This window comes from Trichosurus vulpecula, chromosome 3 (genome assembly GCF_011100635.1).
Source record: "Trichosurus vulpecula isolate mTriVul1 chromosome 3, mTriVul1.pri, whole genome shotgun sequence".
Classification (NCBI taxonomy): Eukaryota; Metazoa; Chordata; class Mammalia; order Diprotodontia; family Phalangeridae; genus Trichosurus; species Trichosurus vulpecula.
The window spans coordinates 315,317,275-315,439,170 of record NC_050575.1 but is presented as its reverse complement, the minus strand read 5'-3'; the positions used below and the strand labels follow the sequence as shown (position 1 = coordinate 315,439,170).

The 121,896-nt window shown below is 42.6% G+C and overlaps 1 protein-coding gene across 1 annotated transcript; it reads left to right on the top strand.

Moving 5' to 3' along the window:
- The first annotated feature begins 418 nt into the window (after positions 1–418).
- Positions 419–66,278, top strand: RASSF2 (Ras association domain family member 2). The gene is made up of 11 exons (XM_036751007.1): positions 419–596; positions 32,971–33,062; positions 42,275–42,350; positions 46,489–46,640; positions 48,420–48,508; positions 52,070–52,230; positions 53,290–53,391; positions 55,814–55,865; positions 58,701–58,822; positions 61,992–62,089; positions 65,134–66,278. The coding sequence occupies exons 2-11, from the start codon at positions 33,004–33,006 to the stop codon at positions 65,201–65,203; spliced, it is 981 nt and encodes a 326-aa protein (XP_036606902.1). The 5' UTR covers positions 419–596; positions 32,971–33,003; the 3' UTR covers positions 65,204–66,278.
- Positions 66,279–121,896: the final 55,618 nt, after the last annotated feature.

Sequence of the window (121,896 nt, the reverse complement as noted above, 5' to 3'; positions counted from 1 at the left end):
TCACTTCTCCCCCTCCGCCCCCCAACAAGCCCGGCACCTAGACAGCTGAGCTCAAAGAGTGGCGTTCAGCCCAGCTCAGTTCGTCTTCCCAAACCACTAGCCTTCTCCCGCGCCCCAGGAAAAAACGGAAAGCAAAGAAAAGATGCCTCAGATGACAATCCAAGGGGTGGATGTTCGGAGAGCGCCCGCCAGAGCCGCCACTCCAGCAGCTCAGCATTGTCTGCAAGGGAGGGGAGAAGCCCCGCCCACGTTCCTCCCTGGGGAGGGGGAGAGTGGGAAGAAAAGGGGGCGGGGAGGCGAGGGGCCGCCTAGCCAATGGGGCTGCAGAAGCCCGCGGCCAGCTGTGGCTGGATTGGAGCTGGGGGCTCCATCAATCAGGGGGGTGGAAGCGGGGGAGGGCGGTGGCCTGGTGGCTGGTGCGGTCCTCCCTCCTCCGTCTCCCCGAAGCTGCCCCGCGAGCCCTCCCGGGGACTGATGGGCTGGACCTGCCGGGGAGGCTACGGCTGCCGCGTGGACAGGACTGAAGTCCGCGGGGGCTGTCCCTCAGGGGTAGCTCCGCGCCCCCAAGGTTTCGCCTGCTAGCTCGGGGGCGCACGGTAAAGCGGTCTTTGATCCTTCCCCTTTGGCTGCCCTGGCAGCCCCGCTCGCTCTTCCCCTTCCTCTTGTCACGGTGCTGTGTGTGTCTGTGTCGGGCTGTATCAGTGTGTGTCTATCCGTGTTCCCGTGCGCGCGTGGATCTGGGCTCAGGTCCTTCCCGGTGGATCTCCTGCGCTCAGCCCCAACAAACCATCCCAGGTCCTCCCACTCGCAGCCAGCACCGAGATCTCTCTATCTTTCAAAGTTTAGCATCCCAGCTCCATCTTTGCAGGCACATCTCCGTCTCTCCTATTCTTTCTCCCCATCCCCAAATGCAAGGGAGCGGAGTATTGTGTAGCGCCGCTACTTGAGTGACCCTAGGCACTTCACTTCTCTTTTGGGGCCTCAGTTTCCTCATCTGTACATTGAGAAGGTTGGAGTATTTGACCTCTCCTTTAATCCAATTGGGTCTGAGTCTCCCCCATTGGGGATCTTCCTCTGAGGTCCCTAAAACTACACTTCCTTGGTAATAGTCTGGGTTCTTTCCCTTCTCAGTCTTCCAGTCGGGGCGGGAGTGGCAGGTGCTGTGAGCTGGGCTGCGGGGGACAGGGTGTTTAGTTTTGAAGTCAGAGGCCCTCGTTTTGAGTCCTGTTTTTCTCTACTCTTCATATTAGGTGTGTGGCCCTATTAACCACTTCCCCTTTCTGAATGTGTAAAATGAAGGAGCTGGGCTGGATGATTTCTAAGTCTGTATTTTCCCCTGCTCTAAGTTATTATGATCCCAGGCACAAGGTGGAATAAAAGATCTTGGGGGCAGCAAATTGAGCGTTTTTAGTTCTTCCTTAGAATTAGAATAGATTCCTTTAATTCCTTTAATCTTTTCCTTTCAACAGCCCTTAGAGGGAGGGAGTAACCCTAACTCTGCCATCCCGAGTTTCACTTTGGCCAAGCAGCTCTCATATCTGGATGGGGGAGTTAAGTCCCAGGCTGGTGAGAAGGAACAGTTAAGTGGCTTCTTTTAGAAGTGGAGGCAGGAAGGAGAGGGGATGATTCTCTTGTTCCTTTCTGCTCTTCTCAGCCTTTGCCTGTGTGCCTGACTTAGGCAAAATCTAATGAAGTGAAGATTCTTTGTTTTGTTTTGGTTGTCTTTTGCTAAGGTGAAGGAGAAGTCATTTTGTTCTCTGAAGCTTATCGCTCTTCTTGGTTTCCACTGTAGGCCCTGGTACCAGTTTCTCTATCCAGCCATGCTCTGAGGGTTAGAGGGTGCATAGGAAACATTGGGGAACAAAATGAGCATTCTAACTAGAGTCCTGGAACCTGGGTTCATATCTTAACTCTGCCACTAACAAGTCACTTAACTCTCTGGACTGCAGGTTCCTCACCTGCAAAGTTGTTCAGTCATGTCCAACTCTTCTTGACCCCCTAGACCATACTGTCCATGGGGTTTTCCTGGCAAAGATACTAGAGTGGTTTACCATTTCCTTTTCTAGTAGATTAAGGCAAACAGGAAAGTTAAGTGACTTGCCCAGGGTTACACAACTAGAAAGTATCTGAGGCTAGATTTGGATTCAGGTCTTCCTGACTCCAGGCCCAGTGCTCTAACCACTGCACCACCTAGCTGCCGCCACAAATATGTTTAATGAATATTGGCCAAACTCAATTGAATTGTGACTCTGAGCAAGGTAGAAGGCAGTGCAGTGTAGTAGGAAGAACACTATGTTTGGATTTGAATCCTGGCTCTGCCAGTAACTAGCTGTGTGACCTTGGGTAAGGCTGTTGCTTCTCTGAAACCATTTCTTCATCTATAAAATGAGGGGGTTGGACTAGATGACCTTCCAGATTTTTTTTTTATTAGGTGACTGATGCATTTACTTTACAAGGCACTTGGATGACAAGATGTTTATTCTGATATGTATGACTGGTGTGCATTGACCAAGGTACAGTCTGAACCACCAGAACTAGTGATGGATTAAGTCTAGAGGCCAGGATTCGAATTCAGCCCTGCTACTATTTCTGAGACGTTGGCTCAGTCACTTTGCCTCTATCTCCAAACCCTCTTCTCTTGTGCTCCTAATAGGTAATAGGCTAGTAGGGATGAAAAGAAAAACTGTCAAAGTCCAGAAGAAGTCTTCCCCCACTTTTAGTGTTGAAAAATTCAAATGTCATATGGCATTTTAAGAATGCTTCTGAAAAAGATACATATATAAGTGTATTAAGTATATCCCTGAGTATGTAGGTGTAAATACATACATACACACACACGTACATATATATATATAAGCTCATGTACATATATGTGTGTATACACACACACACACACACACACACACACACATATATATACATAGTGAGTATTAAGGGCAGTGGAAAATTCAGGATTTCCTCTTCTAGATCAAGTTCTATGACCTTGAGAGCAGGAAGACCAATTCTGAAGTGACATTTTGTCTACAAAAAGCTCCAAGCCAGAAGGGTCTTTGGAGTAACATCTTCATACCTGTGTGTGACAGGGATAAAACAACTTTGTATTTTTTTTCTTTGCTCTGGAGGTGGGAGGGGCAATGTTATATTATCATTTAGGTAGCTTATTACTGAATGACTATTATTTACACACCTCCACTAAAGCCCTTCTGATGCCTTGTCCTGAGGGTGGAGATGACCCTAGATTCTCAAAAGCTATTCTTTGTTGAACTTGAGCCTTGGGTGGTCCTACCAAGAAGGAAAGGCTTTGTGAGATTGTGTGGTTGCTATGGAAGGATCAGCCCATCTCTCTCTTCTCTACCCCTCTTTCCTATTTCTAGGTTCAGACCCCTCTGAGGACCATGGACTCTCTCTGGTGCCAGGCAGAACTCAGCTTTGCCAAAGTTCTCTGAGTCATTTGGCCTTCTAAGCAAACTGTACAGCATTAGCAAAAAGTAGTAGACAACTTTGCTAGGTGACAAGTACTACTACGAAATAGGATAGTCAGAACGAGGGGGAAAAGGGAAGAGCATTTAATACAATTTTATGGCACCAAAAGACAACGATTTGGAGCTTATTAGAAAGTAGTGCTAAATTGAAGGAATGCTTTTGGGTTAGAAATAGAATGGGATATATAATTCAATCAATCCCTAAACATTTCTTAGGCACCCATTGGGTGCTCAAGCTACAAAACCAAAAATGGAACTCCTTGCCTTCACATACCTTACTTTTAATCAAGGAAGACATTATTTATATGTGTTGGTATAGATACTAAAAATTACTACATATCTATATATGGAGGAATTTTACGTGTGTGTGTGTGTGTGTGTGTGTGTGTGTGTGTGTGTGTGTGTGTATATAGGCAGAGATACAGACAGAGAGAACTGGGTGGAGGGAGGCTCTAGGAAGATCAGAAAAAGCTTTGTGCAGAAGGTGGAACCTTCTTGAAGGAAACTTGTGATTCTGAGAGGTGGAGGTGAGGCAGGGGACATTCCATGAAGGGAGATGAAGACTTATGGTTGATTGCATTAATGAAATGAAATCTACTATGCAAAAATCAATTTACAAACTGTAATGTTTAAGCACTTAGTTTCACTACTTTAATCTTGGGCTGAAAGAGAAGCCTCAATAAGACTATTTAGTAAACCACAAAGATCTGATTCATTATTTGTTGATGCTGCTGATACGGGCTACTTTCAGGATCGAACAACTAAGTGGCAAAGTAGGGAGCGATGGTGACAAATCAACTCAAGTAAACAAGCATTTATTTATCAAGGGTTTGCTATCGGGCAGCTAGGTGGCCCAGTTCATAAAGTGCCTGGCTTGGAGTTAGAAAGACTCATCTTCCTGAGGTCAAATCTGGCCTCAGACACTTATTAGCTGTGTGACTCTGGGCAAGTCACTTAACCCTGTTTGCTGCAGTTTCCTCATCTGTAAAATGAGCTGGAGAAGGAACTGGCAAACCACTCCAGTATCTCTGCCAAGAAAACCCCAGATGGGTTTGCACAATCATGTGCAAACAAGAAATGCAAGATATCCCAAAAGTTTTTGTGTAGATTTAATCTTTAAAGCTTTATTAAAGCTTAAAACTGCATTATGACTTTTGGGACACCCTATATAGTGTCATTTAGTGCCTACTATGTGCCAGGGACTGTCTTAAGGGCTGAGAATACAAAGCAAGGCAAAAGACAGTTCCTGCTCTCAAGGAGCTTGTAGTCTAATGGGGTGGGAGGCGGGCAGGAGAACCTCTATACAACTATGTAAAAACAAGATATGTTGTTGTTCAGTAAGTAGTATTATGTCTGATTCTTTGTGACCCTATTTGGGGTTTTCTTGGCAAAGATGCTGGGGTGGTTTGCCATTTCCTTCTCCAGCTCATTTTGCAGATGAGGAAAACAGCATTAAGTGACTTGTCTAAGGTCATATAGCTAGCAAGTGTCTGAGGCCTGATTTGAACTCAGGTGCTCCTGACTCCAAGCCCAGTGCTGCACCTGAAACAAGATATAGACAAGATGGTCTCAAAAGAAGGGCATGAACTTAAGCTTCATCACGCTTCTGATCATTTGTTGTTTGGAATCACCCAAGGGTTACACAATGTCAGGATTAGAAGGAGCCTCAAAAGCATCTAGTTCAACCCATACTCACATAACAATCTTCTCTGCAACATTCTGAACAAGTGGTCATCTAGTCTCTGCTTGAAGATCGCCCCCCTTCCCCCACTCCATTAGGGGAACCCATAACTTCCTTGGGCAGCCTGTTGATCTTGTGGATAGTTCCTAGCCATTAGGCTAGGAAATTTTTCCTCCCACGAAATTGAAGTTCTGTAGCTTCTATCTGTTCATGGCTCCTAATTCTGCCCTCTGAGGCTAAGCAGAACAAATCTAATTCCCTTTTTGTGGCTGCCCCTCAAATACTTGAAAACCACGATTATCTCTCCTCACTCTCCTCCCAAATCTTTTCTGCAGGCTAAACATCTCCAGGTCCTTCAGTTTCACATCCTTAGGTGGCCTGAGTGCAAGGTCCTTCACCATGCTGGTTTCCCTCCTCTAGACACTCTCTGGAATGGCCAGGATTTGTCAGTGTTCTTCTTGAAATGTGGCCTCTAGAATAGAACATAATAGTCCATGTGGCCTGACCAAGGTAGGATACAAAGCTCCTGTCAATTTTATAACCTCTTTGGGGTCTTATTTATTCTGGAATATGTTTGAATTTGATAAAACTTGAATTTGGCAGCAGAAACCCAGATTCAGTCAATAGTCTTACATAATGAAACTTACATGAATGCAGGATTTTAAAGCTGGCAGAGTTCTTATTGATTATCTTATCGCAAAGTAAAGTTCTCTTTTATCTTAATAAGGCAGCTAGGCATTGCCATGGATAGAGTGGGGGACTGGGAGTTAGGAGCATGAGTCCAAATCCTGCCTCAGACCCTGGGTAAGACACTTCACTTCTCTGTCTCAATTTCCTCATCTGTATAATGGGCAAGAGCCCCTACATCCCAAGGTTTTTGTGAGGTTCAGATGAGGTATGTATAAAGCGCTTTGCAAACCTTTAAAACACTACATAAATATTAGCCCTAGTTATGACATCATTAAGGGAATAACCTTCATTAAAGAAATAAAGTTGGGACTTTAACCAGCGGATTTGCTAATTGCTCCTTCCTTTCATGGCCTCCCGTCAAGACATAAATACTTAAACACTTTCAGAGGATGAGAACTGAGGTGGTGGAGGTATCATTCACCAGGGCCTAGCCATGGGATTTCCTTTGGTCACTCTCACTGCAGCTTTAGTCCTGGAGAACCTGGCCCAGGCCTCACTAAGGGACCTCAGAGGTAGCATAACCCACAGGGAATTCTTTTGCGCATTTAGGCCTTCAGCCTGATTTTGGTTTTCAGCAGGCTTTGTTCCCTTTTTCGGGAACTCAACCAGAGACCCCTGAAAGAGAGCTCTCCCATTGACAAGAGAACCATCAAGTGAGGATGGGTAGGGTTTCTTGCTAGGAGGCTCTCTGGGACGGCATCTGGATAGTAACACGGCCTCTCCCAGTATAGAGACGAGGCCATTTGTGCTTCCTCGGTGAGACAGGTCCTGTGCTAGGTGCTCATTTGGTCTGCACAACAACCCTGTGAAGTAAGTGCTTCTATTATCCCCATTTTACAGATGAGGAAATCCAGGCAAACAGAGGTCAAATGACTTGCCAGGGTCACATAGCTAATAAATGTCTGAGGTCAGATTTGAACTGAGCTCTTCCTGACTCCAGAGGCCCAGTGCTCTGGCCACTGAGTAAGAACATAATAGAGAATGTTTACATTTTATTTTTCAGTTCGTCTTGTATTGATCTTGGAGAAAAGGGTCTCTGAATAGAGAATGGTTTCTTGCCCCATGCTTTGAGAGGAAAACAAGTAGAAGCAGTGCCATCTCCCTAGAGACATGCCAACGCGGGGGGCTTGCTGCATATCAGACTTCAGCTCCCAGGGCTTTTGGATCTCATCTAAGTTCTGGAGACAATGGGAGGGAGAAGGCGACACAGGGCTGCCTCTGAAGGTTCTTGGGGTATCTCCCCTTATCTGAGTGAATTCAGATTCAGATTAAGTTGAAGGCAGCCTGGATGAGGAGGAGTGCCAGCATGATGAAGTAGGAAGAACCCTGGGTTACAATCCCAGCTTTGTTGATTACCGGCCGTATGACCTTGGGCAAATATTCCTTGGACCTTACTGCTCCTTGGAAAGGGAGGGAGTTGGCCAGGAGGCTCCAGGGGCCCTTCCTGCTCTTACTTTCTCCTGTCTGTGGCTTACCTTCCCCATTGCTTGGGTGAAGGCTGATTATGGGCCCTCACAGGTGGGAGAGTTTGGACCTTTTGTAGTCTCTTTGCAGAGAGCCAGGCAAGGAGAGGGTGTGAGTATGGAAATTAGTATGTGAGGACTTTGTTAGCCCTGTTTTGTTTGCTCTTCTAATTCCTTGCATAGAGAACATTTTCCCAAAGCTTTCTGGGACTTTTCCAAAAGGGGCTTCATAATGGTTTGTTCTGGGTGGGGGGAGCCATAGATATACTGGAGTCAGAGAGGCATCCTCATGGCACATAACCTTGACTGGTTATGGGGTCAGAGGACTTTCCCTTGAATTCTACCTCTGATATGCCCTGCATGATTTTGGATAGATCACTTCACCTCCCTGGGCCTCAGTTTACCCATCTGTAAAAGGAAGGGGTTAGACTAGCTTTGAATCGAATCCATGAAGATGACTCCTGCGGTACCTTAAATTTCTAAAATTATAAGGAGACTTGGGCTCGAATCCCAGCTGTGATATTTACTAACTGTGGAAACCCTGGGCAAGCTACTAGGGACCTCTCTGAACCTCAGTTTCTTCTTCTGCACAATGGCACCAATAAGAGTTGTACTATCTACCTCATAGTGTTTCTGTGAGGGTAGAGCACTTTAGAAATAGGAGCCTCTAGGTCTGGGTCTTCTAGGACACTAGCTAGTGTGGAGGTGGGAGCTGGCATCAGCAGTCTTGCATCTCAGGCTCAGAACATGGTCCTCAACTCATCTCTCTCTCTCTCTCTCTCTCTTTTTTTTTTTTGGTAGGACAATTGGGGTTAAGTGACTTGCTCAGGGTCACACAGCTAGTACATGTGTCAAGTGTCCGAGGCTGGATTTGAACTCAGGTCCTCCTGACTCCAGGGCCGGCGCTCCACTCACTGCGCCACCTAGCTGCCCCCACCCCATATACCTCTTTCTTCCCTTAATCCCCATGTATGGTCCAATCAAACTGGCTTTTCTGTTTTTCATAGGTGACATTTCGTCTTCCATCTTTCATCTCTGTGCCTTGGCACTGACGTCCCCCATGTCTATGCCATATTTCTTTCTTGTCTCTCTCTTGGTTTCCTTCAAAGCTCAGCTCAAGCTTTGTTTCCTGTTGATGCCTTTTGATCCTCCCCCCTCTCCCTTCTTCCCTCCACCCTAAAATTACCTTCGAATTTCCTGATAAATATCAGCCAGAGAAAGAATGTAAACCCCTTGAGGGCAGGGGCACTGTTTTTATTTGTTGTGTATCTGCAGTGCCTTGCTGGAACTAGGTCCTTGATAGATGCCTCTTGATTAACTGAATGTTACAGTGAACTTGTCTAATGAAGAGACCTGGATAGATGAAGTCTGTGGTTCCTTCCAGCTCTTAACATTCTGTGATCCTCCTGAGTCTACATCCACAGGGCTTAGCCTCCTGCTTTTGTGAGAAGAGACATTCCTTAGCACCCTCGCCAGCCTTGGATGCTAGGCTGGTAGTCTTTAAAACAATTGCAGGGCTGATCTCCGTCTGATATCCCCTCCCCAGCCACCTGTATACGCAGCCCAGACAGTCACCCTACCAAGAGGAAGCTGGTAAGACACTGTTGCTTTAAACAAAGCAACAACAAAACATGTTTCTCTTTTTTATGGTTTTAGACTAAGTCCTTTGGAAATGGGTCACCGCCACAAGCTGGGTAGTCATTGGTTTTGTTTACACTGAGTCTTCCTTGTATGTTCCTGTGAAGGATACACAGGGTGGGTCCAGGAGGGAAGAGGGGTGCCCCAGGGATGGCAGGCCTGTATAAACATGGGCATCATCTGACTCCAATAACTCCTGTCATCTGGGGATTCTGGACTGTAATCATCAGGGATGAAAGGTTGGCAAGGCTTTTGGGTTAGGAGCTATGATCTGGAGGCAAGAGTCTAATGTGGAACCCTTGCCCACAGTGACTCCAGTCACTTGGCCCAGAGACCAAGATGATCTTAAAGAGAGACGCCAAACACATGCTTGTTAGTTGAAAAAAAATTTTAAATAAAACTAAATAAATAGTAATAATACAATAACATAAAAATATGCCAGATCATAGGATTTACAACTGGAAGAGACATTGCCAATCATCACCTCCAACTTTCTCATTTTACAAGTGAGGAAACTAAAGCACAGGAGAAAGTCAGGTCCATGGCTTTTGGTCATGTCCTAGTTGACTTAGTTTCATAAATGAAGGGCTAACATTTAGTGATCATACAAAAATCTTCAGCAGAGAATGTGGCACTGTGGTAGATGCCTTCCCATGGCTTAAGTCCCCTGATTTGAAGCAAAATCCTCTTTCTAGAGGTAGGCAGTGAAGTATGGCCTGGGAGTCAGGAAATCTGGATTCTGGTCCTGGCACTTCTACTAAACTTACTGTGTGACTTTGGGCCAGTCCCTTTTCTGGGCTTCAGTTTTCTTAGTAAAATGAAAGGGGTGGGGGGAAAACAAGAATAGTTTCAAATAGAAACAGGGGTCACTAGAGCATACATAAGGATCCCTGTGGGCTGCACATTGACTTAGAAAAACCACATGTTCTATTGTATTTTATTTTGTTAAATATTTCTCAATTACATTTTAGTCAGGTATGAGCAGTCCCCAGGAGTGTTCTGGGCTGTGTATTGGATACCTCTGAACTAGATGGTCTTAAAGCTCCCTTCTATCATATTGTATAACTCTCTGTAAGGGAAGGGCCTTTTTGCTTGAAGAAAGCCAAAAGGGAACTGTTTGCTTCCTCTTTCTGACTTCTTTCATCTACTCTAGAAAAGAAAGCTATTTCAGTGCATCAAACAGGCCTTTTTCGTACATCTATGGATTATTTTGGACTGGAAACCTTATATAACTTTATGTTGAGTTATAGCGTGTGTTCCGGTAAAAGTTCCAAGGCTCTACTTTTGAACCCTAAGGGACTGGAATGGGAATTTCAGTACCCAAAGGACCTCTCTTCACCATGATCTTATAGGCTTCTCTCACTAGTTTCTAGGGGCAGCTAGGTGGAACAGCTGACAGAGCACTAGGCCTGGAGTTGGGAAGACCTAAGTTCAAATCTGGCCTAGCTCTGTGACCCCGGGCAAGTCACTTAACCCAGTTTGCCTCAGTTCCCTCATCTATAAAATGATCTGGAGAAGGAAATGGCAAACCATTCTGCTGTCTTTGCCACGAAAACCCCAAATGGGGTCATGAAGAGTCAGACACAAGTGAATAATAGCAACAACCATGCCTATTTCTAGAGAAGATAGCTCAGATCTCTGCAGCTTATAATGTCATGGGGTCCTAGATGAAAGCTGGAAAGATCCTTAAAGTCCATCCACTCCAGACTCCTCATTTGATGCTCAGAATGAAAAATGAACTTGTCCCAGGTTATACTCCTGGGCTGTGCATAGCTGGGATTCCAGCCTGAGACCTGGGACTCCAAAGCCAGCCCTCTTTCCCGCTGCATTGTGCTGCTAAATCTCCTTCTCAGCTTGGAGATATATTTAGGCCATAATGAGAAAGGAGCTCTTTCAAATGACAGGGTTGAATGTCGCTTGCGTGATTTTACTTCTAATGCCCCTTTGGAACCATTGCCAGATTCTGCTGTGATTTGCTGTTGGTGGCTTCTTCTGTCACTATTTCTCTCTGAGGATTTGTTGACTCCCAGAGTCCTTATCATTGGTCAGTGCCCCTGTTGTTTGTTTGCTTCAAATGTGATCCCATCCTTCTGCCCTGTCTGGAGGCCCTCCTCCTTGGAGTTGGAGCCATCCCCGGGGGTACTCCCAGGGGATGTGGGTTTTCTGCTCCTGGCTTGGCTTCCTTATACATATGAGCAAACATAAGTTCCCTCAGTCTCCTTCTCACTCTGGAACATCTTCTAACATTGGTGAGTTCCTCCCAGAAGCACCATTTTTTTGAGGAAAGATATTTTTATTTATTTTTTTTGGAGGGGGGGAAGACAGGGCAATTGGGGTTAAGTGATTTGCCCAAGGACTCACAGTTAGTAAGTGTGTCAAGTGTCTGAGGTCACATTTGAACTCAGGTCCTCCTGACTCCAGGGCTGGTGCTCTACTCACTGTGCCACCTAGCTGCCCCCATTTTGAGGAAAGATAAAGGCCAGCCTCAGCTTCATTCCTTTCCTAGCTCTTCCTTAGACTCCTTAGACTTTACCACCATGCCCCCACTCAGGCACCTTCTCTCCTACTCCTCTTTTCTCCCCCAGCTTTTTCCATTTCCCCCATTAGAATGTAAGCTCCTGGAGGACAGGGACTGCCTTTTTATTTTACTTCTTTTTTACTTCTATTTGTACCTCCTTTGCTTAGCATAATACCGGACACATAGTAGGTGCTTAAATTCTTCTTAACATGTTGACTTACTATATACATAAGCCTTGTAGTAAGTGATCAGGTTGGAGGTGACATCTGCTCTTGGAGACAAAGAGAGCTTTAATTGGGAATTTTCTACCTGGGGCAAGTACCCCAGACTGAAAATGGGGCAAATACACCCTTAGTTGGGAGGAAAGCAAGTTGGTGGTAATTGCCTATATTAACTCTTTCTAACTAGGTGCTAAACTATGTTGGTTCTGTAGTGATAAAAGATGGTAAGGAACTTGGGTTCTTTAAAATAGCTACACGTGATACAATAAACACTTATTAAGTGCCCACTGTTTGCCAGGCGTTGTGCTGAGTGCTGGAGATACAAATAAGAAAAAGAAAGTCAGTTCCTGCCTTCAAAGAGCTTATAATATAAAGGGGTGGGGGGGGGGGAGAGGAAGACAATACAAAAGGAAGCTGAGAGTGGGGAGGACAGGGAGGAATACCAGAAGGTGTGGGGGTGGGGGTGGGGCAGGAGGGGTGGGGGGGGGGGTGGGACACGACACGACATGATGAAGATGAAGATAGGATTTGAAACTAAGAGGAACAGCTAATAGCAAATGAGCTGCTTGCTTCTCCCTCCAGCCCTCTAATCCGAGGAAGTAGAATCGGGAGCTAGGTGGTGCAGTGGATAGAGCACCATGCCTAGACTCATCTTCCTGAGTTCAAATTTGGCCTCAGACACTAACTAGCTATGCGAGCCTGCGCAAATGTCTTAGCCCTGTTTGCCTCAGTTTCCTCATCTGTAAAATGAGCTGGAGAAGGAAATGGCAAACCACTCTAGTATCTCTGCCAAGAAAACCCTGAATGGGGTCAAGAAGAGTTGAGCTAAACAACAGAATCAATTGAGGGTATTGCTGAAACAGTCACCAAGGTGGTGAATATCCTGATGGTATATCTGGTGATAAGCTTATTCTGGGTGGGGCTGACGAAGACGATTAATGGAATTACTGATCTGCCTTTAGACTGCCCTAAATAAGGTAGTAGGTGAAGTGGTTGACTTTTGCCCTTGGCATCTCTTGATTACATCTTTATCCTTGGATCATGACTCAGACCTCTTATCCTATCTCAATCTTTTGTGGGGATTTCCTGCTAGGAGAGGGGGGACAGTGTTTGCAATGAAGATTTCTTGGAAGGGGAAGGACTTGTGGTCTGTTGCATCTCCTGCAGAAAATGAAATCCAGCCAAGGCTGAAATGGCACTGCTGGGGCCATCCCGAGGCATGTGGTTGAGAAAAGGAGTCAGCATATATACTTCTCATGAAAAGTCATAGAATAAGATTTAAAGATGGAAGGGACCTTAGAGATTATTCCAATCATCTTATTTCATTGGGATTTAATAGGGATAAATGTCAAGTTTTAGACTTGGGTTAAAACATCAGCCTCGTAAGCACAACGTAGGGGAGGCAAAGTGAGGCAGTAGTTTTCCAGAAAAAGATCCTGGGGGTTTAGTGGACTGCAAGCCCAATGGGGCAGCTAGGTGGCAGTGGATAAGAGTACCTGGCTTGGAGTCAGGGAGACTCATCTTCCTGAGTTCAAATCTGGCCTCAGATACTTACTAGCTATGTGACTCTGGGCAAGTCACTTAACCCTGTTTGCCTCAGTTTCCTCATTTGTAAAATGAGCTGAATAAGGAAATGGCAAGCTACTCCAGTACCTTTACCAAGAAGACCCCAAATGGGGTCACGAAGAGTTTGACACAACTGACACAACAACAACAATAACAACAAGCCCAGTCTGTCAACAGTGTGATATTGCAGCCGGAGATATGGAAATAAACATCCCGTGCCTGGAGTACTGTGTTTTGGGTACCACGTTTTAGGCAGGGCACTAGAGGGTGAAGGATCCACATGACGATCGATGCAAAGAACTGGGGATGTTCTTTGTAGAAGAGAATATTCAGTGGGGACATAGTCTGTCTTTAAGAACTGAAAAGGCTTGTCATGTAGAGGAGAAAGTAAGGAGCAAAGGTACATGAGCCGAATTTAAGTTCACTTATGGAAGACCTTCCTAATAGAATTATTAAGTCAGAATGCCCACCCAAGGGTGGGAGGGTGTTCTTTTCATTGGAAGTCATCCAGCAAAGGCTGGATGGAAGACCACTTGAAGGGTGTATTGTTGTGGGGGAGGGGGCTCTTTCTTGAATATAGGTTGGATTAGATGGCTCCTTCAGTCCCTTCCAACTGTGACATTCTATGATTTGGAAACTGAGGTCCCTAAAGATGAAGTGACACACCCATGATCACACAGTGAGGAAGTGGCAGAACCTTGATTTCATCTTGACTCCAGGTGCCCTTTCTACTGTGCCATTCTAGGTCTTGTTGTCAGCTCAGACTCACTTGAGCTGTCTGCCTCAGTTTCTTCATTTATAAAATGCTGTAAGTCTTATTCACAGTAGAAAGAGTCAGAAGGCTTGGGATCAAATTCTACCTCCTACCTCGTATGACCTGTGTGACTGTGGTTTCTTACCCATGACACTCTACCTCTTTGTCTTTCTACAGTCTCTCCACCATCCCAGGAATATGCTCCTTCCTTACCTCTACCTCCAGTACTTCCCTCAAGACCCGGCTCTAATGCCAATTTCCACATTTTGCCTTTCGTGCCTCCCTTCTCCCTCATTCCTCCATTGCCCCGCCCTATTTGTTATTGTTCAATCCTTTTTCAGTCATGTCTGACTTTCATTGTGACTTCATGGGCTTTTTTTGGGGGGGGGTCAAAGATACTAGAGTTTTGTTGTTCCCTTCCTCAGCACATTTTATGAGGAAACTGAGGCAAACAGGGTTAAGTGACTTGTCCAGGGTCACATAGTAGGTGTTTGAGCCTGGATTTGAACTCGGGTCTTCCAGACTCCAGGCCTGGCACTCTAACCACTGTGCCACCTAGCTGCCCTCCTCACCCATTATCTTGTAATATATTGCATGGGTATGTGTTGTTTCCCTGAATAGAATGTAAATTCCTTAAGGTTGGGGACCATGTCATTTTTTGTCTACATATTCACGGTGCCTGGCACATAGTAGGTGCTTAATCAGTGCTTGGGGATTCATTGACCTTGGGTAAGTCCCTCTAATTCCCTGGGCTCCCGTTACCGTATCTGTAGAATGGGAGTACTGGACCCTACTTTTGCCTCCTTTCAGTTCTTAATCTGTGATCTTATGACCTGATGAAGACCTGATGAATTTATGTCCTACCCATGTGTTTTGAACTTTTTCTTAAGTTAGCACCCTGAAAGGCTTGTGGAATGGGACCAGATGGGAAGAGAGACTTGGGTTTTGAGTTCTGACTTGAGCTCATGAGTAATCTTGGAGAGAAGCAGGCTATCCATACCTCAGTTTTGCCACTATAGAAACCAAGTTCAGACTATTGGGAAAGCAATGCAAGGTCAGGCTCTTTGAACTCCTTTGAAGAAAACATTCTTTAAATTCCAAGGAGGTTCTTTCTGGTGATTAGTCATCACTCTGGAGAAACAGGTACAAGGAAAGTAGTCTTTGAAGCTCAGGGTGGTGTTTAAATCCTATTCTTCTAATAAGACTATGTCCTACATCCGGTGCACTTCCCCCCTTCCTCTTTACATTTATAAGACTAGTAGAGAGGTGAGATACTCTGCCTGGTAGTAGTACCATGTGATAGTATTTCCAGGGTGGGGTGGGGAGTGGCAGCCCTGGATTTAAATCACCCCTCTTTGGCGCTCAGGTTAACTTGAGGATTTAGGGTTGACCTGCCCTGGGTCCCAGCACCAGTGAGGAACAGAGCTGGGAGGGGAAGTTGGGCCCTGGACCGCAAATCCTATCTTGCTCTTTTTTCTGCTGTGGTGTCTGTTATCTGCAGGAAATGAGATTTGTGATGGGCCGACGAGTTACTCAGGAGAGGCTGATTCTGTGTGTGTGTGGTAGAGAACCTGTTAGATTTGGAGTCAGGGATACCTGCATATCAGTGGCCACAGTTGGGGTCAGGAAGGCTTGGGTTCAAATCCTGCCTGAGACACTCACTAGTTGGATGCCTGGGTAAGTCACTTCACCTCCCTCACCCTGTTTTGACACCTGTGAAGTGGGGATAATAATAGCATCTACCTCACTGGGTGGTTCAGACGGCAATCAAATGAGGACACATAAAGCCCTTTGCAAGCCTTAAAGCTTTATGGAAGTGCAGGCTATTTTTATTATTAATAAAACTGTGACTATGGGCAAATCACTTTACCTCAGTTTCCTCATTTGTAAAATGGATATATTAATGCCTTTAGCGAGTGAGAGGCAGCCTCAGTCAGGAAGACTTGGGTTTAAGTCTTTCATTTTATACACAAAAAGGTCCTGTTTCCCCTCTTCTTCTCCCCAAAATCACTTGTAGTGCCTGCCTTATAGGACTGTTTAAATAAGATAATGTACATAAACATTATGTCTTCTGCAGATTTTGAAGTGCTTTGTAAATGTCAACAGTTTTTATTACCCACAGTGCTCATGCCTCTTGCTTCTGGATAGACATTGATAACTTATTCACAGTCTGGCTCCAACCTATTTTTCCAGACGGATCTCATATTACTCTTCCTCAGGCACTCTCCCTTCCATATCAGACTAGCTTCCTTGCCTTTTCCTAGGAAAAGACATTCCCACCTCTGTGCTTTTGTAAAAGCTGTGTCCCTCCTGCCTGGAATGCCTCCCCCTCCTTGCCTTCAGTCATCTTAACTGCCTTCAAAATCCAGTTCCAGTGTCGTCTCTGGCAAGAAGCCTTTTCTCTGATCCTTCCTCCTTGTTATTGCCCTCCCCAACCACCAAAAAATGGTTCCTAGACACTTGGTATATAATTTGTATTGACTCATCTTTGTTAATATTATTTCTCCTGAGTTGGTGTTCCTTTAGGGAAGGGTCTGTATGCCCAGTTCCTTAGCCCAGTGCTTGGCATGTTAATTAGGCACTTAATGAATGTTTATTGAATGAATGACCTCCTAATTGGCACTGATGATGTACTCAGAGTCTCTTTCATGTTGGCCTCCCGCCCCACCCCCCCCACCTTCTCCTCCCCTGCTCCTCCCTTGCCCCATCACTTGGGCTTAGGGCAGGGGTGGGAAACCTTTGGCCTCAAGACCACATGTGGCCCTCTACGTCCTCAAGAGTAGCCACATGTGGTCTCATGGCTTAGGGGCTACCCTGGGTGTTGAGTTGTCATTGGGCAGAGGGTGGAGTGCGTGGGTTCAACCTGAACCCTCAGGTCCATTGTCCCCACAGCACCAAAAAAGGAAGAATGGGTAAAGTTCTCTTTAGGAAGAGGATGTGAAATCAGAGATGACTTGGGGAGCAGCTTGGTAGCAAGTCAATAAACAGGAAGTACCGGCCATCAAAGAGCTTCTGTTCAAGGAAATGAGAAAAAAAAATGACACAGGGGAACAGAAACTCCCTGATATTATGGAGGTTAGAACAGTGTCAAAACTACCACCTGCTATAAGGAGCCAGCCCTCTAACCCAAAACGAGTAAGTACTTTGAAAAGGATTAAGAATAATGGGACCACTTTTTTTTTTTTCTGGGGTGGGGAAGCCTGTTTTAAGAGTGCCTGGTTACAATCCTAGGAGTAGACGGGATTTGTCTCCTCCGGTCCCTTGGATCCTGGCAGTACAACTTTTAAATGACTAGAAAAAACATCCCTTTGTCTTTTCTCCTCTGTTCTTTCAATGCTAGAATTATAGATTTGGAGCAGGAAGGGATCTTAATTCGTTTCAATTCAACATCACTTGTCAAACCCTTTCTATGTGTCAGACACCTAGTAAGCACTTAATAAATGCTTGCTGTTGACTGGGAGAGAGGCTTGAGGCAGGGAGACAAATCAGCAGGTTATTGTAAAGGTCCAGCCATGGGGTATCCCAGGGCGGTTAAAATGTCGGAAGAGAGAAGGGAGCAATAGCAGAGGTATAATGATAGTCAAACAATAGAACTTGGCAGCTGATTGGATATAGGGGGTGAGAGAGCAAGAAGTGGAGGATGATGCCTAGGTTGGAACCTAGGGGTCTGGAAGGCTAGGGGTACCCTTGACAGTAATAAGGAATTTAGAAAGATGAGAAAGTTGAGGGGAGGAGGGGTCAAAAACGTATTTAGTTTTGGGCACGTTGAATTTCAAGTGTCTAGGGCCATCCAGCTTGAGATGCAAGATTCATTTTAAGATGTGAGACAGGAGCTTGGGAAAGAGGTTAGGGCTGGATAAATCTAAGAATCATCTGCCTAGAGATGATAATTGAATCCATGGATTGGATGAGATCACCAAATGAACTAATATTGTTTGGTTGTTTCGGTCATGTCCAACTCTTCGTGACCCTATTCGGGGTTTTCATGGCAAAGACAGTGGAGTGGTTTGCCATTTTCTTCTCTCTCCCATTTTACAGATAAGAAAACAGAACCAAACAGGGTTAAATGACATGCCCAAGGTCACACAGCTAGTAAATATCTGAGCCTGAATTTGAACTCTGCTGTTCTTTCTTCCAGGCCCAGGGCTCTATCCACTGCACCACCTAGCTGCCCTTATAACAGTGACAACAACAACAACTTAGCAATATTATTTAAAATTGTCTGGCCCGTACAAATGGCAGTAGTACTCTGACTCTGGAATCCCTGGGTTCAAATCCCACTTCTGAAATTGTACGACCTTGGGCAAGTCACTGATCTTTCCAGAGACTCAGTTTCCTCTTCATGAAGTCATTCGAGGAGATGGCCTCTTGAGGTCCCTCCCTGGTCTGGATCCATGCTCCTACGGCCATTAGAGTACCTGAGTTTGTTAATAATCAATAACATGGATGTAGCCCAGGGGCTGTTAGCTGAGGGTAGTTACTTTGAGCACTGGCATTGGCATCAGATCAGCTGTGCCTGTCAGTGTTTTATAAGGCATGGGAGTGCTGTGACTGGCGAGATGTAGTCTCGGGTATTTATTTCACGGGTGGTCAGGCCATTTTTTTTGATATTTTCAGGCTTCAGTTATTTTATCACACACATGTTCATTTCTAATCTGAGGCTAAATTCTCTTGTACACACCCAGAAGCTTCTGCCAACTTTGCCTTCGCCCAGCGCGTAATCAGTCCCAGAAGTTTGGGCTTCTTTAAGAACACCCACCTAGTGCTCCCAGACAAAGGAGAGATGAGCTCCAGTGAGCTTCCCCAACACCCCTCTGTTTAAGGGGCCCAAAGCCTATGGAGGATTGTGGGACTTCTCAATAAGATTCCTGAGGGTTGAAGAGTTTCTCATCCCTGTGTGAGGGGCACAGTAAGTCCTGTTAAACCTTTCTAATAGCCCACTGGGGTTGAGCATGGGGTAGATGACCACATCTCAGGTGCAGGGGCCCAGAAATATATTCTGAGATTTCTTTGTCTCTGCTACAAAATCAGGCCCTTATGAAGGGATGACCCAGAGAGGAAGGTCTAAGGTTCCCCACTGGTCCTGATTCTGCATCCTCTAGGGGCCTCCTGTTGTCTCCATTCATGGGCAAGTGGCTGGCCATTCTCACAGTGATGCCTTTTGCCTTGAAGGGCCAACTTTATATGACCTGGTTTGAGAATTTGAATCTAAGTTGTAAATGCCCTTTCCTTTTTCCCTCATCAAAGAGCCCTAGTTAGAAATTATGGCTTTTGTAGCTCTTGTTACCAGTGACCCAAAATGGTGAAGAGGGCCTTTTTCTTCATCCTCAGGCTTTTGTTAAAGTCTTCTGTCAGCTTGTATTTCTCAATTAAATTCTATTTTACAATTGAATGTACAGTTTTACTACAGCTGGGCTAGGAACTTGAGGAATAAAGACAAAAATGAAAATAGACCCTGCCCTCAAGGAACTTGTATCCTACTGGGGAAAAACAACACAACTTTTCATGTAAATACATAATATTATATATTATAATATAATATGTTGTGATATTTATATATAATTATATATAATATATAATATTTAACTACTTAGCTTACTACATAGGCATAGTTCAATTTATATAGCTCAAGTTTATAAAGCACTTTATGGTATATTATTTGAGCCTTCTACATAAATATGTATGTGTATATATGTATATATGTATGTATATATATAGTGTGTATACATACACACACAGATATACACACACACACACACAGAGATACATATTAATCATGCATATACACATATGTGCCAGTCAGTCAACAAACATTTATTAAGCACACTGTTTGTGTCGGGAATTGTGCTAGTCTCCAGACATACGAAAAGAAGTAAAAGACAATTTCTCCCCTCACAATCTAATGGGAGAGACAACAAGCAAGCAAATATTTACAAAGCAAACTTATACAGAATAAGTAGGAAATAATTAACAGAGTGAAGGCACTAGAATTAAGAGGGATTGGGAAAGGTCTCCTGTGAAAAATGACTCTTTAGTTGGTACTTAAAGGAAGCCAGGGAAGCCAGTTGGCAGAGATGGGGAGGAAGAGCATTCCAGGCATGGGGGATAGCCAGAGAAAATGCGTAGAGCTAAGAGACAGAGCATCTTATTTGTGAAACAGGCAGGAGGCCAGTGTCACTGAAATGAAGAGAATGTGATAGAGAGGGAGGAATTAAGAGACTGGTAAGTTATGAAAGTTTTGAACACAAAGCAGGGCATTTTGTATTTGATCCTAGGGGCAATAGGGAGCCACTAGAGTTTTTTGAGTAGGGGAGGGTGACATGGTCAGACCTGTGCCTTAGGAAAATCACTTGGGTGGCCGAATGGCTGGAGCGGGGCCAGACTTGAGGCAGGCAGACCCACCTTCAGGCTAATACCATAATTCAGGCTTGAGGTGATGAGGACCTGCACTAGAGTGGTGGCAGTGTCAAAGGAGAGAAGGGGCATATTCAAGAGATGTACCAAAGGTAAAATCAGGAGGTCTTGGCAGGAGATTGGGTATGGAGGGTGAGTCATAGGAATTGAAGAAGATGCCTGAGTTATGAGCCTGGCAGACTAGGAGGATGTTGGTGTCCTCAACAGTAATGGGATTGTTTGGATAGGGTTTATGAGGGAAGATGAGTTCAGTTTTTAACGTGTTGAGTTTGAGACATCTACTGGACATCCAATTTGAGATATCTGAAAGGCAACTGGAGATTGGAAATGTAAATGTATATATATATAAACATGTTCTTAACTCCTACAGAAAAAGCTAGTTATTCCCAACCTCTTGAGCTTGAGGGGCTGCGTCCAAGGCCAGACACATCCATCTCAGGATTGCTTTTTGGCTTGTGTTTCAGAAATAAAACACAGAGCAGAAAAGGCAGCCAGGAGCCGAAGGCTCTGGTGCAGCCCATTTAGGTGAACCCTGGTTTAGCTGTCATCCTTTCCAGGGGGAGAAAGGGCATGCCATTTTCCTATCCCTCAAAAGAAGAGGCTGGAAGAGTTCCGATATGCCAGGCAGATTGGGTTAGGGAGAAGAGAGAGAGAGGGAGGAGAGAGAGCAGAGAGGACAGGAAGGGAGGGAAGGAGAGAGGAGGAGAGAGAAAAAGAAAGGGAGAAGAGGAGTGAGACAGTGGGAGAAGAGAGAGAAAGGAGAGGGACAGAGAGAAAGGGGAGAGAGATAAGGGATGGGGAGAAAGGGAAAAGAAAGAAAGGAGAAAAGGGGGGAGAGAGACAGAGGAGAGGAAAGACAGAGTGAGGGAGGAGAGAGGGAGAAGGGGAGAGAGGAGAGAGAGAATAGAGAATAGAAGGTAAAAGAGGAGAGAGGGAGAAAAAGACCGTTCATGAACATTCCCTTTAAGATCGGTTGAACGAACTATTCCTCTCTTTAGTGACCAACCCCTTTTGGCACAGCCTTTCTTCCCCTCTACCCTCCTTCCTGCACTCCCCGCCCCATCCCCTTAGTACTTTGGGGTGGGGGAACCTAAGGACCACCTAGGGTTTGTCTGCTCATCACAGAGTGACAAGCCCTTCAGTGTTGAGCCATACATATAAGTGGCCTGGACTCAGGTTCAGCATCCATTAATGTGCTCTGGCCAGAGCAGACCAGGGGCTCTTATTTTCCTCTCTATTACATATATAAGTAATATAATATTATAACATGCATGTAGGAATGTATAAAATATACACATAAAATATTATATAAAATAATATAATTGTGTAATACATAGAACATATGCTATATACATATCACATGCATATTCATACATATTGTATTTGATATTACATATTATATGACACGATATCATACGTCTGTTCATAACTTTATCCAGATAGATCCGATCTATGATTTCATTATTCCAGGGAGTTCTAGGTATGAAATTTCTGCTCTCATGGCAGATCAGCACCTTACCTGGGGCACTGAGAAGTTAAGTCACTTGTCCAGGGTCACACAGTCGGTACTTGTCAGAGGTGAGAGGTCTCTGACTCAGAGGCTGCTAACTATTGGGTAAATCAGGAGAGGCCTTCATGTAGGACCTGGCACAAAGATCCTTGAATGGAGCTTAGGTGGGGAGGGAGCAGCACACTGCTAATATGAGGCACAGCCTGGACAGAGATAGAGATAAGAAACAAGATACAGAAGGGCACCTGTGGGGAAAAGCAAGTTGAATGGTTTAGTTGGAAAGTAGAGTGAGATAGGAGAAGTGGTGGAAAGAAAGTTAGAATCACATTGTGAAGGGCCAGTGACCTATTTCTCATTGTCATGTCAATGGTAACTATTTCTCTTTGGAACAGCAACCCTGAGGGTCTTCCCCTCCAAGCTTGATCTTTTTCTAATTAAAGGGGCCATCCCTTGATTCACTTCTTAAGGTCTATTCCCTGAATGGACATTATCTCACTCTAAGAGAGTACAGGAAAAGGCCTGAGCCTGAAAGGGCCAGGGTCTCCCATTGCATCCTGGGTCATCTTCAGTCATCTTGACAAATATCTGGTCACTGGATCCACATGGCTCTGGAGGAGAAAGTGAGGCTGGTGACCTTGTACAACTCTCCCTCACTGCAAGTTATATCATCATTTCCTTGATGCCCTGATCCTCTTAGAAACTGAAGGACAAACACATTCCTCATTGTAGGACAAGAATTCTTTTTTTTTCTTTTTGGAGGCAATTGGGATTAAGTGATTTGCTCAGGGTCCCACAGCTAGTAAGTGTCTGAGGTTGGATTTGAACTTGGTCCTCCCGAACTTCAGAGCCAGTGCTCAATCCAGCTGCCCCCTAGAACAGGAATTCTCAACCTTTTTTTTGTGTCCAGTCTCCTTTGGCAGTCTGGTGAAGTCCATGGACCTCTCCTCAGAATCGTGTTATTTTTAAATATATCAAATGAAATATGGGATTTCAAAGAGAACCAATTATACTGAAATATAGATATTAAAGTATATATATTTAAAAAAAAGTTTAAGTGCCTCAGGTTTAGAACCCCTCTCATATAAGGATATCTATGGGGAACCAGCCAACTTTGGGCTTGTCGAGTGTAAAGCAGGGAGCCCTTCAGTCTGATAGCTGCTTTTCCATAGCAAAATTAATGGCACAGGGCAGATGACTTGATGGAATCCAGTCAAGCAGGGTTACTGTTTGAACCACCAGATCTCTCTTGCCTTAGTGTACACTGATTTTCTTTTTCTTCCTTTTAAAGGAAGGAGGAACACCTTATTGGGGGGAGGGGATTTTTCCAGGGATTTTTCAGAAAGAGTGGAAGGAGGATGTTTTCCTCAATGAAGCCTTACTTATTTCACCATTTTATCTTTAATCTTGTTTTTAGATTCTGTAAAACCATTATCCAAATCATAGGAAAAATCTTTATCGTCTCTGGTTTTCTTGGGTGTCTGTGTATACTTACATAGGCCTTCGTAAATTCCTCACCATTGTTCCATTTCCCTTCTGAGAAGTCACTTGTTAGAGCCTCCTGGAAATAAATCCATTGGGAGTGTTCACAGTCACCCTAGAAATCACAGAATTAGAAGTGACCTTAGAGGTCAGCTGGTCTAACCTGAACCCACAAAAGAATCTCTTCCATAACAATGCCACTAAGTGGTTACCAGCCTTTGCATTTTTAGACAGCTCTAGACATTATGAAGTTTTTCCTTTAAATGAGTCTAAATCAGCCTCTCTGAAACTTTCGCCTCCTCCTGTTCCTAGTCCTGCTTTCTGAAATCAAGTAGGACAAGTCTGGACCCTCTTCCACAGGACAAACCTTGTACTTGAAGGCAGCTGCCATGTCTACCCTAAATATTCTTTTCTTCATGCTAAACATCCCTACTTCCTTTGGCCAGTGAATGGGTTTGAGGCCCCTCAACATCCTAGCTGACATCCTCTAGACTTGATCAAGCTGATCAATATCCTTCTGAAAATATGTCACTCCTTGATGTGATCTGGGGCATGGTAGAAGACAGGGAACATGGCCTCCATGTTTTTGAGACTGTCTTTTTTTTTCCTAATTTTTTTACATTCTCTTTCTTTCTCTCTTTCCCTCTCTTCCTCTCTCCCTTGCTTCCTCTCTCTCCCTCCCTCCCCCTCTCTCTGTCTCTCTCCTTTTTTTTTTTCATGTGCCTTTCTTTAATGTAACCTAAGCTCTCTCCATAACAGATGTTGTGGAAAATACAGGTGTGTTCCTCCTCTAATCCTAGGTTTAGAAATATCATGTTGAGTGCTGGCTTTTTGTTTTCTTGCCTGTGTTGATGCATTGGAGGCTTTGGGAATCCTTTCTGAATGGGCTTCACTCTGTACCAACATTCCACCTTTACCCTTCATCCATCAGTTCCTTCTCAGTTATTCAACTTTTCCTATACTGGCCTCGTGGATTGGAGGCAACTACAAAATTATGAAAAGAGTTTGGAGTCAGGAGACTCGGAGTTGAGTTTTATATTTGCTATCACTTTACCTCTATCACCCTGTTTCTTCATCTGTAAAGTGGGAGTGATATGTGTTACCCACCTTACAGGATGGCTCTGAGGACCAAATAAAATAATGCATGCAGCGCACTTTGAGAACTAAAGCAGCATATAAATGTTGGCTGTTCTTCTGGACAAAGGCCCAAACAATGGAAACTCCATTAGCTTTTCTCTCCAAAGCCATTTGGGTGCCAAACCATACAGTTTCCCTTCCAGTCTTCCTTCTAGGGAGCTTGACCTATTGCATACTACCTTCTCCCTCATTCTCTAGTCTATATTTGTTCTATCTTTGGTAATGGGAGAGAAATAATTCCCAGGCCCAGCTTCTGCCACATAACCTGGAAAAATGAGACTTTTAAGGTGGTGTTGAGAAAAGAGAAATCCATTTTGTTAGTGGCCTTCTCCACCCAGAAATGACTCTTCTGTAGTTAAGGAGCCTTTGGTATTTCTATGGATCCGCGATTTTATCTGTGTAGGTGCTCCCACCCGTGACACAGATCCCAAGACCTTATTAACATCTCTGGTGAGATTCTTAACCATGTTCTCATTTAAATCTTCAGCTGACAATCTACCTAATCATCAAATCCTACTTCAGATCTTTACTAACTCTGTGACCTTCAGCAAGTCACATAATTTCTCTGAGCCTCAGTTTCCTCATCTGTAAAATAGGGATAATAATCTCACCTACCTCACAATGATATAAAGACCAAGCGAGATAATATATGTAAAGAGCTTTGTAAATTTTAAATTGCTATATAAATGTTAGCTGGGAACCCTTCCTGTTACATTAATATCTTGTGGGTAACCAATGTGCAATCCTTAACGGAAGATGCCTTCTGCTGTTTCTTGTGTGAAAGGGGTGCCCTGGTATCAATGGCTGTGCCATTGGAGCATGAGTCCTGCTAATAAATGCTCGTTCATTGATTGATCACAGGATCATAGATTCAGAACTTGAAGGAGAACCTAGAGGAGAATGAGTCCAACCTCCTCCTTATACAGACAAGAAGACTGAGGCTGGGAGGCTGGGTCAAGTGTCTTGCCTAAGACCACACAGCTAGTAATACTTGAGGCAGCATTTGAACCCACATCTTTCTAACTCCAAGTCCAGTGCCCTATCCATCACTGTGCTCTACTGTTGGAGGAGAGACTTCTCACCCAATTGGCCCTAGGAAATGTATTTTTCAGCTATAACAATTCATGGAAAGCCTTGGTGAGGCTTTGATAGAGGAAGAACTGACCTCAGCCTGACAATGGATCTGGATCGTTAAAGTGTGGCAGTACAAGTACCAACCCACCATTTGTCCCATTGCTTTCCCATATTGTCCAATTCTCACCACAGGGCCAGCCCATCTCCTTTTCTAGTCTTAGGTTTTCATCAGTCTGTCTTTTGCCCCACTACTGGAGCATTTATCATCTTTGGTTACCTGCCTCAGACTGCTTAGACCCACTCTACGTCTCTTTGCTTTTTGGATTATTGTTCCAAGTTATTTCTGCTAAACTTAAGGAATCCATGGGTTATGAGCGGATTTTTTTGGTTTATTTTATTTGTTCTTACCCAAGATTGCCCAACTCTGGTTTTGGGATTTACTCTTCTCTATTCTCTGAAGGCCTCATTAGCTGAGAGAATCTTATGACATTTAAGATTTTAGTTGATTGACTAGAAAGGGAACTACATGATAAGTGAAGCTGAGGTTAAAATGGGAGCTTTCTGTGTTTCCCCATGCTCTGATGGAGCCAGGTGAACATGGGTATTTCATGGCAGATACTTTATGTGGGCCTACAGCTTCCCTTCTATTTGCTCCTCCAATCCTTGGGCCATAGGACTGCCTTGAGTATTAGGGAAAACCAAGGGTTAATAGCTGAGTTGAAGGTTCTGCTTTTTTCTTAGGAAGAGAATTGTTTTTGGATGGGGTTTTTCCAGCCCAAGTTGGAGGATTTCCATTAGACTCTCTGTCTCCATCTCATCTCAGGATTGGCGAAAGCAGAGCATTAGGACTGGAGGGGAATTGGCCTGCTTTGTTTCCTTGGGGTGTGCCTCTATGAAAGGCTTCAGAGGTCACACCTGGGTGTCTGGACCACTGGTGAGCATCTGCACAGTGGGGAAGTGTGTCTTCCCTGGGACACACATACCGGAAGGAGGGAGCTTATGCGAAACAAGGAAAGGATTTTGTCAGAGACATTAGGGTTGGGGCTTCTTTATTCCCTCCCATTGTCCCCCACCCCCACACCCCTCTGACAGTCCCAGCTGTGAAATTGTTCTCTTGCAGTACAAGGCTGTGTGATACAGAATTGATAGTCTCATGAGCTGTCACTGACCAGCCAGTGAGCTTTTCCTTTGACTTTGGTGCTGACCTCCTACTGCTCACTCTCTACCACCCTCACTTGAATTGTACCTTATCTGGAGAGTAAAGATAAAGTCACACACTGAGCCTAGATACATTCAGGATGGGACAAGAGGAATCTGGAAAGTTCCTCATCTGTAAAATGAGGGGTATGGACTAGGTCAAATTAATTTAACCTTTTTTGTGTCTCATGGCAGTCTGTTGAAGCCTATGGACCCCTTCTTAGCATAATGTTTTAAATGCATACAAAAAAATATATAGGATTACAAAGGAAAACCAATTATGTTGAAATATAGTTACTAAAATGTTTTTTTTAAACCAAATTCCTGGACCTCAGGTTAAGAACCCCAGGACTATAAAAGTTTCTTCTGGCTCCAGATCTCTGACCCTATGATTATATGATTCCCAACTCCCCTCTGAGTCTTACTCTCCCAATAGAATGCACTCAGGGATGACAAAAAGAATAGTAGAGAAGAAATTAATTCTTTTCCAAGCTATTTGATGATGTTTCAGAGAGTCTCATTCCCAAAATGACTCTTGAGCAAACAGGTAGGACATATTCAAGTCACGGTAAACACACAGGATGCTCTAGATTCAATTGACCAAAGTAGATGTGAATAAAATTACTGTGACCAGATGGCATCCTCCCAACAGCTCTGGGGGAGCTGTGGAAAATGGGAACTTTTGGCCAAAATGTGTAACCCGTTACAAACAGCTACTGTGCCTGCATGTTGGCGGTTTGTCAACGTGACTTCCATTCATAAGCGCTGCTTGGAGGGACCCTGGGAACTGTAGACCAATGAGTCTCATTTCCATTCTTGGCAAGTTGGCAGAAATTATAATTAAGGGAAGAATCACCCAGGGCTGAAGTAAATGTAATTTATCTAGCGAAAGGCAGTATAATTTCTGTAAGGGGAAATCAGGCCTGGGATTCTTGGAAAGGGGTAAATCAGCAGGGGAGCAGTGGATCTAATTTATTTAGACTTTCAAAAGGCTTTTGACAAGGTTCATTTGCTGCCAAAGGTTTGTAGAAAAAAACAAATTTGAGTTATGTCTCTTCTTTACTCCTTGGTCTTGCTCCTTCTCTCTTGTTCTTCTATCCACTTGATTAAACTGATCAATGCTTTCATAAATTTCCATTTTAGTCATGGGTTAGATGTAGTGCCTTGTGTATATTAGGCCCTTAATACTTACAGGCACTGGGTTTCATCTGTTTCCTGGATGCCGAATGACTGCACAAGGCACTCCTGGTTTCTCCCTCTGTGCCACCTTTGGCAGAGTAATAGTTATTGCCACTTTTCCTTGTCTAAAATAATGACAAGCAATTCTTAGGAGACATTTTAGTTAGCATTTATAAAGACCTCTTGTTTTCTAATCATAGGGCAGGCTGGCTAATTGTAAACTGGGTGTTGTACTTCATCTTCTCCCTGCCCAGCGAGGCTCTAAATCTCAGACTGAGAGCAGGGCCTCAGCAGGCCTTGAAACCAAAGTAACCCCAAGGACAAAGTGTCCAGCTCAATTTACATTCCATCCTCATAAGCCTTCTTCCTCCTCCTCCTTCTCCTTTTCCCTCTATGAGTGTGTTTGAGATTTGAGAAATAAGACTGTACCATAACTGGGGTTGGGTGAAGTGTGGGAGGAATTTTCCATGTATTGGAAAAGAGGGATCAGAAAACCCGGGTTTGAGTGAATTCTAGCTCTCTGCCCATTGTTAGCATTCTGACCGTGGGCTAGTCACTTAGTTCTCTTGAGTGTCCATTTCCTTATCTCTAAGGCAACCTTAAGGCTCTATAGAAATGGGAGATATTGCTGCTCTTATTACACAACAGAATTTCCTGTTTTTGTTGTTGTTATGGTTAACTTTTCTACCTGCTTTAATCAAGGGTGCTGTTAACATCCTAAGGTGAGGAAGGGAACAATTCTTTATTAGGCACCTGCCCTTTGCCAGACTAAGCACTTTACAGATATCTCACTTGAGCCTAACTCATCGTAACTGACTTTCTTTTGTTGTTGTACAGTCGTTACAGTCACATCCGACTCTTGGTAACCCCATTTGGGGTTTTCTTGGCAAGATCATTGGAGCGGTTTGCCATTTTCTTCTCCTGCTCATCTTACAGATGAAGAACTGAGGCAAACGGTGAAGCGACTTGCCCAGGGTCACACAAGCTAGTAAGTGTCTGAGGCCAGATTTGAACTCCCCAAGGTCAGTCTTCCTGACTCCAGGCCAGGGGCTTTATCCATTGTGCCAACTAACTGTTCAGCTACTTTCTAGTGCGGGAGAAAAAACAACCTCCTCTTGCATTTTTGCCAGCTCTACCAGACGCATTATTTATCAAGTGTACACGCATCTGCTTGGAGAAAAGCTCACATTGGCTTTGTTCTTTCACCTGCTGGATCAAAACAAGCGTCTCCCCTTGAGTGGTTCAGCTCGTCTTGTAGAGTAATTGTTAAAACAAAAGAGAAGTTACACAACAGTGGTAAAAGTTTCATTTAGGGCTTTTAGAATTTCTACACCAAGAGATGATGTAGGTGCGTACCCTTGGAGAAACATGGCTTCCTGAAACTATCCACTCCCTCCTTCAAATCTATATGAAGGCAAACTAAAGGACTGATTCTTTTCATTTGGTCGACAAAAAGCTATTTGTAGTTTGGATACTATCAAACTCTTCTAATCATCTCAATATATTGGCTGTGTTTTCTAAAGGGAATTAAAGAGGCTCCCTGTTTTTATTATGTTTTTTAAAGGACATCTATAGGTCTTCATTCAAAAAAGACTGAAGACTTCAGATAAGATACTGTTATAATATTGTCTTAATTTTCTTAGCATGACTGAGGAATCAGTGTATTATGCTTGGCAGCATAGTGTACTGAAAAGTATCTCCTTGGGGCAGCTAGGTGGCTGAGTGAGTAGAGCACTGGCCCTGGAGTCAGGTGGACCTGAATTCAAATGTGGCCTCAGACACTTGACACACTTACCAGCTGTGTGATCTTGGGCAAGTCACTTAACCCCAATTGCCCTGACTTCCTTTCTCCAAAAAAAAAGTATCTCCTTGATTTTTTGAAAAAGATAAATATTTGGCCATCTCCATTCTAATAGCATTTCTCCCACCCACCATGATTTTCCTTAGTTGCTTCTGTAAGTCCTTTTGGCATCTTTTTGATGTAATTCATATAGACTGTAAGAGTCATTTAGGCCTGGTGGGTGCTTATGTCTTATTGTCTTGTCATCTGTTGTGGGACTACTTCTACTAGTTTCTATCCCTTTTTGAACACCATTCACCCTGATTCCAAATCCAGTTCTTCTCCCACTGTAGTCTGTTGTCTGTTGACATTATATCATAAGTGCCCAAGCAGCGAGCCTGTCCTCCCTGTAGTCTTCATTCTCTAAACTAGTGGCTCATAATTGGAATTTATAAATGCTAACTAATCATAGGGCAGGCTAGCTAATTGCAACCTGGGTGTTGTACCTCATCCTCTTCCTGCCCAGTGAGGCTCTATATCTCAGACTGTTAATTTTTTTTTCCTGTGTCATAGACCCCTTTGGCAGTGTGGTGAAATCTATGGACCCCTTCTTGGAATTATATTTTTAAATGCCTAAAATAAAATCAGTTACACTGAAATACCATTATCAAAATATTAAAGTTCACACACCTAAGTCAAGAACCCCTGCTCTCAACAAACCTTAAAAAATAGTAGATTAATTCTACCGTTTGTTAATGTGCAGTTGTTACAACTGCAGAAAGGAGTTATTTTTGTCTAACAACCAAGCTAGTTTTCCAAAGTCTACTTGTATCAGAGACTTCCTTTGTGACCAGCGTATTGTTCAAGTGCTGGGCTGGCTACTGGTTTTCATTTAGTGACTCAGTTTCCCCAGCCAAATCATACTGCTTTTGTAATTGTCCTGCCTCCCTTGGCTTTAGTTCTCCTTCAGTGAAAAGAGGGGTGGATTTTAAGTCAGAGGTTCTGGGCTTGAACTCTGGCTCTTCCACTTGCACCTTGTAGTTAAATTACTTAACTTCTCTATCTACAAAATGAAGAAAGTGACTAAAAAATCAAGTGACTTCTAAAATACAGCCCCAAGTCTAAGATCCTAAGAAAAGAAGCTTCTGCTCAGCTCACCTATACCCGTGCTTGATGACTTAGTTTCTCTTTGAGGTGGTATTGGTCTAGAATCAGGAAGATTTTAGTTAAATCCCTTAACTAGCTGAGTGACCCTGGGCAAATCACTTAACCTCTGTTTGCCTTAGCTTTCTCAACTCATCTGCTTTGCAGGGTTGTTGTGAGGGTCAAGTGAGATAACATTTGTCAAGCATTTAATGCAGTGTCTGGCACATAGTAGGTGCTGCATAAATGCTTACTCCCCCCCCCCCCATTGTTCTTAATGGAGACTTTACTCCTATATTGTCTCAGTATCTGTTGTGACTCACACTCATTTGTATCTGTGACTGTACGTGTGTATATATATGTATATGTACATATGTATAATATATGTATGGGGTTGTTGATGCTGAATCTTCTTATCGCTGTGAAGCAGAGCTCACTGAGCCCTGGTGATTGCTTTTTTTTTCCTATTTTTTTTGGAGGGGGGAAGGCAGAGCAATTGGGGTTAAAGTGACTTGTCCAAGGTCACACAGCTAGTAAGTGTGTCAGGTCCTCCCGATTCCAGGGCTGGTGCTCTACTCAATGCACCACCTAGTGGCCCCCCTGGTGATTTCTTACTCCCTGTGTGCCAGTTACTTGGCCTCTCTGATCCTTTACAATTTTTTCATCTGTAAAGAAAAGCAAAGATGGAGAAGATAATTTCTAAATTCCTTCCTTCCCTAAAATCTATGAAACGAGGGAACATGAGTTGAATTTAGACCACCAAGAAGCAGGCTAGGTAGCTTAATGTGGCAGGAAGGACAAGATCTTGGGAGCCAAAAGACCTGAATTCCAAGGGTCAAGAGCTTAGGGATCATTAGATCCACTCCTTTATAGCTTGGGAAGCTCCCAATTAAAGAGGCTGAGGACTTTGCCCCGGGTTACTCAGACCACTGACTTCCCATGTGACCTTGAGCAAGCAAGTCATACCCCTTTGGGAGCCTTCACACTCCTCTTTTTTACAATGAGGAGATTGGACCAAGGATTCTCTTGGGTCCCTTCCCAGCTCTTTAGTGACTCGAGGACCAGCAGCAGTGAGATGGTCTCTAAAGTTCCCTCAGTTCTAAATCCTCTGCTTCAATGGCTCTCCGATTGAAACCTTTGGGGGACTAGTAGCGATGAAGGTGGTAGATTCAAGCCTAGTTTGAAATGAGATTCCCTCCCACTGAGTTGTTGAGTGTATCCTGACCACAAGTGGCTCTTCTTCGAGAAACCTTTTTTGCCTTAACAATCCAATTTCTCATTACTAGCTTCAACACATTTTCTACCCATGACAATTTGTAACAATTTTGAATTACCCCTGTTAAAAGAGAATATTTTAATGTATTCTGCGCAGTGGAGTGGCACGGTGGATTGAGGCCTGGGCCTAGAGACAGGAAGACCTGAGGTCAAATCCAGCCTCAGACACTTGCTAACTCTGTGATCCTGGGCAAGTCACTTAACTCCTGTTTGTTTCAGTTTCTTCATCTATAAAATGGGGATGATAATAATAGTCCCTACCTCCAAGTATCATGGTGAAGATCAAATGAGATAATTGTGAAATGCTTAGCACAATGCGTGGCACATATATACTGTATCCATGTTGGCTATTACTGTTCTCTAAAAATTCCCGCAAAGAACGGGAATCACCAACATGGGTGAATCTTTAGGCAATTCCTTCTTCTGTCTTCTGAACACCTGCTTCTAGGAAGTTGCCCAAAAGGTCTTAGGCCCTCTGGAAGATCATTGCATCGAAGCTGTAAGTATATTGTAACAATGGCAAACTGTTGGACATTTTTCTAGCCTTACTGAATGACAGGGCCTGTGGAAGAGCCACGGTTGGCCCCTTTACCCATTAGTGATGGACTCTGGGGATGGTTCTTACAAGGGGAAATGGTTTATACAATAGTGGAATCGTCATTCCTCCTGGTTATTTTTGTTTGACTTTCTAGAACACAAATGAAGACATGTACGTACACGTCCCCAGGCCCTAATGAGGCTAACCTTTCTTCTCTTCTTCCAACTGTAGATCTGTCCTCGTAGTGAGAAGAAGGCACTGAGAATGGATTACTGCAGCCAGACCACTCTTGTCCCATGTGGACAAGATAAATACATTTCCAAGTAAGATTTCCTTTTATAACTTGCAGATGGTAAAGTACATTAATGTTATTATGGACACTCATGGGGTATCAAGTGGTAAGGTTTGGATACAGAAGCTCTCAGAGTCTAGACCAGTGATTCCCAAGAATTTTTCAATTTCTATAACTTATTGTTTAATTTAAGGGCTATTCCCCATCCTTCATCCTATCTCCAAATGTTGAATGACACAGATTTTAGGGTATAAGCATTACACTGTTATTAGGTCCCAAAGCAAGGATGTCATAAGTGAAACTACCTTACAATGTTTAGGTCCTGTCTGTTCTCTGGCAACCAAATCCCCATGTGGATATTTCCTTTCTTCTTTCTTTCCTTCCTTCCTTGCTTTATTTCCTGTGTGGATTTCAAGATGAATTTCTTTTGTACTGAATTGCCCTCTAGAAGAAGTGGGGGGTGAAAGTAAAGTTTGCTTCCTTTTTTTAAGCAAAAGAGAATAAAAATTAATTTTATGTGTACATTTAATAAACAGAAATGTGGTGTAGTTCTAAAACAGAGCATTTGACTTGGAGCTAGAAGATTCGAATTCAAATCCTGACTCCATCTTTTACTACTTCTGTGACCTTAGGCAAACACCTCACCCATCCAGGCCTCAGTTACCTCATCGTTGGATTATATGGTCTCTAAGATCTCTTCCAGCCCTAATGCCTATGATCCCATGATATTTGTTGAATGAATGAGTGATACCTCCTGAGATAATAAGAAGCACTATAAGTGAACTCTTGTAATTGAACAATCATCCAGCTGTAATATCTACTAAATATGTGCCCCTCTATGAGGGTTCCGATTAGATTTCTACTGCTCCTCCCGGTAGTATGATCTGAAGGATATGTGGTAGCTTCTCAATGTTAAAAATGGGAACCTTTGACTTGGGATGTGGCAAAATTCTGTTGGTAATAAATGGCCTATACTAAAGCCATGTAAATGAGGCCTAGATGACCTCCAAGGTCATCCTGTCATCCTAGGTTTTTTTGGGTTGGTTAAAACTGTTGCATTATGGGACAAGTCTGCCAAGATACTATACAGAGTCAGTACATAGTAATTCCCTTGAGATTTTGTTACCACTTTGTATATAGGAGGAGGAAAGGGCATTAAGAATAGGAAGAGGACAATTAATCAGGTGCTCCTATCAGGTAGAAGGACAAGATAGGAAGGAGAGATAGTATTGCACAAAGAGCCCCGGATTTGAAGCTGGTTACCCAGAGATGTTCTGGTAAATATTTAGCAACTAGATCTTTAGTATCATTCTTCATCGTTGGTCCACTGGAATCATGGTTGATCAATGCGTTGATAAGTCTTTCAAGATTGTTGGTTTTGCAATATTGTTATAGCATAGATCATTCTCCTGGTTCTGCTCATAACAATTTATCAGTTCATACAAGTCTTCCCAGATTTCTCAGTCTTCTCTTTCATAACTTCTTACAACACAAATATTCAGTTACATTCATATACCATAATTTGTTGTTATTCCCTAATTGATGGGTACCTTTTAGTGTCTAATTCTTTGATACTACAAAAAAAGCTGCTCTCTTTCTTTCTACATGTACATATATACATATATACAATTTTCTGATCTCTTTGGGGTAAAAAAAAAACCTAATACTGGTATCACTGAGTCAAAGGATATTCATGGTTTAATAACTTTTGGGGGCATAATTCCAAATTGCTTTCTGTAATGCCTGTGCCAATTCACAGCTCTACCAACAGTACACCAGAGTGTCTCTTTTCCCACAGCCATTTCAACATTTGCCATTTTCCTTCTTTTTGTTAACTGCAATTTTGTTTTAGTACCAGCCTGAGGTAGACATAATTAGAGAGAAAAATCTTCTATTAAAATTTTTTTATTGCTTTCTAGATACCAATATGAGCAGATATTTATGGACTTGGCTACAGATAAAGACACATACACACACAAACACAGAGCTCTTGGATCGTCTATGCCACTTCTTCCCTTAATTAAGAGAAATCATTAAGGGTTGACTGCGAAAATTGAAAACAATCATAGAGTATTGAAAGATAGAACACAAAATGTTAGAATTCTGGAATAATCCTTAAAGAGCACAGAATCTCAGAGCTAGAAAAGGATCTGAGAATATAGAAAATTAGAAGGAAGAGACCTTAGAACACAGAATGTCAGAACTTAAAGGAACTTTGAGATCATCTGATATAAACCCCAAAGGTTTCACAGAGGAGGAAACTAAGGTCCAGAGAGGGGGCAGTAATTTGCCAAGACAGCACAGCAAATGCATTCTAGAAATGGGACTAGAATCTAGGTCTCCTGATTTCTAATCTAGTGCTCTTTCCTTGGCACCATGGAGGATCCCGAGTCAGTGTTATAGTATTTTGACTAATGGACTTTGTGAATTATTCTCTAATTTCAAAATTATGGATTTAGGGGTATTGGTGGAAAAGAGGGACATAAAATAATAAGTCCCCTTTTATAGCACATTAGCATTTACATAGGAGAATTTTGTAACATGACTTTTCGAGATAGTTTGTGCATGTATTATCTCCACTTTATAGAGTAGGAAACAGAGGCTTAATGACTTACTCAAGGTCAAACAGTTGAAAATTACTCTTTATCCAAGTCTGTGGCTTCTCTACAGTCACCTGGACCTACATTGGTCTTTTGGAAAAAGGAACCCAGGAGAAGGCTAACCTCTCCATAGGTTTTATTTTCTGGAGGATTCTTTAGTTTCTCCTCCCAAATAGGAGAATGCCTGATTTAGGCAGATATTGATAGATGGGCCTGGGGTTGCTGTTTGATTATATCCTAAAGCGCCTCATTAATTCATAATTTGTGGCCAGAGGACTTGATTTGCTAAGCAAACTATAATAGAAGCAAGAAGAGATAAGAGATTCCACTTGAGAGAGCAAAGGAATTACAAGCTCTTCAGAAGCACTCAATTGTAAATTATGACAGACAATTGTGAAAAGCAGTCTTGGTATCCTGAGTCAAAGGGCAGTCTCCCTTTGGGTACTCGGCAGCTGGATGAGCCATGGGAAACTCTTCATCTTCTCAGCCATTGTTTCTTCCGACTGCCCTGCTCACCTGTCTGGTCTCCTTTCTGTGGTGGTTGTGAGGAGACTGCTCTCCTATTTCATGGAGTATCATTTGCTACTTATAGACCAGAAAACATGGAAATGGGAATTATTTTTACCATAATGAGTTAGTTGTACAAAACCCTCTGTTGAAGTTCTGTCTGACAGTTGTGTCTGACTCTTCATGACTCCAAATGGGTTTTTTTTTTTTTTGGCAAGGATACTGGAGTGGTTTTCTATTTCTCTCTCCTGTGGATTAAGGCAAATGAGGTTAAGTGACTTGCCCAGGGTCACATAGCTAGTGAGTGTTTGAGGATGGATTTGTACTCAAGTCTTCCTGATTCCAGGCTCACCTGAGGCACCTAGGTACCTCTAGACAACCCATATCTCTGCATTAAAGTCCTTCAGGACAACTTTTTGTAAGTTACCTTATGTGCTCAAAAGCACTAAATTGCATTTGTTTTAAAACAAATGCTGCCCTCTGCCCCTACCTAACTAGCCTAATATAATGAGGATGGATTCAAGAATCATGAGATTTTAGTGTTGGAAGGGACCTTGAAGATGAGTGAATGTATGAATGAGAAAGCATTTAAGTGTTTACTGTGTGCAAAGCAAATAGTGAAGGAAGAATCCTTTCTCTCAAGAAGCTCATATTCTAAAGGGGAGACAGCCCGTGTTAGCTTCAGCTCTGAGTCATATGGAAAGCTCCCATAATCCTTAGGATAATGTGGTAAAGCAGGTGATAAAACATTTTCTTTGATTATCATTTCTACTGAGAAAGTCATCTCCTTCACCAATGTTAAACCATTTAATGATGGTACCACTTTTGGAGGTGAGAACTTTATTTTCTGCTTCCTAGAATGATGGCCATGAGATCATCTTGAACCTGTGTTTCACTTGTAGGGAAGCACAATGTCCTTAGAACTGCCTTATCTTACAAATTGAGAAACTGAGGCATGGGGGTGGGGAAAAGTGACTCCAGCAAAGTCACACAGGTAGGTAAGTATCAGGGTTAGAATTCAAACTCAAGTTTTCTGACTCCAAGTCAGTATTTTTTTTCTCATTCTGCACATATTAGGCTCTCCAGAATCTGGCAGACCACATTCTTAAAAGACAGACATATGTTTAGGGAGTGGCTAATTGTAGAATTACTGGGTCACCACCCTACCCTCAGCTCCAGAGTCTCTAGAAACAAGGATTTTCCAAGTTAGCAGATTTAGGCTTACTTTAGTTTAAGTTATAACTTCATTGGCTTCTTTCACAAGCCTGAAGATGCCCTCTCCCCCATGAAATCCAGGAGAACTAGCATGTTGCTAGACCTTCCCCCCTTTTGAAAAGGCAGTGTGGTGTAATGGTCAGGAAGCTTGGGTTTGAATACCATCTGTCACTTTGAGTCTGGGAAAGTCACTTTAATGCCTCAGAGTCTCAGTTTCTTCCTCTCTAAAGTGGTAATAATAGTATTGGGGGGGACCTACTTTAAAAGGTTACTGTGCAAACATTAGAGTACTCCAAGAATCAAGTCAGTCAATATACAAGTGTTTATTAGATGCCTAATATGTGTCAAGCATACAGAAGTTATGGTCTTGCCCTCAAAGGAGCTTACATACTGAGAGGAGGTAGCATATTCACATATAGACATAAATCTACTCACATATATCCATAGAAACAACATGGCAGTGGAGATACTAAGGACTGGGGGAAGTCAGGACATGGGAGTTATTGCCTATGCTTCTTCTCTCCATTTCCACCCACCTACAGCCCTAAGCCTCTAGTCCCAAAATGAGAGAGTTGGCAGCTGAATAAGCTTGAATTCTATGCTTGAAAAAAACTTGGATATGATCATATCATAAGAACAAATATAGATTAATAAATGCTGGTTGGGCTGGATTGAGTATTAAGGCCAAGCCCATAGAAAAAGAAATTCAAAGACCTAGACTTAATCTTACTGTTTTAAAAGAACCCAAATCCTTCTGAGCTCTGTGAATTCACTGAGATTTTTCGGTACCTTGTGACTAACAGTTGTAAGGGATCAGAGGATCTTAGGATTCAGAACAAGAGATCGTGCATGGCGTCCCACTTTGTTTTATAGATGAGGAAGTGGGGCCCTGAGAGTTTGTGACCTGTCCAAGTTAGTAAGTAGCTGATCTGGGTTGGAGTCCAAGGAGAAAGGGAAGAAACCTTATCTTTGGAGCGAGTACACACATTGATTGGCTGGCTGTCCATTTGGCTTGGTTCTTTTGTGAGGGTAGCCCCTCTTCCTCAGCAGGGACAAGGTCAGCCTGTTTCCCTTGAGTCACCCTTGCAGATAAGACTTGGCCCAGATGGCCCTAGCCTGGGAATCTAGTCACCCAGGGAGATGTTGGTGGTCTTTGAAATCCACTATGTTTGTTGAGGGCTGATGGGAAAAGAGTAAGCCTGAAGGCTTTTTGATGATAAGGTCTTAATTTTGATTTGCATAAGATAGCCAGACTGATCAGACCATTGGAATCCAAACCTGGTGGAAATTGTTCAGCTAGCAAATGGTAACTGTTTCCCTCAGCCAGCAGCGCCAGAGTTTTAAGGTGGAAGGAAAGTAAATTCCCACCCTGATCGTGTTCCCTTGGCTTCCCTGGCCTGTTATCTTCCCTCCCACTTTTGTGTTTGTCTTTGAAGTTTGAGAAGGAGGAGGGAGGAGGGCGAGAAGAAGGAGGGGGGAAGGGACCTGGAGAGGGTAAGAGGACAGAATTAGATGTGAACGAAAGGAGTTTTTCTTCCTGCCTCCATCCCTTAAATCTTTAACTTCAGAAAGCGTGATGAGATGTGGTCCCTGCCATCAGTGTTCACAATTCAGCAAGGGGCTAACTCTGAGCCCTTGGGCAAATTATGTAATCATTTTGGGTCTCTGTTCTTCATGTGCAATTGGATTAGCGAGCACGGGGTAGTGCTGGATTTAGTCAGGAAGACCTGCGTTCAGATTCTACCTCAGACACTCAGGAGCTGTGGTGGCCTGGGCAAACTACTTAAACCTCTGGGTAAGGAGCCCAGGCCTCTAAAGCCACTCGTGTCAGGTCATAAGGATCCCGTGTGATGAAGCGTGCATCCAGAAAGGAGTGGATGCTGGTGGAATGTGGGATTGCCATGAGTTTGCTCTCTGCCAGTTTGGTATTGGCCTTGGCAAACTCCAACCTTAAGGTTTGTGGATTCTTGGGGTCAGAATGAATACCATTCAATGCATTTTTGGCTGCTTCTGCCCTAGCACGGCTGTCAAAAGCCACAAAACCTACAGTCTGTTTAGATGTGAGTTTGATCAGTGACCCTTCATAGCCCTTAAATGGTCAGAAGAGAAGATAGAGTTCTTTTCGTTTGATGTCTACAAAGAGGCCACTGACAGTCTCTGGACCTCCTCTTCCAAGCTGCCGCTGATGCCAGTGCAGGGCACAGCCTCCTCAAAAATATGGAGGTTGGAAAACACAGGAGTTCAAGGCATGTACAGAAAACAAGGAAATAATCTGGTCTGGCTTAAGGGTAGCAGCATGTGAAGGGAGCATTAGATAATGTGACTTGAGATTGGAAGGGGAATGAGTGAGTGAGCATTTATATTAAAGACTTCCTTTGTACCAGCAATGGTGGATACAAAAGATGGCAAAGAAGGATTCCTGCCCCTAGGATCTTGCTTTTCCTATATAGGCACTAGGGGTAGGGGTGGAGGCCGGGAAAGGCCTCCTGCCCCAGGTGAGATTTGAGCTGAGTCTTTCAGGGGTAGAGGTGAGGAGGAAGCAGGTATGGAGAGCAGATTACCAGTACAGACCTCCAGATTTGAGGGATGGAAAGCAGTGAGGGATGGCAAGTATAGTGTGGAAGGGAATGAAGTATAAGAAGATTGGAAAAGTAGGAAGGATTTTGATGGCTGTGTGCCAGATTGTGGAGGGCTTTGAATGCAAGGCTTGGTAGGTCAAGGAGTTTGTGTTTGGCCAAGAAGGCACCAGGAGCCATTGCAGAATTTCCTACAGGGGACTGATGTGGGTATTTCCATGCACTAGGTAGACAAGTCTGTTTGTATCAGAAAAATATGGCTTGGAAAAAGGGAGAAAGTTGAGTCAGGATAGGAGCCTTTGGTAATAAGCGGTAATGAAGGCCTTTACTAGGGAGTTGGCAATGGGAAAAGAGAAAGAGGGGAACAGATCTTGTGACAAGATTTGGTGACTGATTGGATTTGAGGAGTGAGAGGAAGAGTTAGAGAACCCTATCTAGGTGGTGCAGTGGGTAGAATGCCAGCCCTGGAGGCAGGCAGAGTTCAAATCAGATCTTAGACACTTAACTGGGTGGCCCTGCCAAGTGGCTTAACCTCTGTCTGCCTCAGTTTCCATGTCTATAAAATGGGGAAAATAATCCTGCCCATCTCTCAGGGTTGTTGTGAAGATAAAATGAGTTAATATTTGGAAAGTGCTCTGCAAACTCTGAAGCACTATGTACATGCTAATTATGAGGATAATGGTGATTCCCATCGATGTAGAAGGAGCACACTGAAAAGTACTTGTGTTACAATTAAAGCCATAATTAAGATCATGCTTTAAATTTTTAAAGGTGTTTTATTGCAGCGGACCCAACCACAATGCCAGAGGACTCACCATGCTATCCACCTCCAGATAGAGAGGTGATGAACTCAGAGGGCAGATTGGTGTTTTTTTTGGACTTGGCTAATGTGGGAATTTGTTTTACTTGACTATACATGTTGATAACATGTTTCATTTATTTATTTGCCCTCTCAATGGGTGGGAGAGGGAGATGTGGGAAGGAGAGAATTTGGAACTGGAAAAAAAATTAAATCGATTTAGAAAAAAAAAGTCTGGATGCTTTTGTTCTCTTTTAATGTCACTGTCATTTTCCCAGGGTTGTTTGCTTGCCCAATAGTACTTCCCCTTGTAACAAACACTCTGGTCAGGTGTACTTAGCATAGTTCCTGGAAAACAGTAGGTGTTTAATGAATGTTTATGGATCATTGACTTTCTATTCATTGATGATGCTTAAAGGTAGAGTTGCCCTGATCTCTTTTCAGCTCCATTGACTTTTGAAAGACATAAAGAAGCAAAGATTAGTTTTGAAAGATGATTGAAATTCCAGCAGAGTGATTAAAAAAATTGCTTGGGAATGCCAGAATAAATGCTACATTAGCTTTAGCAGACAACAGCAATGAAAGCCTCTTAAGATTTTTTTTTTTAAACAATAGACTTCACAGAATCACAGGAGATGATGTATGGAAAGTGCTTTGCAAACCTTAAAAAAAAAACCCACTAAAAATTAAAGTCAGTCCTTACTCTTATCTGGAGGTGCTGCTTCATTTAGGAAGGTCAGCTGTAAATAATGGATCCAGCTATAAGGTGGAGGAGAGGTCGTTCCAGACAGCGAAATGATAATAGATTACAGGGTGGGGAGGGGAATAATACAAAATGGGGAGGAATGGAATTCTGGAACCCATAATCTTGGGTTCTCTACTGCTTTATGGTTAGACCTTTAGGGGCGTGGGGTAGTATAATGGAAAGATCAGGAGAGACCTGAGTTTGAATCTCACCTCTGACATTTGCTAGTTATGGAACCTCGGGCAAATCGTTTGGCATCCTGAGGCCTCACTTCATCCTTGGTAAAACGTGGGGGTTGAATTTCCCTAAGGTCTTTTCTGGTTCTAGATGCCATGAACCATATGAAATTGCATTTTTAAATAACTATAAAATTGTTGTCAATGGTGGATTTCTATAACAAACCTTTCAGCTGATCAGTATTAGTATAATATAAGTCAGCTGGGTGGCACAGTGGATAGAGTGCTGGACTTGGAGTCAGAAAGACCTGAGTTTGAATCCTGCTTCTGACAGTAGCTATGTGACCTTGGGCGTGAGACTTCACCTCCTCTCTATCTCAGTTTCCTTATCTGTGAAATGGGATAATAATTGCATCTACATCACAGGGTTGTTGCAAGGATCTAATGAGTTAATGTATTTAAAGTGCTTTGCAAACCTTGAAGTGCTGTGTAAATGCTACCTGCTTCTTCTTCTCCTTCTTCTTCTCCTTTCTTCTCCTTCTTCTCCTTCTCTAAAGAGCTCTTCAGTGGCTGAGCACCTGCACCTCATGCCTTCTCATGTGTGTCTTTTCTCTCTCCTTTAAAGAAATGAACTGCTGGTACATCTGAAGACCTACAATTTATATTATGAGGGTCAGAACCTGCAGCTACGACACCGAGAGGTAAGAAATCCTAAGATGACAAGCAACACATGGCCTTATTTATTTTGGTAAGAGGCACAGTCTCCAGCAAACAATACCTTGGAAATAATAGATTCCTAATTAATGATAACTGAAGTGAATTGAACTTTTTTTTGAAGGATCAAGTGTTACCCGGCTCCAGCCAGAGATGGCAGTGCTTGGATCAAAAGGGATTAAATGACAGACAATGGGATGTAACGTCAAGAATGCTGTATTTATAGTCCAAGGCCCCGTGTTCAACTACTAGCTCTGCTACTGAGTACCTGTGTGACTGTGGGCAAATTCCTCTTTGAGACTCAGTTTCCTCATGTGTAAAATGTGGTGGTTGGATTAGATGATGTAATGTCCCTTGCAGCTCTATGTGTTATGACCCCTGCCCCCTCCAAGAAAGAGGATGAGACTAACCATATCAGTTTAGTTACCCTTTCATTGAATGAACGAATGAAGAATTTATTAAGCGCTTGCTCTATGTAAGGCACTGGGGATACGGAGAAGTCAGACAATCCCCCCTCTCAAGGACTGAAATTCCAGTGGAGGAAAGAAAACATAGAGGAGGTTTTAGCTGCAAGTCAGATGGGAAGGCCCCATGGCCCTTAGGGGTGCACAGGCACAGCAGATGGTAATACCTCTTCTTTCATGTCACTTCCACTGATAAAATTGTATCAGTTTCTGATGTTGAACCATTTGACAATGCCAAGGAATTTTGTAGCGAGAACTACCTCTTCTGGGCCTCCATTAGTGGTGACTATATTATCTTGGCATATTAATAGCGAATCCCAGTGTTCTGTTTGAAGGAAACCATGGGCTTATTTTGTTATGAAACAGTTGAGGGTTCAAGTCTTGAGCTAAGAGATTGGAGATGAGAGGGAAGAGCATCGTAGGTATGGGAACAGTGGAAGATGGAGTGTTATGCGTGAGAAACGCTGAAGCCACTCTAGCTGGATTGCAGAATATATAGAGACTGGGAATAAGATATAAGGAGACTGAAAAGAAAGGAGTCAAGTTATAAAGAGCTTTCAGTGCCAAACATAGGACTTTATAATGGATCCTGGAGGCAATAAGGAGCCACTGGGTTTCACTGAGCAATGGGGTGACCTGAGGATGGATTGCAGTTGGAAAAGACATGACATAAGGATACCAGTCAGAAGACTTTTGCAATAATCCAGGCACAAGGTGATGAAAGCCTGTGTGAGGGTGGCAGCTGTGTGAGTAGATAGAAGAAGGTGAAGTACATGGCAGGTGTTAGGAAGGTAGAAATGACAAAATCCGGTCACAGCTTGAGGAGTTGAGCATGACACTGAGGTTTCAGGCCTTGATAGCAGGGAGGGTAGTGTTGCCCTTGATAGTAACAGGGATGTTTGGAAGAGGGTAAGGTTTTGGGTAAACGATGATGAGTTCAGTTTTGGGCGTGTTGAGTTTGAGATGACTATGTGATATTAAATTTGAAATGTCCAAAAAGCTGTTGGTGATATGTGACTGTAGCTCAGGAGTGAGGTTAGGGCTGGATATGTATAGATCCAAGAATCATTTATGTAGAGAGGATAAACCCATGGAAACTGATAAGATCGTCATGAACAAACAATTCCTTTTCTCAAGAGGTTTACATTCTATTAGGAACGTGTGTTCTCTATTTATCACTAGCTGTGCCACCTTAAACAAGTCACTCTTTCTGGGCCCTAGACTTAGGCCACCTACTTCCCAGAGCAGTGAGCAAAGTGTTTTTGTAAACCTTAAATCGCCATAGAAACATGAGCTATGATGGTCCTTATAGCATATAAATGACATACCATTTCTCTGTTGTGAAAGTGATTTTCAGGTGAGGCTGAAACCTGTTCCTCTATTACCAGTCTGAAAAGACATGATGAAAAATGCTTGATAAGGCTTGGTTTCTATTCAATTTTATACATTGTATTTGTGTTTTATAATAGGCTGTTCTTCCATATTCTGGCCAGGAGTTCTATACAGTTCTAAGACTCTAGTCTTAGAAGTATGGGAGTGAGTTCTCCCTCTTGTCGCTGATGAGCCATGATGTTTAGAAAATCCCTTAACCTCTTCTGGCTGTGAGGTGGAACCTCTGGCTTTTCATCTGAAAAGATGTCTGAATTTAGCATGAGCTAATCGTTTAATGTAAAGAAATGAATTTCTAATGAAAGATCTCAGATGCCATGAGAGCATTTGAAAGAACTTTGGGCATGGGGGGCACCTTCCCCGAGTCCATCTATGAGGCAACTACCCATTCTGTGGACCACAGACTCCAAGGCCAATTCTGGACACTCCATAAATATAATTTTGATTTCTGCTATGACATAGACTTATTTTCTGTTAAAATCTGACTTCAATGCCACGTCATGGTGTGGAGGTGACCCTGGGTTCTTGGAGGCCGTGCCAGTTGAATGTCAATTTTTGGCAGCTGGAAAGGCTTTTGAGGACAGGTCTGGGAATAGACCGTCTGCCTGTCATCCGAGGACCAGGCAGGATAAATGCAGAAAGGTTCAGCACCAATTTAGTTACTGGGTGATGAGTCATTTGGCTGCAGAAACTCTTTTTAAATTCATCTATTAAATCATTGAAGACTTGTGAGCTGTATTAGGGGAAGAAAGACTTAGCATAATGAGGTCCCAGGTCTCTGAAACATTGACGCTTATAAAATCTAGAGCTGGAAGAGACTTCAGAGATTGTCTAATTCAATCCCTTCAGGGGATAGTGAGCGAGGTGGTTCAGTGGGTAGGGTATGGGACTCGGAATCAGGAAGACTTGAGTTCAAATGTAGTCTTAGACACTTGGTAGCTGTGTAACCCTGGGCAAATCATAAAACTTCTATCTATAAATGGGGACAGTAATGGTACCTACTTCCCAGGGTGCTTGTGAGGGTCAAATGAGAAAATATTTGTAATGTATTTTGTAGACCTTAAAAGCACTATATAAATAGTTATTATTATTATAATAGCAACAATAATAAAACAACTGACGTTTACATAGGACTATACAGAACATATTACATAGATTTATGCACTTGGGCCTTACAACAATCTTGTGAAATCACAGGTTTGGGCAAAGCAAAAATAGCCCCATGGGGTGGCTATGGTAGTATAGGGGTTATTTCCATTTTACAGATGAAGAAATTGAGATTCAGAGACGTTAACTGACTGCTTATGTCACATGGCTAGTGAGTGGATACTACAGGTACTAACCACCCCATTTTACAGATGAGGGGGAAGTAATTTATCTAAAGTCATACTAGTAGGAAATGACAGCTGCAATATTTGAACCCAGGTCTTTGACTCCAAATCCACAGCTTTTTCCACTGTGTTGCTTATAGACCAATGGGGGAGAGGACATTTACAGAAATGCTGTACTTGTAATACAAAGTGGGCTGTGAGAGGGGGCCATCACACAGGTAGCGATGAAGTAGGCCGGGTATGAACTCATTTAAGGGAGAGATTACTTCTAGCTCAGGAAAGAGCAGGAAGAAGTGACCCAGAGGAGGTAGGATTTGAGCTGGGAAGGTTGGGGTCCCTGCTCAATATTTAGCCATGATCAGTGGGGTGATATATACATATGTATGTGCATATGTATTTGTACACACACACACACACACACACACACACACACTAGTTGATTGAATGTTTAGGGTCTTGTTTGTTTTTCAGAAGAGAAGATTTGCCTTTGCGTATTTTTACTTAAGAGGTTCTGCCTTCCTTAAAGACATTCATAGACAGGAGTTAATGATAATGTTTGAGAATTTCCCGAAGCATGATTGACTTTCAGAGTGGGGACCTTGGCTGCCACTTTTAATCAATCAAACCTAGGGTTTTACTTAAATTAACTAAGGACCATCATTCAAATACATAACCAGAGGCCAGATTCATGAACCGACTAATTGTTCTTCCTTCCCATGGCCATAATAGACTCATCTACTATACACTTCCAGTTCTGCCGTGGCCCTTCTGCCCTGGCCCTGGGGCTCACAAGACACATCCGTTCTCTCTTCAGTGAGAATGGAGTCTGGCTTCCACAGAGGTCGGGTGAGGCTCTAAGGCATGGATGACTTGGTCGAGAGGGTGAGGACACAGGGTCACCTCATCTAGGCTTTGATGAGTTCATTGCTTTTCTGGGACAGGAAGAAGATGAGTTCATCGTGGAGGGATTATTGAACATCTTCTGGGGCCTGCGCCGGCCTATCCGTTTGCAGATGCAGGATGACAATGAACGGATCAGGCCCCCTCCCTCTTCTTCCTCTTGGCACTCTGGCTGCAACCTGGGAGCCCATGGGTAAGTACTATAGCAGCCCCCTCTCAAGGGGACAGCCCTATGTGTATATTCCTGTGTGTGTGTATGTAGGCTTGGGTAGGGGAAGAAAGGATCTTGAATGGTTCTCCTTAACCCCAAGCTCATGAATTCTTGTCTCTTCTTCTCCCTGTCCATGCCTGGTATGGGGTAATAGATAGAAAGTTGGACTTGGGGTCTTGAAATCCAATGATTCTCCCTAACCGTGACCTTATCTGTTCTCTCTTTTCTGTTCCCAGCATGAGGTAGTAGACAGAAAGTTATACTTGAAGTCAAGAAGTCCTGGATTCAAATCCCACCTCATATTTATTTATTGGGTGACCTCAGACAACTTATAAACTCTGTGGGCCTCAGTTTCTTTTTATGTAAAATAAAGTTAGGCTTGAGGACCTCTATGGTCCCTTTCAAATATAAATCTGTAATCCTTGGTCTTTTGGGCTTTGTTGGGAGGAAGTGAGAAAGGAGAAAAGAAAAGGAAGTCATCCTGGGAGTTGGAACCCATAACTACCACTCCCAGTCACAAGCACTAACCTTGCTATGGCCCAGTCCATTCTATGGCCTGTCTATGTGGCTCACTGTGGGAGGGCTTAAGTCTGGATGAGAAGGCTCTGATAGTGGCCCACCTAGGCCTGTGTAGCCTGTGACCCTGCCTGCTTTTCTCCTTGGTATTACTTCTCCACAGAGCAACATCCTCCAGCCCCTCAGCCCCTACAGTGTCTGTTCTTCATCCTCCACCTCTTGTGAGATGGAAATGAGGTCAGGAAATTTCCCTTATGGGAGATGTTCTTCAGAAGACTTTTATGGACTGCTCAGGAGTTCATAGTTTCAGCCTTAATTTTCCCTTTTAAAAATTTCATCCCCCAGACTACGTGAAATATGTGGTTTTTGATCATGCTTCAAATATTCCCAAATAATATTTTTTTTCCTTCTTGACCTATTTTTTTGTAACCTCCTTGATGATTTTGAGTGGGTTGCTCTGTGTTCTCTCCCATTTCACTCCCCACCCCCCCCCCCCCACCCGACCCTTGGCCTTGGGGAGAGATGACGTAATATCTTACCAAGTCATAGGCCACCAAGAGGTTGTCTGGTACCCAGCTTTCTCTTCTTTCAGCCCTGTGGGTGGGCTTTGTCTCAGAGAAGACTGAGAAATGTAAGAGGCATGATTGTACCCACCAGGTGCTTGTCCATACTGTTTTTCCACAAGGCCTAATTTTTGCCAGGTGGGTTTTTTTTTTTCTTTTAAGATTCCGGAGTTCTTCATCCAGCAGAGATGAAACCTTTCCAGGATGTCATCCTGGTGAACAAAGGAACTCTGTTAGCATTTTCCCAAATAAACAACACAACCCAAATGGACTCAGAGTCTCGACCTCAGACAACAAATTGGTTTTGTTCTCAGGCCCGGAGTATGATGAAATGGGCAATTGTATTTCTGCAGATGCAAAGTGCCAGGACCCCTTGTCTTTTCTGGAGGTGGCCTTCATCCTCAGGTGTTGGGAGCTGGGCCAGCCCAGTAGGAAGGTTCCCTCCACCCCCTGCCACACGCTAGTACCATTCTGAGAGCCCATGAGAGTGTGTTCTTTGTCACCGCTGAAAGAACCAAGGAAACCAAACATCAGCCGCCTTGCTTTGGGCTGAACTGGCCTCTCTATTCCATTCAGCAAACATTTATTACACACCTACTGCATACCAGACCCCCAGGGAAATGAAGACAAAAATGAAATAGCTCCACCGAGGAGCTCATCTTCTCTCTGTTCTGTCTCTTAGGTCCATAATGAAGCCTGTGGCCATCCCAGATATCCAGATAACAGACACAGATGCAGCCCCTGGAAGTGACAGGCGGCTTAGCCCAACAGGTGAAATTTGGGAGGGAGGGTCATGGGGCCCATTAAAAGATGTAATCCTAGTTCTCAAGGCCAGTGTGTTTTCCCGATTCTTTTTTTTTCTCAGAGTTTGACTTGGGTTGGTTTGAGAAGTGAGTAGTTTCAGGCTTGGGGAAGAGTGGCAGGTTAGCCTATATAATCTTGCCCAGAAAGGGGCAGGATTATGTGGGGAGCCAGAGTGTCTAGGCAGGTTCTATCTCTAATTCACTCTCCCCCTCTTCCCAGCCCTGTTCTCTTTTATAACTCCAAGAGGTGAAGCAGCAGCCTTTTTTTTTTAATGGAGAAAGACTAGGCTCCCTTTATTCAGGAGGTCAGCTTGAACCCTTGAACGATGTTAATAATAGCTGACATGTATAATAATAGCTAACTATATATAGTGTATACTGTGTCCAGACACTGTGCTGTTTTATAACTATCTCATTTGATTCTCAAAATGACCCTGGGAGGGAGGTGCTGTTACCATCTGCAGTATATAGAGGAGGAAACTGAGGCAAACAAGGTTAAGTGACAGCCAGTAAGCGTCTGAGGCCACATTTGAACTCAGGTCTTCCTGATTCCAGGCTCCTCACTCTATCATTGTGGAAAACTGAGACTCAGAAAGGTGTGGTAACTTCTCTGTAGTTGGACAGCTAATAAGTAGCAAACTGGGATTTAAATTCAGATCTCTCCTGTCAGGGGGTGGGGGATAAGAAGTAGCTATAAGAGACAGACAGCCTCACTTCACTTCCAGGGAGGGTGCAGGAGGAGCTATGTGCCAAGTCCCAAGGACAGTGCTTTCCTGGCAAGGCAGTAGCCCTGGATTTGCTGTCTAAGGAGCTGGGTTTGAATCTTGACTCAGCCACCTGTTACCCTAATCTCCTGTTGTCCACTTTACCTTTCTTGGCTTTGGTTCCCTCTGTAAAATGAGGGGGTGTGGATTTAGATTTTCTCTTAGACCCCTTGTAGCAATAAATCTATGAAATTAAGATGAGCATGAAGTAAGAAGACCATGACCTTTGGACTGTAAGTGAGCAGGGAAGTCATAGAAGACCTTCTGCCGAGCCACACATAGCTCGTAGCAAACACATCCTCTTCTTTTGGTCCGGGCTCCAAAATGGCTTGTACAATGTGTGGGGAGTGTTCCCTGAAGAGGACAGATCAGATCAGAGAAATTCACTAGGCCAGAAGAGTGGCCTGGGTTTCTAGTTCCCCAGAAGCCGTGACTATGTGGGATGCCGATTAGCCCTAGAAAACTCTTTGAAGTGTGTGAGTGGGGCTTCCTTCCGCTCCCTTCTGTTTGCTGCTCCCTCCTCACCTTCTCTTCTCCCTCCCCAAACCTCTTCCCTCCATGCCAGACTACTAGGGATACCTTTGTTCCTAAATTTCTCTTGTCTGTAGTTAAAGAAATTGATGAGTCATTTTGGCTATGCTGAAGTGGTGGGGGCTTGGGATCACAGTTAATACGTTCTTTATCTTGGCACTACTTTGACAATAAATAAAATATGGTCTCTAGAGAAAGGCCTTAACTTAAGTCAGAGGATGAGAGTCAGTTACTCATAGCTGGAGTCCACCTAGGGTAAAGTTAAAGTGCCACTGGAGAGCTGCTGAGAGTCTGAGCTAGGGAGTCAGCCCGGGCACCTGCTTAGTTCAGGCGACATTGAGGAAGATTGCCCCTTACATCATGACACACAGACAACTTTGCCTCTTTGTAAGACTGGTCCCACATGTGGACCCTAAAGCAGATTGGAGAGGCAGGCACAGTGGTTCAAATCCCAGCTGAGCCCAGTGCTTTGAGGCCAGTGTCTTTTATTCTCTTTTCTGGGGGCTCTTCCTGACCATTCCCCATGGGAGCAGAGTCTGGGAAGTGTTCAGAATGTTCTACCTGCTTATTCTCCTGGATAATTAATAAATGTGATAACTAAGGAAAATATTACTTCCAGGGCCATTGGGAGCTGTAAATTCAGAAAAGTGGCAAGAATTTTTTTGAGTTCAGATCTAGCTTCAGACACTTACTATGTGACTCTGGGCAAGTCACTTAACCTTTGCCTGACTCAGTTTCCTCATCTGTAAAGATGGAGATAATTCTAACACATCTACATCACAGGTGTTAAGATCAAATGAGACAACAAATACAAACTCTAAACACTATAAATGCTAGATATTATTAACAGCTAGGAGAAGAAGAACAAGAAATAATCCTGATTGATTGGGGGAAAAGGAGGATATGAAAGGTTGGGACCTATGAACTCTAATGAAGTTATAGGGTTTAGAAATCCTAGCGGTCATCTAACCCTGACTTACTTATGGTTACTGAGATAATAAGTGCTGGAGACAGGATTTGAACAGAGGTCTTACTCTAGTGGTCTTTCAAGTACATGATGCTATCTCTAGTATTGTAGGAAATCCATCTAAATTCAGAGATCTCTTTTGTAAGACTTTTCACTTTAGAGGAGAGACTTCTGACATTTTTAGGCCTCAGTTGTATATTTTAGCTTAGATCGGTGATTTCATCTCTCAAGTACTCGGGGACTCAAAGAGGAAATACCTCTTATAAAGCAGCTTGACAATTGTTGTTAAATTTATAGTTTCAAATATGTAGGACACCTTGAGATTAAGTGATATACCTGGGGTCACATAGCCAATATATGTGAAGAGGCAAGACTTGAACCCAGTCCTTCCTGGCTTTGGGGCCAACTTTTTGTCTATTGTGCCATGTTACCTCTTAAGATAAATTTAATGGATAGAGATTAAAGTAAAGAGGACTTTAGTGGGTGGAGAGGTTCATTTTCACCTGGAGTGGTCATGAGGGCTTCATGGAGGAGGTGGCCACTAAACTGTGCCTTGAAAGAAGGCTGCTTCAGCAGATGGTGATGGGAGGGCACACACACACACAAAGGGATGGAGTGAATAAGTAAGGACAAAGGACATAAAAGGCACGTTGCAAGTGGGATGGAGAGTTGCCTAATTTGGCTGTGGAAGGAAGTAGTATGAGATGAGCCTGGAAAAATAGATTAAAGCCAGACTTTGGATGCCAGAATTGGTTTAAACTCCTGCACTGCAGGGGACATTCATGTTTCAAGGTCAGGAGGGAAAGGTCCCAGCCCAGGGGACAGAAGAAATGGCCAGAGGCAGGAGGAGAGCCATGGCAGTGCAGAGTCATGGAGCTAGGAAATAATAATCATAGCTAGCATGGTGCTTGACATGGATCCTTACGACAACCCCGAGAGGTAGTTGCTGTTATATTCCCTATTTTATAGATGAAGAAACTGAGGCAAATGGAAGTTAAGAAGTCACCAGACTTGAACTTTGAACTTGAAGTTTTTCTGGCTCCACTGTACCGCCAACTGACTGCCTACAGAGAGGCCAATGAGAAGGCAGGAGTGATCTCTTTTGTAATTTCTTGAGATTTTTGGATAGAGTGTAGTTTTTATTAGGTATATGTTTGTAGGTATGGCATTTTGAAAACATGGCTAGTGGCCAGCCAAGGGCTGTGACTGGGTAAAGATGATGGCCAGATCCTTAAGTGGGGCTCATGATATATCACTTCCCTCCCAGGGACCAGAGACCTGAAGCCCCTACAGGAAGACACCCCTCAGCTGATGAGGACACACAGTGACGTTGGGGTTCGGCGCCGTGGCAATGTGCGCACCCCTAGTGACCAGCGGCGCATCAAGCGGCACCGTTTCTCCATCAATGGCCACTTCTACAACCATAAGGTAGAACAGGAGGGTGGGCAGGGAGAAGGAAGCCATATCTTCTCTTAAGACAAGGAGGGTTAGCTACAGTCAGGGCTATGGATGGATGGTCCACTTCAAAGGAAGGAGGGGCACGGGTCCGTGGATAGCACAGCTCGGGGAGGTTACATATTGACTTCCTGAACTTTGGACTGGCAGGTTGGATAGGAACAGATGTAGCTACTGCTCAGATGCTTTCTACAAGGGCTTAGGAATGAAACTGGCTCAACTATACTGTTTTGGCAGCCATGCTTGCAGAAGTCCTCAATTTACTAATAGTTGGGCATATTTAGTAAGGTGTCCTCAAAAACCACCAATGCCTTATAAAACATGGTCTTTACATACATTATCTCCTTGTCCCAATCCTTCTACAAGATAGGTAGTTTATGGAGGGGCAGATATGGGACTGGTTTGCATGAAATAAAATGAAAAAGGCAATGGAAGACTAATAAGTCAGAATAAGAGAGAGTCAGCCTTCGACGGCCTGCCCCTTCTGTTCTCTCTATTGGAATAAATACTGCCCTTGAAGCCCACTTGTATGATAAAGAGCCACAGAACAATATGTTTTATAGGAGTGGTCGCCAATTACCTAGTCACCACTGGAAAGAGGTATTAAAGTTAGGGTCTCTTGGGCTTTCTAGAGCTCCTATAAAAAGGAAGCCACATAGGGAATCTGGATTCCTAGAACGAATGAAGCTTCTGTGGTTACTGTTAACCAGTCTGTAGATTCCTCCCCTTGTGATAGGGAAAAGCATCAGGCTGCACAGCCATTTGTCTGTATCACAAACATTTAAATTTTGGACTTGTTTTGTCGTTAACCCTGATGATGTCTCTTAGGCTTGGCTTGGTTCCCCTGGTCCTGTGGAAGACCTGAGGAGCTGTCCAGAAAGCCTGGGTCAATAGGGCATTGCCCCCAGGCTTCTAGCCTTCTGGTCATATTCCAGCTGTAGAATATGACCTTCCTTATTTCCCTTCCTTCTCTTCCTTCCCCCATCACTGGACTCTAATGAGAACTGCGGTGGTGTGCTTTTCTGTTGGTAGACATCCGTGTTCACCCCAGCCTATGGCTCCATCACCAATGTCAGAATCAACAGCACCATGACAACGCCTCAGGTCCTCAAGCTCCTTCTCAATAAATTTAAGGTGAGTGGTCTTCAAGAGCTGTCCTGACCAATAGCCTCTGGGCAGGGGTCAATGGCTGATGGTAGGGGTGCAGAAGGACACCCATGGGATGGTTTTTAGTGAGTACCATGGCAGTGGTTGAGATTGCCAAGAGATGCTCGTGGGGAGAGTCAGGGCCATAGCCAAGTGGTCTCCTCCAAAAGCAGGGAGAGTAGGATCCTTAATTATGAGAGATAAGAGGGTCAAGATGTCTAATCTAGGAAGGAAGGAAGCAAGCATTTTTTAAAAATTTTTATTAGTTTATTTTTTAGTTTTCGATATTCACTTCCATAAGTTTTAAATTTGGGAAGCAAGCATTTATTAAGCCTCAGACTTCTGACTCCACACTCAGTACTCTATCCATTACACCAATGTAGTGGGAACATAGGTGACCCAGTGGATAGAGTACCAGGCCTAGAGTCAAGAAGACTCATCAATTCAAATCTAGCCTCAGATACTTAGTAGCTGTGTGACCCTGGGCAAGTCATATAACCCATTTGTCCCAGCTTTCTCATCTGTAAAATGAGCTGGAGAAGGAAATGTGAAACCACTTACAGTCTAGCGAGGGAGACAAGTATACGTGTAAGTGTAGCATCTTCTCTGGACTCACTCCCCACTCATGCTGTCAGGCTGGGTCTTCAGAAGATAGCTGTTACTCCTCTCGGGGTTTCAGGAGTAACCCTGAGGCATTATAGGAAGGAAAGGAAGAAGTCAGGAACAGAATGGAGAGGAGACTGAAGCTTTTACCACTGTAGTTCCTGAACCCCCACCAGCATGCTTCTCGTTATCAATCAGCCAGTTGAACTCTTATTAACATTAAGAAAAGGAATTTATGAGAAAACATAGCAAGAAGAGTTGATGCAAAATAATCCCCCAAGATCAATCAGGGGTGCACCCTCCCCACGTGTGTGTGTGTGTGTGTGTGTGTGTGTGTGCATGCGCGTGTGCGTGTGTGGAGAGAGATCTATATAGATATAGATATAGATATATATCTACATCTATATCTAGATAGGTAGGTAGATGGATAAGATCTTCAGGGAGAGGGGGATCAAATCATCATAGTGAAATACATATATAGGGACCATATATTTCCAAAGGGCAACCTTGCAAGTCTGGTACCAGGAGGGAAAGGGAAGGGGAAGGGAATAAGCACTTATTAAATACCTACTGCATACCATGCACTGTGCTAAGGGATTTTTACAAATGTTATCTCATTTGATCCTCATAACAACCTTGGGAAGTAGGTGGTGCTATTATTATCCCCCTTTTACAGATGAAGAAACTAAGGCAAATAGAGGTTAAGTGACTTTCCCATGGTCACACAGCTAGTAATTTTCTGAGGCCAGATTTGAACTCAGGTCTTTCTGATTCCAGGCCTGGTGCTGTATCTACTATGCCACTAGTTGCTCTCTAAATGCGCTCTCCGAAAAGATAAAGAATTCATTTTAAGTTAAGTTGAATTATGGGACATCCATTTTGAAATGTTCAGTAGGCAATTAGTGATGCAGGCATGAATCTTAGGGAAAAGACTGGATGTCTATGTGTTTGTGTATATGTGTACATAATATATATGTGTCTTTATCTGTGAATCATCTGCATAGAGATGATAGTTAAACCCATGGGAACTGATGAGGTGAGGGAGAGAGAGAGAGAAGGAGGGAGAGAGGGAGATGGAAGGTGATGGAGGGAGAAGGAAACAAAGGAGAGAGAGACACAGAGAGAGACGGAGAGGAGGAAGGGATGGAACCTTGGGAAAGATACACATTTAGCTTGTCATATGTATAATGAGCCAGCGAAGGAGACAGAGGAACAATTGGCCATATAGAAGGAGAAACTTGCAAACCCAGAGAAGAAATAGTTATCAGAGGGAGAGGGTGGACAGTAGTGTCGAATTCAGCAGATAGATTGAGAAGGATGAGAAGTGAGAAAAGACCATCAGAGTTGACAGTTACAAGATCATTGATAACAAAGTTCCTGTTGAGTGAGAGGAAAGACGTGTAGTACTGAGTACAGAGAGCTTTTTCAAGCAGAATATATAAGAATGGGAGGAGAAATATAGTACCATAGCTTGAAAGGATGGTAGAATCTAGTAAAGGTTTTTAAAGATGGATGTTTGGAGGCAGTAGGGAAAGGTCCAGTTGGTAGGGTGAAGATGGGAGGGGGTGAGATCAAGTACACACATAGCGGCCTTGGCCTTGGTAAGGAGATGAGATAACTTTTTGTTTAAGACTGGGGGAAAGGAGAGGGTGGGGAATGACGTCAAAGGTTTTTTAAATGAAGATAATGGGAGAAGAGGTAATTCAAATCAAATGACTTCATTAAAAAAACAGTGTATGATAGGGCCTTAATAAATACATGTTGATTAATCAATAACCCTTCTTGATATTATTGGTTTTGTTTTCAGATTGAGAATTCTGCTGAGGAATTTGCTTTATATATTGTTCATACCAGTGGAGGTAAGCTTGAAAATGTTTGTAACTTTTTAAAAGTATTATTTCTTCCTTTGCTTGTTTTTACTTATAGATAACTTTGTATGTAAGATAACATCCAAGCCCTTAGTTAGGACTTGTCCTTTTGAGCTCCTTAATGGTGGCAAGTCTTTGTTCTGTATATGTAGATCTGGCCACAAATTCCTTAGCTCAAAGAATTTAAGACAGACAAGCAACCCTAGTGAGAAGTGGCTTGGGATGCCAGCCCCAGGCTCCTGGACATAGAATGGCTTAGGGTTCTAGAGTGGAAGGCCAGTGAGAGGAGAGGGAACATGGGAAGACAAGCTCTCTGCATGACCTCCACCCTGCACCCCCTACATGTCTGTTACCCAAAGGCTTTCTTCTTGTCCAAAAAGAGGAAAGTGTAGGGAAAAAACCAAAACAGTGGCCTTGGTCAGTCTGATCAGAAAACTAGCCTGCCCTGTTAGCTTCTAGGTAAAGTTCCCACTCCGTCCTCTAGAATTCAAGACCCTCCACATTTTGGTCCTACTTTATCTTTCCAGCCTTCTCTTATATTTTTCCCTACTCTGTGTAATCTATAGTGTAGCCAAACTGGGCAACTTTCTACTCTTCTCCCCCCAAACAGGAGTTGTGTTTTCCCGTCTCTACGCTCTTGCTCAGGCTGTACCCTATGAATAGAATGTCATCTTTGTCTTTCTTTTTTTCCATGTTAAATTTCTCCACTCATGCTACCAGGGGTAGGGAACCTGAGGCCTCGAAGCCACATGTGTCCCTTTAGGTCCTCAAGTCTCCACTCCTGCTAGCCCCTCAAGATCACAAGGTCATAGAATCTCCCACAGTCAGAAGGAACATGAGAGGACATGTAGTCTAGCCCATACATAGCTGGCATTTATAAAGAACTTTACATAAGGTATCTTATTTGACCTCCAACAACAGCCTAGGAAATTAGGTGTTAGTATTATGTCCCTTTTACAGATGAGGAAGCTAAGTCTTAGTAAATGACTTTCCAGAGTCACAGAGATTGTATTGGAGGCAGAATCTGGGCTTAGGTCTTCTGACCTGGCCAGTCCCTAGTCCACCTGGCTACTGTGCATCATATCCCTCAAGTGGTCATCTAGCTGTGTTCTGTCATTCTCCTACAAAGACTTTTCTCTTTCGTAGGGACAACAGAAGAAATTAAAGTTGAGTAGCCCCACCATCTCTGTCCTAAGTGATCGTTTTCCCATCCACTCTGAGCAAGATTATAGTTTTAAGAAACAAACAACCAGCCCTTTAGCTGTCATTAGCCTTCATCAACCTCTCTTTCTGAGCTTTAGTGTGTTCAGAGCTTTTCTCCCAAGACTTTGCCATATACATACATACATATGTACACATACACACATGTACATATATGTATATATGTGTGTGTGTGTGTATACATATATATGTATATATTTGTATTCACCCTCCACTACCTGTCCTTCTTTCTGACTTCTGTGTGTATCTTTTAAATAATCTAGGTTGTTTGTTGAGTTCCTTGTGCGTCCACATTGGTCTTTTTAAATAGCTCTATGAAGCCTTTCCCCCTACAGACCTCCCCTAACATTTTGTTTTGTACCACTCTAATGCACTTAATGTACTAGTTCCAGAAACATTTTGAGCCCTGGTAGCATCACTGGAGTATGACCCTCTAGCTACCTGTGTATGAATTTTTATCTCCTGTTAGAGTGTAAACTTTTCAAAGTCTTCATGTCTCCCCCAGCATTTGAAACAATGCCCTGTACACACTAGGCACTTAATAAATGTTTATTGAAATGGATTGAGTTTGGTTTTGCCAAATAGCCCAAACTTAACTAAGAATGGAGTCTGGTGATCAAGATGGGGAAGAGCATTTGGGGTCAGAAGTAAAATTATGATTGCAAAGTATTGGGGCTGATTTTTGTTGTGTTCCTTCGTTGATAATCTTTGAAGACAGTGGCCAGAGGAGATGGGTGCAGGAACATTTTGAGCCCCGGTAGCATCAGTGGAGTGTGGTCCTCTATGGTGCCTGTTTTGGAAGACAATACTCCTTTGGCTATTTAAATAGTGTAGCAAGGTCCAGGGAAGGAAACTCTGGATTTAGTATCAGAGGACATGAGTTTGAATCCCAACTCTATACTTGGCGTTTTGGCCTCTGTCTTCTCATCTGTACAATCTGTGCAATGGATGGTGATGATCTTACATTTCTAAGAACCTTTGGTCATACATGATTGTTTAAAAAGTCAAGTCAGTAAGCCTTTATTAAGTGCTTACTGTGTGCCAGGCACTGTGCCAAGTACTAGAGATACAAAGAGAGGCAAAAGTAGTCCTTTGCCTTCAAGGAGCTCATAATCTAATGGGGAAGACAACGTTATGTTCATATAGAATGTATGCTGAGTAGATAGATGAAGAAACCTCAGAAACGTAAAGTTTCATTACTTCATACTCAGACCAATTAAATTAGCTAGGGATGATAATGATAATAGCTAACATTTACGCATCACTTTAAGATTTACAAAGCATTTTACACACGTGATCTTATTTGATCCACATGATGACGCCATGAAGTTGGTCTATTATTATCCCCATTTTGATGTCACTGCTGTTGACTCATTGACTCTCCATGACCCCACTTGGGGTTTTCTTGGCAGAGACACTGGAGTGCTTTGCCATTGTCTTCTCCAGCTCATTTTACAGATGAGGAAACTGAGGCAAACAGGGTGAAGTGACTTGCCCAGGGTCCTGCTCAGATTGTCCATGTTAACTGTGGGAGTGCGAGAAGGTGGGACTGAACTGAGAAACTTTGCTCAGAGGGATGACCGGTCCTATGATTATCTATTCCAGAGAAACAGAAGCTAAAGGTCACAGATTACCCCCTGATTGCCAGAATCCTCCAAGGCCCATGTGAACAGGTCTCTAAAGTCTTCCTCATGGAGAAGGACCAAGTGGAAGAGGTCACCTATGATGTGAGTTACCTTTGGACGGGCCATCTAACCTGTGGAATGTTAATGGTTTGTGTTTCATCCCCAAGCTTTTGCATCTATGTATTCTGAGGAATGATTTCTTTCCTGCCTATCCTCTTCCCTCCCATTCTTGAAGCAGTTGCAAGTTGGGTAGCTCACAGGGCTGAAGACCAGAGAGGAGGGGGAACCAGGTGGGTGAGTATATAGGATGGAAGCCTTGTCTAAGGAAGAGAAACACAGAATCATAGAATTCAGAACTGGAAGGGATCTTTGAGGTTAACAAGCCTAATTACTGTAACGGGTTAAAAGAGGTTGTCATTTGCCCAGTATCACCTACATAATAAGCAGCAAAGCCAGGATTTGAATACAGAATCTTCGACTGCAAAACTAGCACATTATGCCACCTTATGAAGGAAACTAGAATAATCCTTCCCCATCTACCCCTGTGATCGATGAAAAAAGATGGGGAGAAGAAGAGCAGAGGGTATGGGGGCATTTTAAGGCCATCTCCTGCTTAAAAGTGGGCAAATGGATTCCAAGTCAGCAACAGAATGGTCAGGGAGCTTTGTCTTATTCTGGAGAAAAATTATACTCTGTGTGTGTGTGTGTGTGTGTGTGTGTGTGTGTGTGTGTGTGTGATTGTATTTTTAAAAATCCTTTCACCTACCTCATTTGATCTTGAAAACAACCCTTCCTCAGCAAGCTGGTATTAGCCCCCATCATCACATGTCCAGCTGGCTGTCATAGTAGCGTAAAATCAACGGAGCACAGATTGTGCTCTGGGGTTGGGGTTGGTGCCTGCACAGGAGAACAGCCCTCGGGCTATAGACCAGGGATGCCACCCACCATCTGCCCAGCCAGGATGACTCTGTACCTGTTTCCCAAGTGATTTCACGTAGTTGACTTTGCTTTGACAATTGTCCTTTAAGGCTTTCCAGATGAAAAACCTTGTGCTTACTATGGGACATGGATTCCAGCAAGATCCTGTCCCAAGGGACATGGATTCCAGCCAGATCCTGTCCTAAGGGATGTGGATTCCAGCCAGATCCTGTCTCAAGGGACGTGGATTCCAGCCAGATCCTGTCCCAAGAGACATGGATTCCAGGAAGATCCTGTCCCAAGGAATTGTTGATTCTCCTCGGGGCACAACCATGGCCCGTGCCATTGGGCAGATGAGCCCAGTGCTTGATGTGTATTGGATATTGAGTTTGTATGAAGCCCTTAAGCTCTCAGTGAATGACTGGCAGGGCAGAAATCAGTTTGTGTGTTGTTTGTCCTACTGAGATGTCTTGCTTTGTTGAGCTGTTGGTGGCAGGGTTGGACCCTTGGGATCCATCTTCACAGTAATGACCCACAGTCAGCTCAGGAATAATGTTCATTATCTAGTGTGGATGAAAAAATCCGAAGTGATATTTGCCTGGATTACTGGGTTGCTTCTTGGAGAAGCTTTTGGAAAATAGTTGGCTTTTGCCCCCTGGTGTCCATCCTGAGATATGGAAGCAGAAAGTTTCCTAATGCTGACATTAATGCTTTTTTGTGGATTCCATTGAGATCCATTTCTGAATCCTCATGGTAGTGTGGAGGTGGCCTTGGGCTCTTGAAGGGCTTCCTCTACTAGGAAAGCATGAGCTCTGACAGATCCCTCTACACTGGACAGATTTCAGTTATGGGCCCAGGATGGAATGAGCATCTGTTGTGGAAAGGCCAGCCTGGCTCATCACCAAGTAAGCCACAGGATGATGGACTTTTAGGCCACATCAACTCATGATATTCTCTGCTGAGGTTGGGGTGGGGAGTCGGGTAAAGAGATCTTGGGAGAAGGATCACAGCTTTTTAGTGGAGGGAATATACATGAAGATGAGTGGCTGTTGTAGCAGAAGAACGCTGGATTTAGGCTTTCAGACTCTGCTGTGCTAACTTACAATATGGGACTTTAAGCAAGTGTCTTTCCCGCCCTAGGTTTCATTTTGTTCATCTATAAAACAAGAGGGTTGTGTTGGATGGTCTCTAAAGTCCTTGATTGAGCCTGTGAAATCCCAGATTTTTAGTGTTAGAATTCTGGCTGGGAACTTGGATGTGGTTGAATTGTCTCACATTCCTCCTGCTGTGCTTTGCTTTTATAGAATGGGGAGGTTTATGAGGCATACTGTGTGCTTCCTCAAAGTGGACAGCCATCTCTTACTTCTTATTTCACAAAGACTAAACAATCCCTGCCCTCAAGGGGCCTACATTCTATCACAGCCCCACTAAAGCTAAGCACATGTTATTCAAGAGCTTCCATGGCTAATAAAAAAAAATCATTGCCCTGTGACCAAGGTCATGAGCCCCTCAGCCTTTCACTAGTCTGGTTGTTGAACAAACACACTGCCTGTGTCACTGTGCAGAAGATGAACCAGAAATAAACAAGGAAGTTCCAGACAATCTGTTCCCAAAGGGGTGACTCAGTCCTAGGAGAAATCAGCCTTGTTTGCTGCTAATAAAGATGTGCCAGTAGTCCTGGGTTTCTATTATTTTTACTGCCCCCATCCCACCTCCGTGGAGGAGCATTTACTCCACTCTTAAGGGACGTGACAGAGGGATTCCTGACTGAAGGAGGCTATGCCTTGTGTTTTTTCCTATCTCACCATCAGCAAGTTGAGGGAAGATGCTTTGGTTTCATTTCAGAGTCAATGAGTCAGAAGAGAAATAAGGTACAAGATAAGTCTGTGGTAGCATAATGGAGGGGCAGTAGCTTGAATCTGCTGTCTAAGAGGATTAGGAAGGCTAAAGCAATTTGCTTAAGCACTGGGAGGAAGTTGGCCCTGGAGAACCTAGAGCTAATGTGTCAACTGAGAAGTTTTCCTTGTCAGATTTATCTCCTCCACCCCTTCCTTCCCTCCCACCTTTCCTACCCTTGTTGTTTAGTTGTTCAGTCATGTCTGGCTGCCCATACTGTCCATGAGATTTTCTTGGCAGGGATACTGGAGTGGTTTTCCATTTCCTTCTCCAGTGGATTAAGGGAAACAAAGCTTAAGTGACTTGCCCAGGATCACACAGCTAGTGATTGTCTGAGGCCAGATTTGAACTCAGAAGGTCAAATCTGACTCCAGGCCCAGTGCTCTATCCCCTGAACCACTTAGCTGCTTCCTCTTCCTGCCTTTACATTCTTCCTTTGTCTCTGACCTCTCCACAGGTAGCCCAGTACATAAAATTCGAAATGCCAGTCCTGAAGAGTTTTATTCAAAAACTCAAAGAGGAAGAAGACCGGGAAGTGAAGAAACTAATGCGCAAGTGAGTGCCTGAGACCCCCAGGATGAGGGGCTGCTTTGATTCAGTGCTTTGTGGCCATGTGCACATTCCAGGGCAGGTGCTAGGGGTGGCAAGCGCTGAGAGGTATATGAGGAAAGTGCTTAAAAGGAAAAATATGCCCATGGAGATTTATTATTATATTATAAAACTGCCATAATTAGCCATAATTAGATAATAATTTACATCATTATATTAGTTCAAGTTCTCCAAGTACTGTTTCCACAAGAATCTTGGGAGGTGGCTCATTTGTTATAATCTTCATTTTATGGATGGAAAAACTGAGGCAGAGGGAGATTAAGTGGGGCCCAAGGGTCACACAGCTAGTAAACATAAGCTTTTTTTCCTCACTCTTCGAATGAATGGATCAGTGCCCTCTTTGAGGCAGATGTTCCTTCCACAACCCAAACCGTGCCTTCTTAGTCTGTACCAGTAGGGTCCTTGTCTTCTTTCCCAGAGGATCTTCCCAACATGCTGAAGGCCTTCTTCAATAGTATCTTGGGATCCTAAATAATTGATTTAGAGCTGGGAGGGACTTCAGCCCCCTCAGCAATTTTACTATTCCTGGGCAATACTGTAACGACAAGGATCTGAGCCCAACTTTGAACTCAGGTCTTCTGACTCTAAGACAAGTACCTTTTTCACTACCGTGTTCTAATTTCTAGTCTATTCCCTGTGCCTACTTGGCCCTGGGACTCTCAGGTCTCAGCTGTCAGAGGGATGACCTTTGTAAACTCTGGATGGGCCCTCTGGACAGGGAGGAGAGAATGAAATGCAAAAACTCCTATTCCTCTTCTCAGTTTATTTAATTCCTTAGGGCTCCCTCTTGTCCCCCTTCCCCTTCTACCTCCCAGCATTGAATCCCTCATGTTCCAGAACGGGCGTTCTTCATCTTCTGGGCCACAGATCAATGATGCAGGTTTTAGCATACATGTATATCAAGAATGAGTGACTGCTCTTAACATTCATTTTCCAGGCTTGCCTCCCATGTGCCCATCCAAAGTATTCTTGTCCATTCTTGTGCATGACTGCGTTAATTAAGGAAGTGAGCCCCCAGCAATGTCTCTTTTCTTGGGATGATTAATAAGGGAGAGTGGGAGTGGAGGGGGGGAAATGTAACAAAGAGAAAGATCTTGGAGGAAAGGAGGAAAATCACCTGAGTCAGGAATTCCATATGCCTGGAGTTAAGCTGTCCTAATAAGCAGTTAGGTAGGAGCCGGGATGAACATCAGGGTAGCAAACAAGGCTGATTCCTCCCAGGACTGAGTCACCTCTGTGAGACCAGATTGTCTGGAACATCCTAGTTTATTTCTGGTTCATCTTGTGCCCCGTGACACAGACTGTTTTTGTTCAAAGACTAGACTAGCAAAGGGCTGGGAGGCTCATCACCTTGTTGGCTGCAGGGCAATGTTTTTGTTTTTTTGTTTTTTAGCCATGGCAGCTCTTGAATAACATCTGCTTAGCTCTAGTGGGGTTATAATAGAATGTAGGCTCCTGCATTGTTTAATCTTTGTTTTGGTGTTCCTACTAGTGCCTAGCATAGTATGTAGCACATAGAATGTATTAATAAGGGACTGTTGATTGACCAATGACATCAGTAGAGGGAATACACACCCACACTGATGAAATCTGGGATGTCTTTGCCATCTTAAAATGTTGTCTTTGTCAAAGGGATGGGCTATACCAAAGGTTGTTCTCAAACGATGGGCCAGGAACCCCTTGGGGTCCTTGAGACCCTAACAGGGGATCATAACTGTTTTTATAATAGCACTAAGACATTTTAATTTCCAATACGATTGATATCAGTAGATAGAACTCACAGAAACAAAAGCTCAGGGAGCAGGGAGACTATTTTTTAAAAGCATAAAGGGGTCCAGAGACCCAAAAGTTTAAGAACTGCTTGACTCCAGGGGTGGGGAACCTGTGTTCTCTTCTAAGTTCTCTTAAGTCCTCAAGTGTGGCTCTTTGACTGAATCCAAACTTCATAGGACAAATCCCCTTAATAAAAAGATTCGTTCTGTAAAACTTGGACTCAGTCAAAAGGCTGCAGCCAAGGACCTAGAAGGCCAAAGGTTCTCTACCCCTGGATTAGCCCTTCCAATAGTGAACTATTGATTACAATATATTTAAGGAATGTTGGTATTGGAAAGGAATCTTAGAAATCATCTGGTTCAGGGGTTCTTCACCTGGGGTCTGTGAACTTGTTTTTAAAATATTTTGATAATCGTACTCCAGTAAAAGTGGTTTCTTTGGTAATCCCATGTATTTTATTTTATGCATTTGAAAATATTATTCCGTGAAGGAGTCTATGGGCTTCCCCAAATTGGCCATGGAGGACCATGATACAAAAAAGGTTAGAAATGCCTGATCTACTTCAACACCTTGGTTAGGGGAGTCCCAGAGAGAGGAGGACTTGAGTTCAAATGTGGCCTAAGAGGCTTACTAGCTACGTGATCCTGGCCAAGTCACGTAACCTCTGCTTATCTCAGTCTCCTCACCTGTAAAGTAGCAATGATAGCACCTACCTCCCAGTGTTGTGAGGATAAAGTGAGACAATGTGAAGTGTTTCACAAACTATAAAATGGTATATAAATGCTAGTTGGTATTATTTTCCAGATGAGAAAACTGAGACCCAGAGAGTTTAGGTGAGCCTTTCTTTATAGTGCCTTAAAGTTGATGAAACACTTTCTTCCTCACAAGCACCTATGAAATAGTACAAATACAATTACCCTCATTTTACAGAAAGAGAAACCGAGGATCAGGAAAGGTCAAATGATTGGCTCATGGCCTTACAGTGTCATTGTCAAAGGTGGGATTCAAACCCAGTTCTCTTTAGACCTCAAATTTGGTCTTTCTGCTATATAAGGAAATTAGACTTTGTCTCTAAGGTCCCTCCCCAGGTCTAGTGCTAGGAAAGGAGCCTGGACAATTCCACAAATCATGTTACCAGATTTCAGAAACCTCAGACTTCGCTGAAGGAAGAATTTTGCAGGTAGCAGACGACTGATGCTTTATTTTCCTTTTCACAGATACACGGTTCTCAGACTAATGATTGAACAGAGATTAGAGGAGATAGCGGAAAACCCAGCAACGATCTAAACCAAGGGTGGGGACCTGAGACCTCCAGGCCCCATGTGGCCTAGAGGCCCAAGGTTCCCCACCCCTGACTTCTAACCAGCTGAGTCACAGCCCTTCTGGAAACAGATGAGTAGTCTTAAGCTTTTGTTTACATGAAGAAGTACTGAGATGGAGAAGGATGGAGGCTTCCTGAAGGACCTCGGAAAACCCTTTCTTCAACCTGGAACTTTTTGAATACAAAACCCCCATCAAGTCACCCTCCTTTTCTTGGACCTGGAAGCAGACGCACCAGCAGACAACTCTTGGATACTCTCAATCAACTCTTTTCCCTCTCTGGGAGAGAATCTTGATTTGTGGTGTCTAGAGGACTCGATCTTTGTGTATGTTTGTGTGTACGTGTGTGCATGTGCCTTTGTGTGAGAGGGCACTTACATGTGTGTTTGGTGTAGGTGGCGGAGAAGGGAAGAAGAGAGATGTATGTATGTGTTTTGGGGGTGGGTGGGAGTGGGGAATTGTCTTTTTTGAATATTCAGAGTATTTTCACATGCAATTTAAAAATTCCAAACAACCAGCAACTGGGCCATGAATCTGGTAGAAATGATTGTTTCAGACCTGGATCGCGTGTTCTTATAGATTGAGGCTGAAGTAAGGGCCAGGGCCTCAGGATTATTTAGGGCTCTTCATTAGAGGAGGGGCTAGTTGTTCAGAGGCCCTGGTTCCTTCTGCTTTAATTCTACATGATGCCACCATTTGGGGAATTATATTTTAGCCTTTAAAGAGGATTTGGTCTCTTTATTTTACTGAGGGTGAAACTGAGGCACACAGAACAGAAGGAAGTATTGAAGGCCACACAGGTAGCAGTGTGTCAGGATTCAAATCCTGCCCTAATGGCTTAACCCATATCTCTTTCCATGACGTCACACTTTCCTCTCTAATATGGGAGTAGTCGAGGTCAGGATCTCCAGTTAGACCTGACAGACATGCAAAAATTGGCTGATGGACAAATCCTTGCAGGAATTCTTTTTTAAAAAAGTTTTTAAATTTAATTTTTTTAAATTAAAAAATGTATTTCCTATCTCTTCTACTCCCATCTAATTAAAAAAAAGAAAAACAAAATCTTTGTAACAAATATGTATAGTCAAGAAAAATCAATTCACCTATTGACTAGTTCTGAAAAAATATCTCATTTTGTACCCTGAAACCACCTGTAGGATCCTTCCCAGAATTCCTTTTGAAAGGAATGAGTCAGTGCCCACACTCCTAGTGTTTCTGACAGAACCAAGCAGAGATAAACAGAGTTGGACAATGCAGCTGCCCATTTGACCCTTCACTTCTGGTTTGTTGCCTGGCAATTTTGACCTTTCTGAAAACAAAAATGTACATCATGTATTATGGTGGTGTCCCCAAATATGAAAAGAATTCTCTCTTCCTACAGTTAATCCAAAGTATTTACTGGGTTTTTGTATAAATCAAAGAATGAACTAGCACATTCCGGCCTTCTCAGTAAGAAGGGCTTACTCAGAACTTTTAGATGACAACCAGGGTGTTTTTAGAAGGGCCTTGAAACTCATAGCAAGAGAAATGGGGAAGACTGCATTTGAGGGGAGGAGTGCATTTGAACACAGAGACTGGAGCAGGATGTGTGCTGCTAAGGCTGGTCTGTGAAATTTCTAGCCCCGGGGCCTTTTTTGAGATCATTAGCCGTGCCTAAATCACCAAGTTAGGATTCAAAGTCACCCAGTCTGGAGAAATTGCCCTTCTGTTTATAGAATCATAGATTTGAAGCAACAGGTCCATTAGGGCCATCAAGTCCAAGTCCATCACTTCATAGATGACGAAACTGAAGACATTAGGTCTTGCTTAAAGTCACGTGGATAGTACCCCGATCCTTTGACTCCAAATTCTGCACAATTTTCACTTACCATGCTAGGAGATGTGAGGTGGTACCTTGGATTTTCTAGGAGCTTAGAATAAAGAAAGAGGGGCACCTTTTAGTCGACCGAGGACTTTGCCTCACTCTATTTCATTGTCTAGCTAGAGAAAAGACTATGCTTCAGTGGCAAGAGTGAATCTCCTTGCAAAGCAGAGGCCTGTTTTCTCTTAGGGTGTTGTCCACGTCAGGATTTCTTAGCCTCTGCTTGCTCTGTGCTAAATGGTTGTTGTAATCATTGTTTGTCCTTTGTTCGCAAAGAGGACCATAACATCAGAGAAATGATGTCAAGATTTGCAGTTGACTTGGATTTGAGGGAGGGAGGGAGGGCTGTGCAAGGTCACCGGCCTCACTTTCTCCTTTAGAGCCATCGTGGTCCAGTGGTCTGATATTCACCAGGATGACTGGAGATGGCCCAGGATGCATTGGGAGACCCTGGCCCTTTCAGGCTAAGGTCTTTTCAGGTTCTTACTTTGAGTAAGGTAATGCTCATTCAGTGAATAGGCCTCTTTAAGAAGTTAATCAAGGGATGGCTCCTTTAACTGGGAGGGGAAGACCCTCAGGGTTCCTGACCAAAAGAGAAACAGTTACTATTTGTTTGAGTAGGGGGCCTTCAGGGCCCTCCCCCTTGATCCCCAAGTGGAGGGTGGCATATTTGCTTTGTTCAGTAAAGGAAAGAAGCAGGAGAAGGCTTTGCCTCCTGTCACACAGGGATCTCCTTGGGCTTTGGAGCTGAGGCCACAGGTTTCAGGGTTTAAGCTTCATTCTTTTAAAATCATTAATTAGTATTGACAGCACTTACTCCCCCCATCCCCCTCAAGTGATTAAAAAAAAAATCCTTCCTTGGCCTTTGTCCAGAAGGATAAGACCATTTGTGTGTGCCTGAGGCAACATTTTTTGTCTGTTTAGAATTTTTGTTGCTACCTGGGGACTTAGGATAGAATTAGGCCACGGAGCACAACCGACCCCAAACCTCTCATTTTATACAGAAGGAAACTGAGGCCCAGATGAGGTTAACTCACTTGCCTAAGTTCACAGAATAGAGCTGAGATTGGAATTCCGTCCTTTGGGGTCCCCAAGATCTACTGTTCTTTCCTCTGTACCATGGCTTCCTCAAAGAATCATAGACCATCTAGTGACCCTTCCACAAAATTATTGGAATGCTAAGAAATCCCTAGAATACATGAACTGGTGCAGCGTTGTTGCTTGTTTCTTAAAGAGAAAACTGCCAGATTTAAAACTTTTAACCATAATCCCAATTAAAGTGAAGTAGGGAGTGTACAGGAAGGCTTAGAAATGGGTTGTGTTTCAAAAGTTCAATTGTACGTTGGCTGGAGAAGACGGGGCTATTATAATAACCAGCATTTATGTAATGCTTTAAAGGTTTACAAAAAGCTTTACATATATTCTCTCATGTGATCCTCACAACAACAATCCTGGGAGGTAGGTGCTGCTTTTAGAAGTGAGGTGACCGAGGCAGATTTTGTACTCAAGCTTCCCTAACTCCAAGTCCATGACTGTATCTGCTGTACCACCTAGCTCCCACCCAGTTGACTAGAGCACAGCATGATTGTTTAGAAGGAGAATTTCCAGCTCTGATGGGACTCTTCCTTTCTGCTTTTTCCCTTTAAAAAATTCAACCTTGTAGTGGTTTTATTATTGAGTTTGGGAAGTGGTTTGAGGACCATCTGGCATAGTTCTGTTTTAACTTGAGGAACAACCAACCTCATTAGGGAGGACAATTAGTGTAGTGGGAAAGAGTTCTGGCTTTGGACTTTGAATCCTGATCTTGCCCTTTAATAACTGTGTGATCTTGAGCCAATCGTCAACTCCGCTAGGCTTTGGTTTAAAAAGTGGGGCCCATAAAGCTACCTGTCATCTGAGGCTGTAGTAGGTCAACTTCCTTCATGGTCATCATCTCACATGACACCTCTAGAGCTAGGAAGCTTCCTAGCTTACCATCCAGGTAGGAACCAATAGTCTCTCTACAGGCGAGCTCCATAACTTGAGACACATGATTTTTCTGTCTGGAGAGATAGGCCAAAATGAAAGATATTCCCTGTTCTAACAAGGAGAATGACAGGTTTCAGGACAGTAAAGTGCCCAGAATTTTCTACTTAAGTCTTATCAAAAACTTAACTTGCTAAATTCCTTATCCATAGGTACATTTATATTTTCCCAGCTATACTCTGACTTCTTGTGGCCCCTATAAATTTTCTGGCAGGAGTCAGGAAAGTATCCAGGTTTATCTATCACTAACCATTACCTGTTGTCTTTTTTTTTGGACACCATGTCTGGGATGTCAAAGCTATTTCTGATTTAGGCTTAGGATCCCACTAGTGTTAAGTATCACAAACCCTTGGTTGGCCAAGTCATTCCAAACCTCCCCTTATCATATATTGTCCCATTCGCACTTCCCCGAAGTTCTAAAATATGCTTTCTTGTAAATGGCAAGGGGGAGTGGAGGAATAAACACAGCACGTAAACTCCTACGTCATTTGCTCTCATCTTGATTTATAAACTGACCATTCAGGAACTGTCTCAGCTATGTTCTTGCCATAGGAAATTGCACTACAGGTGTTGGCAGATGGCAAGGGGGGATGTCTTGAGTCCTACAAAATGAGCTAAGCTTTTCCCACCAGTATCATATGAATTTTGATTCTTTGAAATGCTAAACTGATTTGTAGGGCTCTGCAGCTGTTTGCTGTGAGCCCTGAAATGTGGTTAAGAGGAAAGCAAGTTCTTTTTTCTTTTCTCCTGTTTTAAAAATTCCTTCCTTTCTTTTCTCTCTCTCCCTCCCTCTCCCCCCCCCCCCTTTCTCTCTCTCTCTTTCTCTCTCTCAAAGGGATTCAGCTTGTTTATAGGTTGATCAAATGAAAATAGTCTTGAGCTTAGTGGCAGAGAAGGAGCTGGGGCCAGTTCCACAGGTGTTGATGGAAGAAGCACATGATGCTGTTAATCTGTGCTCACGTCACAGGGGAGGGCCTGTGGTTTGACTTGAATGACCAATTTTATTGGGGTGGTGTTAAGGGGATCAGATAGCACAAAACAGAATTCGTTGTCCATGGGGCGCTGTGCACATTAACAACACTGGACAACTTAAGTTTTAACAAGTACTGGAGGATGGGTTGGAGGCTTGGGGTTACTTGACTAGGGTATTGGGATTGCTGCCCACTTTAAGTCATTTTAAGACCTGCAAGTACAATTGTTTTCCAAGACTTGTTGATGCTCTTTTACCCCTCAACCAGGAGGCAACAACAAAACTCTTGCCTTGGAAACTCAAACTGTGCTCTGTCAGTACAAATAGTAACCTTGGCATAAACATGTTAATCTGTTTTCCACGTTGTTAATTTTCTTAAGGATTAAGGATTTTCTTAATCTTCTAATTGTGACTTGACAGTTCCAGTGGACTGGGTAGAATAGGGTGGGTGAAGACTCTGGTTGGAGAGTTGTAGGTATTGATCAAGAGAAGCTCCCTTCTGGAAAGAACCTGGGACTTTGGAGACACCAGCCATCTGGGAATGATGGGGGAGCTCGGCAGGGCTTTCTGGTGACCAAACGCTGATTATGGGAAGTGGGAGGTGGGAGGTGGTTAATGGAAGGGAGGGATTGAGAAAAGAAAAGAGCTTTGGATTCTTAATTGAAAGTGAATATTTTCAATTAGGTTTTCCATGTGGCATTGCTAGGTCAGATGTGATGAAGTTATCAGCGAGGAGGAGACTCTCCCTTTCTCTGAGAGTAAAGCAGGGAAGAGATGGCAAAGTGGGATGAATGAGCACAAATTTGGAGTATTTCCAGTAAGACAGCCAGCCAATCTGTAGGCATTCCTGTTTCTAAAGTTGATTTAGAAGTGGTTTCTCCCATGGAATTGATAATATTTTTCCTGGGTTTCCGACCTTCCTTTCCCCCTTTTAACTTTGTAAAATACCCTATATTTACCTGTAACTTACCCCTCAGAGATGGTACATGAACTTAGAAAGTGACACTGCTTTTATTTTATTTTTTGTATTTTAAAGCACAAGATTTGACACTGCCTCAGTTGGAAACGAACAGTGAATGTTAATGTAACTCATTGAAACAGTCTGAAGCACATGATTTCGTCTTGTTTAAATAAAGCACTTTGTGGAGCACGGTTCACTCATGCCTCAGCTGTTTGACATGATCCTGGTTTGAGGGTGAGCTGGCCCTTTAGGGGTGGGTAGTGAGGCAGGAGAAGATGGGGGAGGATGATTTTGTGTTCTGTTCCCAACCTTGGATCTCCCGTAGCCCTGAGGCATCAAACTGGTTGAAACTTGGTTTTAAAATCCAAACCATGCCTACTGAATCAAGGTGAGGAAGCTAATTGAGCCTATAATTTGTTGTTCTGGAGCTGTGATTTCACCATTGTGGAGGTTCTCCCAGTATGGAAAACCCCTGCACTGATTCAGAGCTGCAAATAGGTGACGCAGCTGCTACCTGTAGATGGAGATTGTTGCCTTGGAGGCAATGACCAATTAAAGTGATTTGCCCGTGGTCAATCAAGTATTTATTAACCCCCTACTGTGTGCCAGGCACCATATATTTATTAATGCCCTGCTGTGTGCCAGGCACTGTGCTAAGCACTGAAGACAAAGAAAGGAGGAAAACGAAGAGAAAGAAGGACCCTCCCCTTGAGGAGTTCACGATCAAACAAGTAGGATATATCTTTTAAGCAGGATTCAAAGGATTACAGGCAGGTCTTCCTGGCTCTGAGTCTGGCCCTGTGTCCACTATGTCTCTTATGTTTGGGCAGTTGCATGCTACGATGCATACAATGCTAAACTTGGAGTCAGGAAGTCCTGAGTTCAAATCCTACCTCAGATACTTTAGTTTGTGACCCTGGGCAAGTCACTTAACTAACCTCAGTATTCTCATCTGTAAAATGGTAATGATAACAGTGCCTACCTCCCAAGGGGTTTGTGAGGATCAAATGAAATAACATGTAAATCACTTTGCAAACCTTAACACTATAGAAATTCCAGCTATTAGGCCTATCATAACTCATATTTTAAAAGCAATTCTTAATTTTCACCCAGATCTCTGATTTCATTGATATTTCAGTTGTATCCGACTTTTTCTTCATAAAGATACTGGAGTGGTTTGCCATCTCCTTCTCCAGCTCATTTGACAGATGAGGAAACTGAGGCGAACAGGGTTAAGTGACTTGCCCAGGGTCACACAGGTAGTAAGTGTCTGAGGCTGGATTTGAACTCGGGAACATGAGTCTTTCTGACTCCAGGACCAGCACTCCAGCACTTTCTGACTCCAGGACTAGTACCACCTAGCTGCCCTCTTTTGGGGTCCTCTGCCCCAACAGCCAACTTGTTGGGGTCTTTTATCCCCCAACACCCAGGCCTTTGTCCAACAAAGGGCCTGATCTCCCGGAAAATGAATGGGGCGGGAGCCAAGGTAGTGAGTGACTCCATTTATTGTTTCAGCAAGCAGGATTTTTATATCTTTGGTTACGTAGGCATTAGGGCCACCCTGGTTCTGCCTACTCTCCTCCCCTTCTCTTCCCACGCTAACCCGAAGCTCCCTGCAGTCAGGCAGTCCAGGCAACAAACTGGAAGTTCCATGTGCTCTGGCAAGCCCAGACAAAGAGCCGGAAGTGCCATGTGGTCAAGCAGGTCCGGGCAAAGACCTGGAATTACTACGGAGGCGACAAAGGTGAGACCCCTCCTCCTGGCTCCACCCATATCTCAGAGCCCTGAGTTTACCTCAGCAGGCCCTGGGCATGGAGGTCCGAGGAGGGCAGGGGTCGGCTCTAACTTGCCCCGTAACAACTCCCCCTTTTTGTTTTTGCGCTAAAGGAGTGCAACAACATAGCAAAAAGGGCAAGGCCCCCCCACAATGGTCACAGTCTCTAAAACATGAGTAAGTCAATTGGGGGTTAAAAAGGTCTTAATATGACTCAGAAAGTCGTCTGTAACACTGTCAGGTTATAAGTTCTTATGTGCTGCCCTTTCCTCCTCAGTGGCCAATTGCAACAACTGGGTAATTTCTGCTGTAATGTTCTGATTATGAAATAAGGCTTAAACATAGCATTCACCGCCCCGAGGACACAAGGTAGACAAAAACTTATTATGACCAAACAAAGAACATAAGGTAACTGTATGGAAAATAGTCAAGAATACATTAAGAAATGGGTAAATGTTTTGAAAATATCAATAATTTTTTGAAACTATCAATAATCAATAATTATTTTGCTACTTCAATATTCCACTCAATCAGTATTCCACTCAATGACTCCCCCTTTTTGTTTTTTGCAGACACCTCATCACTATAGGTACATCCGAATTTTTTCCTTAAACTTTCCCAATGGGAAAGATTGATCGACGCATTGACAAATCAAAGGGGGCCGTCCCCTTTGTGAATATAGATACATAGACTCAAAAAAGAAATAAAAATGTAATTGTCTCTTTAAGATTAAAAAAGTTCTTTTCATATGCAGCTGTCTGGCAGAGGGCATCTTTAATGAAAGCTTCTGGTTCTTGGTATCTGTTCCAGTCATCTCCAGCGCAGAGGCTTCTTCTCTTCTTGCAGGAACCAGCTTTCTGTCCATTCTCCTACAAGAGTAATCTTAGCACAATTTTAAGTTACCATTTCTAATCCTTATAACCCTGATCATTTTACAAATTCAAAATTGGAACTTTGACCAATTGTTCTGTTTAAGAAATTCACATCAGAACCCAGTTTCTTATATTTTCCATTCGCTCATTATTAATTTCCTCACCAGGAGGATGATACCTCACTTAAGGAATGAACAGGCTTCAGCACATACATAAACACATTAAATTATCACAGTACATACAATGTCATAAACTTTTGTCATGCCATGTTTCTTTGATGGCATTTACAGGATAATACACAAGCCATTCTTCTTTTAACATTACTAATTGTAACAAAGCTTTAGACAAGCTTGATATTAACCAAATAGCAAAATATTCTCACAAGCCCTTGACCTAATTGTCTCCACACTATTGCCTAGAGAAAGGAAACTAATTTATACCTACACAAAAACACTGCTCCCAGTCCTATAGTAATCTAAGATGTTCCATAATTAATATTAATAGATTTTCACTGTACTTACAAAACCTTCTGATTATAGAAATTTTGCCACCAAGAGAGTAGGGACACAGAGTAAGGGGACCATATTTTCCCCAACTTCCTGTCAACTCCAGGCAGAGGCAGTGTCAAACTGCAAGCTGCATTGAGTCAGGCTTAGTCTACCAGGTTTTAATTAAGGCATCAGGTCAAAAGGGTCCCACCTCAGCACAGGCTGAACAGTTGCCCTCTCAATTCTGCCAAGAAATCATACCTGCAGCTCACGCTTGCCCTCTCACAGGGCTGCTGGCACCTTGGGTCAGCCTTCCTGGATACTCACAACTGGAGTTAGGCTCAGAAAAACTGTCAGTTAACAGTCCCATTAAGTCCTTGAATGGCAAGTTCCAACTACCAGTGACTATTGCCTAAGGAACATCCTTAAAGCTAGCTCTAAATAGCTGGCAAGCATTTCCTCCCATGTTCATAAAATCTTCCCATTAAGATCATAAGTTACTGCTCTAACATATTTGCATCAGTTTCTCTTCAATTTTCCTATTCTTCTCTAATTATGCCTGATCTGAAAGAATTGAGCCATATAACTTTATCTTTATGTTTTAGACGATGGAATGAATTCAAATCCACATTTAACCTTTTCCATAAATATTCTACAACTTCTCTCCTAAAGAGACTTACATTGAAATTCTTTTTCCTAAACTGAAGATGTCTCTGATTTAGTTCCAGTGATTAATTACACTATTTGTATTAATACCTAATTGCTCTTAAATCACTTTAAGACATGGAGGGACTCTATCTCACATAGATACAATGTAACTTTAAAATCCCAGCCTTAGTCTATGGGATAATGATTCAACCTTACATTTGTAAACAATATTGTCTCATAAAACTTCTTTTCCCTTTTTCCCAAATTATTCCCATTAATACTTTAGAAGCCATATTATCTTTCATTTGGCTATACAAGAGTACCAATGTTACCAGTCATTTGATTAAAACAAGATTTCACATATTTGCATTTATCCAATTTTCTGTTTTTCCCATAAAACCAACTTCTTTCACAATGGTAACAGATTCTGGCAGATACCTTCCCTTTTTTCACTACTGGCTTATTTCTGATTACAGAGATCTGCCATAAAAAAAGCATATCATCTCGCCCAGAACTTGGAAAACTCACAAAAAACTCACAGAAAACTGCAACCAATTAACTTACAGGTGGAAATCAGCAGGCCTTCTGAAAATCATACAAAAAGAGTTTACAGAGCATTTTTCAAAAGTATTTTACCTTCTTTAAAACAGTTTAAAATTTATCCTGATATAAACAGGGATTGTCACTAAACTTTCATGAAGAAAATTATTTGGACAGCTCTAAAATGAGATGAGTCTCCTTCTTAAAGCAAAATAACCTTTAGACATTTGGATTCATTCACAAATTAGTCCATAAACCTCCAGATTAACATAAATACATCTTTAGATGATACAGGCTTGAAAATCACACTCCTATATTTTCAAAGTATTATAACAACTGAATTCTTTGCTATTACAGAATTTCTAGATATCATAAAATTCTTTAGTCAAAAAGATGTTGTAATGGGGATAACACTTAGTTTCTATACATTACATAACCAATTAAATTAGCTTTATTACAATGACAAAGTTTTACCAGGACTTTTAAAAAACTTTTTCATAGGAATTCCTCTTGAATGAGACAGATGAGAGGTGGTAGGTGAGGACTTAGCAGAAAAGAAGAAACACATAAAAAACTATGTATTTCTTCCCTTCCCAAACGAATTTGTAAAGGCTAAGGGATTATGGATAAGATATTGGGATCTGTGTGAAATGTGAGGGCCAAATTGCTATCAGTTTCCTTCCTGCAGCCTCCTCAGAATTAGCATGATAACTGAAGGGAAGGATCACCTCGATTTGCATTCAACAAGGATGAAAGAATTGGCCCCTTCCTCCTCTCTCTTTTCGAGTCTCCCCCTAGACTTTTGGATGCCACTTGAGGAAAGCATGAACAGTTTTTTCCTAGTTCTCTGTCTAGTCCCTTTTAATTTCTAAGGCCCAAGCATCAGGAATACTTGCCTGGCCATGAATGAACTTATAAAAGTAAAGAAAAACTTTATTTGCACCCCACTTTCTCCAAGCTTCATCTTATGCATTCCAATCCCTGACTCTAATTCTTCCGCTTTTACAAAAGGGTTTGAATTAACAAAAAGCCTAAGGAATTTGAAAGAGGTGAGCCACTTCCTTTCAAGCAAAAGGAGCAAGCTAAAACAATTTTAGTTTCCCCTCCCTTCTGTCTACCTCAGCATGAGAAGAGGGGGATCCTTTTCACTTGCTGAGGAGGACTGACAAAGGTGAGTTAAAGAGGAACTCAAGATTATCCATTCCATCACTAACTACAGGTTACAAGTTTCTTTTAGTTTCAGCTCTTCTAAGGTGAAGTGGGGGGAGGGGGTGGTCCAGAGCACATGGGCCCAGAGCCACGTGGACTCAGCTGCAGTTTCTACCCCCCCCACACACCTAAATTCCTTTATACAAGTTTCTCTCTCTCTCTTTCCCAACTTTTACTTTAATATTTAGCCTCTGCATTCCAATTTCAATCTTTCTTCCCTAATCTTGACCCAAACTACCTCAAACATTTCAAGTAAATAATAAATTACATACTCACCCAGCTTTTCCTTTCCCCAGCTGGCTTTCTTTTCACCTTAAAACTTAAAGATTAATATGACCAACAACTTAAAACTTTTTTGGAAGTGAGAACTTTGAACTTGCCAGTCAAAGGTGAGTAGGACTCTGGAAAAAGGAAAATCCAGTGGTACCTTGTCCCCTCTCCTTGTACTGGAAGACTCAGTGTCTCTTTATTAGAGATTCACGCATTTTACGAATTTGCCTTAGTGCCAAATGGTATAAGAAATTCTGACTTTATCTTAAGCATCAAAACAGGAGTAACACATTTCATTTAAATTTCAAGGAAAAGGTCTCCGCTTTCTTTCTTTTCTCTCTTCAGATCCAAACTGGCCAAATTTGAAAAATTAAGTGAGAAAGAAAGAGCATTATTTCCAACAATGTTCCAAAAGTTTTTTAAACAAGAAGACATTTATCTCTCTTTCTCTCTCCCCCTGCTCCCGCTCCTCTGGAGAGACTGGAGTCAGGGAGGGAGAGAAAGAGATAGATTACACACTCACACAGAAACGCAGATACAGACACAGAGACACAGAGACAAAAAAAAAAAACACAGAGGGGATTTTTTGAATCCTATACACAAAGTGCTTGGCCCTCTGATGTAACAGAGGCCAGGTGCCATGCTTTATTGGGGTCGTGGAGACCCTGCTTTTAAGATAATCTGGGGCAGATCCCTCGTTGATCTCTTCCAGTTGTTTAGGAGATATTTTTCTCTTACTAGCTTCTTCAGAACTTTCATATAATGTATTTTATGTTCCCAAATGTACGGATTGAATTTATATTGAGGAGTTGGGGGAGGGGCCGAAGGAGATTTCATTCTTTCCTCTGGATCATAGTCTAAGTTCCCTTTTTCTGGTGTCTTTTCCTTGAAGTCTGCCAAGTTTGCAAGTTCCTCCTCTTGCTCTGTTCCAGTAGCCCCATATGTCTGTAAAACTTTTGTTTTGGTGAACTTCAGTGTATATCGTGTTTGATGTAGCTGCTGTAGTGGTGTGAGTGTTTGCCGCAGCTGCTGCTGTGGTGTGATGCCCCTCACTTTTCTCAAATGAATCATGCATCCTTGCTTCTTACTAAGCTTGTGAAGTATTCTACAGAATGTCTCTAAGTCCTTAGAGTCTGTGAAGGATGTAGACTGCCCCATGATAAGGAGATAGATATCCTTACCTCACCAGCTTTGAAACTGGGTTGCCGAGGAGACGGGATATGAAACCTTCCCACTGAGAACTTGAATTTTGCCCAAGGCTGTACAAGCATAATCTTCCCTCCTGCTCTTCTCCTTCCTCTTCCCGGAAGGAGGCACCTTGGGGATCGTGGGTGCACACGCCGTGGCTCCATGTAATGCCCCACGTCTGGGCGCCATTTGTTGGGGTCCTCTGCCCCAACACCCAACTTGGTGGGGTCTATTATCCCTCATCACCCAGGCCTTTGTCCAGCAAAGGGCCTGATCTCCCGGAAAATGAATGGGGTGGGAGCCAAGGTGGTGAGTGACTCCATTTATTGTTTCAGCAAGCAGGATTTTTATATCTTTGGTTACATAGGCATTAGGGCCGCCCTGGTTCCACCTACTCTCCTCCCCTTCTCTTCCCACGCTAACCCGAAGTTCCCTGCAGACAGGCAGTCCAGGCAAAGAACCAGAAGTTCCATGTGCTCTGGCAAGCCCAGACAGAGAGCTGGAAGTGCCATGTGGTCAAGCAGTTCCGGGCAAAGACCTGGAATTGCTACGGAGGCGACAAAGGTGAGACCCCTCCTCCTGGCTCCACCCATATCTCAGAGCCCTGAGTTTACCTCAGCAGGCCCTGGGCATGGAGGTCTGAGGAGGGCCGAGCTCGGCTCTAACTTGCCCTGTAACGGCCCTCTTATTGGTGAAGGGAACTCCTTGTGAGGAAATAGCTTCTGTCAATAAAGGTCAGCATGTTTTTCAACCTGGCGGTTGCAGAGTTGCTTGAGAAGTTAAGTGACTTGCTCCATGCTACACAGATAGTATGTGAAAAAAGCAGGACTTGAACCTAGGCCCCACCTGACTCCAAGGCCGATTCTGTCGGCTGTGACACCACTGCCTATTTTTTTTTAAGACAATCAGGGCTAAGTGACTTGTCCAGGGTCACACAGCTAGTAAGTATCTGAGGCCTAATTTGAACTCATGTCCTCCTCTCCAGGGCTGATGCTCTCTCCACTGAACAGGACTAAAGTCCTCTGCTGCCTCACCAAGCTGTGCAGGCAATCCCGGGTTCTGTGTTAGTGCAGTGCAGTCTCAACAGAACTTGCATACACTGGAAAAACTCCAAGAATGGGCCTGGGGATAAACCCTACGCCTTTCCTCCAAGGCCTTGTCTGGTTAGGTGTGGAGAGGTCCATTGCCAGATGTTTGGTAATTTTTTTTTGCAGACCCAAGGACTCTCAGCCACAGGCAACTAGGGAACAGGGCTGGTGATCTGCGTCAGTGGAGGGACTGCCTGGCCTTGCCAAAGACATGGATTCCTGAAAGGACTGGAATGTGCCTCCAGTGCTTTATATAGCAGTTTCCTCATAACACCCTGTGAAATGGGAGGTGAGTCTTAGAAGGAGAAAGCTCAACTCATATGATCTCATAAAATAAGAGAATGCCAGAGCCTGAAGAAGCTTAGTCACCATCTCATCCAACCATTTCACTGAGGACACTGAGACCCAGAGAGGGCAATGACTTGGGGGATTAGTGGGAGAGACTGGGACTAGAACTTGAACCCGGGACTTGGACTTCATAGTCATATGTTTTGTCCCTTGTACCCAACTTCTTCATTTGCAAAATCCTACTTCTGATGCTTATTACCTGTACGACTTGGGACAGGTACCTTAACTTCCCTGAGTTTCCTCATCCGTAAAATGGCTTTAGATCTAAGATCTCTCAGTTTCGTTTGACGTTCTATGATTTATGAAAATGATAACTAACATTCATATAGTGTTTCAGGGCAGCTACGTGCCACGGTGGATAGAGTGCCTTCAGTCAGGAAGACTCCTCTTCCCGAGTTCAGATCTGGCCAGACGCTTCCTAGCTGTGCGACCCTGGGCAAGTCACTTAGCCCCATTTGCCTCAGTTTCCTCATCTGTCAAATGAGCTGGAGAAGGAAATGGCAAACCACAAGAAAACACCAAATGAAGAGTTGGGCACTACTAAAATGACGAAATGATAACACGGAGCATTTACTATGTGCCGGGCATTATGCTAAGCTCTTTAAAATTCTTGTCTTTGACCTTCACAACCACCTTGAGAGATAGGTGCTATTTTGGTCCCTATTTTACAGATTAGGCAACTGAGGTAAACAGAGGTTAAGTGACTTGCCAAAGGCCACACAACTAGTAGGTGTCTGGGGCTGGATTCAAACTCAGATCTTACTGACTCTGGGCCCAATGCTCTGTCCACTGTGCCGCCTAGCTGTCCCTGGTGGAGGGAGCCTTAGATTGAGAATGAGGAAACCATGCTATTGCCTAGCTGTGCAATACTGACAAATCACTCTGGACCTCAGCTCTTTCACTGCAAAATGTGTGTCCTCTACCTACTTCAGAGGGTCAGTCCTAGGTTCAAATGAGGTCATGGATGTGGAAACATCTCATGAGAGAGTCAAGTGTGAGAGTAAAGCCTTCTTGTTGTTGCCGTCAGCTGTATTGTGAAACTAGCTTATGTAGAGATCTCACCCAGCTTTAGTATGGGGATTATCAAGGGAGGGCAGGAGTGGACAGTGATTAATCCCAGTTACAATGATGGGGTTGAGAGCATGGGTGGAGCACACAGAGCAAGGCAGAGGAGAGGATGGCATTCTGCACCATGTGCCACAAAACGCACCAGCCACCACTGGCATTTCTTGTTTGAAAGAAGATGGAAGGTAAGACATTCCAAGCTCTCTGCCTCCAAGCCCAGTGGTGTGCTGCCTTTGATGCAAGGAGTGCCTTATGCCCCTGTTTTGGTACCTGAAGTTGGACTCCTAATGGGATAGTGTTTATCATGGGATGAGATGGCATTATTGGGGTAGATCAATTCATCAACAAACCATAGACCTTTAAAATACAGTTTATATGGCTGTTAGTAGTCCATTATTTTGCATTTTGGGGGCCACTAGGTGGATTGAGGGCCTGGAGTGAGGAAGACTCATCTTCCTGAGGTCAAATCTTGCCTCAGACGCTTCCAAACTGTGTGACCCTGGGGAAGTCACTTAACCCTGTTTGCAGTTTCCAAATCTGTAAAATGATCTGGAGAAGAAAATGGCAAACCATGCCAGTATCTTTGCCAAGAAAACCCCAAACGGGGTCATGAAGAGTTGGACACAATTGAACAACAAGAAAATTTTACATTTTCTTACATTTTTGGAATCTTTATTGATGTCTTTTTTTACATCATAGTCATTTCTGAATAAGCCCCATCCTTGTACCTTCCCAAGGAGCCAATCCTTGTAACAAGGAAGTTCAACAAAACCACTTGACATACCAACCACATCCCATAGAACATATAGTGTTGCACAGTCCCCCACCTCTCCAGTGAAAGGAATAAGGTATATTTCCTCCTCTCTTCTCCAGGGCCAATTAGTCATTATATGGCAGAAGTACCTCCATAGTGGAGAAGGGGAAATATTTCAGTTTTCAGAAAAGGGAAGAAAACAGAGTCTGCAAACTACAGAACAGTGGGCTTAATTTTGAGGCCTTGGAAGATTCCAGAACCACCAATAAAATGGCTGGGAACCTCCAGGTAGATAGGTAGATAAAACATCTAGTAAGTGCTTAATATTTACCAGATACCACAAGCACTAGGGCTACCAATATAAACAAACTGAATAGTCCCTGCCTTCAGAGAGTTCATATTCTAATAGAGGGAGACAAAACACAAAGGGGTGATGAAAAGGAAAGTGTTCACAGAGAGCATAGTATACAGATTCTGGAAAATGCCTGGCCTTAGCAAAACAAAGGAAAAGCACACCCACCAATCAAAGCTTAAACTACTATATTCCATAACAAATTCAAAACATATATTATGTAAGTAAGCTAAATATCAAAGCTCATCATAAAAAATTAGAAAAGAAGCAAATCAACTTTCACAACCATAGGTGGGGATGAATTCTTAAATAAAAAATAGAGGCAATTACAAAAAACAAAGTAGGTAAATTTGAGTATATGACATTGAGAAGCTCTTGCACAAAAATAATACATTCAAATAATAAAGAAAATAGTCAACTGAGGAAAAAAATTTTTTTTTACCATATATCTGATAAAGATTTGGTGTCCAAGATATATAGACAACTAACAAGTACATAAGACCAAAAGTCATTCCCTAACAGAAAAGTGGCAAGAGGAGATGGATAAATCTCAAAAGAATTATGAATTATCATTTTCTCCAATTGATAAATGGTCAAGGGATGTGAACAGGCAGTTTTCAGATGAAGAAATCAAAGCTGTCTATAGGCATATGAAGAACTACTCTAAATCACTTGATTAGAGAAATGCAAATTAAAATAACTCTGAGAAACCACCTCACACCTATCAGATTAGCCAATATGACAAAAAAAGAAAATGATAAATGTTGGAGAGGATGTGGGAAAATTGGGACACTAAAGCACTGTTGGTGGAGTTGTGAACTGATCCAACCATTCTGGAGAGCAATTTGGAACTATGCCCAAAGGGCACTAGGTCTGTATCCCAGAGAGATTATAAATAAGGGAAAAGGACCTACATGTGCAAAAATATTTATAGCATTCCTATCCATGGAGGCAAAATATTGAAAACTGAGGGGATGCTCATCAACTGGGGAATGGATGAACAATCTGTGGTATATAAATGTAATGGAATACTATCGTGTAGTAAGAAATGATGAACAGATTTCAGAAAAACCTAGAAAGATTTGTGCAAACTGATGCAAAGTGAAATGAGCAGAACCAGGAAAACATTGTACATAGTATCAGCAACATTGCGTGATGATCAACTATGAGTGACTCAGCTTTTATCAGCAACACAGTGGTCCAAGGTCAGTACAAAGGACTCATGAAAGAAAATGTTATCCAAAACCAGATGAAGAACTGATGGATGTAACTGGATGAATGCAGAACAAAGCATATTTTTTTCACTTTATTCTTTTTCATATTTTTTCCCTTTCGATCTGTTTCTTCTCTCACAACATGACTAATATAGAAATATTTTTACATGATAGTATGTGTATTAACTATATCCAACTGCCTACCATTTTCAGAAGAGGGGAGGGGAGGGAAGAAAATTTGGAATTCAAAATCTTATAAAAAATGAATGCTAAAAATTTTCTTGACATGTAACTGGGGGAAAAATAAAATACTATTTTAAAAATATCATGAAAGAACACCCCAAACCACTAATAATATGAGAAACAAATCAAAACAACCCTGAGGTTTCCACCTACCACCCAGCAAGTTGGCAAAAATGTCAAAGGATAGCAACAACGAATGGTGGGATTGTGGAAAAAGACATACTAATGCATTGTTTGTGGAGCTGTGAATTGGTACAACTATTCTGGAAAGCAACTAAAGTGACAAAAATGCCTATATCCTTTTACCCAAAGAGGCATACAACTGAAGGAGGTCATTAACAAAAAGGTCTCTTATATACCAAAGTAGTTGAATGTTATTTTATGCAATAAAAATGTTATTTTAGAAAAGATTCATGGTACCAAAAAGGTTAAAAACCTTCGATCTAACCCAACTGCCTCATTTTGTGAATGAGAAAACCGAAGCCCAGAGAGGCTTAAGTACTTTCCCGTGGCTACAAAATTAATGTCAGTGTGAAGATTCGAACCCAGGTCCACTGACTCCAAACTTAAATCCAACATTCTTTCTGTTCACTACTGACATGACCTATCTCAAAGGTTTTTAAGATCAAATGAATGAATATTTATTAAATACTTTGAAAGTAAGACCCACTTGTCCCTTCATAGTCCATTACAGGAGGAGGCTCTCCTGGCTTCATCTCTGACCAGCCCAACCCAAGGATTTCCTCATGTACTTCACCTATTCTTTGCTTACCAATCCTTAAAACCATTGGGGTGGAAGCTTTTTTTTGTATTTTCCTCCTCAAGACTATGGCTTTTTTAAAAAGAACTTCTCTAGCAGGATAGCAAAAGAAGAAATAGAAATACCTTAGTACAGAATTTTCAATTTATAAATCAATAGAATTTCATCCTGGTATCTGACAAACTAGTTATAAGCATTTGGGACAGCTGCCTATTACTGCGCTTCAGAGGGCCAGACCTGGAGTCAAGAAGACTCATCTTTCTGTGTTCAAATCTGGCCGCAGACACTTACTAGCTGTGTGACCCTGGACAAGTCGCTTAACCCCCTTTGCTTCAGTTTCTTCATTGATTAAAGGGGCTGGAGAAGGAAATGGCAAACCACTCCAGTATTCTTGCCAAGAAAACCCCAAATAGGGTCAAGAAGAGTTGGACACAGCTGAAATGACTAACCAACAACAACAATAACTGGCCTGGTGCTGTTCTTTGTATATACTATTTTATCTCCCACCTCCATGTCTTTGCACAATTGGTTTCCCATGTTTGAAATGCACTCCCTCCTTACCTCTACCTTGAATTCCTAGCTTTCTTTAAAGCACGACTGAAGTGCCACTGAATATATTAGACCTTTCTGGATAGCTCCAGTTATCAGCCTTCTTTAGAGGCCATCTAGTCCAGCCCATTCTTTTTACAAATGAAAAAACTGAGGCCCAGAGAGGTGGTAACTTGCCCAAGGTCACGCAGTTAGTAAGTAGTAGAGTCTGGATTTGAACCTCGGTGCTCTGACTCCAAATCTGGTACTATTTATTTCTGCCTATGATACCATATAAAATTGGGGGTGAGAGGAGAGGGGATCAATGGTGGGTTTTTAAAACATGTGGTATGATGTATAATTATATTTTAACATTGTAAATGGTTCTTAAGTGATGCTGGCAAACACTTTATATAGATCTGAGTGTGAAAAACCCATCAAAGATTTCCTTGTAGGCTCATTTAAAAAATGTTTTTTAAAAATATAGGCTTAATTAAATACAACAATGATAAACAAAAGAATTTCTTAAAAGGATGAGTGCCCTAAAAAGATCCTAAAAGGAAAGCAACCTTACTTAGCAGCATAGTTGAGCTAGACATTTGGATTCTGAAACTTTTGTTATCCTTGGAGAGAAATCTCTGAGCACTGCTTGCTTTGCCCTAAGTGATCTCTGTCAGTCTGTTTTTCTTTTCAGGTGGGTAGGGGGGGTCATCTGTGAAAAGATTTCTTTGGGTTGACCCAGGTAGCTAGCTAGCATTCTCACTGTCAGGGACCCAAAGTGCTGACCCTTTCTCAAGTTTGACTCAAAATCTAGCATTTGTATTTTCTGGAATATTTTTAGAGGATAAATTCACGCTGAAAATTCATCAGATCCATTTATACACTTTCTGGGGCTGAGTTCACATCACATTTCTTTTAATTAAACTGAAACTTTATTTTTATCATTATAGGGGACTTCCTCTGGGGAATCAGTACTTTATACCTTTTAGTCTTGGGAGAATTGCCTGGGGGCACAGAGAGATGGAATGCCTAGCTCTGGATTGCACAGCTCGTATGTATAGGAGATGGATCAAACCCATTTCCCCCAGATTCTGAAGCTGGCTTGCTATATACTGTGCTGTTCTGTGCTTTGGTCCACATGAAGTTTCAAAGGTAATGAAAAAACATAACAAAAATCCAAGACTTACCTCTGTAAAAATTCTTAAATCTTTCATTAAATCATACAGCGAGAATATTTTCTTGGCAGATTCTTGAACACTTAAAAATGAAATACTCTGGGGGTGGGGAAGCTAGGTGGAGCAGTGGATACACTACTGACCCTCAGGAGCACTTGAGTTCAAATTTGGCCTCAGACACTTAACTAGCTGTGTAACCCTGGGCAAGTCACTTAATCCTGATTGACTCCAAAAAAAAAAAAAAAGACAGAAAGAAACACTTGGGGATTTAAGTATTGAGGGAAGGGACTGGGCTTGTGATTTCACTGGTAGAAGAAGTTCCTAGGCTACCTACCTAATGTCATTCAGCACTTTCTCTTCCAAGACTTCACCCTAGAGAAATGTTTAGAGCCTTGAGAAATAAAGTGAGTTGTCTACATTCACAGTCAGTATCAGAGTATAAGAGGCATGACTTGGGGTAGCTAGGTGGCCCAGTGAGTAGAGCACCAGCCCTGGAGTCAGGAGGACCTGAGTTCAAATCCGGCCTCAGACACTTGACACATACTAGCTGTGTGACCTTGGGCAAGTCACTTAACCCCAATTGCCCTGCCAAAAAAGGAAAAAAAAAAAAAGAGGCATGACTTGGATCTAGCCATGTCTTTCTGGCCCAGGGCCAGCTCCTATCCACTAAGCCATACTGCTTCTCCTAAGTGACAAGAAAGAACAAAGAAACGAGATTTTAGCATTAAGCTTAGCATTTAACCTTAACTTGGTGAAACTTCCCAGGATATAGCTGTGTTTTATTTCTAGCTTTTTTATTTAGACAATTCAAGTGTTAACGATGACTACTTTAATTATTTGGCTATTAAGATTAGCAAAGGACTTTCTTCCTTACTAAGGGAAGAATAAGTGAATTTTACAGGGAAGGAAACCAAGGCAATGATTAGAGTGGGAGAAATTGGTGCTTTGTCCTAGGATATCAGAATTTGAAGTGGATATTGCTAGCACCTTCAGCCCTCCAGCAACTTAGAAACAGCTCAGCTTAGCCTCTAGGTAGTAAGAATAGTTAGTTAAAATACACATCCTCCTTATTACCAAATGGTTTTTGTTCTGTTACCCAGCCCATCATATTCCACTTCAAGGGAGTAGTGGCTTCTGTTGCACTGACCTCATAGCCTCCTCATGTCTCTGCTGTGCCTTAATATCCCCAACCAAATTAAGGGTATGTTTTGCATGTCTTTGAGGTGTTCCTTGTCTCCAAAATAAAGATTGCTGCTTATGGTTCTAAAGGAAACGGAAACTGGAAGAGACCTCAGAGTTCATCTAGCACAACCCCTCTAAAAGATGGAGATCTGAGGTCCAGAGAATTTAACTTTCCCAGGGTTACCCAGGCAGGAAGAAGTGGAGCTGGGATATGAAGCCAGGTCTTCTAAACCCAAATTCAGACTACTTTTCACTGTACCCAAAATGACTTACTCTCGCTTGCACAGCTTGGAGGTCCTGGGATTTGAAGCCAAGGCACCCAACTCTAGGTTCACCGCTCTATTATACCAAATGGCCATTTCTTGTGTTACGGCCATCAGAAAAACGAAAGAAAAAAAACCCCACTTCCTTCACTCATCCATAGACAGTTACTTAATTCTTCAATGTTTTTGGTTGCTTTCCCAAACCATAAAATAAACTAAAACTCTGTATTTCCTTCTACTGTTCAAACATGACTTTAGGACAAATCCGCAGCTTACCACCTGGCATTCCTCCCATACGCTCTGTACCGGTGTTGAGTTCCCTTTGACAGTTGAATGACCTCACATGAATGGCTCAATCCTCTTTCATGAATGGAGTTGACAACTTTAATGAGTTTCCATTCTGTGATTCATCTGCAGGCTTTTGGCACACCTGCCTCTGGATATTATATAGTGGAGAATTAATAATGGTTCCACTGAACTGGTTGTTCTAACTTGTATTTTTTTTAATATAAAGCTTTCTGCGATTCCACCTTTCTTGCTAACCACTGTGGTGACATGGCCAGTCATCAGTCTAGGCAGCATTTTGTCCTGAGGCTGCCAGCATTTGTTGGTGACTGATGCCCTCATGGAGAAAATGTCCTGGGTGCCCATTTTTTCCTTAATGGGAAAAAAGTAAGTGCCAAGAACTCTTTGACAGTTTTAAATTTCTAAGGAAAACCTCTAATAAAATCAGCAAGTTGAGCACCTCTGTAATGTAGGTGCTCTCGTCAGCAACTCAGTGTAATGGAAAGAACACCCCACTGAGTGTTGGATCTGAGCTCACAGCTCTGCAGTTCATTAGAGGCGTGACCTTGAACAAGGCACTTCCTTTTTCTGGGCCTCAGTTTCTTCCTCTGCAAAATGAGGTGCTTGTCAGGATGCTTTTTAAGCTTGTCTTTCATATTTGGTAATCCACTATGCTCGAATCTGTGAAAATGCTGCCAGAATTTGCTTTTCTTTAAGTTAACAACATTTTGTAAATCCTCTGTTGACAGTTTTACTCACTCTGGCATCCGGTTTCTGGTTTGGTTTTCAGAACAAAACAAATTCAGATGCCTGTGATAAACTTTCTTTAAGAAATCACTAGAACTTTCTAAGCTACAGTTAAGAGGAAGCCTTCTTAACTAAACTGGGGATAGAGGTGATTACAAAAGATAAAATTGAAACTTTCAATTGTATGAAATTGAAAAACTTTTGTACAAACAAAATCAATGCAAATAAAGTGAGAAGGGAAGCTGTAGATTGGGGTAAAAAAAATCAAATATCTACGATAAGAGTCTGATATTCAAGATAGTTAAGGAACTAAGACAAATATATAAGATCAAGAGCCTTCCTCAAAGGCATTTGTTAATGCTTACTATTCATGTGCCAGGCATTGTACTAAGCACTGTGCTTTGTAAATGTTATCTCATTTGATCCTTACAACAACCCTGTGATGTAGAATGCTATTATGATTCCCATTTTATAATTGAGAAAACTGAGGCAGAAACTAAGTGCTCAGGGTCACACAGCTAAGTATCTGAGGCCAGATTTGAAGTACAATTTCCCCGACCCAGGCCCCAGTACTGTGGGCCACCTAGTTGCCCTCTACCAAGGGGCAAGAATTAGGAAGACAAGTTGGCATAATATAAGAGTGACCAATGAGAGCATTCCCAGTGTGCTTGGTCTCATACAGTACCCTATGTGGACTTTGGAGCATTCACGGGTGACCAGGACACAGTTTAGTTGCTCCTTGACTTGGGCTGGGATGGTACCACTATGGTAAGTTCTGCCTTCATCCTCTATTCCCATCCTCAATGAAATTCTCTTGACTATTAGGATATTCTTTCAATGTTCCCCTTCTGCCCTAAAAGCTCATCCACCTAAGAGATGACAGCCTCTTAGGGCAGAAATGGCATCACTCTGGACCTCCTGAGAGAGTCTGCAGGCATATTAATATAATGCTGTCCACCAAGGCCCCTCTTCAGTGTTGAACGTCCCAGAGCTTTGCCTATTGTATCAGGAGGATGCTTAACTTCTTGTGACCCTCAGTCTTTTCTAAAGTAGTTACCTGAAAAAATTGCTACCAAACTACTAAGTTAATAACAGTGTAAGTTGCTACCAATATAGTCTAACTGAATTGTAGAAATATGTCATTTGGACTATATTGGTAGTAACTTAAAGAAATAGAAGTCGTTTAGACTATATTGGTCCCCAATGAAGAGACAGAAGCTCACTAGAAAAGTGGAGGGGGATGATGGTGGGGGGGGGGGTGATGGGGACAAAAACTCCTGTGGGTTTCAGTGAAAATCTTTTCTGTATTCATTGAGTAAATAAAACCTTTTCTGTGCTGGACACTTTGCCAGTCTGAGTCCTTGTTAAGGGGGATCTTTGGAGTTAAGGTATTCGTGTAATAGAGAACTTAAGAGAAAAAACTTGATTCAGGCTTCTTTAGACCTGGTGGAAGATCAGTGGCAAATGAATCCTTTTGGCTGGAGGAGCTTTAAGTGTTGCTTGTCCTACCACTTCTGTCATCACGCTCCTATCTATCCATCAGTAGACATTCCTCTGACACCTACTTTCCCAGGATGGGGGTGGAGAGAGGTGTTGCTTTTAGCATGAGCCTTCTAAATCCATCACCATCCAATGTGGTGGCAACTCAGTGAAAGTCCCTGTGTCCTCACCCTGATTCTGCCCCTTCATACATCGTACATTCCAGACAAACGAGGTCATGTGATATTCCTCAATTCCAATCTCATACTCATCTATTCTTTTTCAAGCAATCAATCAACAAAAATTCATCAAGCATCTACTACGTGCCAGGCACTGGAGATAAAAATACAAAACTGTAACAGTTCCTGCTCTCATCGAACTTCCGTTCCCTCAGGGGAGACAACATGTACACATATAGGTGCATGCAAAAAAAAATGTACATATATAGGTGTATACAAAAATAATATGTACATATATAGGTGTATACAAAACATGTGCGCATATAGGTGTATAGAAAAATAATATGTACATATATAGGTGTAGAGAAAACATGTACACATATAGGTGCATGCAAAAAATATGTACATATATGGGTGTACACAAAAAAATGTACACATATAGGTGTATGCAAAAAATGTATACATATAGGTGTATACAAAACATGTGCACATATCAGTATATGCAAAAAATAATATGTACATATATAGGTGTACACAAAAAATGTACACATATAGGTGTATGCAAAAATGTACATATATAGGTGTATACAAAACATGTGCACATATAGGTGTATGCAAAAAAATGTACATATACAGGTGTATACAAAAATGTACACATATAGGTGTATACAAAAAATAACATGTACATACATAGGTGTATACAAAATAATATGTACATATATAGGTGTAGAGAAAACATGTACACATATAGGTGTATACAAAAAATAACATGTACATACATAGGTGCATGCAAAAAATAATATGTACATACATAGGTGTATATATAGGTGTATACAAAATAATATGTACATATATAGGTGTATACAAAACAGGTGCACGTATAGGTGTATACAAAAAAATAACATGTACATACATAGGTGTGTACAAAAATAATATGTACATATATAGGTGTATACAAAACATGTACACCTATAGGTGTGTACAAAATAGGTGATTTGGGGGGAAGGAAGAGGGAAAGAGCTGGGGAATCAGAAAACAAGTCATGTGAAAAGTGAGGTGACTAGGGATTCCAATAGGTAGAAGTGGGTGTGGGGTAGTACAAGGGCCTGGAGATGTGCCTATATGAGGAATAGTAAGAAGGTCAGTTTGACTGACCCATGGGGATTGTGAAGGGGAGTAATACATAATACGGCTAGAAAGATAGTTTGGGTCCAGGTTGCAAAGGGTTTTAAAAAGTCCAAAAGATGAGTTAATGTTTGATTTTAGAGGTAATGAGGTAATAGGGAGCCAGTGGAGTTTATTGAGTAGGGGAGTGACATAATCAGACTTTGGCAGCTCTGTGAAGAATAGATCAGAGAGAGGAGAGACTTGAGGTAGAGAGGTAAATTAAGAGGCTATTGCTACATCTAAGAAAGAGGTGATGAGGGTTAAAGAGGAGAGAGATTGCGGAGATAGAAATGACGAGATTTTGTAATGGAGTCAATATGTAGGGTGAGTGAGAATGAGGAATCAAGGATGGTACTAAAATCAAAAACCTGGATGACTGGGAAGATGGCAGTGCCAGTAGGAGTAAAGACTTTTGGAAGGGAGATAGAAAAATGATGAGTTCCCTCTTGGACAGTTGAGTTAGCAATGTGCTAGATAGTTCAAAACATCCAATGGGCAGTTGGTGATGTGGCTCAGGTTAGAGACAAGGGCTGGATATATAGATCTGGAAGTCCATGTCACTTCCTTGATCCCTGTGGGCCACATCTTGACCCAGAAAACCACATATTAACTTTATCTTTGCTCTATTGTATTTTTGTTTATTTTGTTAAATATTTCCTAATTACTTTTTAATTTCGTTGGGCCCACATGAGAGTGTTGCTAGCCCCTGTGTTAGAACACTTGGCCTAGATACCTCTTTTGTCCCTAGAACATTTGACCTTGTATCATACTTTTTTTGGTGAACATGTTGCAACCCCCAATAGATTCGTAAGCTCCTTGAGGGGCAGGGATTGTGTCTTGTTTTGGCTTTTTATCTCCCACACCAAACATAGAGCCTAGCATACAAGAGATGCCTAAAAATATTTATTGTTGAATTCGGAGGTTTCTTAGGATTTAAATCTGGAAGGGACCCAGGACACTACCTTATTCAGTTCCTTTATTTTACAAAAGGGGAAACTGAATGTTTGTCAAGATTTGAACCCACCCCTTCTCTAAATCCTGTGCTCTTTCCAGTAGAGCAGACCAAACTAAAAGTGAATCTAAATGAAGTGATTCAAGGTTTTTAAAAACCTCACACTTGAGAAGGTGCTGAGACACAATAAATAATTGCTACCATTGTATAGCACTTTAAGGTTTGCAAAGCTCTTTCCAAATGAGTATCATTTGATCTTGAGGACAGCCCTGAGAAGGGGGTGCTATTATTATCCTCTTTTTACAGATGAGGAAACTGAGGCAAAGAAAGGTTAAGGTAAATGACTAGGGTCACCCAGCTGGTGAGACTTGAACCAAACCCAGGTCATCTTGACTCTAGGTCAGGTGCTCTATGGACTGGACCACTTAGCTGCAGAGTGGATGGAGAGAGCAAACCGGATGGTCCTGGGCAAGCAGCTTAGCCTTTCGCTGCCCCGGGCCACTCTCTATGACCATGAGTAACAGAACAGGGGTTGAGCTGCATAGGTAGAGTGAGCCTGCTCCTCAGGAGTTCCCTCCCCCAATGAAATCACAGATTCAGCCTAAGCCACTGGGCTTTGGTGAGTGATTCTATTAACTTGGGAGGGAGTTTCCCCGTGCTTCCCTCTCATTGGTCTCTTCACCACTGTTGATGCTGGAGACATTTAGGATCCAGAGGTTCTTGGCCAAGAAGGAGAAGCAACATTGTCCCATTTCTCACTGAATTCACATGAAATGAATGGCAATAAAACCCGGGACAATTCCAAAAGGAGATACCCTAGAAGGACCAAGCTGGGCTTATGAAGAACTACCGACACAGAAACAGATCACGGATTTAGAGTGGCAAGGGGCCTTCAAATTCCCCTGGTCTGACACCCTTATTTTAGTGATGAGAGAAAGCTGAGGTACAGAGATGTGACGTTATGTTGTGAGGATCTAGTGAGATAATTTGTGTAAAGCACTTAGCAGTGCCTGGCACATAGTAGGTGTTATGTAAATGCTAGTTATTATCATCGTTACTTATTATTATCATTACTTATCCAAGGCCACACAGGCTAGCTGGGTTTTGCATTCAGAGACTGTGACTTCAAATTCAGCATTCTTTCAGCAGCATCCCAAGACCCGTATGAAGCCCAAACACCTTACTAACTGATACCAAAAAGAAGTACACGTTACTATCCTCCCCTTCTGGAAACTGTTTGTGGAGGGGCAGATATAAGAAAGTTACCGTTTCAGAGACTGATCCCACCATTTTGTTTTTGTGCACTGTGTTGATAGGTTCAGTAAGAAATTTGTGTTATTTTAATTAAGTAAAAAAATATAATAGGGAGATCTCACTTAAACAGAAAATTTTTCTATTGCAGCAGAACTTGAAAAGACTTCTAACTAATACATCTGTCCCATACAGAATCATACAGCTATGTGGGACTTATAGGTATGCAAAGTGATTATAAAAATTCTAATCCTCTTGTTCTAATGGGGAGATGACCTCGTTTTCCAAGAACTTTTCAGCCTTCGGTAATTCCTCATCCAGACTGTGTATGAGTGCTGGAGAGAACTGTGTCTGCCGTCCAACTTGTCCCAAATACAGTGAGTAAGATGAATTTGCTCATACTTGGCCAGGGAGGGCGCAGGGCCAGCTTTGGCTAGTGGGACGGGGGAGAGGATCTGGAACAGGGGCCATATCAAACTGTGCTCTCCCTCTTCCCCTCCCCCCACCCCCTTCATGGGGAAGAAGCGATCTCTGTTCTAGTCTTGAGAGTGTAGTTTCTCAAAGAGAAAACATTTGGGCCTGGGTGGGACGGTGCAGGCATGTAGATAACCTGTGATGAGGAAAAGGTACTATTTGGGCTGATAGACCTATAAGGGATGTTGTTGTTCAGTCGTTTCAGTTGTGTCTCACTCTTCATGACCCCATTTGGGGTTTTCTTGGTAAAGATACTGGAGTGCTTTGCCATTTCCTTCTCCAGCTCATTTTACAGCTGAGGAGATTGAAACAGAGTTAAGTGACTTGTCCAGGGTCACACAGCTAGTAAGTGTCTGAGGTCACATTTGAACTCAGGAAGATGAGTCTTCCTGACTGCAAGCCCAGCACTCTATCCACTATGGCTCCTAGCTAGGGCATTAGAGACCAACATTAGAGATCAAATTCAACAGTTACATTTATAAAGAAGGTAATGGAGGCATAGAAGGGAATCCTCTGGTCTCCTCACAGAGCAATGGAATTAGTATTGCTCTGAGTCCAAAGGCTAGGGGTTTAAATCTTAGCTCTGCTATTTTCAACTGTGTGACCACCATGGAAAGGTCACTTAATGTGTCTGGGCCTCAGTTTCCTCATCTGTAAAATGTCCTCTAAGGTCCCTAAATATATCATTTGTGACTCTAAATGTCTCTGAGTCAGTTTTAGAAACTTTCTGTATAACAGATTTTGAGGAGAGAATTTAAGGGCTGAATATTCATCTGAGTGGGGTGCGTGGGTGAAGTTGCCACTGAAGGAGGACAAGGAGAACTCTGTGACCATTTCCTCCTTCCTCCCCACTCTCCCATCTACCCCCGGGTAGGTGCTGTCTATGACCCATACACTTGCAAGCCTAGCTTTCCCCCTTCAGGACCTTTGCATATTATCCTAGCAAGGACCTTTGTTATACCATCCTGGGTAAACTTTCATGGGGCTGGGGCTGGAGCCGGCCGTGCTTTGGCCCTTTGCTGAGAGTCATACACCTTGCTGGGATCACACTAGCTCCTCATGTGTTCCTGGTGAGTAGAGTTTTGCTGATGTGGGGACTGAGACTCAGAAGGAGAGACTCTTCTTAAAGGAGTCACCCATTCCTTTCCGCAGTCTCTAAGAGCTGTGGAAGTGCCGTTGCCCTTCTCCTTTACACCCTTTGCCCTTTATTTGGAACTTTCTCTCCCTTGGACTGGTGTAAATGAGAAATATCTGGTTAACAATCTTGTCTTTCGTTTCTAGAAGTATAATGAGTGTAGTGGGCTGTTCAAGATGTTTTATGCTTACGCGGTTTCTGTGGCTGCCCTATGTATCCCTGATGCCCATATTATATGCCAAGGACACTGTCTAGAGGGGACCCTAATACTCACATTTTTTGAAGACCCTCGACAGGAGCCATACTTAAGTTTTGCTTAAGAGATTTCCCTGGAATTTTACTATGGGATGGAGATAGTCAAAGAGAGAAATTTGAGGCCCCCATTGAGGCACCCTGAGAAATGGGGTATACTGCTATTACTAATATTTGCTAGCTATTTCTATAGTGTAAGAAAGGATCTTTCCTTCCAATAAATAAGCCAGAGAGTCCAGGTGGTGAAATCATTATTTTGTACTAGCTATAGGGCATTGTGGATGGAGTAATGAGTTTATAGTCGAGAAGATCTGAGGTGAAATCCTCCCACAGAAACTTTTTCACTGTGTGGTCCTGGGCAAGTCATCTAACTTTTCAGCCTTAGTTCTTTCATCTAAAAAGTGGGGATAATAACAGCATCTACCTCACAGGGCGGTTGTGGGGATCAGATGAAATAGCATACGCACAAATCCTGGCTATTATTTTATGTACGTGGAACCCGAGACACAGAGGATGAAGCCACTTGGCAGAGTCATAGAACTGGCATTCAAACACAAATCTCCTGACTCTACATGCCTTCCACCCAACCCGGCACTAGGTCTGCTTCCTCAGGGTTCTTTTCCTGGCTGGCTAGCCCGTGCCTATGGGGCACATGCATCACTTTGGGTTCATGCCTGGCATGTTCTTTTCTCAGAATTCCAAAAGGAGGGGGAAAGGATGTTGAGTGCCCCTCAACTCCTCCTCCCACGGTCCTAGGGCATTCAGCGCTTTCTGATTGCCAGGAATTCCCCCACCCTCGTAGCTCCTTTTTTTATCCCCTCCCCTCCCAGGCTCACCTTCCCTGAGTAGGATGTTGTATTCTAGGCTTCCCTCTCCTTCGCAGCAAACTTTTCCAGGGCTGCCGTCCTCTTGGGCTTAGGTCAGCCGCTCGTCATTCCTAGTTCTGTCCTCTGGGCAAATACGAGTCTCTAGCTGCTCTTTCCACTTGTCAACTCTACAGTCATTTGAAGACTATGTCCCCGCCCCCACCCTCCACCCTCAGGTTTCCTCTTTTCTATGTTTCTTATTAGGAAAAAATAAGGCTTAATTGTCTCCTATCACTCACCCAGAGCCCCTTTTTTCTGAGGGTTAAATGGCAATACTTCCCCCCAGTGGTACTTGGCACTGACGACCAATGGATTCTTCCATAATACTCCAGTTCATGACCAAGTTACCAGCCATTGCAAGGCCCATGTTGTTATCCAGCAGAACCCCAAGATCCTTTTTCAAAAAGAGCAATACCTGAAAAAAGACATTAAATTCTTTACACTTTAATGGAAAATGGAGGCAGAAAAATCACATCTTTAATTATGCTTTTCTTTTCTTTTTTTAATGGCCTTGTAACAACTTTTCTCTTAATGTCATGAACTGTTACTGGATTACTTCCTCTTGATATGGACATATAACCCACGGTTTTAAAAAAAATTAGTTTAATTTTTTTCAACTAGAAAAAAATCTTTATTTACTTTTATGTATCCTTCCCCCATTAAAGAAAAATGAAGCCCTAAGCAAAACAAATTTGTCGGACATATTAAAAAAAATTTGTCTATACCATGAGTCCATAGGGCAGTTAGGTGATGTAGTGTAGTAAATAAAGTGCCAGGCCTGGAGTTAGGAAGACTCATCTTTGTGAGTTCAAATCTGGCCTTAGATACTCACTACCTATGTGACCCTGGGCAAGTCACTTAACTCTGTTTGCTTCAGTCTCCTTATCTGTCAAATGAGCTGGAGAAGGAAATGGAAAACCACTCCAATATCTTTGTCCAGAAAACCCCAAAGGGGTCACATCCACAGAAAGAACTGATAAAGTCTGGATGCATATCGAAAGGTACTATTTTTATTTTTTTTCATGTTTCATGTTTCTTCATGTCTGTTTTTTCTTTCACAACATGGCTAATATGGAAATATGTTTTACATGATTGCACATATATAACCTATATCAAATTGCTCACTGTCTTAGGGAGGGGAAGATGAAGGTGGGAGGGAGGGAGAGAAAAAATTTGGAACTCAAAATTTATAAAAAATAAATGTTAAAATTTATCTTTGCATGGAATTGGAAAAAGTGGAATACTATTAAGAAAAAACAAACAAACCTCAATGGGGTCCAGAAGAGTTGGATGTGACTGAAATGACTTGATAGCAAGTAAGTCCATCCCCTTTCTGTCAAGAGTTGGATAGCTTGCTTTGTCAGTTTTCTGTAATCTTAGCTGTTTACTGTGTTGATTAGTAAATGTGTTTTTTGAAAAAGAGCAGAAATTGAACTCAACAAACATCTGTTTACCAAATTACTATGTGTTAAGCATTGTGTTGAGGGATAATAAGATGAGCGTATGATCAATGAATATTGTTGAATGTTGTATACACAATCTGAGGTATAGGACAACTAATTATTTTCATCACTACATGAACTATATAAGATGCAAGAGGTTCATAGGGACATATTAACAAATACAGAAAATAACAAAAACATCTGAAGCAGCATGTTATACTCATTTTTAGACATGTATTATACAAATATGATGCAAAAATAGTGCATGATGAGGCAAAGAAGAGATCTCAAGATTCAAAGAGTGTATGCAAGATGTATTTGAGAAGGGAAAGATCATGTTCAACTAGGAGGTTGAGCAAAGGCTTCATGGAGGAGATAGCACCTGGTAGAGGGGTGAAGGAGGTACATCAACGCACAGGATAAGGCCTGTGTAAATGTATGAAGGTGGGAAAGGATGGAATGACATTGAGAACTCACCAGAAAGTCCAAGTTGGCTCGAGTCAAGTATCTCTGATGGAAGACTTGTGCAAAATAAGGCTGGAAAGGAGCCAGTCTACAAGAAGTCTTGAATATCTGGCTAAGGAGTTTGGATTTTATCCTAAAGACAGTAGGGATCCAGACAAGCTCTGCCATTCACTCCCTTGGAGACTCTGGGAAAGAGACTCTCCTATTTTCCATAGCCTGGCCCACTGCTGGCCTTTCCAAGGTTTGGGGAGAATAAATAAAGTAATGCTTGTGAATGAAACAACAGCATGATTATGGTTATTTGCACATGTGGTCTTACTCTATGCAACTCACACCATCATTAGCATCACAGTAGCTCCTATTTTACTGGCAGAGTATTTATTAGTAGTAGTATGATTTTATTTTGTGCAAAGGACACACACATCTTAGTGGGATCACAGATCTACTTAGCTGAGGGGTAGTAAGATGAGTGTATGATCAAAGAGTATACAATCTGAGGTATCAAGTTTAAGGTTTACAAAGCACTTTCCTGACAACAAAGCTACGATGTTGAAAGTATGATTATTTTTATGCCCACCCATTTTACAGGTAAAAAAACCGAAGTTCTCCCTAGAGGTTAATTGACTAGGTTGAACAGTTAGTTAATGGCAAAGATGCTATTCAAACCCAAGTTTTTCCTCCCTTCAAGTTCTATGACTCCAAGCTGCCCTCCTCAGAAAATTACATTCTAAGTTATATCTTAATTTAAGTATATTAAATTGTACTTAGTATTTAAAAGAATGCTGTACAAATGTTCATATCAAGTACATATCCTCCTCCTTATGATCATGTTACTTAGAACTAGAAGAGAGCATAAAGGTCATCTAATATTATACATGGAGGGATTCCTGAGAGAGACAAGGCTGGGTGATGTGCTGTTAAAGATAAGCAGGAGAAAGGTCCCCGGGAGATAAGGGCGGATCAGATGATATTTCCTACCAATGATGTCTCTCAATCCCTTTTCCATTCGAGGAAATAGAACCCTAGGGAGATTTAGCTGAACCAGGAGGATAAGATGTTTTTAAAATTAAACTAATTTTAATTAATTAATTTTAATTTAATTAAAATTAAAATAGATTTCTGGCCATAGGCTAGATGACATTTGGACTGAGAGACTCAGGGAAGCAGTAGAGGACAAGGAGCAAAAAATGTAACAGTTCACGGAAGAGTGAAAACAGAAGAATTTTAAGAAGAAATCACGGGGTAGGCTGGATCTCAGCCTAGACCTCTGGGCCTTCTGGTGGAACCTGCCTGATACAAAGAGATCTTCATAACTACTGGTTGAGAAGCCTGAGGAACACTTTATAGCTATTAACTGAGAATATTGGCAGAGGCTGGGGTAGCTCTCTGAAGTAGAACAGTTTACGAATCGTAATACTTCTTGTAGATGGAGGAGAGAGTTGTAGGTGGGCCAGAAGGTAGCACAGCACAGTGCTGTGACACAGAAGGAGGCTGAGGACTGTGGTCCCTCTTCTTCATGGCAAGGCTTATTACTGATCACAGTCTGCAAGAAGTCTTGAATATCTGGCTAAGGAGTTTGGATTTTATCCTAAAGACAGTAGGGATCCAGACAAGCTCTGCTGTTCACTCCCTTGGAGACTCTGGGAAAGAGACTCTCCTATTTTCCATAGCCTGGCCCACTGCTGGTCCCTCTTCTTCGTGGCGAGGCTTATTACTGATCACACTTCTCAGTGAATTGCTGTTCTGGGTCAGGCTTGACTCAGGCCAGCTCAGTGGTTTAGGTTCAGGATTAGGAGGCACGTGCAGCTCCTATAACATTTTACAAAAGCATGTTTACTTAACAATAACATGGGAAGAATATTCAACCATGATACTGCCTTGGTTGAGTGGATGTGGCTCCCCTCACCTTTGAATTTACCATGTTGGCAGGCCTAGTCAGAAGAGTGTGTTAGTTTGTATGGCAGCAAGGAGTCCATCAAGTCTGAAAAGCCCTGCCCCCTTATACACCAGGCTTCTATACTTGGGGGAATGGAAAATGCTGTTTGAAACTTAGTCTCCTGAATCAATTAAGTTTCAAAGATGCTTTCATTGCCTTTTTAGGGGAAAATCAGTTTAGCCTATGTGGAATAAGTTGTTCTTACTGCAGTGACAAGGGTAGTTTAAAGACTTGATAAAAAAAAACTGTAATCATAGTATCCCTAGTGGTTGTTGGCTAGCTTGAGTTGAAGACCAGCTGGAGCCAAGACAGGGTGCCCATCATGGAACAGTACACTGAAGAACAGTAAGGCTCAGCATCTGATGGGGAGGAGCACAGCAAGAGCAAGTGTCGGGCAGGTCCAGGAGAGAGCAGCACAAGAAATGACATCGGTAAGCAATATTAGCACAATTATGGATTACAGGTGTGAGTGGCACTTCCATGTAAGTTCTCTGCTTACATTTGTTCCTTGTTGCCCGTGCGTACGTGCCCCGAAGGTCATATCTTTCCATAAGGTATGTATGCATTTATGAGACCACAAATTCAAGCTTTATTCAGGGTGAGAGAGTGTTTCATTCTTGCTATTATTAAATTGTCATTTAATGAAATACCTTTGATATGAATTATCCTATATGTCATAGGTAAGAGTAAAATATTGATGGGTGCTTGTGAAAGATGCTCACCATCCCAATTGCCCTAAAATAGGGCTCCCCAAACTGAACATAATGCTCTGGAAGAGATCTGAATGACTGGAGACCTGGTTTTGAATGTCAGCGTTGTGACTTTGGAGATGTCTCTTTGGGTCTTAGTTTCATGGCCTGTAAAACCAGGGGGCTTATAGGATCACAAACTTAAATTTAGAGGCTTAACTTGGAGATTTCAGAGATCCTTCATTTTATTTTAATTTTTCAGTTTACTTTAACAGATGAGGAAACTGAGGCTCACAGAAGAAGTGCCTGCCCAGATTCACAAAGGAACTAAGTCACAGGGTCGGGATCTGAATTCAGACTCTCATTCTAAAGTCATATTTAAAATCTATGTCATTTCCAATGTGTCTTCCAGTTCTAAATAGTCTGCGATTCTCTAATTTTTGAAATAGAGGGAACAATTAGTTCCCAATCAGTCACAATTCTTGTTGTACGAATGTGCTTCTTTCTTTGGTAATTAGTTGGGATTTCTAGTATTCTATCTAACTCTGAATCAGAGGATTTTAGAACCGGAAAAGGACATTAGAGATCATTTAATCCAGCCCCTTCATTTTGCATATGAGGAAATGAAGTCCCTGAGATGTTGTGTTATGCCAAGTCAAACAGGTAGTGAGAAGAGCCAGGATTAGACTCCAAGTCATCTGACTCCAAATCCCTTGTTACTATGATTTTATGACCGCATTTACCCAGCAGCTCAGGTGATTTTTTCCTCCAGACTCTGATGGTCAAGTTTCTGGTTTCTCCATTCTTTGTTATTTCTCTACATTTGGGCTTATTTTCCTCATTAATGACTACATGGATGTTGGGCAGGGCATGGGCTGATATGCCTGTCTTCTTTATCTAGGGGCTTTCTTTGGTGCCTGGTGTCCCTCTACAGGTTCATGAGAATGAGGTGGACTCCTGCAGCCTGGTGCTATGGGGCAATGTTGATGGTGGCTTTCTTCACCAACAGTGCCCCAAGGCCTAGAGTGGGGATGGCTGGAAGACGTCCTCGTCTTCGCTTGGCGACAAGGGGACGACTCCACCTGGGCAGCTTGGGCCCCCCTGGAGGATATAGCAGCTCTTCCCAGGGTGTGAAGACTGTGGGGTCTCAGGGGGCATTGGTAGGGGCAGCAGCAGGAACTGGCCTGGCTTCTCTTCGGAGGCCCCACTCATCACCTTACAGAAGATTTGCTTCAGGGAAAGATCTCGGCAGCAACTCCTCTCACTCTGTACTTCTCAATAGCTTAGAATGTACCCTACCAGAAAATGTAAATAACACAACCCCTGGAGGCCCTGAGGCGGGGATTACCCTCCACATGACTTCATTGTTATGGCTTGTTAGGGAGGCACTCAAGACTTGGTAGGCTCCCAAAGTAGGTGAAAAGTAAAAACTCTGGGCATCTGGATGGAGAAGAAGGCTAAGGTTGGCAGAGGATAAGGACCAGCATCCAGCCCTATCAACTGATACTGTGACTTCAGGGACCCCATGGTCTTAGTTTTTTCATCTGCAAAATGAAGGTGTTGGAATAGGACCATAATATCACAGGGCCTATATCCCAGGGGTTGTGCAGGTAAATGTTTAACAACCAGCTCTCCAGGAAAAAAAAATATGTACAACACTTTTAAGTTTAATCTGTGTTCTTCACATTTTCTCTTTCTTAAGTCTAGACAATCAATGAAATGGTGAATCAAGCCCTGATTTATAACATTTTCCAATTTTCAAGGTACATGAACTCACACTGAAAATTTAACCATCAGCTCTCAAGAGCTAGTTGGAGCTGGCTCCAGCACACCTCTGCTTGTATCTATACCCCCTCAAATGAGCTGTGGACCCTGGGCCTCTGGTCATTCCAGCTTATAAAACTGAGACCAAAGACAGCTAAAAATCAGAGGAATCAGGGATGGAAATGATGTGAAGTATGGGTGGCATGCATGTTGAGATTGATGTTTCAAGATCAAGAGGAAAGAGGGTACAGAGGAGTTCTCTCTGTACCTGATTTTCTTTTGACTTTGAAACACCAGTTGACTTCATTGCATTGCTTGCCTAAGGATGACTAAGCAGAATCCTGTACAGATAGATGAAGAGCCATGCCTAGTAGCAGTTGGATAGCAGGTTCAGAGGCTGTTCCTGGTGACTTGAGTTGGTCATCTAGGAAGCTTTAAGTGGAGAAGGCACTGGGCCCATGAATGAGAAAACAAAGAAATGTTTGTTAAATCCAATATTTGGAATGCTCCCTTCCAGCTCCCAGTGTGAATGACTGAGTCTAGTCACCTGAAACTATGTCTGGAAACTCTTAGATTTGGGGCATGCCTGTGTGTATGTGGCTACAATCTGGGAGAAGCTGGGAGCATGGGGTAGTTGTTTTACTATATTTGTATTATATTTCTTTTATTTCTTTGATTATATCCTGAATAAAGACTACAGTTAAGCCATACTTGTGACTGGTGTTCCTTTATGCTGTATTCATATGATTAATATTCATTGAAATATGGCCAACCATGGAGAGAGATGGCACTCTCCTGTTGGGTAGGGCCTCAGGTCCAGACTATAACTGAATAAATTTACCCTGACCACAGCTCCTAGACCATGCGGGTTGTCTTCAACTTTTTTGTGTGCCATGGACCCCTTTGGGAATCTGCTGAAGCCTACAGCCCCTTTTCAGAAAAATGTTTCTAAGTGGAATAAAATAAAGAAATAAATTATGTTAGAATACAGTTATCTATAGATACGTCTATCTTTATCTCTGTCCATCTATATACACACATTTATACACACACACGTAGATTCACACACATATTTTTAAAAGTTCCAGACTCCAGGTTAAGAACCGCTGCTCTAAACTAATGAGGTTTAGAATAAAGGTAGCTGTTCTCTGAGAACCATAGGAGAGGTTGATGGTCTCCCTAAACCCCAATTGTGTTGAGCAGAACTGACAACCTCCAAAGAGAGTTCGAGATTACCAGGATTTGAGCTCTTAATGCAAAAGAAGGGCCAGGTAGCTGGTCAGTAGTGCCCCCTGGCGGTTAAATTAGGACCGTAGTGATACAATCCTATAAATATTGTTCAGTCATGTGACTGTGATCCCCTCCATGGGGTTTTGTGGCAATGATACCAGAATGATTTGCCATTGCCTTCTCCAGCTCATTGTTTACAGAGGAGGAGACTGAAGCAAACAGGGTTAAGTGACTTGCTCAGATTCACACAGCTAGCAAGAGTCTGAGACTGGATTTGAACCAAGGTCTTCCTGGTTCTATGCCCAGTACTCTATCCACTTTGCCACCCTACCTGTCATGCCCCACCCCACCCCCTTTATTTAGTCATATAATTAGTGTTGGAAGAAAGTTTAAGGGAAATCTAGCCAACTCCCTCATTTATAGAAATCAAAGTCTAAACAGGTTAAGTGCCCTGCCCAAATTCACGTAGTGAAGGTCAGAGCTTGGATGCCAGCTCAGGTCTTTGGACCCCAAATACAGTGCTCTCAATGATCTTTTAAGTGCCCCTCTAGGGAGGAAACACTGACAAGGAGAGTTTTGAAAGTTACATGTTGAATTTATTACATACTTAAAAGGCAAAGCAAACAGTATGTAATGAATATTTTCAGTCTCACATATTTTCTCTGTCTCCGTCTGTCTGCCTATCTCTGTCTCTGTCTCTCTCTCCCTGTCTTTCTCTGTCTGTTTTTCTCTGTCTCTCTCTCTCCCTGTCTTTCTCTGGTTCTACATCCTTCTACAACATCCCTGATAAGTCAAAGAGATGGCCTGTTCTGCCTTTTAACTAGTTGTAACTGTGTGGGATTTCCATAGAATGAGATTAGACTGAGCTTCGGTACAAATCTCTTTAGCTAAACTATTTGGGTCATTAACATCTCACAGGACAGCGGGAAACTGGGACTTCTCTCTCATTTATCATCAGTTGCAGAATTTAGCTCCTGATTTTTCACCACCTTGTATTATTTCAACATTTCCTTATTTTTCTGTGTCCCACCTCCTCAAATGGAGTGTAATCTCTTCCAGGTCAGAGATCATTCCTTGTACTTCTTCTTTCTATACTACTTTTTCATGCCACTTTTTCCATTGTCTTGCCCACTAAAACTAGCCGGGCCGCCATTTCAGGGGTATGTTGGAACTAGTTCAAACTAGCTCCTGAGAGTACTGTTAAATTTTCAGGGTTAGCATTTGCGCTTGAGAAATCAGCAAATGCTACAACCCAAGGCTCAATTTATTGTTCTGTTGAATGTTTAGACTGAAGAAAGTGATGGAGAGAATGTCAATAATGCAGATTAAACTAACTTATTTTTTCTTTCTTTTTAAAATGTACTTTATTTATGAAATAAAACAAGCCTTTTCATAACATAGCAGAATTAAAAAATGATTGCACATGGAACTGCAAAACTAACTTAAACATTCACCTCTCTCTATATATTTCCTACCCCATCCACCAGTGCTGGCTGTTAAGCATTTGCCAGAACATCCTTGGCTACCTCCCAGAAATCTCTCTTGTGGGGGAAAATGGAAGCTGTATTAGTAGACAAAATGGTGGCCAACTGGAAGTCCCTCTTGAAGACGTACTTGGCAGATGTAGTCCAAGATGATAGTTATAGCAGGAGAATTAGGGGAAATAGGTTCCAGTTGTGGGAAAAAGGAGGCTGATGCTGCTACATAAAAGCCAAGTTGCTCAACAAGATGCAGGTACTTACAAGGCAGCTGGAAATTATAAAGAAAATGAGGGCAGGGGGCTGGGTAATGGGAGATGTAACAGGGGCAGAGAATCATGTGGGGAGTTTAGGTGCTCCAGCTAGGCTGTGAACCCTGCGGTACCCAGGCAATGAGGCAACAGGGGAGGGAAATATGAATCAGGAGTAGGGAATAAAAAGCTGAGTATTTGTCCCAACGGCTGTGCCTACTTGTTAGGCATTTGCTCTTGCAAGAATGTCAAATGAAAGTCCTTTCTAACTCACCAGTGGCTTTGCAGAGTTCTTGGTAAGACGCTTATTTCTTACACAGTCTGTGACATGGATCTAGAACAAGGGTGAACACGATTGATTTCAACAAGCTGGGCTGAAATATGGGGAGATCCAACCACAACCAAGCAGGCAGAATACAGAGAGTTGAGTTTAAGTAGCCCAGACCAGAGCAGGTTTCTGCTGTGTCTGAAATAGATGTTTTGTGCTGCTCGTCTGAAGAGCCACAAGTCCCACATTTCATGGGTAAATTGATCCTGTCCCTTGGTGGAGTGAAAAGCTGGGTAATCACCTACCTTAGAGAGGTGGTCTCTAGGACCTTTGGTTGATACTTGACTGTTGAACATTTCAGATACAGAGGCTGATTTATCTCTGGAGATCATGGGTGTATCAACTGGAGTGAGAACTTGCCCAAAGGGAGGGTTGGCTTGGCAATTAAGGAAGCCATGCCTGTATCTAGGGTCTTGCTTTGTAAGTTCTCATGAGCCTGAGGGATAGGATGAAATTTCTCCTTATTTTCTTGGTCCACACCCATGGTACTCACCTTTTGGCAGGGTGACTACATGAGCAGAAAGTGCTGATGGCTGGCCTTGGAGCCCTTGGCTTCAGGTATCTGCTTTTGACCTCAACCTTATAAAGGGAGACAGGGTCAAGTCCCCTTCCCCTTTGGAACTAGAGATGCTTGGGGTGGGGGGAAGGTACAATTATTTGAAATAGTTGCTGAAGCCTTCTTCCAAAAATACAGCACCCAACAACTGCCAATGATTGGAATGAGCCTGTAAGAACAGGCCCAAGAGAAATGACAACAAAAAAGGCGTGTGTGTGTGTGTGTGTGTGTGTGTGTGTGTGTGTTTGTGTGTGTTTGTTTTAGTGATGAAGGTAGAATTTCTATCTGCTGACACAGATTAAACCAAACCAAATTGCTTTGCAAATGTGTTTACCTAGGAATGGCTTTTTATAGGATCATTGGATTTTAGAGCTGAAAGGGGGTGGAATCAAATAAAGCATGTGCAAATAAAGCATGACTTGCCCAGGGTAATGCAGTAAATAACAGAACAGGAATTAGAACCCAAGGTACTCTGATTTTAAGGCCCACTTGTCCTTTCTTACTACATCATCTATGTATTTGATAAGTAAGATTCGAAGGGTCATAGAAAATCCTCAAAGAACTCTCAGAGTTCCATTGTTAACAAGGTACTCCTTTGGGTTAAGTATTGGCCTTCCCAAAGTGGGAGGGGTTCCATCCTGAAAACCAAGATTGTCCTGAAAACTAAGTCAAATGATTTCTCCTTGAGGGGCATGAGAGTATGGGATGAGGCCTCATCTAGAAGTACAGTGTAGGGGAAAGAATAGTAGATTGTAGTTGGATGTTTTTTGTTGTTGTTCATTCATTTTTGAGTTGTGTCTGACTCTTTGTGATCCCATTTGATGTTTTCTTGCAAAGACACTGGAGTGTGACCCAGCAATACAGCTTCTAGGGCTGTATCCCAAAGAGATCATAAAAATGGGAGAAGGACCCATATGTACAAAAATATTTATAGCAGCTCTCTTTGTGGTGGCCAAGAACTGGAAATCAAGGGGATGCCCATCAATTGGGGAATGGCTGAACAAGTTGTGGTATATGAATGTAATGGAATACTATTATGCTATAAGAGATGACGAAGAGGTGGACTTCAGAAAAACCCGCAAAGACTTATATGAACTGATGCTGAGTGAGGTGAGCAGAACCAGGAGAACACTGTGCACAGTAACAGCCACAGTGTACAATGACTGATTTTGGTAGGTTTAGCCCTTCTCAGCAATATAAGGACCTAAAACAATTCCAAATTCTCTCATGATGGAAAATGCCATCCATATTCAGAGAAAGAACTATGGAGTCTGAATGGAGAGTGAAGCAGACTATTTATTTTATTTTTTTTTTGTTTTATTTTCTTTCTCCTGGTTTCTCCCATTCATTATATACAACATGACTAACATAAAAATATGTTTAATAGGAATGTATATGTAGAGCCTATATCAGTTTGCAGGTTGTCTTGGGGAGAGAGAGTGAGAACATTTAAAACTTATGGAAGTAAATGTTGAAAACTAAAAATAAATAAACTAATAAAAAAGATACTGGAATGATTTGTCATTTCCTTCTCCAGTTCATTTTACAGATGAGGAAACTGAGGCAAGCAAAGTGAAGCGACTTGCCCAGGATCCCACAGCTAGAATGTGTCTGAGGCTGGATTTGAATTCGTGAACATAAGTCTTCCTGACTCCAGGTCTAGCACTCTACCTACTGTACCACCTTGTTGTTCCAGATGGTAGTCAGAAGACCACGTTAAAAATCCCACCTCTGCCACTTATTAGGTGTGTGATTTTGACAGGTTGTTTAAACTTTCTGGTCCTCAGCTTTTTAATTTGTGAAATGATCTCTAAGGTTCCTTCCATTTCTAGCTCTCATGATCCATGGACAATGCCAAGTAATATAAGACATGATTTTCTTTGGGGTGCATGTGCAGGGTATTGTAGGTTGAATTAGCTCAGCAAGTGTTAACATTTCAGATTTCTAAGACTTTTTCCTATCATTCCTTTGTGCTGCCAATTAATTGATATTTATCATTTTTATCAGTGACTTAGGTAAAGACAAAGATGACATGCTTGGCCATTTTGCATAATGACAGGAACTGGAAGCCATAGCTAACACTTGGGTGAAAGAGTTAGGGTCCAGAAGCTCCCTACAAGCTGGAATGTTGGGCTGAGTCTAACAAAATAAAATTCAAGAGGTATAGATATAAAATCTTACACTCGGGGTTCAAGAGATGATGTTTGAATGAACAAAAATTAAAGGCAGAGAGATGTTGCAGTGGGTAGAGAGCTGGGCCTGGAATCACAAAGTTCCTGAGATCAAAGCTGGCTTTAGACACTTATCAGCTGTGTGATCCTGGGCAAGTCACTTAATCTTTGTCTGCCTCAGTTTCCCTAACTATAAAACAGGGATCATAATAGCACCTATCTCTTAGGGTTGTTGTAAGGATTTGTAATGTTAGGTATTATTGTTAGCTAATGATTAGACCCATCCCCCAAATGGAATGGGCTGTCTTGGGACATGGTGGATCTTTAAGGAAAAACTGGATGACCCCAGTTTGGGATATTGTGCAGGGGATGCAGGGAAGTACAGCGGAAAGAGCATGGCATTTGGAATCAGAGCACCTGGGTTTGAATCCAGGTTCAGCTACTTATTCCCTAGTGTGACTCTGGGCAAGCCAATTAACCTCTGTTTGCCTCAGTTCCTTATCTGTGAAATGAAGGGAATTGGACAACATGACCTCCAAGGACCATCAATTGGGGAATGGCTAAGGTTTGTGAGCCTATGATGCTTGTTCAACCAAGCATGGCTTAGACTACTTGACTTCTAGGGTCTTTTCTATGATTTTGACATTACATTTTACAAATTACTTTGGGCTGAGATAGTATCACCTTAAGATTAAGAATCTTTGCAAATATCCTCATAAATGATATGGAGAGGTATGGGGTAGGTGATAGCAAGGATAGAGAAGAATGGGGTGGGCGATAGAAAGGAATTCGAGAGAGGTGGGGTAAGTATCAAGGCCCATTAAATAAACAGTGATGATTAATGGTTGGATGCAGGTGTGTGCTGGAGCCAGCTTGGAGAGCTGATTGGTTAAAATTTTAATGTGAGCATTTACCTTTTGGAAATCAGCAAGCACTGCACACTGGGGCTTCGTTTTTTATTTCGTTAATTTTCTTTTTTTAATTTATTTTATTTTTTTTGCAGGGGGGAAGGCAGGGCAATTGGGGTTAAGTGACTTGCCCAAGGTCACACAGCTAATAAGTGTATCAAGTATCTGAGGCCAGATTTGAACTCAGGTCTTCCTGGCTTCAGGGCCAGTGCTCTACTCACTGTGCCACCTAGCTGCCCCACGTTAATTTTCTAGACTTAAGAAAGTAATAGAGAAATTAGATTAGATTAGAAAATTAGACTAAACTTTAAAGTGTTATGGGCACTTTTTTTTTCTTTCCGAGCAGGGGCTGTTAAACATTTACCAGCACATCCCTGGATGGATGTAAATCTGGAGGGAAATCTGTAGTGACATGTCCCAGAAATGTGTTCTTGGTTTTGTTCTGATCAACATTTAATCAATAGGTGAGATGAAAGTGAAAATGTATTGTGGGGATGTGAATAGTTCTAGTATAGTAGCAAATATGACTTAATAGCATGCTGAATTTTGAATGAGGAAGACCTTGGTTCTAATCCCATTTCTGACAGTAAGTAAATCATTTAGCTTTCTTGGTCTCTGTTTCTTCCTCTATAAAGTGGGAATGACAATACTTCCAGTATCTATCCTCACGGAAGTGTGGCCCAAATGAAATGAGATTATATGTATATTACCCATCTGATATTATAGGCCACACTTAGGTCCACAGTATCTTAGAGATGTAAGGGGTCTTGGGAAGACTACTGAGTCCAATCCCTCTTCTATAAGAGATGGGGAATCCCAGAACTGTGGATAACCCAAGGCTGGGATAGTTAATATGTTGATGACAGAACCAGCACAATGGAAGGATGGGTGGAAAGTAATAAGATGACATTTAATGGGACTAATTGTAAAGTCATGTGCTCAGGCTCATAAAATCAAGTCTCCTAGCACAGGCTTGGTAGCAGTTCAAAGGAGAAAGACCCGAGGGTTCCAGGGAATGGATGACAAGCTCAGCATGAGACATTGTTATGACTTGGTAGGCAAAGAGCTAATGATATCTTAGAGAGCATTAAGAAAGGCAGTGCCTAGAACAAGAGAGACCTCATCTGAACTCCTGTGTCTGGGTGCCATATTTAAAAGGGATATTGATGTGCTAGAGTGAGTCTAGAGAGGAAAGTGACCAGGGGACTAGAATGAGACTTAAAACCAAGCCATACCAGGATTGGTTGAAGTTCCCAGAATTGTAGGAGCTAGATTTGTGAAGGATCTTATATCATGAGATGCCAGTTTCCCATTGCCGGAGGTGTTTAGGTGAAAGCTGGATAATAATTCTCATTTGCTGGGACGATACAGAGTAGCTTTGTGCATCTGGCAGAGAGAGGGAACAAGCAAAGACTATGTTATCGGATCTTCACAACAATCCTGGGAGACAGGTACTATTGCTATCCCCATATTGCTGTTGGAGAACAAATAGAGGTTAAGTGACTTGCCCAGAGTCACACAAAGCTAGTAAGAATCTGAGGCCAAATTTGAACTCAGATTTTTCTGACTCTAGGCTTGGTGTTCTCTCCACCACACTAACTGGCTCCCTCTGATGATGAGGCATTTAAACTAGAAAGGCAGCATGGTGTAGGTGATAGAACACTGGGCTTGGGGACAGATACTGACTGTGTGACTATGACGAAGTCATTTAATTTCTCTGTGTCTCCATTTGTTCATCTCTAAAACAAGGGAGTTGGACTCGATTTTTCTCCAAGGTCTCTTGTAGCTCTAAATCTAAGGTTCCACGACTCTTTAGGTCCTTTTCATCTCTGAGATTTAATAATCCTCTGAGCCCTAGTAAGAATGACACCATGAAGACGACTCAGGTTGTAAAACTTTGCCATGAATAATTTTGAATTCTACCCCTGCTAACTTTCTAACTGAGACTCTGGGCAAGTCACTGTCTCTCTCTTCAGCAGCAACCCAGGATAAACTGCACCACAGCCTACCTCCCTTTGTCCCAGGTGCAGAAATGACTAGCTAAGCCTCTGCCTCTGCTTCCGCTCCCTCTCTTTTTCCTCCCACTCTCAGCTCTAGGCAGGCTCTGAGACCATTAGGTAAGCCAGCTTTCCCAGTCTGTGCTCTTTTCATTTCTTCAAACCCTCTATTTCCCAGAGCAATTAAACATTTGCTACCACCTGCTATGTTATACACTGGGCATTGCGCTATGTCCTGCAACTCATGAGATAATCTACTAGGGACCCCCGTGATGAAATTTACAGTTGGAGCACCTGTGCCACAGGGATCATCAAAGAACTGAGGAAGAATTCTGTAATTTCCTGCGTTTCAATTGGAAAGATGAATCTCAGAGCTTTTCTTGCCAAAGAGCTCCCCTAACCCCATCCCTGTACTACTGGACTCCAATCCCCAACAACTATCAAAGACACAAGCACCACCTAGTGGTGATGACTGCATATTGCAAGTGCCTGTAGAAAATTTGAGTTTGTAATGAGCTCACTGCAGAACCACAGGACGGACCACAGGATTTAGAACTGGATGGGAATTTATAAATCACCTGATCAGATTCCCTAATTTTAGAGAAAGAAACTGGAAGCCAGACAGAGCAAGTCTGAGGTAGTCCTACAGGCTCTAAGTTGTAAAGATAAATTTGAATCCAAATGCTTTGCCACCATCTCTAAGCAGCAACACCTGGAGAAGAAGCTCACTACTTTCTCCACCCAAAAGTATAAGGATATAGGAAGTGGAATTGGGAGAGGCCTTTTTTTTCTGGCTGCCCCCATGCCTGGAATTCTCCCCCTCCTCATTCCTCCATCCTGGCTTCCTCCAAGTCCCAGCTAAAATCCCATCTTCTACAGGAAGTCTTTTCTGGCTGGATTGATCTCCAATCAACTGGAGATTTATTACATGCATTTCACCCTGTACATAGCTTGTTTGTTCTTAGTTGTTTGCATGATGTCTCCCTCAGTAGACTGTGAACTCCTTGAGAGTAGGGACTGGCTTTTGTCTTTCTTAAATCCCCAGTCCTTAGCACAGAGCCTGGCACAATGCGAATGAAGGGATGGAGGCAGACAAAGGTTAGGTGACTTGCTCATGGTCACACAGCTAAGTGCTTGAGGCATTCCTTCCTTCCCACCATCCTTTCCTCCTTGCTTCCTTCCTTGCTTCCTCTCATCCTAAGTGATGATGACAACGATGATGATGATGATGATTAGAGCCTATATTAATAAGAGAGGCAGGGTGGTACAGTGGAGAGAGAACTGGCCTCAGAACTAAGAAGACTTGGATTCAAGTCCCACCACTGACACGTACTAGCTGTGAGACCCTGGGTAAGTCACTTATCCTTCCAGTGCTCTTGTTCAGTCATTCAGTCATATCCAACTCTTCATGACCCCATGGACCACAGCACACCAATACTGTCCATGGGGTTTTCTTGGCAAGGATGCTGGAGTGGTTTGCCATTTTCTTCTCTAGAGGATTAAGGCAAACAGAGGTTAAGTGACTTGCCCAGGGTCAAGCAGCTAGTGGGTGTCTGAGGCTGGATTTTCACTCGTCTTCCTGACTCCAGGCCCAGTGCTCCAACCACTGAGCTACCTGTCTGCTTCCTTTTCAATGTTCTAAGCAACTCTATAAGACTTGCAGAAGAGGTGCTGACCTGCTTAGGTAAGAGGAGTTTCCTGTTTGGCATTTCCCTAGCAGGTCTAGCCCCAGCCCTACTTATATAGAACTTTAAGATGCTCTAAACAGCTTTGTGAGGTTTGTAGAATAGGTATCACCAATCAATTGGCAATTATTAAGCACTTACTATGAGCATTTCAGGGGCAGCTTGGTGGCACAGTGGATAGAGCACCTGCCTTGAAGTCAAGAGGACCTGAGTTCAAGCCTGGCCTCAAACACTCCCTGTTTGCCTCAGTTCCTCATCTGTAAAGTGAGCTGGAGAAGGAAATGGTGACCATTCCAGTATCTTTGCCAAGAAAACCCAAATGGGGTCACGAAGAGTCCAATGTGACTGAAAAAATGACTCAACAACATGTGCTTTATGCAGACTTCTTATTTCATCACATAGAATATTAAAAAGATATACTTAAGTATGTTAAGATTTACTAAATTAATCATTTTTATTGCTTCATCCAGAACATTTTTAAGTGAAACTGACTTTTAAAAATATTTTTCATTCATCTATTTTTTCATTTATTCATTCATTCATTTATTCATTTCTTTATGTATCTCCCTCTCTCCCCCTTTCTCCCTCTCTCCCTCTTCCCCTATCTATCTGCTATCTATCTATCTCTCTGTCTGTCCATCTATCTGTTGCTTCAAGTGCATGGCAATGAATAATACAGCGATGACTAGTAGGGTTTTATGTCACTGCCTTGATCTTCACTTAGATGTCAGCAGTTTAAGTGCCACCCCCCCCACTCCACACCCCATTGCTTTTACACTATCAGTGCAAATGACAAAGCAGTTGTTCCAGGTAAAGCCATGAGATTCCAAAAAGTTATTCAACGCTTTGAATCTTTCCTCACCTCCTGTGTTTGTTGCCAAGCATTCGCATCAAAGATCTTCTTTAATGATTGGTTGGTGCTGATATCAGATGAATGCAAGCAAAGCAGCAAGACCAGCCATGCCTGCAGGTTTATCCATCTGTAAGGCACAGTTGAGCTACTGAGGCAGTCTTCCTGTTTGTAGCTAAATCTTTCATTCACAGCTCCTGTAGCCTCTGGAAAACTGCATTAAACACTTGAGAGAATGGAAATGAAAAGGCAAATAGTTTCACTGTTATTACGAAAGCAATTGTGAACTCAAGTACTTTCTAAAAGGGTCTCGGGGACCCTTAGAGAACCACTGCTCTAATCACTAGTTGTATGACCACAGGCAAGTCACCCAACCTTTCCGTGTCCCGGGTGGCTCTCTAAGACAAGAAGGCCCTTGCTGATTTGCATCAGTGGAGGGAGTTTCCACAGTGAAAATTCCCCCACCAATGAGGTATTTCATAGAGAACTACTCCAGATGTGGTCTTTGACTTCAAGTGACTTATAGTTCAAGAGAGGAATTTCGAGCCCAGGAGGCTGTTTGTTGCTTTTTCCAGCAGAGGGAACCATAAACATGTCACAGAATCACCAAATCCAAGTGCAAGAAGTGGCCCAGCTAGGCTGATTCCTTCCCCGAGCATTAATCCCCTCTACCACCAGGGGATAGCCAGTCTCTGCTTTAAGGTTCTAGTTGACACTGCCCCTTGAGGCAGCCTAATCCATTTGTGGAGAGCTCTGATTGGTAGGAATATTTTCTTTACATTAGAACCAAAGTCTGTCTCTGCAATTTCTACCCAGAGAGCCCAATTCTGCCCTTTGGGGAGAAGCAGAACACAGCTAATCCCTCTTCCAAATGACAGTTCTTCAGATTTTTGAAGCTAGCTGACTTTATCTTTAAAAGAAATGTTTTACATGATTACACATGTATAACCTTTATCAGATTACTTACCATTTCAGGGATGGGGGAAGGGAGGGATAGAATTTGGAACTCAAAACTATTTTTTAAATATTTAATTTATTTTCGGTTTTCAACATTCATTTCCATAAGTTTTAAATTTTTTTCTCCCTCTCCTCTTCCTCCCCAAGCTGGCATGCAATCCTATATGGGCTCTACACATACATTCCTATTAAACACATTTCCACATTAGTCATGTTGCACAGAAGAATTATAATGAATGGGAGAAACCATAAGAAAGAAAACAAAACAAAAGACAAGAGTCTGCTTCACTCTGCTTTCAGACTCCACAGTTCTTTCTCTGGATGTGGATGGCATTTTCCATCATAAGTCCTTTGGAAAAGTTTTAGGTCCTTGAATTGCTGAGAAGAATTAAGTCTATTAAAATTGGTCCTTGAACAATGTGGCTGTTACTGTGTACAATGTTCTTCTGGTTCTGCTCACTTCACTCAGCATCAGTTCATATAAGTCTTTCCAGGTTTTTCTGAAGTCAGCCTGCTCATCATTTCCTATAGCACAACAGTATTCCATTACATTCATATACCACAATTTGTTTAGCCATTCCCCAATTGATGGGCATCCCCTAGATTTCAGTTCTTGGCCACCACAAAGAGCTTTTATAAATATTTTTGTACATGTGAGTCCTTTTCCCATTTTTATGATCTCTTTGGGATATAGACCTAGAAGAGGTATTGCTGGGTCAAAGAGTATGCACATTTTTATAGTCCTTTGGGCATTGTTCCAAATTGTTCTCCAGAATGATGGGATCAGTTCACAACTCCACTAACAATCAATTGATGTTCCAACTTTCCTACATCTTCTCCAACATTTATTATTTTCCTGTTTTGTCATGTTAGCCAATCTGATAGGTGTGATGTGGTACCTCAGAGTTGTTTTGATTTTCATCTTTCTAATCAATGGAACTCAAAGTTTTTTAAAAAATGTTTAAAATTGTTTTAATATGTAATTGGGGAAAAATAAAGTTTTATTAAAATAATTTTTTAAAAAAGAGTATGTGGAAAGGGTGCTGGGCAAGTGGTCATTATTAGGAGTATGCTGGTAAATGTTTGGCAATTGCCTTTCAATGTATGCAAGACACACTTCTAAATTTAATCTGCATTATTAACATTTTTTCCTTCGCTTAAGTCTAGGCAATTCAGAAAACAATAAATTGAGCCCTGATTTGTAGCTTTTGCTGATTTCTGAGGTGAAAAGGTTCATGCTGAAAATCTAACAGAAAATTTAATCATAGTCCCAAGTCAGTCAAGGCTAGCTCCAGCATCCATGAGATCTTTTTATTTTATTTTTTAAACCTCATCTTTGATTTTCATCAATGTAGGGAATTTCCCATGAGAAAACTCCCTCTACCAATATAGCTTGGCACCTGCTCTGCATCTGTACAAGAAGTATCTGAGGGAATTGAGATATTTGGTGAGTCATCTGTTGTCCCACAGACAGCACAAGTCAGAGGCAGAAACAGAACCCAGGTTTCCTGTTTCCAAGATTGGCTCTCTATCCACTACTCCATGCTCCTGAATTGTCAGACATCATCATTGCTGCAGCTCCTTCGCAGCATGTCCTAAATTAGTCCTGCCCTTCAACTGAGAGAGGTACATCATAGCATCCTCAAGTTTCAGAAGAATTGTCATCAAGCATTTATTTAATACCTACTATGTGTCAGCCCTCGTGCAAATCTCTGAGGAGTCAAAGACAAAAATGATATTGCCCCTGCCCTCAAGGAGCTCACATCTTAATAGAACTTGGCAGAGAGGTTAGATTTGCTCTGCTTAACTCTAGAAGACAGAGCTAGGAACCAGGGTTCAAAGGTGAAGAGAGGGACAAGCTTTGAATTAAATCAAGCTAATGAACATGCTAAGAGCTTACTGTGTACAGAGCACTGTGATAAGTCCTGCAGACACAAGTAGAAGGACAAGATGGCCGCTGCTTTCAGGGAGCTCGAATTCTAATGTGGGATGGGTCGCCTCAAGAGATAATGAGTTTTCCTTCACTGGAGGTCTTTGAGCAGAGGCTGGATGACTACATGTTGGTGAAGAGATAAAAGGAATTCCTGCTGAGGTATGGGTTGGACTGGATGTCCTCTGAGGTCCCATCCAGCTTGGAAAGTCCAAAACTTTAAGAGGTAGAGGAAGTAGAAGAAACAAGGGTAAAACTTACCCTCCACTTTCCACCCCATCCCTCTGTTAAGTGACCCTTTCACCTCTTCTTGCCTGTTTGCCTCTACATTACTTTCTATAGTCTCCTCAGCATGCCCCATCTCTTCTTAGGGCCATCTCCTCTTCCCCTCTTCCAGTGCCTCTTTATTGTCTTCTTTTGTTAGACGGGGACTTTCTTATTTACTTATATTTGTTTCTCTGGACTTAGCATAGTAAAACCTTAAATGCTTTATCTAAAAGGGAACAGTTTTTCTTTTCTGCTTTATCTGCTTTGTTTTGGATTTGTGATTACTGAGATTTTGGTAATGAGAAATTCAAGGGCTAGGTCACATCAAGCTACAGGATGTGCAGAACAGAACAAGGAGAGTCCAAAGCAGTTGGTGCATTATTACTCCATCCCAGCTGCTCAGGCTTCCGGACCACCTCAGTCCTGAAGGCCGGATGATCTGTGGTATTAAACTTGGCTCATAGGTTCGGAGTGGTGAGAGAATCTTACCTACCTTGTACATGCCAGACACATCCAGAATCCTAAAATCAAAGACTTTTGAGCTGAAACAGAACCGAAGAAGACATAATAATTGTAATGACAACAATATTACTTAGCACTTACATAGTATTTACCAATCACAAAGCACTTTAAAAGTGTTATCCTGGAAGTGAAAAAAAGATGGACAGCTCTGAACACAACATATAGTATTTATTATATAGACTTTCTTGAAATGGAAATTTACTGTTGTATATTATGACTCCTCCCTGAAAATGCTATAGAAACATGTTGTTTGACTTCCATGAGGCCTTAGGGTTTTGACATTGTCCAAATTCCCTTTGGTAGGTTCTGACACAATCAGGGGAGGTACCTGTAAATACCCATTGTAGCTTATATTTTGTTCCTGGAAGTGTCTCAGCCAGTTTGACTGTATCTCAGAGTGCTTTTCATGTGGTTGGGAGGTCATAGAAATGGAGCCAGATTGCCTTGAATCCAGTTGCATCATGCCTCAGTGGTTCTGGCTCAAGTTTAAAGGGTATGTTTCTGAAACTCTGATGTCTACAAAATCTGGAGGAAAAGGTCATGTTGCGCTATGTGACAGGCACTGGTCTAAGTGCTGGGGATACGAAGAAAGGCCAAAGACAGACCCTGCTCTCAAGGAACAAGCAATCTAATGGGGGAAACGATGTGCAAATAACCACGTATATACAAGATAAATATAGGATAAATTAGAGATAACTAGCAAAAAGAAGGCACTAAAATTAAGAGAGATTGGAGAAGGCTTCCTGTACGAGGTGGGATTTTAGCTGGGCCTTGAAGGAAGTCGGGGAAACCAGGAGGTAGAGATGAGGAAGGCGAGAATTCCAGTGAAGGTGCCTGGTGTCTGCAGATGTTTGGAGAACAGCAAAGAGGCCAATGTTAACCCAGAGTATGGGGGGAAGGCTGGGGCTAAGTAGGCTGTAAGAAGACTAGAAAGGTAGGAGGAGGCCAGGAAGGAGCCCTAAGGATTGTCTAGTCCAAATTCCTCATTTTGTAGATAAGGGAAGTAGGCCCATAAGAGAAGAATGAGGGGCCCAAGATGGCCCAGGTAGTAAGTAACAGAACTGAGGCTTGAACCCTAGGTCTGGCTCCAAACCCAGGGCTTTTTCCACTACACTTCTTCTTCTCTGCCATCAGAGAATTTACACTCATTTTGGGAGAGATGACAGACATTTAAGAAATAATTTAGGAACTTGATCAAGTGAAGATGACATATGGAACAATTTTTGCCCAAGTGCAGAGGTAGGAAATACTCTTTTCATTAGCCAAGGCGTGTCCTGAGCCAGGTCCTGAAGGAAGGGATGGGCCTAGGCTGGTCCAGAGGAATCTGGAGCTGTTCCATGAAGGGGTGGAGGAGGACCTGAGCATGAAAGGTGAGATGAGGATGGCATGAACAAAGACAGAGAGGCAAAGAGCAAGGAGGCAGAGTATGCCTGAGGACAGCTGAAACACAGAGGCCATAGTGCACATATGCTCATGAAAAAAACCATAATTACAAGCATTTGAAAACCAGTACCTTCTCTTCCCCTCCCTCCCCCAAGACCAGGCAAATCACTTTCATAGTTGTTGTGGCTGGAAAAAAAATCATCAAGGGGTGGCCACCCTTTTGGGGATGTGTCTGTCTCTATATTCTAGTTGAGGCCTTTATTGATTCATATACACTGCCTATCACCCAGTCTGGACTAGAAGCCTTTTCAGCTTGGTAAGACCTTCCAGAGTTACTGCTGCTTTTAAGCAGATTTCCAGAACCCAGAATCATCCTCTCCATGACATGATGAAGCACTAAAGGACTTTAGTGAAGGTATTAAAACAAAACAAATTAAAAATATATATATATGTATATATGTATGTATGTATATATACATGTGTATATATTTGTGTATATATACACACATATATATATGCACACATATATTTATCTATCTATCTATAAATGGATAAGTGACTCAGCATCACCCATGCAGCATAGGGAAGCAATAGCAAGCCTTGCTTGTCTAATTCCCAGAGATTCAGGCCTGCATCTTACTCCCAGCCATGGTGTGATCATGCTTTATGACTTTGGGTGAATTTTTTTAGTCTGGGACTTGGAGGTAATAGTTACGTCTCTGCGATACTGTGATATGATACAGATGAATTAAGTAATACCCTTCAAATGCTTTCATCTCCTTAATGAAAGACAGTATATAATTAGAAACTAGTTACTTTTGGTCCTCCTGTTCTTTTTATTTGATGCTTTGCTTAGATACGAAATGCTTTGGTTGAATTGGAACCCCTCATTTTAAGCCGCAAACCCAGTTGTATAGTTTAAAACAATTCTAGATGGTCCTTGAGGAGATATTAAAAATAAATTTGTATTACAGAAAGTAATGAACTGTTCTCCCAAATCTTCATGGTGGTACAGGGATGACCTTGCGTTCTGTACAGCTGTATCACTGCAGATCAGCCTGTAGAAGGTCTTATCAAAATGAAAAGGCTTCTAGGCCATGTCCAGTGACAGCCACTGCATACGTATTGACTAAAATCCCAATTTAGGTATAGAGATAGACTCATTCCCAAATGATTGGTTATCAGGAGATGTATTTTTTTTCAGCCATAGCAGTGGGAATGTGCTTAACCTGGTGTTTAGGAGAAAGATAGGGTATTTGGTCTGTTGTCCAAAGACCAACCTAACTAAATGTGAATGGGTTTATTCCCTAAAGGGTTGGGCACAGCAATGATTGAAAGTCATCTACCAAGGCATAGAGGGGGGTATGAACTGTGTCCATAGCAGGTGTATCCACATTGATAAAATCACCAATCGGTGAAAGATCTAAGTAATGGAATAAGAAAACAAATTCAGCTTTTGTGACACTTCTTATGTTTCTTTGTTTCAACCAGACCTGGATTTTGAGGTGCCCCCAGTTGCTACACTTGGAACCTTCCTGAACTCTTGCTACTTCCATCACTTTTTATCCAGGTAGTTCTTTGGTGTTTGTAGCTTCACTGGCTAGTTCAGTCTTGGTGTAGGTGGGTGGGATAAAGATAGAGTATTTAATAAATGGGTAGGACTGCATGGGAAGATCTCAATCAGGTTCAGTTCTCCCTCAAATGACTCAGTCTTTACTTTCTCATTCTTTCTGTGCTTCTTACTCTCACCATTAGGACACGTGGCAAGAACGGGTAGTTCCAATCCCGGAAAAAGAGTTTTTTATGAGTAATATGGTGGTGATCATCCAGAACAAAGACTTAATAACATTGTCATTGGTCACTTACTCCATGATGTTAGCTGGACCTGCTGGCAATATTCAAGATAGCACTTTTCATCTCTTTGCAAAAATGGCTTTAGAAGGAGTGAAGTCACCTTTAGGAAGAACTTTCAGCCTCTTAGAGTTGTGGATTCCACACAAAATTATGTAAACGTTAATGAAGTAGCATCCCTCCCAATCTCCTGTTACTTTAATCTTCTAGGCTGCTTGGTAGATAATCCCTTCGTATGGATGGTGGATGGGTGGGAATGGAGAGAACTACTTTTTTCATCTGGTACCTCTGAGTGTTGGCCATCCTGCTTGTTGAATATTGGTGCCCATATTTGATTGCCTTCTCAGGTCTTTGCCTGATGCCTCATATAATGTAGAAGAAACTCTGGGTTCTTGAGGTCTATGCTAGTCAAGCACAAAGACACAAGTCATCCTACCTAGGTGGAAAGGATTCACATACAGACCCAATAATGAACTGTGTTATTGGAGCTGTATCATAATTGTTTTTTGGTTTTTTATGGAGAGGTCCATTACCACACATTTGACCATTAGGGGATGGATTTTGGGAGTGCAGCAACTGATGATGACCATTTACTAAGTTGTAGAGGGGGCTTGGGGTCTTTATTAGGTGGAGAGAGTACACACGCTAATGAAATTACACGTCTTTGTAGTATTTAAGCATTTGATCAGTCAATCAACAAGCCTTCATTAAGTGCCTACTCTGTGCCTGGCATTGTAAAGAATTGTTAGATGGGACAATTGCAGTGCTTGGCCGAGGCTATCACCACTGTCATTTCAAGACCAAATCCTCATCAGCACAGATATTGACATTTCCTGCTTTTATGTAAAACTACCTTATTGTCTATTAAGTCTGCACAATTTGTTGTTGTTCAGTTGTTTTAGTCATGTCCAACTCTTTGTGACCCCTTTTGGGGTTTTCTTGGCAAAGATACTGGAGTGGTTTGCCATTTCCTTCTCTACCTCATTATACAGATGAGGAAACTAAGGCAAACAGGGTTAAGGATAGCTAGGATCACATAGCTAGTAAGGCCAGATTTGAACTCAAGGTCTTCTTGGCTTCAGGCCTATCGCTCTATCCACTGAGCTACCTAGGTGCCGCCTGTACTATTCAGTCCCACTCAATTTATCCTAATCTGTGGGGAGCCTGGAGCAGTGAGGGTTAGCAGAACTCTAGGCAAGAGGGTCAGGGAGGTGCCCTCTCCTAAGGCTGGACTAGTCCATTCTGAGCTGGGCCAGAGGAGAAACCAGGATACAGCACCGAGAACAGTACAGTGGGGAGTCCTGCTGAGGTGGAGAAAGGGGAACGAACCCAAAACAGACAACAGGATCAGGAAGAAAAGGAAGGTCGAAACATTGGCCAGAGGTCTGAAGCCGGGGAAGGCGGTTGTCAATCTACAGAGGGCTACTTCAGCCAA

Bases quoted from the DNA above. Each gene is read 5' to 3' on its own strand.
- RASSF2 (XM_036751007.1), top strand. From the start codon at position 33,004: ATGGATTACTGCAGCCAGACCACTCTTGTCCCATGTGGACAAGATAAA. The intron at 48,509-52,069 runs GTGAAATTTGGG...CTTCCCTCCCAG, and splicing joins CAGGCGGCTTAGCCCAACAG to GGACCAGAGACCTGAAGCCC. The intron at 53,392-55,813 runs GTGAGTGGTCTT...TTTTGTTTTCAG, and splicing joins TCCTTCTCAATAAATTTAAG to ATTGAGAATTCTGCTGAGGA.